General features: G+C 51.5%; 10 protein-coding genes and 1 long non-coding RNA gene across 19 annotated transcripts; 8 read left to right on the forward strand and 3 right to left on the reverse strand.

Moving 5' to 3' along the window:
• The first annotated feature begins 2,710 nt into the window (after positions 1-2,710).
• LOC102285502 (sialic acid-binding Ig-like lectin 14) lies at positions 2,711-6,248 on the forward strand. The gene is given in 7 exon segments (XM_070388117.1): positions 2,711-2,747; positions 2,811-2,977; positions 2,980-3,196; positions 3,385-3,663; positions 5,189-5,446; positions 5,812-5,947; positions 6,194-6,248. Coding segments are annotated over 7 exon segments (1,149 nt in total).
• An 11,134-nt stretch (positions 6,249-17,382) lies between these two features.
• Positions 17,383-32,493, forward strand: SIGLEC10 (sialic acid binding Ig like lectin 10). Of its 5 annotated transcripts, none has more exons than XR_011467580.1 (12): positions 17,383-18,053; positions 18,146-18,520; positions 18,685-18,969; positions 19,609-19,656; positions 19,741-20,004; positions 21,349-21,396; positions 21,528-21,785; positions 21,871-22,155; positions 22,664-22,757; positions 22,883-23,042; positions 31,677-31,786; positions 32,474-32,493. XR_011467580.1 is itself a non-coding variant. In XM_070387078.1 (12 exons), exons 2-12 carry the CDS (start codon positions 18,017-18,019, stop codon positions 24,706-24,708), a joined length of 2,115 nt encoding a protein of 704 aa, XP_070243179.1. In that variant the 5' UTR covers positions 17,728-17,810; positions 17,973-18,016; the 3' UTR covers positions 24,709-25,359. The 5 variants fall into 5 exon arrangements, 4 of the variants coding, with proteins under 4 accessions (XP_070243180.1, XP_070243178.1, XP_070243181.1 ...); XM_070387078.1 differs by lacking the exons at positions 31,677-31,786; positions 32,474-32,493 and adding an exon at positions 24,448-25,359 and having other exon boundaries at positions 17,728-17,810; positions 17,973-18,053; XM_070387077.1 differs by lacking the exons at positions 31,677-31,786; positions 32,474-32,493 and adding an exon at positions 24,448-25,359 and having other exon boundaries at positions 17,402-18,053.
• Positions 31,672-33,704, forward strand: C18H19orf84 (chromosome 18 C19orf84 homolog). Its single transcript, XM_005910682.2, has 2 exons — positions 31,672-31,786; positions 32,474-33,704. The coding sequence occupies exons 1-2, from the start codon at positions 31,752-31,754 to the stop codon at positions 33,171-33,173; spliced, it is 735 nt and encodes a 244-aa protein (XP_005910744.2). The 5' UTR covers positions 31,672-31,751; the 3' UTR covers positions 33,174-33,704.
• An 804-nt stretch (positions 33,705-34,508) lies between these two features.
• LIM2 (lens intrinsic membrane protein 2) lies at positions 34,509-40,856 on the forward strand. The gene is made up of 4 exons (XM_005910678.2): positions 34,509-34,689; positions 38,957-39,106; positions 40,429-40,563; positions 40,795-40,856. The coding sequence occupies exons 1-4, from the start codon at positions 34,515-34,517 to the stop codon at positions 40,854-40,856; spliced, it is 522 nt and encodes a 173-aa protein (XP_005910740.1). The 5' UTR covers positions 34,509-34,514.
• Positions 40,434-46,518, reverse strand: LOC138991717 (uncharacterized). Its single transcript, XR_011467581.1, has 3 exons — positions 46,243-46,518; positions 40,818-40,881; positions 40,434-40,682 (listed from the first exon to the last, which is right to left on the reverse strand). It is a non-coding gene; the product is annotated as an uncharacterized lncRNA (long non-coding RNA).
• On the forward strand, positions 45,311-48,115 carry NKG7 (natural killer cell granule protein 7). 2 transcript variants are annotated; one of them, XM_005910677.3, is made up of 5 exons: positions 45,311-45,638; positions 46,654-46,836; positions 46,914-47,060; positions 47,179-47,313; positions 47,481-48,115. In XM_005910677.3, exons 2-5 carry the CDS (start codon positions 46,680-46,682, stop codon positions 47,537-47,539), a joined length of 498 nt encoding a protein of 165 aa, XP_005910739.1. In that variant the 5' UTR covers positions 45,311-45,638; positions 46,654-46,679; the 3' UTR covers positions 47,540-48,115. The 2 variants fall into 2 exon arrangements, with proteins under 2 accessions (XP_005910739.1, XP_014338772.1); XM_014483286.2 differs by having other exon boundaries at positions 45,312-45,638; positions 46,611-46,836.
• Positions 48,116-49,226: 1,111 nt separating this feature from the next.
• CLDND2 (claudin domain containing 2) lies at positions 49,227-52,087 on the forward strand. Of its 3 annotated transcripts, XM_005910676.2 has the most exons (4): positions 49,227-50,407; positions 50,752-50,889; positions 51,102-51,221; positions 51,434-52,087. In XM_005910676.2, the coding sequence occupies exons 1-4, from the start codon at positions 50,143-50,145 to the stop codon at positions 51,505-51,507; spliced, it is 597 nt and encodes a 198-aa protein (XP_005910738.2). In that variant the 5' UTR covers positions 49,227-50,142; the 3' UTR covers positions 51,508-52,087. The 3 variants fall into 3 exon arrangements, 1 of the variants encoding a protein (XP_005910738.2); XR_011467583.1 differs by lacking the exons at positions 49,227-50,407; positions 51,102-51,221 and having other exon boundaries at positions 50,637-50,889; positions 51,434-51,545; XR_011467582.1 differs by lacking the exons at positions 49,227-50,407; positions 51,102-51,221 and having other exon boundaries at positions 50,637-50,904; positions 51,434-51,540.
• A 141-nt stretch (positions 52,088-52,228) lies between these two features.
• On the forward strand, positions 52,229-64,887 carry ETFB (electron transfer flavoprotein subunit beta). Its single transcript, XM_005910675.3, has 6 exons — positions 52,229-52,377; positions 57,958-58,116; positions 58,279-58,437; positions 59,171-59,233; positions 60,878-61,036; positions 64,674-64,887. The coding sequence occupies exons 1-6, from the start codon at positions 52,321-52,323 to the stop codon at positions 64,842-64,844; spliced, it is 768 nt and encodes a 255-aa protein (XP_005910737.1). The 5' UTR covers positions 52,229-52,320; the 3' UTR covers positions 64,845-64,887.
• Positions 64,862-81,951, forward strand: VSIG10L (V-set and immunoglobulin domain containing 10 like). Of its 2 annotated transcripts, XM_005910681.3 has the most exons (11): positions 64,862-65,000; positions 67,615-67,748; positions 67,829-68,662; positions 69,066-69,359; positions 69,508-69,792; positions 71,047-71,301; positions 71,704-71,982; positions 72,396-72,689; positions 78,782-78,895; positions 79,076-79,230; positions 79,736-81,951. In XM_005910681.3, exons 2-11 carry the CDS (start codon positions 67,709-67,711, stop codon positions 79,793-79,795), a joined length of 2,610 nt encoding a protein of 869 aa, XP_005910743.3. In that variant the 5' UTR covers positions 64,862-65,000; positions 67,615-67,708; the 3' UTR covers positions 79,796-81,951. The 2 variants fall into 2 exon arrangements, with proteins under 2 accessions (XP_005910743.3, XP_070243182.1); XM_070387081.1 differs by lacking the exon at positions 69,066-69,359.
• A 92-nt stretch (positions 81,952-82,043) lies between these two features.
• On the reverse strand, positions 82,044-97,928 carry IGLON5 (IgLON family member 5). Its single transcript, XM_070386785.1, has 8 exons — positions 97,819-97,928; positions 89,845-89,923; positions 88,760-88,992; positions 87,106-87,225; positions 85,752-85,886; positions 85,395-85,515; positions 84,679-84,833; positions 82,044-83,575 (listed from the first exon to the last, which is right to left on the reverse strand). Exons 1-8 carry the CDS (start codon positions 97,895-97,897, stop codon positions 83,487-83,489), a joined length of 1,011 nt encoding a protein of 336 aa, XP_070242886.1. The 5' UTR covers positions 97,898-97,928; the 3' UTR covers positions 82,044-83,486.
• A 28,550-nt stretch (positions 97,929-126,478) lies between these two features.
• SIGLECL1 (SIGLEC family like 1) lies at positions 126,479-136,674 on the reverse strand. Its single transcript, XM_070388129.1, has 6 exons — positions 136,485-136,674; positions 132,080-132,145; positions 129,986-130,261; positions 129,766-129,871; positions 127,655-127,808; positions 126,479-126,587 (listed from the first exon to the last, which is right to left on the reverse strand). The coding sequence occupies exons 1-6, from the start codon at positions 136,672-136,674 to the stop codon at positions 126,546-126,548; spliced, it is 834 nt and encodes a 277-aa protein (XP_070244230.1). The 3' UTR covers positions 126,479-126,545.
• Positions 136,675-137,053: the final 379 nt, after the last annotated feature.

Here is a 137,053-nt window from a genome sequence, read left to right on the forward strand (position 1 = left end):
AGGTGGAATTGTGTTATGTGGAGGGATTCAGGGGCTTCCCTGGTAGCTCAGTTGGTAAAAAAATCCACCTGCAATGCAGAAGACCCTGGCTCGATTCCTGGGTCGGGAAGATCCGCTGGAGAAGGGATAGGCTACCCATTCCAGTATTCTTGGACTTCCTTTGCGGCTCAGCTGGTAAAGAATCTGCCTGCAATGCGGGAGACCTGGGTTCGATCCCTGGGTTGGGAAGATCCCCTGGAGAAGGGGAAGGCTACCCACTCCAGTATTCTGGCCTGGAGAATTCCATGGACTGTATAAGACTTCAGAGAGTAGGGATTCGAAATGCAATGTTTTTTTTCTGAGAAGCCCCTTGATATGCACCTGTGATGCCAGGGAGTGAGCTGGACAGGAATGTCTGGAGATCAGGAGAGGGCTCCAAGACAGAGACCTTCAAATGTATAGTTAAGATAAGATGATCACAGATGAGATAAAAGGAAAAGGGGGTGTGGGTTGGTGGAATGATAAGGGAACAGTACTCCTCAAAAATTAAAAATGGAATGAACATCTGATTCATTAATTTTACTTCTGATATCCATCAAAGAGAACTGGGATCAGGGGCTCTCAGAGACATTTGCACATAGGTCTCAGAGATACTGCCATGTTCACAATAGCCAAGTGATGTAAGTGACCCAAGTGCCCATCAACAGTTGAACAGACAGACAAAATCATGGAATGTTACTCAGCCTGAAAAGCGAAGGAATTTCTGATACATGCTAGCACACGGATGAACTAAGGAAATTATGTAAGTTGGATAACCATATATGATTCCGCTTACACGAGGTACCTAATGTAGTCAAATTCCTAGAGATAGAAAATAAAACTGTGGTCGCCAGGAGATGTGAGGAAAAAGGAATCTGGATTTGGTATTTAGAGTTTCGACGTTTTCATCTTCAAAACAGTTATCTTTCTTTATCACTGGATTAAAAAATAAAACCATCAGTTCAATTCAATTGCTCAGTCATTTGAGCTCTTTGCAATCCCATGGACTGCAGCACACCAGGCTTCCCTGTCCATCATCAAGTCCCGGAGCTTGCTCAGACTCATGTCCATTGAGTCGGTGATGCCATCCAACCACCTCATCCTCTGTTGTCCCCTTCTCCTCCTGCCCTCAATTTTTCCCAGCATCAGGATCTCTTCCTGTGAGTCAGTTCTTTGCATCAGGTGGCCAAAGTATTGTAGCTTCAGCTTCAGCATCAGTCCTTCCAATGAATATTCAGGACTGATTTCCTTTACGATTGACTGGATTGATCTCTTTGAAGTACAAGGGACTCTCTACACCTCAACACGTTTTCTCTAACACCACAGTTCAAAAGCATGAATTCTTTGGTGCTCAGATTTCTTTATGGTCCAACTCTCACATCCATACATGACTACTGGAAAAACCATAGCTTTGACTAGATGGACCTTTGTCAGCAAAGTAATGTCTCTGCTATTTAATATGCTGTCTAGGTTGGCCATAGCTTTTCTTCCAAGGGTCAAGTGTCTTTTAATTTCATGGCTGCAGTCACCATCTGAATTAATTTTGGAGCCCAAGAAAACAAAGTCTCTCACTGTTCCCATTGTTTCCCCATCTATTTGCTGAGAAGTGATGGGACCAGATGCCATGATCTCAGTTTTTTGAATGTTGAGTTTTAAGTCAGCTTTTTCACTCTCCTCTTTCACTTTCATCAACAATCTCTTTAGTTCCTCTTCGATTTCTGCCATAAAGGTAGTGTCATCTGCATATTTGAGGTTATTGATATTTTTCCCAGCAATCTTGATTCCAGCTCGTGCTTCATCCAGCCTGGCATTTCGTTTGAATGATGTACTCTGCATAGAAGGTAAATAAGCAGGGTGACAATATACAGCCTTGATGTACTCCTTTCCCAATTCGGAACCAGTCCCTTTTTCCATTTCAGGTCCTAACTGTTGCTTGTTGACCTACATACAGATTTCTCAGAAGGCAGGTACTCATTAAAAAAAAAAAAACTTCCCAAAATGCTGCTGGGACACACAGCAATATCACCTGTGACACGTCTCAGAGCAGTGCTGTGTGTCGGGGGAGAAAGTGAGGGCCCCGGGTAGGGGGCATCTCTCCGGCCAGGACCAGGTGAATCGTATCCCTTCTGGTCTCCAGGTCACCACCCAGAGACGCTCACTGCTGGGGGGATGCGTGAATGGGTGGCTGGCTGCTGCCTTCACTCCACCCAGGAGCCCCTTCTTGTCTTCTGCTCCAGACACTCCCACAGACCGTAAAGAGCCCTGCATCTCACAGGAATGACCACCCAAGGGTCTCCGTGAGGCTGTGACTCTCCAGGTCAAGAGTGGAGTTGAGCAGCGCCCTGGTGTAGACAGCCGAGCTCAGATGGGAGAACCTTAGAAGGCCGCCTGAGTCCCAGCCCTCCGTGCCCTCACAGGTCTGAGCTCTGGTGCTGGAGGGACGAGCCCCAGATGGGGGTCAGGACAGGGGGCCCCTGCTTGTCTGCTCCTCTCTGGGCAGGTCTCCGGGGTCTCTGGGCCCAGGGGTGTCCTGTCTGCTGTGTGTGGAGGGGGAGGAGCTCCGGGAAGTTCCTCTTCTATGAACAGTTTCTTGCTCCTCCCCAGCTTCCCACGGGTCTCCCCGCATCCCTACCTCCCTCTCCCTTCCCTTCTCTTTTCACACAAGGACGCCCAGACACCCTCTGGCTCAGACATGCAGCCACTGCTGCTGCTGCCACCTCTGTGGGCGGGTGAGTGGACGGCGGGGCAGGGGTCGTGGGGCGGGGGCTCGGCTGATCCTCAATTCCCCGCAGGGTCCCTGGCTTATAATTCGAGATACTGGCTGGATGTGCAGCCGTCCGTGTCGGTGCAGGAGGGCTTGTGTATCCGCGTGCCCTGCTCCATCTACTATCCCAGGGAAGGCTGGAAAGACTCCGACGCAGCTCACGGCTACTGGTTCCTAGAAGGGGTGGATACCGATGGAGATCCGCGGTGGTGGCCACAAACAACCCAGCGCATGTAGTGCTCAGCGAGACCCAGGGCCGATTCCTCCTCCTTGGAGACCCCCGGACCAAAGACTGCTCCCTGGACATCAGAGAGGCCCAGAGGAGGGACACAGGAGTATACTTCTTTAGGTTGGAGAGAGGGCCTACTGTGAAATATAATTATAAATGGCATCTGCTCTCGGTCCATGTGACGGGTAAGGATGGGGCCAAGTGGAGGGCATACATACAGGGGTCCTGAGGGTCCCCAGGGCAGGGTGGGAGGGGAACCCTGTCTTCTCATCCTGGGAGGGACCCAGAGGTACAGGATGCTGGGGAACAACTGCTCTGAGGGGCACACAGGGGTCCCCCCTCCAGTCCTGGGTCTGCGTCTCCGCCTCTCCAGCTCTGACGGACACACCTGACATCCACGTCCAGGGGACCCTAGCATCCGGCCGCCCCACCAACCTCACCTGTGTGGTGCCATGGGCCTGTGAGAGGGGGACGCCCCCCACCTTCTCCTGGACCGGGGTCGCCCTCACCTCCCTGCACCCCGAGAGTCCCCACTCCTCAGTGCTCACCCTCACCCTGCAGCCCCAGGACCACGGCACCAACCTCACGTGTCTTGTGTCCTTCCCTGGAGCTGGTGTGAGCACATACGTGACCATCAGGCTCAATGTGTCCTGTGAGTGGGGAGCCAAGAGCCTGGGTCCTGGAGGATGCGGGGGAAGGAGATGAAGGGTCCTGGGTGGGATACTCAGGGACTCTTCTTGGAGACAAGCTGGGGTGAAGATGGAGACTTCTGCCTCACCCCTTACTCCTGACCCCCCATCACAATGCAGCAGGAGTTTTATTCCTTTCTCTTCCAGACGCCCTGCAGAACCTGGATATTCGGGTCTTCTGGGAAAACAGCACAGGTGTGAGATCCCTGGGCAGCATGGAGGTCAGATGGGGGGATGCTGTGAAGACTGAACAGAATCAGGCCCCTCACCACTCATCCCCTCTCGGCTCCTGCCTCTCCCCTCCCCTGTCCCCCACTCTGTCCCCTGGCAGGACTCTCTCTGGGCCACTGTGGACTCCTAGGTGACTATTTGCTGTCATTTCCCCTTGTTCCCTCTCTTCCCACCTCTCCTCACCCCTCACTTTCCCATGCCATCCTTTCCCTGATTCTCTGTCAGTTTCCTGACTGTGCCATCTCCACCTGCCAGGAGTCTGAATTCCCAAGCTGGGTACCAGGCTCCTGGTCTTCCCTCGTGGCTCAGATGGTAAAGAATCCACCTGCAATGCAGGAGACCCAGGTTCGATCCCTGGGTCAGGAAGATCCTCTGGAGAAGGGAATGGCTACCCACTCCAGTATTCTCACCTGGAGACTTCCATGGACAGAGGAGCCTGGCAGACTACCGTCCATGGAGTTTCAAAGAGTCAGACATGACTGGGTGACTAACACTAACTAACAGCAGGTTCCTGCCCATTTCTGCAGGAGGGCAAGGTCAAGTTCATTCACCCTGGAGTTTTCTAGCCTCCACACTGAAGCCCCTCACAAAGCTCTGTCCTGAGTGTCCTCCACTTCCCCTTGGTTGGGAGCCTCTGATCTGAGTAATCAGAGTCTACATCTCAGAAATTCCTTTAGACTGTGTCTCACCCAACCCTCCCCAAGACTTAGTTTGCAAGCTTGTCTTCTGAAAATGCCTCACGTCTTCCCCTTCTCCACCTCCATGACCACAGCCTCAGCTCAGGCCCGCATTCTCTCTCTCACCTGGACTTGGAGCAGCCTCCCCTCTGGCCTGTCAGCCTCTAGTCGTGCCTTGTCCAGCCTGCCATAACTGGGGCCACGAAGGGGTGTCTGCAGGCCCAGAGCTGACCCTCCTCCTTCCCTCCATCTCCCTTCTCCTTCATCACCTGTGTCAGGCCTGCATGTGGCCAGACCCACATGTGTCCATGCCCGGCACGTGGTCACACATCAGAGGCCACCTCCTTGGATATTATCTCCCAGGTTGAGATAACATCTTCTTCTAACATCCATCCCCCTGTCCTGGGTTCACTGAGTTGCCTCTCCTGCCCTTGCCCCTGACCTCCAGGGTGGGGGGGCCTTCACCCCTACTTGCCCTTGCCTGTGATGAAATCTCAGGGCCACTGTCCTATATCTGGGAGGACAGAGAGGGGAGAAGGGCCTCTCAGCCCTGCACTTCCTGCTCTCTCTGTCTTCCCAGTCCCCAAGATCCTGGGCAATGCCACCTCCCTGAGAGTCTGGGACGGCCAGTCCCTGCGCCTGGTCTGTGTCATCGACAGCAACCCCCCCGCCAATGTAAGCTGGTCCCGGGGAAGCCTGACCCTGAGCCCCTCCCAGCCTTTGGATCCTGGGGTCCTAGAGCTGCCCCGGGTGGTCTTAGGGGATGGAGGAGAGGTCACCCGCAGAGCTCAGCACCCGAGCGGCTCCAGCCTCGTGTCCTTAAACCTAGTTGTACTGGGTGAGTAGAAGCAATGATGCCCCTGTTCTCTATTTTTTGGCTGTGCTGGGTTTTCACTGCTGTGTAAGATCTTTCTCTGGTTGCTTTGCTTGGGCTTCTTATTGTGGTGGGTTCTCTAGTTGTGGAGCACAGGTTCTATGCGCGTGGGCTCAGTAGTTGTGGCACACGGGCTTAGTTGCTTTGCAGCAAGTGAGATCCTCCCGGACCAGGGATGGAATGGGTGTCCCCTGCATTGGCAGGTGGAGTCTTAACCACTGAACCACCAGGGACATCCAGATGCTTCTCTTTCAGAGCTGGGGCCGTAAGCGGGGCTAAGGTGTGAACTCACACCTCACCTCTACCTTCTTCCTCTCTTCCTCCTGTAGGTGTCTCCTCTTTCTGCCCCCAAGACTTTGGGGAGAATCAGGGCTCCTGGCCCCTGGTCCTCACCCTGCTTAGGGGCGCCCTGATGGGAGCTGGTTTCCTTCTTACCTGTGGCCTCAGCTGGATCTACTACAGCAGGTGAGAAGCACTTTCAAGGTGTCCCTGGATTTGAGGGAGGGGGAGAAGGGACACCTCCTGTGGCCTTCTGTCTTGTCCTTTCCAGAGCAAACCCTCCATGAAACTGACTCCAACACATCCGGTGAAGAAACCAACAAACCGACCTCTTATTTCTGATCTGTGTTTCGCTTACAGGTTCAGAAGGTCACGGGGGAGTAGGGTTAGGAGGTGTGAGTAAGCCTGGTCCTTCCTGGGGGTGCTCCAGAGGTCTGTGGACAAGGAGGTGCTAAAGGACCTGGCCCCAAGCCTTACCCAGGAATAACACCTCATCACATCTGGTCTCCAGGTGTCTTGCTGATAGTTCTACAGGAATGGTTGGGAGGGCAAGGAAGAAACAGATGTTCTTATTACAAAATTGGACTATGCCACACGTAATAGTTTTTCTTCTTGTGCTTACAAGAAGTGCTTACTTCCAATAGTGCTTACCTTGGAGTGGTTTGATATGCCCATAATGCGACCCGTAAAAACATGATGTGTGAAAGTGTTAGTTGCTCAGTCATGTCCAATTCTTTGCAATCGTATGGGCTGTAGCCCGCCAGGCTCCTCTGTCCATGGGATTTCCCAGGCAAGAATACTGGAGCGGGTAGCCATTCCCTCCTCCAGGGGATCTTCCCAATCCAAGGATCGAACCTGGGTCTCCTGCATTTGCAGGCGGGTTCTATACCAACTGAGCCACCAGTGAAGCCCCCTTGTTCCTGTTTTCTGATTTTTGGCCGTGAGGCAAGTGAGATCTCAGCTTACTGACCAGGGATCCAACCCACACCCTCTGCATTGGAAGGTGAACTCTTAACCACTAGCCCATGAAGGAAGTCCCAAAGGAGATTTTTTTTTAATTAGAAAATTTAACTATTATATGTTTAGGCATATATGAATAATTTCAGTTGCTCTTCATTATTTTATTGTAAAAACAACATGCCCTAAGGGGGCTTCCCAGGTGGCTCAGTGGTAAAGAATCCACCTACCAATGCAGGAGACACAAGAGGTGCAGGTTTGACCTCTGGGTTAGGCAGGTCCCCTGGAGAAGGGAATAGCAACCCACTGCAGTATTTTTGCCTGGAGAATCCAGTGGACAGAGGAGCCTGGCAGGCTACAGTCCATGGGGTCGCAAAGAGTTGGACACGATCGAGCCACTAACACTTTCACACAAGGAAAAACATAAGAGGCTTTTCCTGTGGAGAGAACATGGAAAATGGACCCACTGTGGCTAACAGGGACCCCAAATAAACTGGAGCCAGGCAGTCATGACAGACATAGGGTTCAATCACGTACACTGTGTTCTTAGAAAAACCACAAACAAAAACTGTAAGAATTTCTGATTGTGCTAAGATTTTTACTAGAAAAACCGCTCAGGACATGCTCTGATGACAGCCATCATCGGAAACTACAGGTCAGCCAGCAAGGACTTGTGGTCCGTCTGCCGGGGCCATCCGGTCTCTTTTTGCAAGTCCTATTGCTTCCATGGTTTGTGCTTTTCAGAGTCCCTCACCCCTTCACCTCCAAGGAACATACTTTTGGTAACAGCCAAAGGCTTCTTATCCCTGGTTTGCAAACCTTGTGAACAATAAAGCTGCCCTTTCGCTTTAAGGTAACCCTGCCTCACTTCTCAGATTTATTTGTAATTTAAGACAAGAGTATAGTTTCTCTGGGCTTCCCAGGTGGCTCAGTGGTAAAGAATCCTCCTGCCTGACACAGGAGATGCGGGTTTGATTCCTGGGTCAGGAAGAGGCTCTGGAGAAGGCAATGGCACCCCACTCCAGTACTGTTGCCCGGAAAATCCCATGGATGGAGGAGCCTGGTAGGCTGCAGTCCATGGGGTCGCTAAGAGTCAGACACGACTGAGCGACTTCACTTTCACTTTCCACTTTCATGCATTGGAGAAGGAAATGGCAACCCGCTCCAGTGTTCTTGCCTGGAGAATCCCATGGACGGAGAAGCCTGGTAGGCTGCAGTCCATGGGGTCGCACAGAGTTGGACACGACTGAAGCGACTTAGCAGCAGCAGCAGCAGCCTCGTTTCTCAGATTTATTTGTAATTTAAGACAAGAGTATAGTTTCTCTGGGCTTCCCAGGTGGTTCAGTGATAAAGAGTCCTCCTGCCCGACACAGGAGATGTGGGTTTGATTCCTGGGTCAGGAAGAGGCTCTGGAGAAGGAAATGGCAACCCACTCCAGTATTCTTGCCTGAAGAATCCCCATGGACAGAGGAGCCTGACGGGCTACAGTTCATGGGGTCACAAAAGAGTCAAACACGACTTAGCAACTAAACAAAAACCAAATATTTTCTCTATAGTATCATTTTCCTTTTACCTGAAGGTCTTTTCCTATATTTTTGTAGTGTAGGTATGTTGGTAATGAATTCTCTCAGCCATTGTTTGCCTATCAGTTTTTGCCTAAGACACTTTTATTGGATTAGGAATTCTAGGTTAAATTTTCCTCCTTTCTGTTGTTCAAATTATTTTGGCTTGCTTAGTTTCTTATGAGAATTCTGCTGTTACTTTCATCTTTCTTTGTAGTTTATATCTTTCTCTGGCTGGTTTTAACATTTTCTCTTTTTCATTGGGTTTAAAAAATTTGATTAAGGGAGTTCTCTGGCCATCCAGGGGTTAGGACTCCCCACTTTCATTGCCAAGGGCATGGGTTCAATCCCTAGTTGGGGAACTAAGATCCCACAAGCCATGAGGCATGGTTTAAAAATAAATTAAATAATTTAATTAATATGTGCCTTGGTGTGTAAATGTGTATGTATCTGTGTGTGAGTGAGAGGGAGACAGACAGAGATTATCCTATTTGGAGTGTGTTAAGTATCTTGAATATGAAATTTTATACTTGTGATCAAATTTGTGAAATTGAAGTCATTGTTTATATATATTTTATTATACATATATTTCTATTATTTTATATATATATGTATATGTATGTATTTCTAGTCTTCCTGTCTCTATTCTCCTATTCTCCTCTGCATCTCCAATTTTACATATGTGGTATTGCCCAATACGATCTCATTATTGGCCCTGAGCATCTGTTCACCATTTCCAGTCTTCTTTCTCTATACTCTTCAGTTTGAATAGGATCTGTTCTATATCTTCAAGTTTACTGCTTATTCTTCCACAATGTTGAATCAGCTCTTAGTCTCATTCAGTGAAACTCTCATCTCAGATCATTTATTTTCATCTCCAGAAGTTCCTTAGTTTTTAATCTCATATTTCTTCTTTTATTGTGTTAATGTTTTCCTTTATGTCCTTGAGTATGTGGATCATATTTGTAATAAATGCTTTAATGTATCTGTCTGCTACGTCTGTTTGCTCTGTCATGTCTCACTGAGTCATTTTTCTTTCATTAAGTGTCATATGCTCCTACTTCTTTATGTCTAGTAATTTTTCACTGATTGCTGGACATTGTCAATTTTATGTGGTTGATGACGTGGTCTTGTATTTCTTTAAATAATACTAGTCTTTTTCTTGATGGCAGTTAAGTTATTTGCATGTTGGGTCAATATTTTAAGGGCTCTTTAATTTTTATTGAAATAGCATTGATGTACAATATTGTGTTAGTTTCAGGTGTACTACATAGTGATTTGACATTTGCATACATTATGAACTGATCACCATGGCGAGTCTAGTAACCACTTGTCCCAACACAAAGTTAGGACAGTATCATTGACCATATTCCTTGTGTTGTTTATTGCATCCTTATGGCTTATTGTTTTTATAAGTGGTGGTTTGCACTTAATCTCCTTTGCCTGTTTGGCCTCACCACCACCACTTCCTCCCCTCCAGCAACCACCCATTTGTTTTCTATGAGTCTGTTTTCATTTTGTTTTGTCTGTATGCTTTATTTTTTAGATTCCATGTACAGGATCATATGGTATTTGTATTTCTGTACCTGACTTATTCCACTTAGCATAATATGCCCTGCATGCATGTGTGCTAAGTCACTTCAGTCATGTCCAACTCTTTGCAGTCCTATGGATCATCACCCACCGGGCTCCTCTGTCCATGGGATTCTCCAGGCAAGAATACTGCACTGAGTTGCCATACCGTTCTCTAGGGGGTCTTCCTGATTCAGGGATCAAACCTGAGTCTCCTGCATTGAAGGCAGACTCTTTACCCTCTGAGCCACCAGAGAAGCCCCCTTAATATTCTGTAGATTCATCCAAATTGTCAAAAATGGCAAGATTTCATTTTTTATATCTGAGTATATTGTAATGTCATATGTATATTATGTACTCATTCATCTATCCATGGACCATTAGGCTGCTTTCATATCTTGACTATTGTAAATAATGCTGCAGTGAACATTGGTGTGCATGTATATTGTCAACTTATTGTTTTTGTCTTCTTTGAGTAAATACCCCAAAGTGAAATTGCTGGATCATATGGCAATTCTATTTTTAATTTTTTGAGGGACCTCTGTATTGTTCCCCACAACAGCTGCACCAATTTACAATTCCAACAACAGCGCACAAAGGTTCCCTTTTGTCCACATCTTTGTTATTTGTTGTCTTTTTTTATAACAGCTATTCTGACAGGTGTGAGGTGGTAGCTCATTCTGGTTTTGATGTGCATTCCTCAAAGATGAGTGGTACAGAGCATCTTTTCTTGTGTCTCTTGGCCATGTGTTTGTCTTCTTTGGAAAAATGTCTACTCATGTCCTCTGCCTATGTTTAGTCAGAGTGCTTTTTCTTTTCTTTTTGATGTTGAGTCGCATGAGGCTTTTGTATATTTTGAATATTAACCTCTTATCAGATATACTGTTTGCAAATATCTTCTCCCATGTAGTAGGCTGTGTTTTTGTTTTGTCCTTCACTGTGGAAAAGCTTTTTAGTTTCTTAGAGTTTCTAAGATTTAGAAACTCGTTGATTTATTCTTGCTTTTGTTTCCCTTGCCTGAGGAGACAAAGAGATGTCTTTAAGACCAATGTCAAAGAGACTACTGCCTATATTTTCTTCTAAGAGTTTCATGGTTTCAGATCTTGCTTTTGGTATGTCTAATACAGCAGCAGGAACAGACTGAAACACCACAGGAACATTTTCTTGTGTAGACATCACAGGTTTGATGTGTCTCAGTGGAAGTCATTTGAGAATGACACTGTGAAAGTGTGTGGGGGGTAGATATTGAGGTATTTTAAATTTCAGGAAGGGTAGTGGGGTGGTTGTGCTAACTAAGTGCTTGCTTTGATATGCTCCTTTCAGCAGAGACTCGGCTGTACTGAGGTACAGGGAGAGGAGCAGACTCCTTGTTCCTGGGTTCAGTGAGTTTGAATGCAGCCTTTTTGGACAAGCATCATTTGCGAATGTGTCCAGAACCTGGGAAACATTCCCGAGGGCGCTGCAGTTCTTCAGGACTCTGGACAGCACAGATCCTGGTGACTGGGGCACAGGGTTCCTCTGCGCCAGGGGAAGTGGAGCGCCCTCTGGGGACAGCATTATGAACTGCAGCACAAGCGCTATGGGTGGGAACTGAGACAGACAGGTGTATCCGAATGATACCAAGATACCAGGTAGGGGGTGTCTAGCTTCCCTGGGCTAGCTTCCCTGGTGCGGGCTTCTCTGGTGGCTCAGACGGTAAAGAATCTGCCTGCAGTGCAGGAGACCTCGGTTTGATCCCTGGGTTGGGAAGATCCCCTGAAGAAGGGCATGGCAACCCAGTCCAGTATTCTTGCCTGAAGAATCCCACATGAACACAGAAGCCTGGCAGGCTACAGTCCACAGGGTCGCAAAGAGTGGGAAACGACTGCATGACTAAGCACAACAACAGCTTCCCAGGTGGTGCAGTAGGTAAACAATCTGCCTGTTGATGCAGGAGATGCCAGAGACGCTGGTTCAATCCCTGGGTCGGGAAGATCCCCTGGAGGAGGAAATGGCAACCCGCTTCAGTATTCTTGTCTGGAAATTCCATGGGCAGAGGAGCCTGGTGGACTACAGTCCACGGAGCCGCAAAGAGTCTGACCCAACTGATCACAAAAGGGGTGCCTAAGATAGTCCCTTTCTCCCAACCAAGGCTCCTCAGCACCCCCAGGAACTCAAAATATAGCCAGACTTGGATTCTCCATTCACCCTGGAATGCTTCCCTACATCCGTTTCATTCATCCATCCTGAGTCCAGTCCTCAGACCCACACACAGCATCCTTCCTAGGACAGAATCTTGAGCTGCCTACCCACCTGCCCACACGTACACACACACCTACGGACCTCTCTTCTTCCTCCTCAACCTCCCCAACCCCATACCTACCCACCCACCCACCTCTCACTTCCCCTCAGTATCTGTCTTTGCCCTTGTGACCTCAGGGGCAGACAGCAGGTGCTCAACATCTATTGAATTTGAGAAGGAAACCAGAAGCTTGCAGAGTGTTTTTTGTTTTTTTTAAGGACTAGACTCAGAGACAATCTGAACATTCTTAGGCAGAGAAGACAGATACAAGGATGACTGAAAAAAGGTTCTTCCAGACTCGGGTAACCCTTCATCTGCTGTCTGGCCAAGGGTTGGGGAAGGGTGGCTTGGATGAGAAGGCAACTGCAAAGTAGAGAGGGGAGATGCTCTGGTCACACAGAGGAGAGGTGGAAAGCTCAGAGGAGGTCCAAGGAATCACCAGAAATATGCGGGTGGGGGAAAAAAAGCATACGGGTGGGGAAATGTTGGGGCAACTTCATTGTAAGTTCAGGAAAAACATTTCGGAAGAGATGGCCTCTGAGCTGAAAACGGTGAAAAAGGGCGCCAGCCGCAGGAAGAGCATTCCTGGAAGAGGGGACAGCTAGCATCATGTTCTTGAGGTGGAAACAAATTTGGTAAATGTGAGAAACAAAGGGGTAGGTATCATTGGAGAGAATGCGGGATGTAAAGTGAAGTGGATTCAAAACGAGTCTGTAGGGATCACTGGGGGTTACACCTGGTCAAGTTCGGTGGGTTGAGGTGATTAGATTTTTCTCCTAAATAGAATGAAATGCCATTGAAATGTTTGAGTAAGAGGGTGACATGACCTAATCTCTATTTTAACAGTAACTCTGGTTGCTGTGTTGAAACAGCATTAGGGAGGGAGTAAAAAGGGAAGCAGGGAACCATAGTCAGTATCCGGTGATAAACCATAACGGAAAATAATCTGAAAAAAGAATGCGCATATGTGTACGACAGACTCACTTTGCCACACAGCAGAAATTAACACATTATAAATCGACTATACGTCAATAATTTTTTTTAAAAGGAAGCAAGGAGAATCATTGATAGATTTTTGTCATGCAGATGAGTGGTAGTGGTGACTAGGACCTAGATAGTCATTCTCAATCAAGGGTGATTTTGTCGACAGGTGACAATGCATGGAGACGTTTTTACTGTCGAACCTGGGATGGGAAGGCGGGGAGTAAAGAGTAGTGAGTAGGGAGGCCAGGAATGCTCCTCAATACTCTATACAACGTGCAGGGCAGCTTCTACTCACCAAGGACTATCTGACTCAAAATGTCAATTGTGTTCCCCTAAGACTAGGGTAACGAATGAAAGTGGGGAGGGGGATAAGGGAGTACATTTTTTTTTTTAATATTTACAAAGTTGAGGGCTTCCCTGGTGGGGCTCAGTGGTAAAGAATTCACTTGGCAACGCAGGAGACACAGGTTCGATCCCTGGTCTGGGAAAATCCCACATGCTTTGAAGCAACTAAGACTGAGCGCCAAACTATTGAGCCTGTGCTCTAGAGCCGGGAGACGCCACTACTGAAGCCTAGGTGCCCGAGAGCCTGTGCTCTGCGTCTAGAGAAGCCGCTGCAATGAGAAGCCCGCACGCTGCAACTAGAGGGTAGGCCCCGCTCACTGCAGCTAGAGAAAAGCCCACGCAGCAATGAAGGCCCAGTGCAGCCAAAAATAAACAAAATTATTATTTTTCTTAAGTTGAACTGATAGGTCATGCAGATAGATCGTGCATGGGGCTGAGGCAAAGACATCAGGATGATGCTAGAATATGGGCAGATGTTGGTACCAGAAACCATGACCTTTGGACCCCTGAAAAGCAGAAGAGCTAAGAGAAGCAGGCTATTTCGAGATTACTGGCTTATTATAAAAGGACATGTAACTCAGAATAGTCAGATGGAAAAGGTGCACAGGGCAAAGTATGGGGAGAGGGCTCAGGGCTTCCATGCCTTCTCTTTGGGGACATGTACCACTCTCCCGGAGTCTTCACATATTCCCTGACCTGAAAGCCTTCTGAACCCCATACTTCTTTTTTTTTTTCCCCAGTGGAGGCTTTATTCCATAGGCACAGTTGATTAGATAAGTGGCCATGGGGACTGATTCAATTTCCAGCTCCTCTCCCCTCCTGCTAGGTCAGGGGTTGAACGGAAAATTCTAACCTTCTAATCACAGGGTTCATTCCCCCAACAACCAGCCCTCATCTGTTTGTGCTTTCCAAAAGTCACCCCATTAACAAAAACTCTGGTATGGTGGATAGGGGTTTGTTAAGAATAACAAGACACCCATTTCTAGCTCCAAAGTGTTTTCAGGAATTGAGGACAAGAGACCAAATTTTTTTTTTAACAAAAGATGCTCCTATTGCTCTTCTCACTCAGGAAATTCCAAGAGTTTGGGGAACTGTGGGCCAGGAACCATGAACAAAGACCAAAATATGTATTTACTGCAAGTCACAATATCACACATAGCAAAGATTTTTAAGGTCATGGAGGAAATAGGACATCTTGGGAGAGCGATCCTGATACATTCTAAGATTTAGGAGTCAGGGGAAGAGGCAGAACTATTAGAGATGAGGAAGAGTGTCTAGAAAGGTCGGAGGAAAACCTGGGAAGTATGGACCTGGGCTCGATCCCAGGGTTGGGAAGATCCCCCAGGAGAAGGAAACGGCACCCCACTCCAGTATTCTTCCCAGGAGAATTCCATGGACAGAGGGGCATACAGTCCACGGGGTCACAAAGAGTCAGACACAACTGAGCAACTAACACAACAACAACAATGGTGTCTTCTGCTTGCTACATGCAGCCCAGCTCCAGCGGGTGCCTTCAGATGACAGCTCCAGGGGACACAGAGGCCAGACTGAGCCAGTGCTTCAAGAAGCAGGCGGGCAGGGGGCCACCGAGCACATCAAATGCTGCTGGGTGGGCAGCATCCAAGTGAGATGAGAACATAATTTACCTAGGGCTTTTAAGTGTTTGAGGTCTTCGGTGATCTTGAGAGGAAGAGTTTGAGTGACGTGAGGATGGAGGCAAGATGGGACCAGGAAAAGCAGGATGGGCAGGAAAGAAAGGGCAGGGCCTGTGACGGAAATACTTTTCCTGTGATGAGAAGAGTGGACCCTCGGTGTTTCCAGGAAAGCGGAGGAGGGGAGCTGAGGTCTCAGGACCGCCTCCAGGAACCTCTTGGCAGCTGCCTGCAGAAGGGGATGGGTTAGTCCGCAAGCAGAGTCACTGAAGGGTCCCTTGGCCCCTCTCAGTTTCCACCTGCCTCTGCCCACCTGGCTACGGATGAAAAGCTGCCCAGATTACCTAGCCTGGTACAGGAGGCCTCCTCACCTCCATATCTCAGGGATCAGCGCTGAGGTTCGAAGGCATATGTAACCCCATGGATGGCCCATGTTCATTGACGGGAGAATGGGAGACCTCTGGGTTGGTTCAGAGGAACAGGGTAGCCACAGGTTGGTATCTTTTTGGCTCCAGGGTAGCAGAGGGTCCTCTCTCTCTCCCTTTTCGGGCTGACGGAGCAGCACGGAATAGTGTGGAGAAACCCACAGAAGGCCTGAGATGTTGCCACCCTCCTGGTTCCTGCTCCCATTAGCCTCAGAGAGGCATGGAGATGCTCCAAGGCGGGGGCAAGACTGGATCTAAGCTTTGAGGGTGGGGCACTTCAGTTCTCGGCTCCTTCAGGGCAAGCCCCCAGCAGGACCCAGGCTTCTTCTCTCCTTCTCACTCCTCCCTCTGGGAGGCCCTTCCCCCTCTGTCCCTGGACGCAAGGGCATCCCTAGAGAAAGCCCAGGATGGACAGTGGGGACTTGGAAGCAGATGAAGAGGAGGGTGGATGTTATGAGCTGAATTGCGCTCCCTCGGCCTCCAAGTCCATACGTTGACGCCTTCACCCCCAGTGTCTCAGAATATACAACTGGAGATAGAATCTTTAAATAACTAATTCAGTTGAAATGAAGTCACAGGGCAGAGTCCCAGTCCAATATGACTGCTGTCCTTATGAAGGACACACACAGAAGAAAGACCAGCTGAAGACTCGAAGAGAAGATGGCCGTCTCCAAGTCAAGGAAAGAGACCTTGGAAGAAATCAACCCTACTGACACCTTGGCCTTGAACTTGCAGCCTCCAGAACAGTGAGGAAATACATCTCTGTTGTTTAAGCCACTCATTCTGTGTGGTTTTATCATGGCCGATTAAGCGGATCCAAAGACAGGAATAGCTAACATGTCACTCTCTCCAGGAAGCCCCTCCTGACTCCGCCAGGAGGAAGTGAACACCCTCTCCCCAGGGCCAGGCTGGGACATCTGTCTCAGCGTGTGGGGTGGAGCCTTTATGAACACTTCAGCGCGCTTTTCCGTTTCTAAGGCTCTTCGTTTACCAAGCTGGGATCCCCTGAGGTCAGACACTATCTGATTTACCTATGTGTGTTCCCCCTCCCCCCTTCACAGCAGGGCACCTGCCACACACAAGGTCCCAGGGAGTGGAGGTCAAGAGGACAAACATGGCATCTCTATGTGACCAAAACAGAGAATCAATTTCAAGGTGAAGGGAACAACAGTCAAGATCTGGGGCAGTTACACTGACTCATTGCACAGCTCCCATGCCTCTTACACTGCCAAAGATGCCACCATTGGCATCACCGTGGCTGGGGTGGTGGTTTAGTCTCTAAGTCAAATCCAACTCTTGTAGTCCCATGGGCTATAGCCCGCCAGCCTCCTCTGTCCATGGAATTCTCCAGGCAAGAATACTGGGGTGGGTTGCCATTTCCTTTTCCAGGGGATCTTCCCAACACAGGGATTGAACCTGAGTCTTCTGCCTTGCAAGCAGATTCTTTACCACTGAGCCACCAGGGATCCTGAGTTTTTTTTCACAGCAGGTGTTACAAATGTATGTCATCCAACTGTGGGACAGAAGGGAAGATTGGGAAGCAGACAGAGATCTTAGGGGACAGGCTCCAGTGAGCCCATCAGGGAGGGTGAAGGGGTAGGGACAGAGACCAGCCTGGGATTGCCAGATATAGCCAAGAAAAATGCAAAGTGCTCAGTTAAAGGTGAATTTCAGATCTAAACAGTGAATAATTTTAGTAGAAGCGTATCTCATGCATGGGCTTCCCCGGTAGCTCAGCGGTAAAGAATCTGCCTGCAATGCAGGAGACATAAGAGACTCGGGGTTTGATCCCTGTGTTGGGAAGATCCTCTGGAGGAGGGCATGGCAACCCACTCCAGTGTTCTTGCCTGGGAAATCCCACGGACGGAGGAGCCTGGTGGGCCACAGTCCGTAGGGTCGCAAAGAGTCAGACACGACTGAAGCGACTGAGCACGCACGCATGAATATCTCATGCTTATACTTCTGAGACATACTTATACTAAAGAAAAATATTATTTATCTGAAAGCCAATTTTAACTGGGCATTCTACCTTTTATCTGGCAAGACCAGCCCTGCACCACCACCACCCTCTGCCCCAGAAATCACCACAGTCACCCTGAAAGGGCTTACTGGGGACTTTCACTTCTGCTTCCCTAACGACTCAGGGTCAAATGGGAGAGCCCCTAGCTTACACCCACCCAAAGCCAGGCCCCAAGGTTAGACACATGCTCTCCAGCCCCTCCCCCAGAGATGACTGGGAAAGGCGACCAGCTCAGGGAGCCCAGACACCAGGTGAGCTCCCCAGAGTGAGTTCAAGTGGGTGCCAGGCGGTGGTGGGGAGAGTCCAGAAAAGGAAAAAGAGTCGTGCGGGTCTGTGCACCAGAAGCGCATTTCATGCATCAGTCCCCCAGGGCTCAGCTTCCGCCTTCTGCCCTTACCCACTGCCCTACAAAGCGTCTGGGGAATGAGTGTGTCCCAGGAAGGTCCAAGTGCCTGAGATGTTCCTGCCGCTGTTCTTGGCCATGCTGTGGGGCGGTGAGTGGATGGGGGTGTCCAGGAGGAGCCCGGGGGCTAGGGTGTTGGGGTCCGGGCTGGGCTTGCAGCTTGAACCTCTGTCTCCCCCATAGGGTCGCAGGCTCTGGACTCATTCAAGCTGCAGGTGCAGGAGTTCGTGATGGTGCAAGAAGGCCTGTGCATGGTCGTGCCCTGCTCCATCTTCTACCCCTCCAGAGGATGGAGTCCCACCACCCCAGCTTACGGCTTCTGGTTCAGAGACCAGACTCCCAAGCCCAGTCTGCCAGTGGCCACCAACAAGCCAGATCAGGACGTGGACACAAGCACCCAGGGCCGATTCCAGCTCCTTGGCGATCCCAGTGAGAGCTGCTCCTTGCTCATCAGAGAGGCACACCTGGAGGACAGCGCAGTATACTTCTTCCGGTTCGAGAGAGGCGATTATGTGAAATATAATTTCATGGAATACAAGTTCTATTTGGAGGTGACAGGTATGGAACTGGCTGGAGCTGGAATGGGGCGCGGGGGTGGGGGGGACCCCCTCCCCCACCTTCTCATACTGGGGAGGGGCTGTAAAGAATGGACCATGCGTGACCCCCACTAGGGTACCCCCCAATCCGGGGCTGGCATCCCACCCTCTCTCGGTCCATCCCAGCCCTGACACAGAAGCCGGAGATCTACGTCCCCGAGATTCTGCAGCCGGGGCACCAGGTGACGCTCTTCTGTGCATTTAACTGGATCTTTGACGAATGTCCTGTCCCTACTCTCTCCTGGATCGGAAACACCGTCTCCCCCCACGAGGCCAGCTCGAGAACTTCCTACTTCTCAGAGCTCACCTTCACACCCAGACCCCAGGACCACAACACTGAGCTCACCTGCAGAGTGGACTTCTCCAGAGAGGGTGTAAGCACGGAGAACACCGTCCGGCTTAGCGTGGCGTGTGAGTCTGGGGGCGGGAAGGACTGTGGCTCCAGGCTCGAGGGATGGGGAGGTGGAGAGAGGCGGCTGGGCGATGACCGACAGCTCTTGGCGGCCCTCGGGGAGGAAGGCGAGGAGTCTCGCGATGCTGGGCTCAGCCCTGGGAGGGGAACGCGGCTGACATATGGTCCTCTATCCGCAAGCGCATCTTGGGCACTCATGCGTCGCCTGTCTTCCCGGGGGACTGTCACACTTTCTTTTCCCTGAGGAAGTGCTCTCTGGCGGTGGGGAATGTATCATTCCTCTCCAAAGCCGGGCTTCCCTGACAGCTCAGCTGGTAAAGAATCCACCTGCAATGCAGGAGACCCCGGTTGGATTCCTGGGTCCGGAGGATCCGCTGGAGAAGGGATAGATAGACTAACCACACCAATATTCTTCGGCTTCCCTTGTGGCTCAGCTGGGATAGAATCCGCCTGCGATGCGGGAGTCCTGGGTTTGATCCCTGGGTTGGGAAGATTCTCCAGAGAAGGGAAAGGCTACCCACTCCACTATTGTGGCCTGGAGAATTCCACGGACTGTATAGTCCATGGGATTGCAAAGAGTCGGACACGACTGAGCAACTTTCACTTTCCCCAAAGCCAACTCCCAATCCTGTTAACAGATGCCCCCAAAGACCTGGTTATCAGCATCTCCTACACCGATGAGCCAGGTACTTGGGGGTGTCAGGAGGGCAGGGGGAGTGGCGTTTCCCACTGCGGTCCTTCTCTTGCTGTCTCTCTTTCTCTCTCTGCAGCTCTGGAGCCCAGGGGAGACAGCCCACACCTGGAAGTCCAGAAAGGCCAGTCCCTGCGGCTGCTCTGTACCGCGGACAGTTTGCCGCTGGCCACACTGAGCTGGACCCTGCAGGACAGAGTCCTCTCTTGGTCCCACCCCTTGGGCTCCACAGCTCTGGAGCTGGCGCTGCCCAGGGTGAAGGTCGAGGATGCGGGTCGCTATACCTGCCGGGCTGAGAACAGGCTTGGCTTCTTGAGCCGCAGCCTGGACCTCTCAGTGCAGTGTGAGTGTGACTGGTAGGGGCCTGGGTTGGGGGGCTGGGGAGGAGGCAAGGGGGCTGGGGACAGAGTCCTAGAGCTCCACGGGGACCTGGAACCCCAGGCCAATGGAACCAAAGATTCTGCTTCTAGCTCTGATGGGAGGAGCGGGGTGGGGGGTGAGTGGAGGGGGCGGGATTTTCCCCACACCACCAAGCAATTCTCCCACATCAGTGGGCTGTCCTACAGCTCAACTCGGTTCTGATCCTGTCTACCTGGAGACAGCGTCTGTCAGATCCCCGAAGGTTAAGGGATGGGGCCCACCAGGCTGGCCCCACCCCCACCTCAGCTGCCAATGACAAGTCCAGGGTGTCACCTGTGCTTCCGACCCACCAGTAATACATTGCAGGGTCCCATGATCTCCTTGGGTTCCATGAATTTGCTTGAGCTGCCCAGAGAAATAGTTTGCTCACTAGATTACCGGTTTATTATAACAGACTCTAACTCACCAACAGCCAGATGAAAGCGATGCTTAGGGCAAGGTATGGGGAAGCGGCACCTACCTTCCATGCCCTCTTCCTGGGCACCATGTTCCCCAAATCTCCATCTGTTCACCTATTTGGGGAGGTGGTTATGGAGGCTTCGTTACATATGCATGTGTGTGTGCTCAGTCGCATCTGACTCTTTGCGACCCCATGGACAGTAACTGGCCAGGCTCCTCTGTCCCTGGGATTTCTCAGGCAAGAATACTAGGGTGAGTTGCCACTTTCTCCTCCAGGGGATCTTCCCGACCCAGGGATCGAACTTGGGTCTCCTGCATTAGCAGACAGATTCTTTACCACTGAGTCACCTGGGAAGCCCCTGTTACATAGTCACGTTTGATTAAATCAGCCATTCGTGATTAAACTCAATCTCCAGTCCCCTTTCTTTCCCCTCCTCAGAGGTCAGGGGGTGGGACTGGAAGTTTCAACCCTCAAATCAAGTGGTCGGTTCCCCAGGCAACAAGCCCTCAGCCTCGGGCACTTCCAAAAGTCACTTCAATAATGGTATACTCAGGGATGGTGGAAAGGGGTTTGTTATAAATAACAAGGCACCTTTATCATGCTTACCATTCAGGAAATCCAGGAGTTTTAGAAGCTCTGTGTGTGGAGTAGGGACGAAGACCAGAGACCTATTTCTGTTACGTAGCACTGTATCTTAGGGACCTGCCCTTCTTACCAGTCAGTTCCCTTGGGTTCCTCTTCGGAGAATCACTCAGAGGGTGATTCAACCCTCCTCCCGCTCCGAGCCCTTCATCCCTGGGGACGTTCACTTGGCCCAGAAGGAAACCCCTGCCTTGTTTACAGCCAAGTGCCCCGTCTCTGTTTCAGATGCCCCGGAGAACCTGAAAGTGATGGTCTCGCAAGCAAACCGCACAGGTAGGGAAGGGCATCAGAGGAGCCAGGCTTCTGGGTCCCACACTGCGGCACGGACGTCTGGCAGATCAGCAGGCAGGAGGGTTCCCGTGCCCTCCTCCTCTCTTCATCCATCCTGCCTCTTCTCCCCCTAGCCCTGGAAAACCTGGAGAGTGGCGCATCTCTTCGGGTCCTGGAGGGCCAAAGCCTGCGTCTCCTCTGTGTCGCTCACAGCAACCCCCCTGCCCAGCTGAGCTGGGCCCGACTGGGACGGACTGTGAGCCCCTCCCAGCCCTCAGATCCCGGGGTCCTGGAGCTGCCTCAGATACAAACAGAGCAGGAAGGGGAGTTCACCTGCCGGGCTCAGAACCCGCTGGGCTCCCAAAATATCTCCCTGAGCCTCTTCGTGGTCTGTGAGTGTGGGGTCTCCTGGGGACAGGAGGCCGGGGTTCCAGGGAGGGGAGAGGCGCCCCTGATCCCTCCCATCTCTCCCCACAGCGCCCCCGCAGCTGCTGGGCCCCTCCTGCTCCCAGGAGGACGAGGGTCTGCGCTGCAGCTGCTCCTCCAGAGCCCGGCCGGCCCCCTCCCTGCGCTGGCGGCTCGGGGAGAGGCTGCTGGAGGGGGAGCTCAGCAACGCCTCCTTTGAGGTCGCCTCCAGCTCCGCCGGGCCCTGGGCCAACAGTTCGCTGAGCCTCCGCGAGGGGCTCAGCTCCAGCCTCAGACTTAGCTGCGAGGCCCTGAACGGCCACGGGGCCCAGAGCGGGTCTGTCCTGCTGCTGCCAGGTCAGGGGTCAACTGGACACCCCGTGGAGGCGGGGGCTGAGAGGGACCGGGACTGGGTCTTGTGGTTGGATCAGGAGCTGGGGGAGGGCGGGGACACGCCGGCGCGTTAGCCCCTCAGTCCCGTCCAGCTCTGCAACCCCATGGAATGTATAGCCCACCAGGCTCGTCTGTCCATGGGATTCTCCAGGCACGAATACTGGAGTGGGTTGCCATTTCTCCAGGGGATCTTCCCTACCCAGAGATCGAACCCAGGTCTCCAGCATTGCAGGCGGATTCTTTACCGTCTGAGCCACCAGGGAAGCCCCTTGGGATGCAGAGGGGAAATTTAAATCGGAAAGCCTGATATCTGGGCTTGGGGTGTAGTGGAATTTCCAAGAAGTCGATGGGAAGGGTCTGCAGGGGAAAACCTCTGGCATGGGAGCCGGAAGACTGAGCGCCTAGTGGCGGGCGGACGTGAGGACCCACGTGAATGGGACGGGCTCAGAGACGGCTGACCTTTTCCGTGCAGACGAGAAGGGACTCGCCTCCGGGGCTTTCGCCAGCGGAATCTCTCTAGGGATTGGCGTCACCACCCTCCTCTTCCTCTGCTTCATCTTGATCTTGTGAGTTAGGAGCGGGGGTGTGTGGGGGTGGGGCAGCGAGGGATGGGGCGTGGAATCTGGGGGCACCCCGGGAAAGGGGGCGGGACCCGGGCGCACACCAAGGCGGCGGTGGGGTGTTTCCTCAGAGTGAGGACTCTGAGGAAGAAGTGGACCCAGGCAAAGGTCCCGGCGCCGGCCCCGGCCCCGGCCCCGGCCCCGGCCCCCGGAGAGGCTCCGCGGTCCAGGTTCTCACGCAGGAGCACGATCCTGGATTACATCAACGTGATCCCTAAGGCCGGCCCCCTGGTGAGTGCTCCCAACCCGCTGCCTCTTGGTCCCCTTCTCTGACTCCTGTATGCGCTCCTCTTCAGCCCCGTCCCCGATTTTCCTCACAGTGGAAAAGGCCCGGGTATTGGATTCAAACCCTGATTCTGACACATAGCTTCTAGGAGACCTTGACCATATCCCTCCTTCCTGCTGAGCCTCTGTTGCTTCCTCCTTGAGAGCCGGTTTGAGGATTACAGCACCTGTTATTGCTTAATAGATGGCAGCTATTTCACCATCACCGCTACCAACGACATGACTATGTATAATTAATGATGCCACAATGATTAATATCACTGAGGGTCCGTATGTCCTAGTAATGATTAAGGGCAGGGCTTTGAAGTCAGGCTGCCGGGGTTCCTTCCTGCTTTCCACGCTGTGTATTCTGGGATGAGTCACTTAACTTCTCTGTACCTCAATTTAACTGTTAAAAAGGGGATAATAGTAGTACAGACCATGTAGGCTCATTCTGGGTATTTGATAGGCTCATTTTCTACCCATAAAACATTGAGTACCAAGCACCTAATAAGTGTTGGGTTAAATGCTGGATATTTTCAGGAGTGAACATGTAGATGCTGATGACTCCAAAATTTACATTTCCCAGACTCATTCCTCAACTCTAGACTCACAGCCAACTCTCTAAGCTGCATCTCTATTAGGATGTCTAACAGTCATCTCAAACTTTGCCTGTCCAAAATCAAACTTGTGACTAAGTACCACTTAAATCCCTTCTCCACCCTCTGCATCTCAGCAAAGAGCCCACATTGGCCCAACTGCTCAAGCCTCCAGCCTTAAAGTCACTTCTTACTCTTCTCTTTTTTATCCTCCCACAATCAATCCATCAGCACATCTCTTCCCAAATCCATCCAAACCACTTCTCCCCACTTCGGTTGGATAGAGCTTAGAGACCAAGAAAAAAAAAAAAAAAAGCCAATTTCAAATGATCACCTACACGGGATCCCCTGTGTAAAACACTCTCCAATGTTACGATTGTAGAGATAGAGGAGGACAGGTTAGTAGTTGTGAGGGCTCCGGGATGGGAGGAGATGAGAAGGGAGGTTATGGATATGGGAGGGAGATGTATGTGTTGATGGAGCCCTTCTGTGTTTTGTGGTGGTCCTCACACCAATCTACCTGCATTAGTCAGTTCACTAGGGCGGCCATAGCAAAGAGCCACAGGATGGAGGCTTAAACAACAGACTTCTGTCTATAGTTTGTTCCTGTCCCGAGACAAGAGGCGAGCTCAGGGAGGGCAGAGTCTTTGTTTCACTGCCTGATGTAACTCCAGTTCCTTACTTAGTACCTGGCACTGACTGGGCAGGTGCTCAAGTATTTGTTGAATGAAGGAAGGCAGGATGGTCAGTTTCTTCCCCCCTCTTATGCTCAGAAACAGAAAGCCAAACCAAGCAGTCCTTCCCAGCCTCCTCCTGCAGATGGTCACTCCCTGGAAGCCAGAAAGAATCAGAAGGAGCTCCATCCCGTCTCCCACAACTGTCCAGGACCCAAGTCATCCCTACCAGCCTCAGAAGCAGAGAACAACCAAGAGGAGCTCCATTACGCTGTCCTCAACTTCCCAGGCCTTAGACCATGGGAGACCCAAAGACCCGAGGGCACGCACCCAGAGTACGCTGAAATCCAGTTCCACTGAGGGTCTGCTGGGCCACAGGACTCAGATGCAAGCCAGGGAGAGAGGCAGAGCAATTGGGATGAGAACAGAGTGTGGTCTGTCTCTCTCTCTTTTTAATGCTCCGAGGATGGGTCATCCCATCCCAGACCCTGGAGCAGCTTGATGAATGTCTCCAGAGTTGTTCAGTTGCTCAGTCGTGTCCGACTCTTTGCGACCCCATGAACTGTAGCCCTCCAGGCTTCCTTGTCCTTCACCATCTCCTGGAGTTTTCTCGGACTCATGTCCATTGAGTCGGTGATGCCATCCAATCATCTCATCCTCTGTTGCCCCCTTCTCCTCCTGCCCTCATTTCTCCAAATACACTCTTCTGAGCAAGGAAAAGCTTTTTCTCGGAGAACCCCAGGCCCCGGCCCAGCTGATTACTCACAGTCTCAGTTTCTCAACGGTTGGGGGAGCCTTTAGAGAGGATGAAGCATGCCTGTTTGTGAGGTCGCCCAGACAACCTCACGGGTCAAGCTGTCGGCTTTGATGGCACCTGTGAGCTGAGAGTGTTTTTTACATTTTAAATGGTTCGGGGGAAAAAAAAAATCAAAAGAAGGATGTTTTATGATGCATGGAAATGACTTGAGATTCAAATTTCAGTGTCCCTAATTAAAGCTTTATTGAAGCGCAGTCATGCCCATTTTTTTTTCTGTATTGCCTATGACTTATTTCAGGAAGAATGGAGTTGTTGCCTTGCTAAGCCTAAGAAAGCTAGCCTTCAGTTAGGAAAAGTTTGTTGTTGTTTAGTAGCTTTCCTGGTTCTTCTGCTTCTTCTTTTGGAATGGTAGGCACCTTTAAACAAAAATTTAAAAAATTACAGTATAGTTGGTTTACAATGTTGTGTTAGTTTCAGGTGTAGATCACAGTGATTCAGTCATATATATATATATATATATATATGGAAAAGAATATGAAAAGGATACATATATGTATGAGTCACTTTGTTGTACAGCAGAAATTAAACACAACATTATAAATGAACTATATTTGAATAAAATTTAAAAAAGACTTTCTAAAGACAATAAGAGGACTTGGAGTAACTAAACTTTTACATGAAATCTATAAGGTCAAGTTCATATAGACCTTCAAGTAAGCATGATTATAACCTATATAAAATAAACTCCTCCAACATAGAGTATGATTCTGGTGTTAAGTTTTTAGTGAATTTTCAATAAATAACTGATGAAAACTTTTTAAAAAAAGGTTATTATGACAAAGAGGCAGCACAAGAGAATTTGGAGGAATGATAAAAACACCCTGGATCTTGTTAGCAGTGACAGTTACACAGCTCTATACATCTGTCAAAACTCGGAACTGCACACCAAAAAGAGTGAATTTGACTGTACTTGAAAGAAGGTAAATAATACAAATGCAAAATATTTTGAGCACTTTTTAAAAGATTGTGAGAATTTAAATGATTTAATGCAAGTATCTCAGTGATCTCCCTTTCTGGGGCCCTTCACCTCCAGACTCCCACTGCCATTTTAGCGGACTTTTCTAGCAAACCCTGACTACCAAGCACTCTAAAAAGCAATCATGGAGATTTATCTGGTGGTCCAGTGGCTAAGCCTCCACCCTCCCAATGCAAGGGGCCTAGGTTCCATCCCTGGTCAGAGAACTAGAACCCATATGCTGCACCAAAGATCCCAAACACCACAACTAAGACCCAGCACAGCCAAATAATTTTTTAAAAGAACAATATTTAAAAATCTTAGGGGGCAAAAAAGCAATCATGAAAGCCACGTAAACCCAGGGGCACTCATTCCAGCACAGACTTCAGCCCACAAATCTGACCTTTTAAACTCAGTCTCCAGTAACCTCTTGCCAAAGCATCCCGACCATTTCTGAGAATAGTGGAAAACCCCAAGACCGGAAGGGCTCTTAAGTTGGAGGTGTTGAACGAGTGGGTAAGGCTCAAGGGAGAGAAGAAGGCACCCAAGGGTCTCCTGCAGGGAAGGGGACTGAAGGAATTTAAGGGAATCCTTGAGTCCTGTGGGCCAGAAGTCTCTGAAGATCGAATCTTGGGACTTTGACAGTCGGAGGCCTCTAGGGGGCAGTAGAAGGAAGAGATTCGTGCTTAGTTGCCCAGTCCTGTCCGACTCTTTGCGACCCCAAGCACTAGCCCGCCATGCTCCACTATCCAAGGGATTTTTCAGGCAAGAATACTGGAGTGGGTTGCCAGTTCCTCCTCCAGGGGATCTTCTGGAGCCAGGGATTGAATCCATGGCTCCTGTGTTGGCAAGTGTGCTAACCCACTTGAGCCATCAGGAAAGTCCAATGAGCTTCTCTAGAAGACCAAGACTCCCCTCAGCCTGAAGACCCCTCTCTCTTTCTAGCTTCGCTCAGCATCTCCTGGTCTAGGCTGCCACCGCGCCGAGAAGCAGACAAGAGACACCGCTAAAGACTAGGGCAAAACTTTCAGTTACAGCCCTGGCGCTGAAAGGAAACAGCCAGTCAGAGGGCGAGAGAGAGACTTGTGCTCAGAAACGTAGCCAATCAAAGAATGAGGGTGCTACCCTCCTGGGGTGCTAGCCTCGCACTGCTTCCGAGCCCCACCTGGATCTGACAGCTGGAGGGAGCGGGCCCGGAAGCAATGCGAGTTCACCCGCCAATCAGAGCTGAGGATGGTGCCTCGCGCTGTCCCATGCAACAAGGAGTGGACGGAGCTCAAGCTGATGACTGCCCTTTCCCCCAACAAATCGGAAACGTCCTTCCCACCCGATGCAGGAGTTGATTGGTCACTTTTCAGAACTTGCCTGTCAATTTTGGAAGCTGGGCGAAGCGCATTTCCTTAGAAACTCAAAAGCCCGCCTCCGCCCTCCTAGCTCCGGGGGAGGGCCTTAAAGGGCCAGATACTTGGTAAGATTGCCGGGAGAACTATCAATAACCTCAGATATGCAGATGACACCACCCTTATGGCAGAAACTGAAGAAGAACTAAAGAGCCTCTTGATGAAAGTGAAAGAGGAGAGTGAAAAAGTTGGCTTAAAGCTCAACATTCAGAAAACTAAGATCATGGCATCTGGTCCCATCACTTCATGGCAAATAGATCGAGAAACAGTGGAAACAGTGGTAGACTTTATTTTCTTGGGCTCCAAAATCACTGCAGATGGTGATTGCAGCCATGAAATTAGAAGACGCTTACTCCTTGGGAGAGACGTTATGACCAAACTGCTGCTGCTGCGGCTAAGTCACTTCAGTCGTGTCCGACTCTCTGCGACCCCATAGACGGCAGCCCACCAGGCTCCCCCGTCCCTGGGATTCTCCAGGCAAGAACACTGGAGTGGGTTGCCATTTCCTTCTTCAATGCATGAAAGGGAAAAGTGAAAGTGAAGTCGCTCAGTCGTGTCCAAGTCTTCTGGACCCCATGGACTGCAGCCTACCAGGCTCCTCCGTCCATGGGATTTTCCAGGCAAGAGTACAAAGCAGAGACATTACTTTGCCAACAAAGGTCCGTCTAGTCAAGGCAATGGTTTTTCCAGTAGTCATGTATGGATGTGACAGTTGGACTATAAAGAAAGCTCAGAGCCGAAGAATTGACGCTTTTGAACTATGGTGTTGGAGAACTCTTGAGAGTCCCTTGGACTGCAAGGAGATCCAACCAGTCAATCCTAAAGGAAATTAGTCCTGAATATTCATTGGAAGGATTGATATTGAAGCTGAAACTCCAATACTTTGGCCACCTGATGTGAAGAGCTGACTCATTTGAAAAGACCCTGATGCTGGAAAAGATTGAAGGCGGGAGGAGAAGTGGACGACAGAGGATGAGATGGTTGGATGGCATCACTGACTCAGTGGACATGAGTTTGAGTAAACTCCAGGAGTTGGTGGTGGACAAGGAGGCCTGGCGTGCTGTGGTTCATGGGGTCACGAAGAGTTGGAAACAACTGAGCGAATGAACTAACTTGATAAGTGACAAGGTCGGACCCTGATCGCAGAAATAGGAGGACCCATTACGGAACAAAACTAGAAGCAGTGCCGTTATGCTGGGATTGAGTTTTATGTTGCAAAAAAAACAGACTTAGCCTGTTCTAGGGCAAGAGCTAGTAAGAAGCAGAATGAGAATTCAAACCATCATTTCGGAGCCCTGTTCAACAAAAGCTTCTTCTTTGGGATAGACTGTAACCGGATTAATGAGACCTGAATGCTAATCATAGCTGCCAGAAAAGAAACCCAGGTTTCTTGATAAAATCTTTTTTATTCCAGCCACTTGGCCTTTGCTCGCACCATTTTTTCTACATCCATTCACCCCAGACCTAGCCCAAAGGCCCCTCCTGTAAAAACAAGCAAACAAAAAACCCTCCCCTACCTTCTTCTCCAGCCTCTACCGAGCGAGCAACTGTTTTCCTGGCCCCCGACTTGACCCTCCACCTCCTGGCCTCCAGGCTACATTTAACCCACTTCCGGCTCTCACTGTCCTGTCCCTGCCAGTGTCCCAGCTTCCATCACCCCAGAATGCTACCATGGATTTCATCCCCCCAAACCTTGAAAGCCCTTGAAGAGCAGCTATTGGTTCTGCATCTACTCTGAGTCCCCAGCATGGCGTAGAGTTAGCTCAAGAGAACTCGGAAAGTGAGTTACTCTCCGATTTCTCATCCTTATAGTGGGATGTTGTGAGCTTTTATAAGAAAATTCATATTGAAAGCCACTCAGGTTGAAAACTTTGCATCATCCTTGATTCCCCATTCCTCACCTCCAGCAGCCCTACAGCAAATCCTGATGGTTCTCCTTCCAAAATACATTGTAAATACACTCACATCTTCCCCTTCCCATTAACCGCACCCTCCTTGGGGTCATCACCACCCTTGCCTAGAGGATAACAGCATTCTCCCTAGGCTTCCTGCTTCCAGTCTTATGCCCCACCACAATCTACTTCCCAAATTGCAGGCACAGAGCTCTTCTTAAAACATAAATTATGTCACACCTCTGCCTGCACAAGTTCAAAGTCATCTCAATGTTCCAGAATTAAATTTTAAAAATTCCATAGTCTTCAATGCAGCCTATAAGGTATTATACAATTTAGCTTCTACTTGTGTCTCCATTAAAAGCAGACTCTGGAGGTAGGGTTCAAATCCCAGTTGTGCTATTTACCTGCTCTGTGACCTTGAGTAACTTACTTAGCCTCTCTGAGGCCCAGTTTGAACCTCTGTGAAATGAAGACTAATAAGTTGGAATTATTAATTAAAAGAGACCTGTGTTATTACTTCCCTGGTAGCAGCAGCTCGGACAGTAAAGCGTCTACCTACAATGCGGGAGACCCAGGCTCAATCCCAGGATTGGGAAGATCCTCTGGAGAAGGAAATGGCAACCTACTCCAGTACTCTCGCCTGGAAAATCCCATGGACAGAGGAGCGTGGTAGGCTACCGTCCATGGGGTCGCAGAGTTGGACATGACTGAGCGACTTCACTTTCACTTTCTGTTTTATTAAAAGGAAAAAACTGACTAGTAGTCCTCCAAGCTGTCAAAGTTGTGAAAAACAAGGAAAGACAGAAATGGCTGCACATCAGAGGCGACTGAGATGTGATGATTCAGTGAGACCCTGCACTGGATTCTGAACAGTAAAAAAAAGAGATGTTCGTGTAAAAACTGGGGAAATCCAAATCAAGTCTGGAGTTTTAGTTAAGAGTCATGTAAGGGAATTTCCCTTGTGGTCCAGTGGCTAGGACTCTGAACTCCCAATGCAGGGGACCCTGGTTCGATCCCTGGTCAGGGAACTAGATCCCTAAGACCCAGCGCAGTCAAATAAATAACTAAAATAAATACTTTTTTAAGAGCTATGCTGATTTCTTAGCTGTAACAAATGTTCCACGACCACGTAAGGAAATAACAAGAGTGGAAGCAGGGTGAGTTACAAAGTTATCTTTGTAACTTTTCTGTAAATGTGAAGGTATTCCCAAATTTTAAAAAATATTTTTTGAAAAATAGACCTGTTCATCTCCTAGCTTATTGCTTCCCAGTCCCTCAATCACTGTTTGTTTCACCCTGAAGGACCTCTGCACCTGCTGGTCTCTCTACCATCCCACAAGTAGTCTTCTCTAACCATCTTATCTAAAATAATCCCCTGTGCCTTCGTATCCCTCGTCCTGTCTTTACACTTCCAAAGCCCTCTTTCATGTACGAAATGTACCATCTGTGCCTTGTGTGTTGCTCGCCCAGCATGTAAGTTTCATAAGCGTGCATCTATTTTGTCGGGCGCCCAACCTGGCGCCTAGAGTATTGCAGGCACTGAATAATATTTCTTAGATAAAGAGATACAAGAATCCCATTGCTTCTCAATAAAATACTACCATGGTCACCAGCAATAACAATAAGAAAGGCTCATTGGTTGAGATGAATTTTAGTCCGGATCGCGTGTTGACTACTTTACACATGCGATATAGCCTTAAAACCTCACGAGATCCTAGAAGGTAGTATTAACTCCGTTTCTCAAAAAACAGCGACTAGAAGGGTTTATGATCACACAGTAAGTCACAGACAGAGCTTAGAATGAAATCCAGCCTCGAAGATTCGCAGTCCAGCTACTAACCCCTCTGCCCCTGGGAACATCCAATGTTCAGATTCCCTTAAATGCCCCTTTAGTCCTAGAGAACACCACTGGCCCCACCCCAACTCCCTCCAGGACGCGGTCCAGGAATACAGATGAAGAGGAGGCTAGAGTCTTCTAGACCTGAGGAAGGAAGGCGCTGGGGGCCTGCACTTGGGAGGTGGGAACTGAGACCTGAGAGACGTGCGGTTGGAAGCATCTAGAACCGGCAGAATCCAAACCTCGCACGCTTCCGCGCTGCTCAGCACTACCCGCGCGACCGGCCCCCGCACGCCCGCAAGTCACGCCCGCACGCCTCGCCCCCGCACGCCCCGCAAGCCGCGACCCCGCACGCCCGCACGCCTCGCCCGCACGCCCGCAAGCCACGCCCCTTCCCAACAAAGTCCCGTCCGCCTTTTCCCAGACCCTTCCCCTTTCTCTGAGCGCTGGAGAAATCGAGGTGAAGGTGCTAGAAAAGGCTTGAAACACCCTCGTAAAGATGGAACAGCGAAAGGAAGAGACTGGGCCTGAGGGGTGAGAGACACGAGACTCCCCGCGGGAAGGACAGTGACCCAGAATGAGGAGGGACAGAGAAAATCGGAGAGAGAGTTGAGCAGACCCAGAGAGGGTACCGGGAGCGGGGCGGGGGCGGGGGAAGCCTATGGTATCATCTCACACAAACAGAATCTTTGAGGATCTTAGCGACAGAGCTGAGCGAGATACTGAGAAATAGGGAGAGAGCTAGAAGCAGATATTAATGGAAGAAAGAGAAGTTTCTAGCGGGAACCAGGAGAATTGAAGATACTAATAATTGTCTGGAGAAATAATAATAATAATTGACCCCAGATATTGAACACTTCCCAGACCCAGCCCTTTCAGAGGCACCTTTGATACCACCAGAAGTTCTCTCTTGGTATGAAAACTTAAGTTTCGGAAGCGGGAAATGTTTCGCCCAGACACATGGGTGAGGAGGGCAGCCTGGAATGGGAACCATGCTCGGTGGGACGCTGAAGCTCCAGCTGAGCGATCCGCCTGTCTGTAAAGAGAGAGAGGAAGGAACAGAGAAAGAGAGAAAGTAAGGGGCCAGAAGTCAGAGGCAAACCGTCCTGAGGGTGAGAAATGAAAGCCTGGGAGAAGTCAGGAAGCAGCGAGGCTGCGGAAAGGAAAGGCATGTGTAGACCGGGGACATCCCCCGCCTGACCTGTCCTCTTGTCGTTCTAGGAACAATCTGCCATCCCCCGGGACTGGGTCGTGGCCGCCTCCATCTTTCCCAGCTCTGCCCACTTCTTTCCTGGGTACCCCAGATCCAGCCCACCTGGGGCTCCCCGAGAGCCTGGCCTCTGTGACCGTCCCCGTCCGCCTGGATGCCCTCTCCTACCTCCTGCATAGCGCCCTGATGGGGGCCTACTCGCTTCAGCAGTCCTTGCCCTCCTGCCCCTGTGTCCCCCAGGCATGCTGCACCCAGCTGGGCACTGCCAAGAGGCCACCCAAGGGACGCGGGGGCTGGGACCTCCCGCGCAGGCCAGGCCGGGGCCACCAGAGATGGGGACTTGGGAGGGCTCAACAGGCAGAGAGGAGCTGGGCCAGGGGCCGTGGGGCTGGCCCCAAGACCCCGCCGGTGACGCCACCATCACCAGCACCTCCTGCTGAGGATGGGAAGAAGGACACCCAGGGTCCGGAGCCACCCGTGGAGCCGCCACCTGCTGAGGACTGGGAGGCCGAGTACCAGGACCCTGAGGATCCCGCAATCGCAGATTCTGGAGAGAGCCTTGGAGGTCACCAGGAGAGTTTTCTTGGAGCCCGGGGTGACCCCAGCCCTGCTAGAGAATACCCAGGGAACATCGCACTCCCATCCCTCTTCCCTGAAAACCACAGCCTCAGGAGGGGCTCCTGCGAGTCAGCTGGTGACACCGGGACCTGACTTCGGATCCCAAGCCAGGGAAACAACCCTGAACCTCATGCCCAAACCCAAGCCCTTTCCCATCTCTGACAGTATCCCTAACTACAGTGCCAACCTGCGCTTCTCTCCCAACCCCCCCGGGGCTCCCCCGGACATCTCCAGCCCCCTTCCTAACCCCAGAGCCATTCTCGCCAGCCCCACCCCATGGCCCCAGCCATTCATCCCCCTTCCTGCTCCCATCTCTGCCCTGACCCACCCTCGTAGTCTCATTCCCAGCTCCCTCATCCCCTTCTTCCTAAAGGCCAGCCCGACCCCGTCATCCTTCATTTCAGTGAAGCTCCAGCCCCCAACGCAGCCGTGTCCTCAACCCCAGCCAGCGCCGCCTCATCCTCAACCCCCTTCCTGTCCCAGCCCCCCAGGTGACATGCTCTGTGACCCCACTTGCAGAAAACCCTGTTGTCCCAACATATCCAGGCACCTGCGGCTCCCACCCCATTTTCTGCCCTTGGGAGAGGGGGACTGGCTTGCACAATAAATGGCTGAGTGTCCCTATGTCTTGTGTCTGTGTGTGCTTACGCAGCTCGGGCTAACCCAGTGGGTGCTGGGAGCCAGGCCTGTGAAAGGCTGCCAGGGTGGCTGGGAGGGTCACGGAGAGAGGCCAGTGGGGCCAGGGGCTGCGGAGAGGCAGGGCCTGGATTCCTGCCTCAGCGAATTCCATCTGGGGGCCTCTGCCTGCTGGAAGCTGCTGGGCTGCGGGGCCATTGTGTGGGGAGGCTTAAGGGATTTGGGGGGACCCGGGGAGCCGAGAGGCTAGCGACCTGGCCAGGCTCAGTCTGCTCAGAGGGGCTGAGGCAGACGGAGGGCTCGGCAGAATCTGCTACTCAGGTAAGGACTAGGCGTGGCCCCCTCCTCCCCCCAAACATAGGTGGCTGGGACTCCTTTCTTTCTCTGGGACTTGGTGGGTCCTAGCCTAGCCCCCTTCTACCTCGAATCTGGGAGTTCAGGCCCCAGCCCTCTCCTTCCCCCCAGAGACTTGGTGCCCCAAGGGGCAGGGAGTGTCTAGCCCCTTCCCAGTTTAGGACTGGGATGTCTAGGCCCCCAGCCTTGGTCTCCCCTAGGACACATAGGTCTAAGTCCTCAAGCTCTCCTCCCCCAGAGCCAGGGGTCCAGGTGCCCAGTTCTTTGCTCCCACTGGGACCTGATGTCCCAGCCCCCACCCCCTCTCCCCACCCTAGGATTTGGAAGTCTAGGTCCCCAGGTCCTCCTCCTTCAAACCAGGACTCAGATCCCCCAGCCCTCACCTCCCCCAGGACCCGGGAGTCCAGCTCGTGACCCTATTTCTCCACTCACCCACAGGTCACCATGTACAGCTTCATGGGAGGCGGCCTCTTCTGTGCCTGGGTGGGGACCATCCTCCTGGTGGTGGCCACGGCGACAGACCACTGGATGCAGTACCGGCTGTCAGGGGCCTTTGCCCACCAGGGCCTGTGGCGATACTGCCTGGGTACCAAGTGCTATCTGCAAACGGAGAGCATTGGTGAGGCTCCGGGATGGGGTCTGGGCTCTGCCTGGGACCAGAGTCTCCCTCAGGGCAGAACCTTATAGCAGAAGGGCCCCCCGTTTTGCAGATGGAGAACCTTGTGGTTCAGAGAGGGAAAGGGTCCAGCCCAAGGGTCACACAGCAGGGAAGGGACAGAGTTGGGATTCCAGTATTTTTTTTCTGGTACAATTACAGGATGTACTGATTTAGAAGTTAAGGAGAAAGGTGACATTTTCTGGCATGAAATAGAGGTCAGGTAACAGCAGTTGGGGCTGGGGCTGACAAAAGAGCATTTTCTAAATATTATGTGTCAAGAACTCTGTTCAGTACTAGGAGGATGCAGAAGCAATAGAGACCCTAAATTTGCTATGCTAGATGAGGTATTTTTTAATATTTGTTATGAGCCAAGCCATGTAATACATATGTGTATATGTATACGTGTGTGTGTATATATGTGTATATAGATATATAGTGTATATGTTGCTGCTAAGTCACTTCAGTCATGTCTGACTCTTTGTGACCCTATGGTCTGTAGCCCACCAGGCTCCTCGTCCATGGGATTTCCCAGGCAAGAATACTGGCGTGGGTTGCCATGCCCTTCTCCAGGGAATCTTCCCAACCCAGAGACAGAACCTGCATTTCTTATGTCTCCTGCATTGGCAGCAGGTTCTTTACCACTAGTGGCACCTGGGAAGCCCATATAGTGTATGTATTACACTATATATTGCAAAAATGGGATAAAAATAGTTCTTACAGTAGATGGACTAATGTGCATGCGTGCTCAGTTGTTCAGTTGGGTCCAACTCTTTGCTACCCCATGGACCATAGCCCAACAGGCTCCTCTGTCCGTGAGATTTCCCAGGCAAGAATACTGGGGTGGGTAGCCATTCCTTTCTCCAGGGGATCTTCCTGGCTCACGGACTGAACCCAGTCTCAAGCACTGCTGCTGCTGCTACTGCTAAGTCACTTCACTTGTGTCCGACTCTGTGCAGCCCCATAGACAGCAGCCCACCAGGCTCCCCCGTCCCTGGGATTCCCCAGGCAAGAACACTGGAGTAGGTTGCCATTTCCTTCTCCAATGCATGAAAGTGAAAAGTGAAAGTGAAGTTGCTCAGTCATGTCCGACTCTTCGAGACCCCATGGACTGCAGCCTACCAGGCTCCTCCATCCATGGGATTTTCCAGGCAAGAGTACTGGAGTGGGGTGCCATTGCCTTCTCTGATAAATTATTATAATGTACTATGTATCTCTGTGTACCTCTTTCCCTATCTGTATATATTTGTATGTATGTACAGTCATCCCTCAGTCCCTCAGCATACTCAGAGAATTGGTTCCAGGACCCGTAGTAGATACCCAAACCCCTGGATACTCAAGTCACATAGTCAGCTCTCTGTATCTGCTGTTCCCCAGCCATGAGTCCATAGCCACAATTCTGCATCTGCGGATTCAACCCCAGATCGTGTAGTACTGTATGTATTTATTGGAAAAAAATCTGTGTTTAAGTGGACCTGCACAGTTCAAACCTGTGCTGTTCAAGGGTCAAGTGTATATATACACATATATATGGAAGTTGTGAGTGCTCAGTCATGTTCAACTCTTTAGGACCCCGTGGACTGCAGCCCACCAGGCTCCTCTGTCCCAGGGATTCTCCAGGCAAGAATACTGCAGTGGGTTGCCATTGCCTTCTCCAGGGGATCTTCCCAACCCAGGGATTGAACCGGAATCTCTTGCATCGCCTGCATTGGCAGGCTGGCTCTCTACCACTGTGCCACCTGGGAATCTCATACCTGGAGAGAGAGATACATAGAGATATATACTATATTACCTCACATATATAATATGTGTTATGTAATATATTAATGATATACAGTGTATCAAATGTTCTATATTATATGTATCCAGTGATGGCAGTACTGGATAATAACTGGCACATATTGTTACTGTGCCTTACATGCTATACTAAGTACTTTGCCTGGATTAACTCCCTTAGTTGTCCCAACAACACTAAGAAGGCAGTTCCTTTGTGTCTATGAATAAGACGGAATACATGACCTTGAAAAACCAATTCTTCTGCAAGGGGAGGGGGTTGGGAGGAGGAGCCCACCTTCCCTGAGCCCTGTGATGTGACAGGCTTGTGGCAGGAGATTTCATCTACCCCATCTCACCAAACCTGCCCATTCACTAGAGCGGCAAACTGAGGCGGGAGGAGTGGAAAAACTTGCCCTGGGCTACTGGTTTCAGAGCCCCATCTGCCAATCATGTGTCTTTTTAGGATCCCATGTATCTCATGGGAGATGGCTCATGGGACATGTATCTCATGGGAAAAAGGCTCATGTATCTTTTTCATTTCTGGCTGCATCCATTGTCACACTTCTACAATTCCTCCTGATTCAGACTGGGAACCACCCCACCCCACCCCCCGCCCTGGGATGCTCTGAGTTTCTTCTCTGTCTTATCTTTGCCGGGGAAGGGAGAGAGGGAGGCTGGATGGAGGTCTTCGGTTTATTTGACACCTTCATGACCCTGAGACTGAGGGGCTCAGGGACAACCTCACCCCAATAGATTTTTGAGTATTTGTCCAAACAACTGGTTTAACTTGTTCGTTCATTGTATGACTGATGTACTCCAATCACCAAAATTAGAGCAGGAGTTCTGAGCGTGCTTCCCCAGGGCCAAACCCAACCTTAGACGTGTGTTCATAACATTTTAAAGTTTCCAAAGTCGTCGTCATTGTTCAGTCGCTAAGTCGTGTCTGACTCTTTGTGACCCCGTGGACTGCAGCACACCAGGCTTCCTTGTCCTTCACTATCTCCTGGAGTTTGCTCAGATTCATGTCCACTGAGTCAGTGCAGTGACGCTATATAACCATCTCATCCTCTGCCACCCCCTTCTTTTGCCTTCAGTCTTTCCCAGACTCAGGGTCTTTTCCAGTGAGTTGGCTTTTTGCATCAGGTGGCCGAAGTATTGGAGCTTCAGCTTTGGCATCAGTCCTTCCAGTGAATATTCAGGGTTGATTTCCTTCAGGACTGACTTTTTTTAATCTCCTTTAATCTCCTTGCAGTCCAAGGGACTCTCAAGAGTCTTCTCCAACACCACAATTCAAAGGCATCAATTCTTCAGCGCTCAACCTTCTTTATGGTCCAGTTCTCACATCCACATACAACTACTGGAAAAACCATAGCTTTGACTATATAGACCTTTGTCGGCAAAGAGATGTCTTTGTTTTATAATACGCCAGTGTTAAAAAATCTGGAGATTTTACATTAAAATCTGGACCTCCAGCTCTTGTTGAAAATTCCGGTTTTCAAGCCTTCTCTGGATTCATGGTCAGCTGGGTATGACCAGCAGGTGGCCCCAAGTAGTTAAGACTGAGAGTTTTGAGCTTGACTTTCAACTCTAGTCTCTCTGCTAATGGTGGGACCTTGGGCAAAACACTGAGCCTCTCTGAGCCTCTATTCCTTCCTTCACTTGAAAAAAATGGGCAGGAAAACACAGCATAGGACTCTTGAAAGGAATAAATAGGGTCATTCAGGAAAAGAGAGCCTGGTCCATACTTGATAGTTGCCAAGTGGAAGTTGAGATCATGAAGACTGTTCTCAGGGATCTCCATTCATTCAACATGTTTACTGAACACCTACTACATGCCAGGCACTAGATGCTGGGGATACAGCAGTGAATGAGAAAGCCAGACCCTTGTCCCTACAGAGTCGAAAACTCAGTGCAGAGAGTTAGACATCATAAACAAGTTAGAAATAAACAAGTGGGACATTTTTAGATATGGGCAAGTGGTATGAGGGAAGGGAAAGGGAACATGAGAGAGAGGGTAGACAGTGAGTAGCAGGGGGATATGGGAAATTGGTATTCATTCATTAACTCATTCATTCATCCAACAAACATTTCTCCAGACTCCTGTTCAGACAAGCCTCTGCTGGGCATGTTTGTGATGTAGAATCAACCAGGTACTTGTCTTCAGGGAGCAATCAGGCTGGAGAGGGAGATAGACAAAGAGAGTCTCAAACCAGAGGAGGGAGTGTTGATGGTGCCTGAGGGGTGAGGGAGTGCTTCCTAGAGGAGGGGATCTGGGAGGTGGGCTTTGGAGGATGAATAGGAGTTTGCCAGGTGAAGAGGGGGCCATTTGAAGAGCAGTGAAGGAAGAGTTGGGTCAGGGATATGGAGAGGGGGAAGGCATTCCTGCCCTCAGAGGTAGCAGCCTTCCCTCTGAGGGCAGGGGCAGCACAGCAGTGACCGTGGGGTGCTCTTACAGCATACTGGAATGCCACCCGGGCCTTCATGATCCTGTCCTCCCTCTGTGCCACCTCTGGCATCATCATGGGCATCGTGGCCTTCGCTCAGCAGCCCACCTTCACCCGCCTCTCCCGGCCCTTCTCTGCAGGCATCATGTTTTTCGCCTCCAGTGAGTGAACCGCACCCTACACCTACCCCTCTCCCTGACTCCCTGCCCAGCTCCAACCCCCACCCATGCCCACCCCAACACTGCTTCCATTCCCCACTGCTCCTCACTCTCAACTCCACCTGCACCGGAATCCCACCTCCACTCCGAACAACAACTTCATGACTATTTCTAACGCTCGTTGATTCCTATACCACCTAAGTGTACTGCCATTCCATTCTGGCACTCGTCGCCTGGAGCTGGCATCAGACCCCACAGGCTTAAAGGCACAGTTCCCAACAAGACTGCCCCTACTTCAGCTGCAAGTGGGGTTCCCAGCCCACTTGCACTTTTGATCTTCAGCTACAGATTCAGGGGTTCCCAGGATCCACTCAGGTTCAAAAATTTGCTGGAACAACTCACAGAACCCAGGAAAGCATAATACTTAAACATTTCAGTTTTATTACCAAGAATACAGCTCAAGACCAGCCAACTAAAGAAATGCATAGGGTGAAGCTGGAGAGAGTCCTGAAGACACAGTTCCCATGCCCTCTCCCTACAGAGTTGGGGCTCATCACCCTACCCTCCAACCCCAGCACATCCATATGTTCACCAACCAGGAAGCCCCAGTGAGCAGCAGTGGCCTACATTTCTTTTGGTTTCATTGCATCATGGGCCACCTGATTGAGCTCAGTCTCCAGCTCCTTTCTCCTCCCCAGAGGTTGGAGTGATCCCAGGTGGCTCCAAGTCCCAACCCTCCACCCTACGGTTGGTTTTTCTGGTGACCAGCTCTCACCCTGAGTCATCTCTGCTCGTCAATATAAACTCAGGTGTGATTCGAGAGGCTCAAGAGAAACAAAGACACTCCTATTACTCAGAAAGTTCCAAGGATTTAGAGTTTCCCTCCCAGAAACCAGAGACGAAGACCAGTCAGACTCTTTATGACGCAACATGACCCCACCCCATGCCTGCCCTTAACCCTACTCCCCATTCATTTTTACTCCTACTTTCAACTCAGCCCCCATCCTCATCCTTATCCCTCTCTGCATCCATACCCCCTTCTCAATCTCATTCCAACTCTCATCTCTAAAAGCAAAAAGTTATGTCCGACTCTTTGTGACTCCATGGAACTGTAGCCCGCCAGGCTCATCTGTCCATGGGATTCTCCTGGCAAGAATACTGGAGTGGGTAGCCATTCCCTCCTCTGGGGGATCTTCCTGACCCAGGAATCGAACCTGGGTCTCCTGCATGGCAGGCAGATTCTTTATCTTCTGAGTCACCAGGGAAGCCCCATCTCTAAACTCAACCCCATTCCCACACACACCCCCATCTCCCGCCCTCTCCAGCCTTTTTCGTCCTGCTGGCCTTGGCCATTTACACTGGAGTCACCGTCAGCTTTCTGGGTCGCCGCTTCGGGGACTGGCGCTTTTCCTGGTCCTACATCCTGGGCTGGGTAGCCCTGCTCATGACCTTCTTTGCAGGTACCAGGTTTGGGGGTGGGTCAGTGTCTGTGTCCCAGCCAGCAGCACCCAGGAGGGCAAAATGATGGGGAGTCCCAGACAGGGCGCCCAGCATTGAGCCAGAAAGCAGACTCCAAGCCCTGCAGACAATCAGGGAGAAAGGGAATACTGTGTTGGGATCTTGGGCTGGCTGAGGGGATGGAGGGCTGGGAAGGCTTAGGGCGGGGTCCACTGGGGTCTCTTCTCATGCAGGAATTTTCTACATGTGTGCCTACCGGATGCATGAATGTCGGCGCCTGTCCACTCCTCGCTGAGCCCAAATGTGTGCCCCGACTGCACCTGGAAGTAGAAGTCTGGTCACTGAAGAGGAGGGGAAGGGCCTAGAGGCCTGAAATCCTGGTTCCTAGGGGGCGTGAGGGGGCTTGGTCCCGGACGCTGGGTGGGGACCCCTGACTCCTGTGTCCCAAGGGGAAGGGAGCAAGACTGGGGCCTGGGGGAGGCAGTTGAGAAGACCTACAACTCCACCCGCCAGGGGGTTGTTAGAGAAATGGGATATCCATTAGAGCGGCTTTTTGGAGTCTAATAAAACTGGTTGAAACTACTGAAATGTGGTCCCTGAGGGCTTGGGGTAGAGAGAAAGAGGGGTGATTGTGGTGAATGGGGCAGGAGTGGTTGCATTATAGTAGCCCAAGCTGTTCGATTCCTGTAGGGGTGGGCACCAGAATAAACCACACAGGCCCCTGCTACTAGGTTCCACTTCTTCTTTATTTTTTTTTTTTTGGCCACATCATGCAGCTTGTAGTAGCTTCCCAGGTGGCATTAGTGGGAAAGAATCCACCTGCCAATGCAGGAGACCTAGGAGATGCAGGTTTGATCCCTGGGTTGGGAAGATCCCCTGGAGGAGGGCATGGCAACCCATGCCAGTATTCTTGTCTGGAAAATCCCACAGACAGAGGAGTCTGGTGGGCTACAGTCCATAGGGTCGAAAAGAGTAGGACACGACTGAAATGACTTAGCACATAGGCACGAGTGCAGCTTGTGGGTCTTAGTTCCCCAACCAGGCATGGAACCCAGGCCCCCTGCAGTGGAAGCATAGAGTTCTAACCACAGGGTGACTGCCAGGGAATTTCCTAGGCTCACTCATAACTGCTAGGAAGCTGATGTATGTAAGTCCAATTCTTTTTTTTTTTTGGCTGCACCAGGTCTTAGTTGCGGCAGCATGCTGGGTCTAGTTCCCTCCCCAGGGATGGAACCTGGGCTCCCTGCATTGGGAGCATGGAGTCTTCGCCACTGGACCACTAGAGAGGTCCCCGTATGTTCTGTGTGTGTGTGTTTTCCCCACATCACCAAGCAATTAACTCAATTCAGATACAATCTACCTGAAGAAACTTACAGATCACACAGGTTAAAGACAGCCCTGTAAGACCACCCCCCACTACAGACACCTGTCACACATCCAGGTTGCCACCTGTGCTTCTGAAGGGCTAGCAAGAGATGAGAGATCCCCACGACCCCCTGAGGGGGTTCGATTCATTTGCAGCTCACAGAACTCAGAGAAACGTTGTACTTACTAGGTCACCAGTGTGTCATAAAAGAATCTAACTCAGAACATCCAGATGGAAGGGATGCCCAGGGTAAGGTAAGCGGGAAGGGGCCTGCAACTTCCATGCTCTCTCCAAGTAGGCCACTCTTCCCACCAAAAGCACAAGTTCACCAACCTCAGAAGCTCTCTGAACCCTCTCCTTTTGGGCTGTTATGGAGGCTGCATTACTCAATTATGATTGAGAACATCATTGGTCATTGGTGACTAAGTTCAATTTCCAACTTCTCTTTCCTCCCAGGAGGTCAGGTGTTGGGACTGCAAGTTCTGACCCTCTAATGGAGTGCTTGGTCCCCCTGGCAACCAGCCCCCTCCCTTTGGTTAAGGAGGGGTGGTCCCAGTCAGCACACTAATATAACACGAGACACCTTGATTGCCCTCACAATTTAGGAAATTTTAGGCTTTAAGGATCTGAATGCCAGAAAGTTGAAAGTGAAAATGTTAGTCACTCAGTGGTGTTCGACTCTTTGTGATCCCATGGACTGTAGCTAGCCAGACTCCTCTATCCATGGGATTTCCCAGGCAAGAATACAGGAATGGGTAGCCATTTGCTTCTCCAGGGAATCTTCCCAACCCAGAGGTTGAACCCAGGTCTCCCGCCTTGCAGGCAGATTCTTTACCATCTGAGCCACCAGAACTTACTTCTTTTTTCTAGATGCCGGAAGTGGGGACAAAGACCAAAATATACTTATTATACATCACAATATCACAAGAGGATAATAGGATAGATGACAACATCTGTGGGACTTTCCTGGTGGTCCAATGGTTAAGACTCTGAGCTTCCAATGCAGGGGGCCTGAGTTCAATCCCTGGTGGGGGAATTAAGATCCCACGTGCTGCATAGCATAGCCGGAAAAAAAAAAAAAATCTGTGAAAAAAACAATTTCCTTGCCTACTCATGCCATCTCCAGTTGGTTCTCCCAACTTCCTGTCCCTCCATGGATGAGCCCCTCCAAGAATAAACACTAGAAGTCTGACCTGCACCTCCTCCTGCAGCTGCCTCTTCATCCATCATTCATGACCTTGACCTTCTCTTCATTCACTCATTTGTTAGTTCATTCAACAAACTCATGCCTACTGCCATGAGATTTACTAATGCTTATCATAAAACAATAAGACTGTTTAGAAAGCTAGTTCCAATAATAAGAATATTTATTGCAGCCTATGTTAGGAACTGTTATATTAATAGAGGCTTACTCTCTAGACATATTTATTAGGCCCTCCTCAAATAACAATAATACTGTATTTATAGAGGCTTCCTCTAGTAATTATAGCAATTGAAGTCTTCCTCTTTTCCTCTTTAGAATATATGCTGCCAAAGCAAGCACAAAGTCTTCTTTAATTATAATTTATTGAAGCCTATTTAAGTAGAAATATTTACTGAGACTTACTCCAGGAATTTATAGGGGCTGAAAGCTATGGTTTTTCCAATAGTTGTGTACGGATGTGAGAGCTGGACCAGAAAGAAGAATAAGCGCCAAAGAATTGATGCTTTCCCACTGTGGAGCTGGAAAAGGCTCTTGAGAGTCCCTTGGACTGCAAGATCAAATCAGTCCATCCTAAAGGAAATCAACCCTGAATATTCATTCAAAGGACTGATGATGAAGCTGAAGCTCCAATACTCTGGCCACCTAATTCGAAGAGCTGACTTATTGGAAAAGATCCTGATGCTGGGAAAGATTGAGGGCAAAAGGAGAAGGGGGGAAACAGTGGATGAGATGGTTAGATGGCATCACTGACTCAATGGACATGAGTTTGAGTAAACTCCGGGAGTTGGCGATGGACAGGGAAGCCTGGTGTGCAGCAGTTCATGGGGTCACAAAGAGCTGGACATGAGTTAGCAACTGAACAACAATGACTCTAGTAATAACAATAATGTTATAATTTCAGACTTACAGCTTCAACTACTAGTTGCTCAACATTCCCACTCGAAGAAGCATCTCAATTTTCACATGTCAGTCTAAAGCTGAGCTCCTGATCTCTCTCACACCCCACATCTGCTCCTACCAACATCTTCCTAAATGAGTGCAGGCTCAGTACACATGGACTTAGTTGGTCCGTGGCATGTGGGATCTTCCCAGACCAGGGATGGAACTCACATCCCCCACCACCCACCAGTGGCAGGTGGATTCCCATTCACTGTGCCACCAGGGAAGTCCTATTTTTAGTCTTTTGAGGAACCTCCATTGTTCTCCATAGTGGGTGTACCAATTTACATTCCCACCAACAGTGTAAGAGGGTTCCTTTTTCTCTGCACCTTCTGCAGCTTTGTTTTTAGACTTTTAAAAGAATTTTTATTAAAACATGATTCATATCTTGTCCCCCTTCTGCTCTAAGTCCTCCAGTGGCTTGGACCTGGAGGTAGGATGAAGGTAAAAATGGAGGGGTGTGTGGACTGAGGTAGGAATTACTGGGGTGGGGAGAGGCATGAAGAAGGAAGTAGGGGTAGAACTGGTGTAGGTATAGAAATGAGAAGAGGGTTAAATGTGAGGATGGATTTGGGTTTGGGGATGGGGTTTAGATTGGGGTTGGGTTGGGATTAAGAAAGCAGTTAGGTGGGAGGAGAGGGTTGGGGTTAAACTCAGGAGTTTAATATGGGTTGTGTTTGGGCATCAGGCTGAGTATAGAGTTGGGTTTGGGAATGAGAATGGGGTTATGTTTGGGGTTTGAGATGGGGTTGAGTTTGGGGTTGGAGTGGAAGTTTGGGATTGAAACTGGGGTTAAGGATGGGATTGAGAGAATTTCCTGGTGGTCCAGTGGTTAGGATTTGGGGACCTGGGTTCAGTCCCTGGTGAGGGAACTAAGATCCTGCAAACCTCAGGGTGCAGCCAAAAAGAAAAGATGGGATTGAGTTTGGGGTTGGGTTTGGGAATGAGAATGGGGTTGGAGGATAGGAATGGCGCTCAAAATGGGATTGGAGCTGGGGTTAGGATGAGGTTGGGCTTGGAATGGGGTCAAGATCACAGAGGAGGACATTTCCCTGGTGGTCCAGTGGTTAGGACTCTGCTCTCGCTGCCAGGAGCCCGGGTTCAGTCCCTGATTGGGAAACTAAGATCCCACAAACCACTGAGTAAGGCCAAAAGAGAAAATGGGAGAGATGTGGTGGGGAGAAAAAGAGGAAAAACAGAAGATCACAGATGGGTTCTGAGCATGTGATCATCACATGCCCTCAGGCCAGACTTCCTGAAGCCTGTCCAGCTGCTCCTCACAGAAGCCGGGTCCATCACCGCTTTCGAGATGGTGCCCCAGCTGCCCATGACCAGGATCTCCTTCCAGGAGCCTCCGGAGTGTGCTCTCAGGAGTGACCAGTTGCCCAGGTGGTGAGGATCTAGATGGGGGCCAAACTCTGCAAACTGGACCCTCCAGCTAAGGAAGAGGACCGGCCTCCTGCAGTCACTCTCATTCTCCCCTTCGATAGCTGTCCTGGGACTGTCGGCTCAGTTCCTCTTCAGGACAGCAGTCCTGTTCCAGGTCACTCCTGCTTCACAGAGATAAGGTTAGGGTCTGTGCCTCCCCACCCCCCGGGGCCATGACACCTTCCCCTTATGCCTGAGGTGGGGCCCAGGGCCTGACGCTGGTTGAGGCAGGGAGGGCCGGAAAGTCTTGCCCTGACATCCTTTACCCATCCCCCCTCCTCCCCCGGACCACAGAAACCCCGATCCCGGTGACGAAGCCCACCAGGCTGAACGCCTTACTCTTGGCCGAGCTGTTTGTGAACTCATTTGTATCAGGATGTGGGCATGTCTTCCCCTCTGCGAACTTTCAGACTGTGGTCACTGTCTATCTTCCCCCACAGCACAAGCTCCAAGCAAGAAGCCGGGAGTCTGAGTTCAGCACCTAGAGTCTAGGCTTCTAGCACCTTCCTCCTACAGCTCCCAGCATCCTTGCCAACTGCCCCCTCTCTTTTTGCAGAGACCCTAGAATTGGGGGCCCCCACCTCCCAGAACGGAAAATTGCAGAATCACAGGAAAGCATGATGCATTCCCCCAACTGTCTCCCTCTAGTCACACCTCCCCTCCCATCTAACTCACACCCCAGCCTCACTCACCGCATGCCCCCTCTGCTCACCCCTCTACCCACCCCCCATCTCTCTCTCTCACCTTTTCCAGGAAGCCCCTCTGGTGCGGAGGCCCCCAAGGGCAGCAGGTAGAGAGGCTTCTGTGGAGACAGACAAGTTCCAAACCAGTGACAATGCGACATCTTCAAGGCCAACCCCTGCCACCACCGTCCAGGGCAAGGGAAACCTCAGAGAGGGGCGGGGTTGGGGGGACGGGTGTCGATGCAAGCCAGGAAGGCAGGGTGTGTCACACAGAGCAGCTGCCTGGGACAGGCTGAGACCGAACGGGCCTGACGTTGAGGAGCAAAGACCACCCCCCAGCCACCCCTAGCGCTTGCTGGTTTCTCTTTCTTGAGACCAGAGGACCCAGGAGTCTGGGGCAGAGGGGGAACAGACTTCCTCCTCTCTCAGAGACCCAGGAGGCTAGATCACCAGCTTCGTCGTTGTCACCCAGGACCCAGGAACCCAGACTTCACCCCCATGGAGCCCTGCCGGTCCTTGGCCCTCCTCACCAGCTCCCTGGGCCTGGTGTCCCTCTTAGTGGCCGTGAGCACGAATTTCTGGTTTGCGGCCTGGGGGCCCGGGTTTTCATCTCACTCGGGCCTCTGGCCCAGCAAGGATCAAGTCTCAGTAGCAGGTAAGGGCTGGCGGGGTGGTCTTGGTGCAGGGAAAGGCCTGCGGGGACGGGCAGTCAGGGGTGCCATCTCCGAACAGGCTACATCCACGTGACGCAGAGCTTCTGCATCCTGGCCGTCCTGTGGGGCCTGATCTCCACGGCCTTTCTGGTCATGTCTTGCATCCCTTCACTGTCTGCCCCCGGACGCGGCCCCATTGTCTCCACCTTCATGGGCTTTGCTGGAGGTGAGGACTCAGTGCTGGGCTTGGGGGACGGGGAGGTAGGGGTGCTGAGGAGGGGGGGTGCTGAGGAGGGGGATCTGCTGCAGGGGGGCTGAGCCGACCTTCATGTCTCCATCCCCAGCCCTGTCCTTGATAGTGGCCATGACGGTCTACACCATTGAGCGGTGGAACCAGCCTGCAAACCCCCAGGTCCAGAGCTTCTTCTCATGGTCCTTCTACCTGGGCTGGGTTTCAACTCTCCTCTTTCTCTGTACAGGTGATTGTGATTGCTGCCTGGGGAGTTCTGGGGCTGGCTTGAGGGGCTGGCTGGGGTGGAGTGGGGGCTGGCTGGGGGGTGGGGAGGGCGGGCTGGGGATGGGGCTGGCTGGGGGCTCTGAGGGAGCAGGCGAGGAGCAAGTATCTAACTTTTCTCTGCTACCCCAGGTGGCCTGAGTCTGGGCGCTCACTGCACGACCCACCGGCCCGACTACGAGGCCGTGTGAACCGAAGGATGGCCTTAGAGCTCTGTTAAGCAACAGCTGGCTCTCCTTCCAGCCAGCCTGCCCTGACTCCCAGCCTGCACAGGCTTCTTCCTTTGTGGCTTCATTCATTCAACAAAAATTTGCCGGGATCTGGTTATTCAAAGGGTCATGCAGCTGCGACATAAACCGATGACATGCCAGCTCCATGGTGGGTGACGCCGGGCACCCAGAGGGGAGTCAGTCCTGCCACCTGCCCTGCCCTCCAGGAGCTCCTACCCAGTGTGGGGACCAGTCTAGGCTCGGGCATGGCCCCAGGGCCCTTGCTGTCTCTCTTCTTTGTCCTTCCATCTCTTTTCTTCCCTGTGTCTTTTTTTTTTCTTTTTGGCTGCATGGCATGCAAACTTCCTGGACCAGGGATTGAACCTGCTCCCCCTGGAGTGGAAGCACAGAGTCTTAACCCCTGGGCCAACAGGGAAGTCTTTCCTGTATCTTCCTCTTTTTAGTTCTTTTCTTTCGGCTCCCTCTCTGATTTAGTCACCCTGCCGTTCATCCTTAGTCCTTGTTCATTTCATTAATAAATTCACTCCTTCAGCTGGCTTTTCCTGAGCGCATCCTTCCTGCTGCGCCTTCCACCGTGGATGCCGAGGTGACTCAGACTGGGCCCTGCCTGCCAGGGGCTCCAAGTCCCACGGGGGCAGGCAGAGCCCAGGGCCGGTATGGCAGGAGGACTGGCTGTGTTTAGGGGAGAGGTGGGGTGTGGGGGTGAGCTTTCTGGGGAGACTGTGTTTAGGAACTTCTCCAGGGCCGAGGGAAGGTAATGCAGGCAGAGGGACCCCAAAGTGGAGGCATGGAAAGGCTGGGAGTTTTCAGAAGATGGGCAACAGCACTTTGTGGTCCACTGTCGAATGTGAGGGGGTGACAGGAAATGAGGATGGGTGAGAAGTAGCACCTTTAACCCCACAGTTGACTCTCTTGAGGGTGATGGGGAGCTAAGGGTGGAGCAGGGGAGGGACAGCATCTGGTCTGGGTGCCAGAAAGCCCCCTACTCTGCACCCTTCCCCCCAAATCTGGAGGCCAGAAGGGGAGAGAAAAAAGACTGGCAATCCAACAGGAGGGACATGAGACAGGACAAGGTTGCACTGGGGCCAGGGCACAAGAAGGAAAGGAGGAGCCAGAAAGATTCGGGGCAGGGGGAGGGACTTCCCTGGTGGAGAAGTGGACAGGAACCCGCCTGCCAATACAGGGGACACAGGTTCGATCCCTGGTCCAGGAAGATTCTACGTGCTTTGGAGCAACTGGGCCCACGAGCCACAACTACTGAGCCTACACTCTGTAACTACTGAAGCCGTGTGCTTAGAATCTGTGCTCTGCTACAAGAGAAATCACCGCAATGAGAAGCCAGGACACTGCATCAAAGAGTAGCCCCTGCTTGCGGCAACTAGAGAAAGCCTAAGCACAGCAACAAAGACCCAGTGCAACAGAGAAGTAAATAAATAAATAAAATTATTTAAAAAAAAGATTCGGAGGGGGGGCAGGAGGAACTGGACTCAGGGACCCAAGGACTTTGTAGGGCAAGGAGCAGGAAGGGGACAAGGAGAGTGCCCAAGGGTGTGGTCCAACTAACTGGGTGGGATCCCAGGGGCCTCCCTGGTTTGGTGGAAGATGCTGAGCTCAATGGGGCTTCCCAGGTTGCTCAGTGGTAAAAAAAAAATAACATAAAATAAAATAAAATCTGCCTGCCAGTGCAGGACATGCAGGACACTCTGGTTCTATCCCTGGGTGGGGAAGATCCCCTGGAGGAGGAAATGGCAACCCACTCCAGTATTCTTGCCTGGAAAGTCCCACGGACAGAGGAGCCTGATGGGCTAGAGTCCACACAGTCACAGAGAGTCAGATAGGACTGAGCCACAGCATGGTCACACGCCAAGCTCAGTGGGGATGTGGTTGAGGGTCAGGGTCTGAGAGATGGTTGGAAGCAGATGAGGACCTAGACTGGAGATAGGGTTTGGGATGCTCTCAAAGCATCAGACGTCCCTGGAGCTCACCTGGTAAGAAGATGCAGAATGGAGTTCTCCAGGAGAAGCAGAGGGAGGAGGAGGGGCAGGAGGCTGCCTGGGGGCTTGGGAGGGCACAAAGAGCTGGGGACCAGGAGAGCTTATGGGGGTCAAGGGAAGGGAAGTTTCTAGAAGGACACAGGCTACTGTGTCAAGGCCCTCAGACTCCCCCGGACTTGCCACCTAACACTGACTCTGTCACTTTGCCAGAAGAGCTGCCCCTGTGTGTGTGTGTATATCTGGGTGAGTGGTTATCTCTTTAAATGGCTGCTAGGAGAGGGGGGGTTCTGGAATTCTGCCTCATAGAGACATAGTCTCCCTTCTCTCACACCTCTGGGCCCTGTCCAAGAACCCTGGGGAACTGGGGGTGAGTCATATAGGTGAGTGTGCACAGAGGTGGGGTGTTAGGAAGGCACACCCACTAGGGGACACAGGTCTCTGGACAGAAGGAAGGTTCCTAAGCTGTGGTGCCTGAGGGGAAGGTGGTCAGTCTTAGGTCTGGGTGGGGCCTGAGAGGGGTCCCCAGAAGTAGAAGCCCCAGGCAGGGGTGAAGGAGTAGTCATCTGGGATATGGAGGGGCATGCAGGAGGGGGTCCCAGGGACCTGGGGTTGAGCAGGGCATGGGTCAGTCTTGCAGGCGTGATCCTTGGCAGCAGTCCCCCTGGCATGGGGGTGAAGCGGAGCCTTCAGAGCGGGGGCACCATGCTGGGCTTCTTGGCCAACTCCTTCATCGTTCTGTCCACTGCCTCCAACTACTGGATCCGCTACTCCGGGGGCCACAGTGGCCTTTGGCAGGAGTGTAACGAGGGCATCTGCTCCAACATCCCCTGCGATAGTGAGGCCCTGCGGCCCAGCTTTCAGATCCCCGCCCCCCGTCCCCCCACCTCCCCGTGAACAGACAGCCCCCAGCACTGACCACAGCTGCCCCCTCACCTGACACCACATCCTGCAGCGCCCCCACCCCCCTGCTCTTTCCACTTCGGCCCCTCCGTGACCGAGGCCACCACGAACCCCACTCTGGGACCTGCTTCCCAGTTGCAACATTAACCTCCCCTCATGATGTAACTTCCGAGTCCCCATCCAAACCCCTGACTCTGCTCCCAGCCCGGAACCGACGGGTTGGGGTGATGGGCAGGAGCGGCGCCAGCAGAGGTTGTTGACGCGGTCCGCTTTCCCCAGGCACGCTGGCGGTGACCGGGGCGTGCATGGTGCTGGCGGCGGGTTGCGGCATCATGGGCTTGGTGATGGGGCTGCGGCTTCTGTGCAGCGAGGGCTACTCGCGGGGTCAGACCACGTGTGCCGTATTCTTTATCTCGGGTGAGATGGCATAAGGTGGGCCTGGAAGAGAAAGCCCAGGAGCGGGGCGGGGCTCCGGAGGACAGGCTTCGAGGGGGAGGGGTCAGGGGCGGGGGCGGGAAGAAGGGGGCCTGAAGGTGGGCGAGAAGGGCGTGGCCAGGGCGGTGGGCGCGGTCAGGGTGGGGCCTGGGTGCCCCCCGGCCACGCTCACCTAGCGGCCGGGTGGGGCCCAGGCCTGCTTCTGCTGATCGCCCTGACAGTCTACACAGTGAAGAATGCATGGAAAGACGATGTCTTCTATTCCTGGTCCTATTTTTGGGGGTGGCTGGCTTTACCCTTCTCTATTCTCGCGGGTAACCTGGACAGCGGAAGAGGGTGGAGAGGAGACTTCCCCGAGGGCCCCACCCCGCTCCTTGCAGAGACTTCCCAGCTGCCCTCCCAGGGATTTCCTAACACCCTCCACTCTGGGCCCTTGGAACCCCAAACCCCAGTCCCCGGGGCCCTCCTTGTCATCTGCGCCAGGACCCACCCTGCTCCACCCGCCTTCCGTTCCCCTTCCCACCAGGCTTCTGCTTTCTGCTGGCGGACATGATCATGCAGAGCACGGATGCCATCAGTGGATTCCCCGTGTGCTTATGACCGCAGCTGCCTGGGGGCAGAATAAAGGACTGGCTCCCACTGCCAGCCGGCCTCACATGACTTTCTGGGGGACCCGAGGATGCGCACACGGGGGTACTTGGAAGCTCAGGGAGGAACTAAGGACGCGAAACTACAGGGGAAGTGGAGACATGGGGGACGCAGAGAGATTCCGATGTGGGTTGGACCAAGGACATGGGTTTTGATGAGAACAGGGACACGGAGCTTGTGGAATCAGAAGGGGACAAGGGGGCGCGTGGAGAGGAGGTAGGGACGCAGACTTGCGGGGAAAGTGGAGGCGGAGGAGGGGGAGGACGGACCGGAGGGTACGCAGAGGTGCGATCGTGCAGGGGATGAGGAATACGAGCGTGGAGAGAACGGAGGGGCCTGCGGACTCAGAGCTCGGAGACACAAGCACTTCCGCTCTCACCACTCTCGAGAGGGAGAGTAAGAGGTGGGGATCTCGGGGAGGGGACCGACCCCCGAAGGCTTCGGGGAAAAAAAGTTTGGGATGCGTCCCGCCCCTGCAAGACCTTTCCCCCAGTTCCCGGCCACGCCCCCTTCCCAAAGCTCCTGTCCCTTCTTCTCCGGGTTCCGCCTCCCTCCTCAGGGGCCGCTTCCCACTGGCCCGCGTCTGCTGGTGACTCTGCCTCCCGGCCTCCCGATTGGTCCTCTGTCGGGGCGGGGAGGCGGGCGCCGCAGCGGTTGGCTGACTGGCGGCGCGGGGCGCAGGCGCAGAGGAGGGCAGGGGGGCGGGGCGAGCGGTCAGGGAAGCAGAAGGTGAGTTCGGACCCGGCGGGTCGCCGCGGCAGGAAGATGGCGGAGCTGCGCGCGCTCGTGGCTGTCAAGAGGGTCATCGACTTCGCAGTGAAGGTGACCGGCTCCCCTCTCCTCTCCCTCCTCCCTGAACCCTGCGGTCGTGTACTTCCGGGGTCACGAGCGCCCACCGTATAAGGGTCTTCTGGTACCTCTCGTGTCTGCCGCTCTCCCAAACGTCCGAGTCACATCTGAGGGCGGAGATCACCGAACGGAGAGGTTCTGAGGTTCCCGTCCTGGTTCATTTAAAGCCAGCCTTTCTGGGGTCATGACTCCGTCCCCCTTCCGCCAGTTCTATACTCAGTGTCTTGAGAACTGCGTGTGGGCCGAGTTAACGTCTCTGTTTCTTACCTGCTGGAAGAGCCGTGGCCTCTAACGCACGAAGAAACCGAGTCACAGAGAGGCCACTCGGCTGAGAAGGGGCTGAGCCGGGATTCCTAGCCAGGTCCCGCTGACTCCTCACCCCAATTAGTGCCTTTGAACACGAACCAGGATTTCACTCACTCGGCTGCGTTGCACACTCAAAGGACTGTTGGGCACAGGCAATGTGCTATAATGGAAGTCCTCTGGGAACCCAGAAGCTATCCAGCCCCAGGGCGAGCGAGGAGGCTCTAGCTCGGAAGGAGAAAGGTTTGCTAAAGATGAAAGCCAATCTGACAAGCTGATGGAAATAGCTTACAGCCTCCACGAGATGGGGTGGAGGGCAGGGTCCCTGAGGACCGGGCTTGTCCGCAGGGAAGCTGGTCTGGACAGAGGTAAATCAGACAGACTCCCTCAGACAAAAGCCACTTTGTCTCAATAGTTGGCTTGAACCAGACTGAAGGCAGTGACTGTCCGTCCATGTCTGTCCCCACCTCCCCACCCCTGTCAGTACACCTGAGTACACCTCTGTGTCCCCAGCATTGCCCAACACAGGGCCTGGAAGCCTGTCCGCACATGAAAACCTCATTGATTGTTGACAGCTCATGTTAAGTGGGTCCTTGCTATGCACTAGACAGGGTTCTTAGTTCTTGACAGAGATGAATTGATTCAGTCCTTTCAATACCATCTAGATATGAATCCCATTGGACAGGTAAGGACACTGAGGCCCTTGGAGGTTCTGTTGGTTGTCGGATCACCCGTCAGGGCAGCAGCAGTCAGGATCAAAAGGTAGCCAGGGCCTCCTCTCATTTCTACCTGACAGCCATTTGGCCTAATAACAGCTCTGGCACCATGTGACAGGGGAGTTGCCTCCAACATTTGGGGGGCAAGCTTGTTTTGGGGTCCTACAACCCAATTCTCCTGGTGTCCTCTCCCCTCTGACTGTCCCTTTGGGCTCCCATAGCCTTCCTCAGTGCTAGTCCTAGACCCTGGCCTGAGATGCCTGTCTCACCAATCAGACAGGCTCACATTTGACTCAGCTCTAGGTTTCAGCTTGGGCTTCCCTGGTGGCTCAGGTGGTGAAGAATCTGTCTGCAGTGCTAGAGACCCGTTTTCGATCCCTGAGTTGGGAAGATCCCCTGGAGAAGGGAATGGCTACCTCTCCAGTATTCTTGCCTGGAGAATTCCATGGACAGAGGAGCCTGGCAGGCTACAGTCCATGCGGTTGCAAAGAGTCGGACACGACTGAGTGACTAATGTTTTCTTAGGTCCCAGCATTGCCCAGCACAGGACCTGACACATGGGGGCCTCTGGTGTTTGTGCCGAATGCGGAAGTGTGAATTCCTCCTTATATGAATTCCTGTCCTTTTCCGGAAGTGTTGGTGCTGCTTGCCCCTCCCACAGTGCCCCAGGGTGTCTCCCTGGATGTGTTTGTTACTATTACTAGTTCAGAAAAAAAGTGATTCAAACAGTGCCAGCTCTCTAAGCACCGGGCCAAACCTGGAGCACCACCCCAGCTTCCTTCCTTCACCTCCGCAGCCTGTCATTTCTCAGCCCAGTGCCTTCTGCCCTCTCCATCTCTCTGCCCTGCTCCCTCTTCTCCAGCGGTTCAGGCCTCCTCTTCTACCTGAACCCTCAGTGTCGTCTCCTCCCCAGTTCCCCAGTCTCTCCCTTCCAGTTCATCCCTTCCCAGCCTTGGAGTTGGAGGGGGCTTCCTACACCCAGGGCTGACCCTGTGCCCCCACCATCATCCTGTTTTTCCCCAGCTCCCGCAGGACAAAGTCCCAGTCCCTCAGCCTGGTGCTCAGGCCTCTCTGTGGTCCAGCCCTGGCTCCCTGGCCTTCCATCACCCCTCCTCGGTGCCTCTGCAGCTCCAAGCTGCTCAGACTTTCCCAACAGACCAGACTGCTGCTTGCCTTGTGCCTTTTCCCCCGCTGTGCCTTCTGCTTGGGTGCCTTTCCAGCTCCACCCTCCCACCTCTGCTTCTTATCCCTCCCTTGTCCTGCCTGATTCCCATCTCATGGATTGCAATAGGGCTAAGGGATTCTATGACGTCACCACCTCCCGGAAATCCCCCTCCCCCACCGCCTCATCCCTTTAGGCTACTCTGATGTGTCCTTGGGCCCTCCCGCAGCCCCTTGGGCTTGGTCTCAGCCCTTCCCACACTGGATTAATTAAGATCCTCTGTTTGCCCAGATGTCCACCCCCTGCCCCCAGATTGGCAGCTTTTGCGGGGGGAGGGGGGTGGCGGGGCGTGTGCAAGGCCTGACCCAACTCTGTGTTTCCAGCATCGCTTCCTCACTTCTGTCCAGACTCAACTCAGCGTCACCTAGCCTCTGAGGCCTTCCGTGGTCACCTGCTCCGCCTCTCTGTGCTTTGGTTGCCCCATCTAGCAAGTGGGGATGGCAGTGGCAGTAACCAGCCTCCTGCGTTCTTTGGATAGTTAAACGAGTTAAGGCTTATAAAGCCCTTGGAGGCTTTCCCTGCCTGTTTCTGTTGAGGGTTAATTTGTTGCACCTTAAAAAGAAAGCCTGGAAGCTTCATTGAATCATCTCCCTCAATTTATAAAAACATCTTTATTCAAAAAAAGACCATACTGAGTTTGCAGGCCAACCATTGTTTCCTGACTTAAGTAATTTAAGTAAGCTGTGTTTCTGAAGCCTGGAAACAACTCAAGCTTCAAAGGTCTTCCCTGGAGATGAGCTGGCACGGGTCCTCGCTACCAGAGAACTCATCTCTTTCTCCCTGGGAGTCAGGAGTCCGTGGCTGGGCGTCCTGCCAGGGCTGGAACAGGCTGGGACGCTCCCTTGGCCTCCGCTGACTGCCCCCAGTGAGGCCTTGTACTGATTAGGGGGGCCACTTTCCTGTTTATAAAGGGGAGGCTCCTATGTTGAATTTTGTTTGTTTTTTTTTAATGAAAGAAAGGGCTTTGGTGTTTTAGTTTCCATGCTGTTTAGTAAGTGACTGATCAGCGGACAGGTGCCCTTGTGAGCAGGCTGTCATTTAGTCATCCGACAAATACTTACAATGCACCCACCACGTGCCAGGCACTGTGCTAGGCCCAGGGGATATGGTCATGACCAAAACGCACATAAATTCCTGTCTTCGTGGAGTTCCCACATTTTGCTGGGGAGAAGACAGTTCTGACATATGTCATGTGGCAGATGGTTGGGCATTGTGATGGAAAGAGACAGAGAAAGATGAGACAGAGTTGAGAGGATTGCAGTTTGAGGAAGAGGCCAGGGAAGGCAGAAGGAGGTGAGGGATGGAGCCAAGGGTATGTCTGGGGAAATCCTGTGTGATCCACCCTGTAGAGGTTCTAGTAGGAAAAGAAAAGCAAAACATGGACTCGTGTTTGCTCCATGGCTTTTTCTGTAAAGTTAATTGAGTAAGTTCTAGAGTCTGTGCCCTATTGTTGGTGCCAAGATGACTTTTCCAGAACTGGGATAGGGTTGTTCTTTTTCTCTTTCTCCCCCTCCTCCTTTTAATGTTACCAGTCCCTGAGGCACAGGCAGACTGGGAGACCCCTCCCCAAATCCCACACTCCCATCTCAGTTCTGTCCTGTGGATGGGAGGAACAGCCACATCTCCCCCACCCCCCAGGCCCAGAGAAACCGGTGCAGGGAAATAGTAAGAGAGAGAATCCCAGTGTCCCCCGCTGGGCCATGCTGTCACCCTGGATCTGCTCTGTTCAAGGAAAAGAGAGGGAGGTCCTGAGCCAGGTTATGTCGGCTCCCAAGCCAAGCTCCTCTGGGCATCTCTCTCTCAGGCTGGAGCCCAATTCAGCGTCCCCCTCTCTGTGCTAATGTACCCACTGGAAACCCAAGAGTCCACTCGACTCTTCCCTCTAACCGCTCCCCCTCCCCAACCCCAGCACCCCGTCAGTTTCACCTCCAAAGACCTCCAGTCCATCCAGTTCCCCATCACCACTGTCACGGCTGTCCAAAGCAGTCATTTCAGATTTCAGTGACCGACAGCCACGCAGTCCCCACTTCTGCTCTTGCCATTTTTCCAGTTTTCTCCACCAAGGATCCAGAATGACCTTGTGCAAACTCAAGTTGGATGCACTCACCTCTTTATGCTGTTCTTTGGATCAAGGCCCTTCTACCTGCTGGGCCCTGGACAGTCGTATTACTTTCCTGTTGCTTCTGAAACTAGTTACCATAAACTTGTGTGACTCCCAACAACCCAGATTCCTTCTCTTCCAGTTCTGGAGGTCAGATGTCTGCAGTGAGTCTACTGGATTAATTTCAAGGTGTCAGCAGGGCTGTGTGTCTTCCAGAGGCTCCAGGAGAGAATCTGTCTCTTGGCTTTGCCAGCTCCTGGAGGCCCCCTGCATCCCTTGGCTTGTGGCCCCTTCCTCTGTCTTCAGTCAGCAGTGTAGCATTTTCAGTCTCTCTCTTGGACCCTGACACTCTCTTCCCTCCCTCTTTCACTTATAAGGAACGTTGTGACTCGTTTGGGCCCACCTGGTTCATCCCAGGTAACCTCTCTCAGAATCCTGAATGTAAGCACTTTTGCATAAGTCCCTTTTACTACGTAGGCTACAGTCACCATGCAGGCGACAGTCACAGTTTCCAAGGGTTAGGATGTGGGCATCTTGAGGATCACACCAGTCCAGCCCTTGCCAGCCTCTGCAACAGCACACTGCGTTCCCCTGGCCGAACCAGCCCCCTGGGACTCCTCAAACCCCAGGGCCTTTGCACTTGCTCCCCCCACCCCTGACACTTTCCCACACACTTTACCTCCTCAATGCCAGTTCCCTTTCAGGTTCAGCTTAACTGCCACTGCCTCAGGGAATCCTCCTCTGATAGCCTCCAACATCAGACTGGGCGGGGGCCCCCCTCATCCTGTCTTATAGCTCCCTGACTCCTCCTCTAGGATTGTCAGGTGGTACCGAAGGAGACTAGAGTGCTTGGGGCCCAGAGCACTGCCGACTGACCATGTGACTGTGGGACAGTTACTTCCATTCGGGGCCTTCGCTGGTGGCTCAGGGTAAAGAATCCGCCTGCCAAGCAGGAGACACAGGTTCAATCCCTGGATTGGGAAGATCCCCTGGAGAAGGAAACGGCAGCCCCCTCCAGTATTCTTGCCTGGAGAATCCCACGGACAAAGGAGCCTGGCGGGCTACAGGCCATAGGGTCGAAAAGAGTTGGACAAGACCGAAGCGACTTAGCACACACACACGAGGTCCCCATCCAGCCTGGGTAGAGCTTGGTGTCTCAGCCCCTGCCTCCTTACCTGCTGACTTTGCCCCTTCTCCTCCTGGCTGAGCAGATCCGGGTGAAGCCCGACAAGACGGGTGTGGTCACGGATGGCGTGAAGCATTCCATGAACCCCTTCTGTGAGATCGCGGTGGAGGAGGCCGTGCGACTCAAGGAGAAGAAGTTGGTGAAGGAAATCATTGCCGTCAGCTGTGGGCCTGCCCAGTGCCAGGTGCTCTGGGCCTGCGGAGGGGCTGGGGCCCCACATCCTGCGTCAGAGGGAGGAGGGGCCGGGGGCTGGACCCCTGGGTCTGAGGGAGGAGGGGCTGGGGGCCTGTGCTCCTGGGTCCCCCTCAGGCTAGAAGCCAAGTCAAGCCCCTTCTTTGCCCGGCAGGAGACAATCCGCACCGCTCTGGCCATGGGTGCAGACCGGGGCATCCACGTGGAGGTGCCTGCTGCAGAAGCGAATCACCTGGGTCCCCTGCAGGTGGCTCGGGTCCTGGCCAAGCTGGCAGAGAAGGAGAAGGTGGACCTGGTGCTGCTGGGAAAGCAGGTAGGTGGCAGAATCATGATTCAAACTGGCTGAAGCCAAAAAGCAAATTTATTAGTTCATGTAAGGAAGCTTCAGGCACAGCTTGACCCACATGCTATACCGTCGGTAACTCTGTGTTGGCTTTACTCTCTGTAGCTCCAGGCTCACATCCCAGCAGCCTGAGAGCCCCAGCAGAAAGACAGGAACCTCTATCACAAGGACTCCAGCAAAACTTTCAGAGCTGACTCTTCATTGGTCCAGCTGGAGTCACGTGCCCATCCTTGAATTAATCACTGGGGTCAGAGATAAAGCGTTCCCACTGGCCCAGATGCCATCCATGTGGTTGCTCTGTGTGACCAGAACGGGTATGCCTAGAGTGACATCGCTGGAATATTAGAGAAGGGGCAAAGACATACCAGGGCCCCTCATGTGCTCCTCAAAAAGTGACTGCCTCTCTCGGGGCCTAAGTGAGGGGACGGGAGCATTGTGGACCAGGAGTCAGCAAATTGGTCCATGGCCACCACTGATTTTATAAATAAAGTTTTACTGAAATGCTACCACATTTGTTTATGTAGACACCTATTGTCTATGCCTGCTTGTCCTCTATAGGAGCAAAGCTGAGTGATCGTAAGAGTGTTTTTATTTTTTACCTGGCCTGTTATAGAAACATCTGCCAGCCTCCTTTCTAGAACAAAAGCCCAAATGGTACCTGAGAAACCCCATCATTGTACAATCTTCTCTCTTCTCCACTCAGGCCATCGATGATGATTGTAACCAAACAGGGCAGATGACAGCTGGATTTCTGGACTGGCCACAGGTGAGGCCAGAGTGGGGACCATCTGCTGAAGGCCAGGCCTGGGTGCTCAGAACACAGCCACCCAATCTCTGCCCTTCTGGAGGGAGGCACGTGTGAAGCTGGACGCCTGCTCCAGTGGGCAGAAGTGGGGTCGCATATGCAAGACTCCAGGCCTCCTCTGGGCCTTCACGTGCCCCTTCCCCATCCTGCTGCCCCTCAGCCACACCCAGCTCAGCCCTGCCCCAGGGCCTTTGCACCTGCTATTCCCTCAGCCTGGAACAGGGTTCTCTCAGATCACCTCAAGGCTTTTCACTTACCTCCAGGTTTCTCCTCAGGTTTCACCTCTTCAGAGAGGCCTACCTTGCCCACAGTCTATGAAATACGTCCCCTCTCCAACCCCATGAGCCCCATTCCTGCCTAACTGAAATGCAAATGACAGGAGTCATTTAAAATTTTTCACAGCCACTTTCAAAAAGTAAAAAAGGCCAAATTTATTTCAATCTTATTTTAGTTCACATAATATATCAAAAATATTATTTTAACATGTCACAGAGAAAAAATATTGGGCTATTTTACATTCTTTTGGTTTTTGGTATGAGGTTTTTGAAATCCAATGTGTATTTTATTTTTACAGAGTATTTCAATTCAGATGCTCAGTTTCTATCAGAAATATTTAGATTCCTAAAACTCATTGTTGAAAAAGTAGATTCATATGCCCAAGTTGTTCCAAACAGGCTTAAATAACCATCAAATATCCTGCACATACATAAAGTGTATAGTTAAGTGCACTTTGATACGTGTTACAAATATATTACACACCCGTGAAACCATCCCCACAGTTATGATAATGGATCTTGCTTATTGGTTTTAAAATCTAAATTAACGAAATAAAATGAAAAATTCCATCCACACCTCAGTGGAACTAACCACATTTCACGGGCTCGGAAGCCACCTGTGGCCAGTGGCCACTGTGCATTTACTTGCTTATTGGCGGTCTTCACTGTGGGATAAATGCCCCAAAGCTGGAACCTTATCAGTTGTGTTCACAGTGTATATCCAAGAGCAGGCTTATGGGGCATTCCGGGTGAGACCTGAAAGATGTGTCCAGTGAATAAGTGACACAATAGAGAGAACAGATTGCTTAGACAGAGGGTGTAGGTCACATCTGGAAATGCTGATTCAGGACTGAAGGACCCAAGAGCCTTGGGCCAGAGGGTGGGCACTATATGAAGAAGGTGGGGCCCCAGACGATGTTTTGAGGATCCAGGTACACTTGAGGTTCTGTTGTCAAGAGGCCTCAAAGGAGCTCTTGGGGACAGAAAGTTGGGTAAATGAACCATGACACGAGCCTTGAACCAGCCTGGACATCTTTTTGAGCCTCTCTCTGCCTCAGTTTTCCTCATCTGTAAAGTGGGATAATAGCACTTCCCTCATAGAGTTCCTAGGAGGATATGGTGACTTGGTACATTTCAATCACTTGGAACAGTGTCCCATACTCAACACGTGTTCATTATCATTAAGAAAGGGAGATCCAGTGGGTAGGTTTAGGATATTAGGAACTATATATCCTGAGTCCCAAGAAAGACACCCTCCCCTGGATTTTTGAGATCCCTCTGGGACTTCCTTAGTTAATCTCCCATGTCCCCCCATGCTGTCCCTCCCCAGGGCACATTCGCCTCCCAGGTGACACTGGAAGGGGACAAGATCAAAGTGGAACGGGAGATTGATGGGGGCCTGGAGACTCTGCGCCTGAAGCTGCCTGCTGTGGTGACCGCTGACCTGCGGCTCAATGAGCCCCGCTATGCAACGTTGCCCAACATCATGGTGAGTACTTGGCAGAGGGGCCACTGAGGGGCTGGGAAGGGGCGGGTGCTGCAGGCCCCAATGCCTTACTGGTGGTCAGGTGGGAGGAGAGCAGACCCAAGGGATGTCTCCAAAGGAAGGGGCCACCTGGTGAGTCTGGCTGACAGAGGGTTCAGTTCAGTGCAGTTCAGTTGCTGAGGTGTCCGACTCTTTGCGACCCCATGAATTGCAGCACGCCAGGCCTCCCTCTCCATCACCAACTCCCAGAGTTCACTCAAACTCATGTCCATCGAGTCGGTGATGCCATCCAGCCATCTCATCCTCTGTTGTCCCCTCTTCCTCCTGCCCCCAATCCCTCCCAGCATCAGAGTCTTTTCCAGTGAGTCAACTCTTCACATGAGGTGGCCAAAGTACTGGAGTTTCAGCTTTAGCATCATTCCTTCCAAAGAACACCGAGGACTGATCTCCTTTAGAATGGACTGGTTGGATCTCCTTGCAGTCCAAGGGACTCTCAAGAGTCTTCTCCAACACCACAGTTCAAAAGCATCAATTCTTCGGCTCTCAGCTTTCTTCACAGTCCAACTCTCACATCCATACATGACCACTGAAAAAACCATAGCCTTGAGTAGACGGACCTTTGTTGGCAAAGTAATGTCTCTGCAATCTTGATTCCAGCTTGTGCTTCTTCCAGCCCAGCGTTTCTCATGATGTACTCTGCATAGAAGTTAAATAAGCAGGGTGACAATATACAGCCTTGAGACACTCCTTTCCTGATTTGGAACCAATCTGTTGTTCCATGTCCAGTTCTAACTGTTGCTTCCTGACCTGTATACAGGTTTCTCAAGAGGCAGGTCAGGTGGTCTGGTATTCCCATCTCTTTCAGAATTTTCCACAGTTTATTGTGATCCACACAGTCAAAGGCTTTGGTCTAGTCAATAAAGCAAAAGTAGATGTTTTTCTGGAACTCTCTTGCTTTTTCCATGATCCAGTGGATGTTGGCAATTTGATCTCTGGTTCCTCTGCCTTTTCTAAAACCAGCTTGAACATCTGGAAGTTCACGGTTCACGTATTGCTGGAGCCTGGCTTGGAGAATTTTGAGCATTACTTTACTAGCGTGTGAGATGAGTGCAACTGTGCGGTAGCTTGAGCATTCTTTGGCATTGCCTTTCTTTGGGATTGGAATGAAAACTGACCTTTTCCAGTCCTGTGGCCACTGCTGAGTTTTCCAAATTTGCTGGCATATTGAGTGCAGCCCTTTCACAGCATCATCTTCCAGGATTTGAAATAGCTCAACTGGAATTCCATCACCTCCACTAGCTTTGTTCGTAGTGATGCTTTCTAAGGCCCACTTGACTTCACATTCCAGGATGTCTGGCTCTAGGTAAGTGATCACACCATCGTGATTATCTGGGTTGTGAAGATCTTTTTTGTATAGTTCTGTGTATTCTTGCCACCTCTTCTTAATATCTTCTGCTTCTGTTAGGTTCATACCATTTCTGTCCTTTATCGAGCCCATCTTTCCATGAAATGTTCCCTTGGTATCTCTAATTTTCTTGAAGAGATCTCTAGTCTTTCCCATTCTGTTGTTTTCCCCTATTTCTTTGCATTGATCCCTGAGGAAGGCTTTCTTATCTCTTCTTGCTATTCTTTGGAACTCTGCATTCAGATGCTTATATCTTTACTTTGCTCCTTTGCTTTTCGCTTCTCTTCTTTTCACAGCCATTTGCAAGGCATCCCCAGATAGCCATTTTGCTTTTTTGCATTTCTTTTCCACGGGAATGGTCTTGATCCCTGTGTCCTGTACAATGTCACAAACCTCATTCCATAGTTCATCAGGCACTCTATCTATCAGATCTAGGCCCTTAAATCTATTTCTCACTTCCACTGTATAATCATAAGGGATTTGATTTAGGTCATACCTGAATGGTCTAGTGGTTTTCCCTACTTTCTTCAATTTAAGTCTGAATTTGGCAATAAGGAGTTCATGATCTGAGCCACAGTCAGCTCCCAGTCTTGTTTTTGCTGACTGTATAGAGCTTCTCCATCTTTGGCTGCAAAGAATAGAATCAATCTGATTTCGGTATTGACCATCTGGTGATGTCCATGTGTAGAGTCTTCTCTTGTGTTGTTGGAAGAGGGTGTTTGCTGTGACCAGTGTGTTCTCTTGGCAAAACTCTATTAGCCTTTGCCCTGCTTCATTCCGTATTCCAAGGCCAAATTTGCCTGTTTGAAGTTTGGAGTTTGAAACTCCAGGTGTTTCTTGACTTCCTACTTTTGCATTCCAGTCCCCTGTAATGAAAAGGACATATTTTTTGGGTGTTAGTTCTAAAAGGTCTTGTAGGTCTTCATAGAACCATTCAACTTCAGCTTCTTCAGCATTACTGGTTGGGGCATAGACTTAGATTACTGTGATATTGAATGGTTTGCCTTGGAAACGAACAGAGATCATTCTGTCATTTTTGAGATTGCATCCAAGTACTGCATTTCTTTGTTGACCATGATGGCTACTCCATTTCTTCTAAGGGATTCCTGCCCTTAGACAGAGGGTTCACTGAATCATTTCTGCCAATAGTGAGAGTTCCGGGAGAGGGTACTGTTTTGGTGAATGGGGCAGGTTTTCTGGTCACCTCAGCCAACAGAAAGGCTTCACTGGCCAATAGGAAGGGTTACCCGTCATTCCAACATATGGGAAAAGTTGATTGTGTAATCTTAGCCAATTAGATCATCTTGGTTCATCAGGGAGGGCTCCGCTGGTAATCATTACCAACAGGAAAGAATCATTTAGGCCATCTAGGCCTAACTAGGAAGAGTTCATGGGGTCTCTTGGCAAACATGGTGAAATCACTGTTCATCTAGATTCTAGCATGGGTTCATTCTGTCATCTCAGCCAATAGGAAGAGTTCAGTGTATCATCTCAGCCAATAGGGAGGGTTTAGTGTGTTGTCTCAGACAATATGGAGAACATCATGGGCCATCTCAGCCAATAGGGTACGTTCAGTGAACCATCTCAGCCAATAGGGAGAGTTCATTGTGTTTTCTCAGCCAAACAGGAGAATTTAGCATGTCATTTCAAGTCATAAGGAGCATTCAGTTTGTCATTTATCCAACAAGGAAAGTTCATTGAGTCATCATAGCCAATGGGTGAGTTCAGTGAGTTATCTCAGCCAATAGGAAGGTATCAATGTGTCATCCCAGCCACTAGGGAAGGTTCAGTGAGTCATCTCAGCCAATAGAATTTTAATGTGTCATCCCAGCCAATAGGGAGTGTTTAGTAGGTCATTTCATGTAACAGGGAGGGTTCACTGAGTCATCCCAACAAGGAGAGTACAATTGGTCATCTTGGCCAAAGGTCAATTGAGTTATTATTGCCAAAGGATGACTTTTCCAGCCCTTTCCAGCCAGTGAAGGACTTCCCACGGTGGTTAACTAAAGGGGGGCTTCCACAATAGGAGGGCTCCCCAGGGCACCCCAGCCAGCAGGAATTGTCCACACCAAGTGTGGCCCTGTAAGAGGTCACATGTACCCTGGCCAGTGGGCAGATCCAAAAGGGTTCAGCCAATGGGAGTGGTTCTGCAGGTGTGGCTCGCATGGAAAGGGGCTGCAAGAGGGTGGGCAGGGGCTGGGGCAGCCCTGTGAAATTGTGGCCTCCCGAGCGCAGAAAGCCAAGAAGAAGAAGATCGAGGTGATTAAGGCAGGGGACCTGGGCGTGGACCTGACCTCCAAGCTCTCCGTGATTAGCGTGGAAGACCCGCCCCAGCGCACAGCCGGTGTCAAGGTGGAGACCACAGAGGACCTGGTGGCCAAACTGAAGGAGATTGGGCGCATCTGAGCCCCTTCCCTGAAACCCAGCAATAAAGCCATGACTCTTCCGACGTCTGTCTCCATTAACTCATTCCCCGGGAATCCATTCTTTGATTCATTCAACGAACATTTACTCAAGTCTCCCATGTACCAGGTCCTGTGCTGGGCGACACTGGGGACCCAAGTGAGTCATGTCAGGTCCCTGCCTATGAGGACCTTCGGTGTTGAAGGAGGGACAGACATGGGTGCCCGGCCTTTGCTGAGACTTGGGACACAAGAGGGAATGATGCCGGAAGCTCTGGTCCTGGTTGGGCAGACAGACAAGCAACAGACAATCCAAACCTAGGGTGGGTATGAAGAGCTGGGCCCTGGAGTCAGAGACAGTGATTTTAGAGCCTCACTCTCATACTTACCAGTTGTGAGATCTTGAGTGAGTTACTTCCTGTCTCTGATGTTCAGTTTCTTCATGTGGAGGATCGAAACAGGAAGAGCTTGGTACAGTGGTTAAGGGCCTGGTTAACCCAGGTTCAGCTCCCAGCCTGGCCAGTCCCTGGCTCTGGGAGGACCTTTGGCAGACTCCTATTCTCTGAGCCTGGGCTTCTTCCTCCATCAAGTGGAGTCAGTAATGATACCTGTTTTCTGCTTGTTTGTTATGGTATAAGGTGCGTGCTAAGTCGCTTCAGTATTGTCTGACTCTTTGCAACCCCATGGACTGTAGCCCGCCAGGCTCCTCTGTCCATGGGATTTCCCAGGCAAGAATACTAGCGTGGGTTGCCATGCCCTCCTCCAGGGGATCTCGACCCAGGGATTGAACCCAAGTTTCCTGCATTGCAGGCGGATTCTTTGCCACTGAGACACCAGGGAAACCCATCACAGCATAGCAAACCTCTCTAAAACTTGGTGGTGTAAACCTACAATTACTTTGCTCATAAATCTGAAGTTTGGGCAGGGTTTAGCAGGGACAGCTTGCCTCTTCACGCAGCATTTGTTTGGGTGGCTCTAATGGGAACTCCTAGATGCCCCAGTCACATGCCTGGCAAGCTGGCTGGGGCTGTTGACTTGAGCTGGCTGTTGGCCAGGGGCCACCATACCTCTCTATGGGGGTGATTGAGCTTCCTCTCAGCACGGCAGCTGGCTCCCAAGAGGGAGTGCCCCACAGTACAGAGAGTGGACAGTGCCAGTCTCTCAAGGCCTAGATACAGAAACGCACAGGGCCACTTGTGCTGCACCCCTTCTTGGTCCAACAGTCCCAGAGCCCACCCAGATCCAAGGAAACGGGGCATAGACCCTATTTCTTAATAGAAGAAGTGTGGCATTTGTTGCCATTTTAAAGCTACAAAACCTACCCCATGGGATTTTGAAGGGTTAATTACAATAGCACCTTCAGAACCATACCTGATGTGCAGAAAATGCTCACTCTGTATTATGACCATTATTATCATCAGCATGGGGTTGGGGGGAAGCTCTCAGGAGGAGTGAGCAGCCTGACTGTCACAGACTAAGCTCTTCCCTCTGCCTGGGCAATCTCCAGCAGGTCCCTTGACATCTCTGAGCCACAGTATCCTGGTTCGTAAACACTCAGCTCATAGAGCGTTTAGAAGGGGCTCTGGCCGGTAATGCCAGAGAAGCATTTTGCACAGTTCCTGGTCCATGATAAGTGGGTAATTATTATTTTGGTTCCTAATAAGGTGAGACTTGAAGGACAAGTTGTGGTTTAGCTAGGTGGGAGCGGGTAGGGGAGTGAGCCAGAACATTCCAGGCAGAGGAAACTGTCCCGGCCAAGGCTGGGAGGGGAGAGATGGGCTGAAGAATGGTGGGGTGTTCAAAGAGTAAGTGCTGGAGGGGAAAAGGAGTGGCTCTACCTGATGCAGGACCTGGATGTTCGGATGAGGAACTTGGTTGTCTTCCCAGGGCAGGTGCTGGGGAGCCATAGAGGGCTGTGAGGGTTGGCCGGGTGGGGGAGCAGCTCTGGGGTTAGAAAGACTCTTGGACCATCTGGGGATCCATGGCCTGGAGGGAGGAGGCTAGGCAAGGGGATAGAGAGAGGAGTCAGGGCCTGTGCTGGGGTCATACCAGTAGAAAGAGAGGAAGAGATGGAGCAGAGAGATTCAGGGGGCCAAGGAGGTGGTATGGGATCTGGAGATTGACAGCAGTGAGGGGAAGAGAGGCAGGAGAAAGGCTTCCAGCATCCCTCTAGAAGGTGGAGCTGATTGGAGATGGAGAATGCCTGAGGGTGGGGTTAGAGGAAAGATCCTAAGTTTAGTGGGACAGAGGGTGTATGCCGTTCTAGGGGTCAAGGAGACACAGCTCTGGGTCTCAGGAGATTTGATTGGGTGGAAGACAGCCACTCAAAACAGCCCTGAGGGCAAAAAGGGACCATAGAGAGCAGAGGAGGAGCAGGATCAGACAGGAGTATTTGAGGCCTGGCAGGACGGAGTGGACCGGAGGCCAGGAGGCTGCAGAGGAACGAGACCACAGCCATTAAGAGGCGGGGCTTTCTGAAAGCACGCCTCACCCTCCTCCAGGCAGTCTTCCTGGCTTCACCTCCACTGCTCCTCTCCACAAGCTTGCTACTAAGTTTCCAGCTGGGACTCCACTCTCACCATCTCCCCTCCACCCCCCCCCCACCCCGCTCCCAACGCTGGGCAAGTGGGGAGTGCAGGGGTCAGGTTAGGCACCCCACCCCAAGCTGGGACCAGCTGATGAGGACAAATTGGGTGGGGTCGGTGGCTCAGCCACCAGATCCGGGTGGGGGATCCTGGCACCTCCCACTACATCTGTCTTTCTTCCCCGCCCAGGAAGCTACCAGTCCTGTCAGACTTGTCCAACCCCAGAGGGATCAGTGCAGGCCCTGGGTCTTGCTCCAGTATCCTCGCGGGTGCGGCCAGCACCATGGACACCTCACAGGCTCTGCGGCTCCTCCTGCTCCTGGGTAAGCCCCCGGCTCAGCTGGTTCCCCACCAGCCCCCTTTTCTGCAGCCCAGCACCACCCTCCCCTTCTCTCCTCTGCAGCCTCTGGAGTAGAGGTCCTCGCCTTCCAAGCCTCTTCTGAAATTCAGAGAACCAGTCTCTCCTCGGACCTAGAAAGCTCTTCCCAGGGCCCGGGTGCGAAAATTCCCTCCAACAATCTCCCCAGCTGGAAATTCCCAGATCAGACGGCAGGCTCAAAAGTCTCCACGGATACCCCACTTTCCGAATGGTCTCCCAAGGGGCTGAATTTGAACGATTCCTTTGGGTCCAATATTTCTGCTCAGAGTGAAAATCTGAATCTGGAACCCTTCTCTGGAATCCCCAGTTCCGATGTATCTCCTGACACCTTGGGTTCGCAAGTTGCTGCCCCAAGCCGGGAACTTTCCTTGTCTCTTAGGACCCCAGCTTCCAGCATTTCTGCTCACTTCCCTGATACTAAAGTCTCTGTGGAGGCCCCAGCTTCAAAATACTCCCCTGAGGACAGGGATCTTGAGTTCTCTGCACAGAGCCTGGGTTCTAAAGTGTCCTCAGAGACTCATGCAGGGACAAGCTTCCCCCTGCAGGCGGGGGAGCCTCTTGCAGTCCTGGTGGGGACCACCATCCAGCTCCGGCTGGTTCCAGTCCCCAGCCCTGGCTCCCCACCCCCTCTGGTGGTTTGGCGCCGAGGTTCCAAGGTATTAGCAGCGGGGGGCCTAGGGCCAGGGGCCCCTCTGACTAGCCTGGACCCCACCTATCGAGACCGCCTACGATTTGACCAGGCCCGAGGGGGCCTGGAGCTCACCTCTGCTCAGCTGAAGGATGCTGGGGTCTACACAGTGGAGGTCATCCAGGCTGGGGTCTCGCGGCAGATCCAGGAGTTCACGGTGGGTGTGTATGGTAAGTGGGCTCCAAGCTCCAGATTGCTGACTGCAGGGGCCTGCTGGTGGGCAGGTTACCGCTGTTCTGCGGCTGTGTCCTCCCCAGAGCAAGGGGTTCCTAGACAAGGGAGAGGACTCCTGGGTTGGGAAGAGGCAGAAGAGGAGCTGGGGGTCAAGGCCGATGCTTGAGGGAAGTTGGACCTGGGGACCAAAACTCCTGGGGGCACTGACTCCTGAGTCCCAGAGAGGAGAGAGTTGGGGACTCAGTCTGTGAGAAGAGGATTCCTGGGGCTAAGAGGAGGGCTAAGACGGGGACTCAGCTGGGCCAGGTCCTGGGTGTAAGAGGTGGCAGGGACTGGGTCTCAGACCTAAGGGCAGCAGGGCCTGAGAGCCTAGTCCTGAGCCCATGCCCCCTCCCCCAGAGCCCCTGCCCGAGCTGTCCATGCAGCCCAAGGCTCCGGAGACCCAGGAAGGAGCAGCAGAGCTCCGGCTGCGCTGCATGGGGTGGGGGCCGGGTCGCGGGGAGCTAAGCTGGACGCGGGACGGACGCGCCCTGGATACAGTGGGGTCTGCGGAAGCGGAGCCACCGCGGATCCGCGCAGAGGGCGACCAGCTTCTCATCGCGCGTCCGGTGCGCAGCGACCACGCCCGGTACACCTGCCGCGTCCACAGCCCCTTCGGCCACACAGAGGCCGCGGCCGACGTCAGCGTTTTTTGTGAGTGGGGGGAAGCCTCCGGTCGGGGACACAGATCTGAGGGCTCAGGCTCCTGGAGTCCCTAGGGAGGATGTCTAGTCTTCGTAAATCCTGGGGCGGCCCCAGATGACCCTGACCTTCGCGGTTTCAACCCCCTTCCTCTGCCTAGATGGCCCGGATCTGCCGGTCATCACTGTCTCCTCGAACCGCGATGCCAACCCCGCCCTGTATGTCACCGCGGGCAGCAACGTGACCCTGAGCTGCACCGCCGCCTCTCGGCCACTGGCCGACATCACCTGGAGTCTGGCCGACCCCGCCGAGGCCGCCGTGCCCACCGGCCCACGCCTCCTGCTGCCCGCGGTCCGGCCCGGCCACACCGGAGCCTACGCCTGTATCGCCAGGAACCCGCGAACCGGCAGCCGACGCCGCTCGCTGCTCAACCTCACAGTGGCTGGTGAGTGTGGCTGGGCAGGATGCAGGGGCGGGGTCACCAAGGAGGGGCGGGGATGCCCGAGAGAAGGGGCGGTACCAGCGAGCGGCTGGGACTCCTGGAGGGGACGGGGCCAGCATGGAGGGGCGGGGCCGACAGGGAGGGGCGGAGATCTCTGTAGAGGAACAGGGATGCCCAGGAGAAGGCGAGGAGCAAGGATGGCCAGAAGGGCCTGGGTCAGCACCGGGAGGGCGGGGACTCCTGGGCAAGGGACGGTCTCAACAAATTAAGCAGCGGACGTAAATCGCAAAAGACCCTGATGCTGGGAAAGGTTGAAGGTAGGAGGAGAAGGGAGCAACAGAGGATGAGATGGTTGGATGGCATCACTGACTCAATGGACAGGAGTTTGAACAAACTCCGGGAGATAGTGAAGGACAGGAAAGCCTGGTGAGCCGCGGTCCATGTGCCCGCAAAGAGTCGGACATGACTGAACGGCTGAACAACAAAGTAAATGACAAAAAGTAGTACTCTTGCCTGGAAAATCCCATGGACAGAGGAGCCTGGTAGGCTGCAGTCCATGGGGTCGCTAAGAGTCAGACACGACTGAGCGACTTCACTTTAACTTTTCACTTTCATGCATTGGAGAAGGAAATGGCAACCCACTCCAGTGTTCTTGCTTGGAGAATCCCAGGGACAGGGGAGCCTGGTGGGCTGCCATCTATGGGGTCGCACAGAGTCGGACACGACTGAAGCGACTTAGCAGCAGCAGCAGCAGCAGGAGATAGGAAAGGGCCTAAGTTGCTTGGGCCAGTAACTGGGATCAGGAAAAGAAGTTACCTGGGAAAGGGGACGGAGTCACAGAGGAAGGGGCGGATTCATTCTAGAAAGGGACAGGGTCATCTTAGAAAGGGGGCAGGCCCAGTAGGAAGGGCAGGGGTGTCAACAAAAGGGAAGGGGTCAATAAGAAGAGGCTACTCAGAGTAATCAAAGAGGGGGCCGAGACCCTGGTGGAAGGGGTGGAGCTAGAAAAGGGGGCGGGGCTACGAGCGGAAGGAAAAGAATCAGAGTGGCAAGATGAAGCTTCCTTAGGAAATCGGCGACAGGCAGTGGGGCTGTCCACTTAGCCCTGGGGTTGCCGGAAAGCGAGAGGGGTTTACACGAGAATGGGCGGGGTCAGTGCCTACGGGGCGGGGTCAGGTGAAGAAGAAGAGTAAAGGGGCTGGGGGGGGAACGGACACAGAGCCGACTGACCCCTTGATCTCTCCCTTTCCTCTACAGATTTGCCCCCCGGGTCCCCTCAGTGCTCAGTCGAAGGGGGTCCTGGGGATCGCAGCCTCCGCTTCCGCTGCTCGTGGCCCGGCGGGGCCCCTGCCGCCTCCCTGAAGTTCCAGGGTCTCCCCGAAGGCGTCCAGGAGGGACTGGCGTCCCCTGTGCTCCAGGCAGTGGTCCCCGCCCACCCCCGGCTCAGCGGCGTCCCCGTCACCTGCCTTGCTCGCCACCTGGTGACCACGCGCACGTGCACTGTCATCCCGGGTGAGAGCCTGTGGGATTTCCTTACTGTTTCCCTCGAGGAGGAGCTGGTACTGCTTTGCTCCTTCAGGACTCGAGGGAGGAGGATTTCCTCTGTTTTCAACCCTACAGATGTTCGGAGGTTTTCTCTATACCTCAAGCAGAGGCCGGTCCAAAATTTCTTTCCTGGACCCACCAAGAGAACTGACACTTTCCCAAGTGTTCAGAGCAACAAATGGTTGAGAATAATATGACCTGCTCTACTGCATGTATTTCATAAGTCCTCGTTAAGGAAATCAGACGAATGAATGAGGGAGAGAGTGAAAGGGCAGATCTTCCTCTTGTGGCTAAGGTGCCCTATTAGATTCACCAAAGGGCACAGGACTCCTTCTTTGACTTTCTTGCTCGGGTTTCTTCCGGCTACAGAGGCCCCCCGAGAGGTCCTGCTTCACCCAATCGTAGAGGAGACACGGTCTGGAGAGGCAGAGGTAGCGCTGCAGACGTCTGGCTGTCCCCCACCTTCCAGAGCATCCTGGGCCAGGGAAGGGCGGCCCGTAGCCCCAGGAGGTGGGGGACGCCTGCAGCTCACTGAGGATGGGCGGAGACTTCTCATTGGCAACTTCAGCCTGGACTGGGACCTGGGAAATTACTCCGTGTTGTGCAGTGGGGCGCTGGGTGCTGGGGTCGACAAGATCACCCTCATTGGTGAGTCCCACCTTTTCCCAGAATCTCTCTTCTCCGAAACCCAGGAGACTGGGATTCCAGCCAGTTCCTCCCTCAGACCTAGGGCTCCAGACCCCCAGCCCCTCATCCCTCAGACACAGAAATCTTTGTCCTGGGCCTCCTCCAACCCCAGACCCTAGGACTCCCACCCCCAGATCCCTGATCCCTCAGGGAATCCTGGACCTCAGTCACTTTTTCCAGGGAACCCTCAGACCCTTGCTCCCTCAGACCCAAGAGTCCAGGCCCCCATTCTCTTCCTGTCTTAGATCCAGGAGTTGGGGTCTCCAGACCCTCTGCTCCTAGGACTTAGAAGTCTAGGTCTGTGACCCCTGTTCCTCTCCCTCTTGGACCAGTGAATCCAGCTTCCACCTTGACCTCCCGCCTCACCCCTCCAGGACCATCCATCTCCTCGTGGAGGCTGCAGAGAACCCGGGATGCAGCAGTGCTGACTTGGGATGTGGAGCGCGGAGCCCTGGTCAGCCGTTTCCAGATCCAGGCACGGGTGGAGGCCCCTGACCCGGGCAGAGCCATCGCCTCGGACTGGGTCTCCCTGCTCATCCTGGGGCCTCGGGAGCGTTCAGCTGTGGTGCCCCTCCCTCTTCAGAATCCCAGGACCTGGGTCTTTCGTATCCTGCCCACCCTGGGGGACCAGCCAGGGACGCCCTCCCAAAGCCAGATCTACCGGGTCGGTGAGTTGGAGCCTTTCTCCTGGACTTCCCCCTCTCAAGACTCTTTAGTTGGATCTTCCTTCTTTCTCTGCATTAGTTTCCTGGGGTTGCCGTAATTAGATACCTTGAACTGTGTGGCTAGAAACAACAGAAATGTATTCTCTGCCAACTCTGGAAGCCAGGAGTCTGTGCAGGGTCACGCTGCCTCTGAGACTGTTGAGTTGTTTTTTGTTTCTGTTTTCCGTGTACTGTGTGTTCCTTGTGGTGCACGGGCTTCTCTTGTGGAACCTGGGCTCCAGAGCATGTGCGCTTTTCTTTAGTTGTGACCCACGGAGCTTAGCTGCCTGTGGCCTGTAGGATCTTAGCTCCCCTGACCAGGGATCGAACTGCACATCCCATCTGAATAAGGCAGATTCTTTTTTTTAATTAATTTAAAAATTTTGACTGCACTGGGGCTTCATTGCAGCCCACAGGCTTAGTTGCCCCAAAGCACATTGTCTTAGTTCCCCTGATCTCATCCCATGCATTGTAGGCAAATTCTTAACCGCAGGACCCCAGGGAAGTCCCTGCCTCTGAGATTCTGCGAAGAATCCTCACTTGCCTCCTTCTAGCTTCTGATAAAGCGAAAGTGAAAGTCACTCAGTTGTGTCCGACTCTTTGCAACCCCATGGACTATATACTCCATGGAATTCTCCAGGCCAGAATACTGGAGTGGGTAGCTGTTCCCTTCTCCAGGGGATCTTCCCAATCCAGGGATCAAACCCAGGTCTCCCGTATTGCAGGCAGATTCTTTACCAGCTGAACCACCAGGGAAGCTCTCTATCATCTGATAGTGACTGTCAATCCTTGGCATTACTCCAGCCTCTGCCTTCAGCCTCTCACAGTCTCCTCCTCCTCCCTGTATGTGTCTCTGTCTTCCTATAAGGACACAAGTCATATCCGATGAGGAACCACCCTAATGATCTTATCTTGACTTGATTGGTTGAATTGTGCTCCCCCCCTGCAAAAGATACAGTAGCCCCTTTATCCTCGGTTTTGATTTCCGAGGTTTCAGTTACGAGGGGTCAGCCGCAGTCTGAAAATATTAAATGGAAAATCTCAGATATAAACGATTTATAATAGGTTTCTCAAGAGGCAGTTCAGGTGGTCTGGTATTCCCATCTCTTTCAGAATTTTCCACAGTTTATTGTGATCCACACAGTCAAAGGCTTTGGCCTTGTCAATAAAGCAAAAGTAGATGTTTTTCTGGAACTCTCTTGCTTTTTCCATGATCCAGCGGATGTTGGCAATTTGATCTCTGGTTCCTCTACCTTTTCTAAAACCAGCTTGAACATCTGGAAGTTCACGGTTCACATATTGCTGGAGCCTGGCTTGGAAAATATTGAGCATTACTTTTACTAGCGTGTGAGATGAGTGCAATTGTGCGGTAGCTTGAGCATTCTTTGGCATTGCCTTTCTTTGGGATTGGAATGAAAACTGACCTTTTCCAGTCCTGTGGCCACTGCTGAGTTTTCCAAATTTGCTGGCATATTGAGTGCAGCCCTTTCACAGCATCATCTTCCAGGATTTGAAATAGTTCAACTGGAATTCCATCACCTCCACTAGCTTTGTTCGTAGTGATGCTTTCTAAGGCCCACTTGACTTCACATTCCAGGATATCTGACTCTAGGTGAGTGATCACACCATCATGATTATCTGGGTCGTGAAGATCTTTTTGTACAGTTCTCCTGTGTATTCTTGCCACCTCTTCTTAATATCTTCTGCTTCTGTTAGGTCCATACCATTTCTGTCCTTTATCGAGCCCATCTTTCCATGAAATGTTCCCTTGGTATCTCTAATTTTCTTGAAGAGATCTCTAGTCTTTCCCATTCTGTTGTTTTCCTCTATTTCTTTGCATTGATCCCTGAGGAAGGCTTTCTTATCTCTTCTTGCTATTCTTTGGAACTTTGAATTCAGATGCTTATATCTTTCCTTTTCTCCTTTGCTTTTCGCTTCTCTCCTTTTCACAGCTATTTGTAAGGCCTCCTCAGACAGCCATTTTGCTTTTTTGCATTTCTTTCCACGGGGATGGTCTTGATCCCTGTCTCTTGTACAGTATCACAAACCTCATTCCATAGTTCATCAGGCACTCTATCTATCAGATCTAGGCCCTTAAATCTATTTCTCGCTTCCACTGTATAATCATAAGGGATTTGATTTAGGTCATACCTGAATGGTCTAGTGGTTTTCCCTACTTTCTTCAATTTAAGTCTGAATTTGGCAATAAGGAGTTCATGATCTGAGCCACAGTCAGCTCCCAGTCTTATTTTTACTGACTGTATAGAGCTTCTCCATCTTTGGCTGCAACGAATAGAATCAATCTGATTTCGGTATTGACCATCTGGTGATGTCCATGTGTAGAGTCTTCTCTTGTGTTGTTGGAAGAGGGTGTTTGCTGTGACCAGTGTGTTCTCTTGGCAAAACTCTATTAGCCTTTGCCCTGCTTCATTCCGTAACAGGCCAAATTTGCCTGTTACCCTAGGTGTGTCTTGGATTCTGAAAGAGATGGGAATACCAGACCACCTGACCTGCCTCTTGAGAAACCTATATGCAGGTCAGGAAGCAACAGTTAGAACTGGACATGGAACAACAGACTGGTTCCAAATAGAAAAAGGAGTCAAGGCTGTATATTGTCACCCTGCTTATTTAACTTCTATGCAGAGTACATCATGAGAAACGCTGGGCTGGAAGAAGCACAAGCTGGAATCAAGATTGTTGGGAGAAATATTCAATAACCTCAGATATGCAGATGACACCACCCTTATGGCAGAAAGTGAAGAGGAACTAAAAAGCCTCTTGATGAAAGTGAAAATGTAGAGTGAAAAATTTGGCTTAAAGCTCAACATTCAGAAAACAAAGATCATGGCATTTGGTCCCATCACTTCACGGGAAATAGATGGGGAAACGGTGGAAACAGTATCAGACTTTATCTTTTGGGGCTCCAGAATCACTGCAGATGGTGACTGCAGCCATGAAATTAAAAGATACTTACTCTTGGAAGGAAAGTTATGACCAACCTAGATAGCATATTCAAAAGCAGAAACATTACTTCGCCAACAAAGGTCTGTCTAGTCAAGGCTATGGTTTTTCCAGTGGTCATGTATGGATGTGAGAGTTGGACCGTGAAGAAGGCTGAGTGCCGAAGAATTGATGCTTTTGAACTGTGGTGTTGGAGAAGACTCTTGAGAGTCCCTTGGACTGCAAGGAGATCCAACCAGTCCATTCTAAAGGAGATCAGCCCTGGGATTTCTTTGGAAGAACTGATGCTAAAGCTGAAACTCCAGTACATTGGCCACCTCATGGGAAGAGTTGACTCACTGGAAAAGACTCTGATGCTGGGAGGGATTGGGGGCAGGAGGAGAAGGGGACAACAGAGGTTGAGATAGCTGGATGGCATCACCGACTGGATGGACATGAGTTTGAGTGAACTCTGGGAGTTGGTGATGGACAGGGAGGCCTGGCGTGCTGCGATTCATGGGGTCTCAAAGAGTTGGACATGACTGAAGGACTGAACTGAGCTGAAGTTTTAAATTGCATGCCTGAGTAGCGTGATGAGATCTCACGTCGTCCACTCCATCTCACCTGGGAAGTGAGTCATCCCTTTGTCCAGCATATCTTGCCTGTTAGTTACTTTGAAACTGTTCCAGTTGTCAGATCAACTGTCATGGTATGTCAGGGCTTATGTTCAAGAAACCCTTATTTCACTTATTAATGACCCCAAAGGGCCCGAGTAGTGATGCTAGGGGAAGTGTAGATACATAGGTCCCTGTGTGACCTTATTTGGAAATGAAGTCTTTGCATATCATCTTGACTTGATTACATCTGCAAAGACTGTATTTCCAAGTAAAGTCACCTTCACTGGTACTGTATCTTTTGGGGGAGGAGACAATTAGTAACACTCTCCAACTTCCTTTTCAAAATTTTTATTGATTTAGTTAGCTGCATTGGTCTTAGTTGCAACACATGGGACCTTCATTGCATTGCGCAGGATCTTTCGTGGCAGCGCACACTCTCTAGTTGTGAAGCGCGGGGGTTTCAGTAGTTTCGAATATTCCCACTTCTAAGTACTGGATGCGTCCTTCCTTAGCTCTCTTCTCCACCTATATTTCTCCCCAGTGTGGCCTTTCCACTCTCACTGCCTTAAATATCATCAATACTCAGATGATGCTCAAATGTCTGATCTCCAGCCCAGACCTCTGAACTCCAGACTTGAAAAGCCACTTCCCTACTTGACATCTTCACTTTTAATGTCCAACTGACATTTCAGACTTTACATGTCCAAAATAAACCTCTTGATATTTCTCCAAACTCTACCCTGCCCACCCCTCTCCTGTCAACTCCCCAGTCTTTCTATCCTGGAAAATGGTACCACCCACATGCTGACATCACCTGTAACATCCCAAATATCTCCAGAGTCCCATCACTTCCTTCCAAAATGCTTTTTTTTTTTTGAGTTTTAAATTTTTTATTTTTTAAACTATGAAAGTATGATAATACATTTACAGGAGACTTGGAAAATACAGAAGAAAGTTACACGTAGTTCAACTATATATTGTAATTATTTTTTAAGTAGATAAATTAAGATATTTAGCTGTACTTTCAATATCACACTCAAAAATTAATAGAATGTATAGACAGAAAAGTAGAAGGATATAGTAGATCTGAAAAGCACTATGAGCCAATCCAACATAATTAAAATTTATACAATTTTCACACAAGAGCAGGGTACAAATTCCATTCCAAGATGCTTTCTTAATCATCTGCTTCTTTCCATCTTCACTTCTACACTCTGGTCAGACACCACAGTCCTCTCTTGCCTGGACTGCAGTAGCCATTTTCCTGGTGTCTTTATGACCCCTCTTGCCAGCTTACAATCCATCCTCCAAGTAGACGCCAAAGTTATGCAAATCAGACCATGTTGCTGCTACCTTGCTTAAAAAGCCTTTCATGCCCAGGCTCTGGCCCCTCTTAATCCCTCTAACCTCAACCCTTACCTCTTCCACCTTCATTCCATATCCTCCACCCACACTGGCCTTCATTGAACACAGATAACTCTTTCCTGCCTCTGAGTCTTTGCATATTCTGTTCCCTCTGCTTGGAACACCCTTGTCTCCCTGTTTAGCATGCCTGGCTCCCTATTCCCCAGGTCTCTGCTCAAATGTTACTTCCTTGAGGACTTCCCTCACCAACTTTTCTAAATGTCACCTCCTCTTCCATTATTTCTGTCATTTGTTGTTGTTCAGTGGCTAAGTCGTGTCTAAGGCAACAGCATGGACTCCCATCCATGCTGCCAGCATGCCAGACTCCCGTTCTTCACTATCCCCAGGAGTTTGCTCAAGTTCATGTCCATTGCACTGGTTGATGCCATCCATCCATCTCATCCTCTGCCACCCCCTTCTCCTTTTGCCTTCAGTCTTTCCCAGCATCAGGGTCTTTCCCGAAGAGTAGGTTCTTCACAGCAGGTGGCCAAAGTATTAGCACTTCAGCTTCAGCAGCAGTCCTTCCAATGCATATTCAGTGTTGATTTCCTTTAGGATTGACTGGTTTGATCTCCTTGAAGTGCAAGGGACCCTCAAGAATCTTCTCTAGCACAATTTAGAAGCATCAATCCTTTGGCACTCAGCCTTCTTTCTGGTCCAATTCTCACATCTGTACATGACAACTAGAAAAACCAGAACTTTGACTGTAGGGACCTTTGCCAGCAAAGTGATGTGTCTGATTTTGCTCCTGAAAGCAGAGACATCAAAAGCAAATTTCTCTCATAGCTCATTTATTTTTTCTTCTGAACACAATCTGTTATTATGTTATATATTTCCCCATTCGTTTCTGATTTCCCTCCTAATATTAATATCAACCCACAGGATAATGGGTATCTTGGTTTGCTCACCAATGGATCTTCACCGCCTGACAATGCCAGACACACCACAGTCATTCAGGAAACATTTAATGAACTGAGGTGTAAGGGGTCTCAGATTCCTGGGTTCTGACGAATGGAGGGTTGAGGCAGAAGGCTCAGGAAACAGGTCCGGCTTTGGTTCCGTTCCCCTTATTCCCTTTCTCTTGGTTTCTTCCAGGTCCCACCCTGGGCCCCGGGGCCATCGCTGGCATCGTTCTGGGGTCCCTACTAGGCCTGGCACTCCTGGCAGCTCTTCTCCTCCTGTGCATCTGCTGTCTGTGCCGCTCTCGAAGTAAGTGGGGAACCCACTCCTGGAAAGAGTCCCACTGGTTCAGCCTCTGAACCAATCAGCAGCAGTTACCTCCAGTCCATCTAATCCACCTTCAGCCCAGCTTCCTTTGCCATTGACTGAATGGGCATGTGAGTACAGCCAATCAAGCATTCCTATTTCTCTTCTTCTTCCCTTTCCCAGGAGAGGCGCATAAGAAAAAGAAGCAACCCGGCACGTGGACCCCTGTAGTCCCCCAACCGGAAAAGAAGGTGCAGAGCTTGACCCCAGTGCACACCCCACAGCCTCTGCCCCTCAAAGTACCGCTGGAGAACCCTAGCCCAATCAGGGCCCACCCAGTGAGTATGGGTGCCCCAGGGTCCTGGAATGGGGGTGGACATTTTTGTGTTTTAGTCAGGCAGAGGAGATGGTCAGAGTTCTCTTCCTCCAGCTTTTTTTGTTGGTTCAGAAAGTTGATAGATTTCCCCCCCTTTTTTTTTTTTTGATACACAGAAGTTGGACAGGACTTTCCATCGTGTGTGTATATATATATATATATATATATATATATATATATATGCATGAAATTCAATTTCCCCAAAATGCCTTCATTCATTTCCATAAAAATTGGGAAAGCTTTCATTTTCTCTCTGAAGTAGGACAGAACATCTCTTCCCCATAAAATTTGAGTTGTTGCATGCCTTGTTTCTCCCAAGGGTGACTAGACCTTTTTTCCCCTTTGTAAATGGGGAAATTCCCCTCAGCTAATTTTGGAATGGTGCGAGCTAGCACTGGGAAAGGGTGAGTTATGTCACATCCAGGGTAACTCTTGTGGTTGTTCCCTGTCCCTCTTCTCTCTTCTAGGCCACTGGCATGCCTCCAGGTGGGGGCCCCAAAACCGTTCGGGCAGCTACACAGGTGTGAGCCAGGCGAGTGGCTCGCTCTGTGCAGGACTTTGGGGGCGGGACTTCCTGTTTCGCCTTCGTAGCAGTCAGGACTTCCTGTCCCACTGTGATTGATGGTTCGACCTGGAAAGTGGGACTTCCCGTCTCCCTCTCTCAGCGCCCAGGAAGATTCTCCCTGTATTCATGCAACTAAGGAGATAGGGCTCCACGGCTGGGAGAGACTCCTGCTAACCGAACAGTGTGGTTTGTACAGCCTTCAAGCGGGCAAGGGTCTGTGCGGCCGGGAGCTGGAGAGGGTGCCCTGCCTCATTCTCTGAAAAGGTCTTCCTATATCCATGTTTGCCTCTTCCAGGCTACGCCCCATCCAGCTCCCAGAATCTTCATCTTAAATCAGATCACATACCTCTTCTCTTTAAGCCCTTCTAGGGTTGCCCATTGCCCTTCAGATATTATCCAAGCTCCTCATTGAGACCTTTGTTGAAGCTTTGTGGTTTGGCCTCTGTTGGCCTCTCTAACCTCTCCTTCCAGAAATTTCACCCCTGCTTCTCTTCTCCATACTTTAGTTTGCCTCCAGGCCTTTGCTTCTAGAGTTTACTGCACCTGGAGCAGGATTCTTTGCTCTACATCGTTAATATTTCAAGTACAAAGGGAACTGTTACCATCTTAAAGGACCCTTCTCTAACCCATGACCCAAACCTGCCTTGGCTATGAATTGAGTCCTAGAGGCTCTGGACTTCCTGCTTCTTGTATGTAAATATGTAATTACTTGTTTAACCTCTGACTTCCTCTCTAAACTGAGAGTTGTACGAAGGTAGAGACCTTGTCATTATCACCAGCATTTAACACAGAGTTTGGCATAAAAACATCCTTAAGTATTTGTCATCTGATCAAATGTCTGGGGCCAGTGAAATTCAGGACTTGCTACTGCTCTCCCGAGCAGGATGACTTCCTTTTCCAATTGAGTTTCTCACTGGAAATCTAAGGAGTGCATTAATGAAGGTTAGTTTGGCTATAAGTAATAAAGTAAATGATGGAAAGAAAAATGGAGGTAGGCAGTTTCAGTGTGGCTCAACAACTTAGTGACACCATCAAGTATTTGGGTTCTTTGTGTCCTGCTTTGCCACCCTATGTGTTGGCATATTGTCTCAAGTAACAAGATGGCTGCTGCAGCTCCAGGCATCACATCTTCACACAATTATATCTAATGACAAAAGGAAGGGAGCAGGGTTCCTTTCCTCACATGAATGAGGGGAAATTTTCCTGGAAGCCTGATAGCAAACTTCTCTTAAGTCTCACTGACCAAAAGCTGGCCATATCACTGTGAGGGAGGCTGGGAAACCAAATATCTCAGTCTGTGTCATGGAAGGTGGGCAAAGATGAAAGTGTAAACAAATAACTAAAGCATAGGCAACAATATCTGTCTCGGAGAGGCAAGGATGTGAGCCATTCTGGCTAAAGTTTGGTGTGAAAGAGGCCTTTGGAAAATAGAGACCTTGGATCTTTTTAGAAAGGTGATGGCTGGAGTCCTGGAACCTCTACATCTCTTCTATGTCAGTGAGAATTTTCATTTCTTTTGTAATCACTAGAAATTGAAAACCTAACATGAGTTGGTTTAAACATACATGGGACTTTATTGCTTATGTAAATGAAGGTAGGCATCAGGTAAGTTTTGATCCAGTTGCTCAAATGATGTCATCATGGACTCAGTTTCTCTAGACTTTTCACTCTGCATCCCATGGTGTTTCTATCACTCGCAGGCTCTATGTATTGTCCTCCCCACCAGTGCTATCCCCATAGACCCAAGATCTCTCCATGCGATGGAGAATAGACATCCTGCAGATCTTGACTTCATATTACTGAGCCACATTATCCCAACAGAAGAGCAGCTCTTCCCGGGAAATCCACACTGCTCTGGTGTTCGTTCTCTCATTAGTCTGGCTGAGCCATGTGCCCACCTCTGAACCAGTCACAGTGGGAAACGGGCTATGCCGAGTAGCTTCAGCCAATCAGGGGCCACCTCTGTAAATAGGTCAATTCCAAATCTACCAAAGAGAAAGGGGAGGGCAGAAGTGAAGCTGGGGAGGCACCACCAATGACCAGGAGTCTGCGCTCCACTCACCCATATGCTTACTGACGTTGACACTGGCAGGCGGAGACTTTGGAAAAAGGCGTTTATTGGTGTGGCGGTCTCAACACTCCCCATGAATCGGAACACACGGCCCCCAGGGCCCCCCCCCCGCCCCCCTCCCTGGCACCCCTCCCCCTCCCCTCCCTGTCCCCTGGACCCTGGGAATGGAAGACAATGTGGGATGGGGCCCCCATCTGAGGTACAGTCACTGCCCCTTGCCCCCCTGCCCCTGCTCTGCCCTCTCTCGCCCTCCCAAGCTCTGGGTGGTATAGTTTGGGGTGGGTGCTTATAAGAGGGTCTCCCGGGAGCTGGAGTTGGTAACATCTTGGTCTGGACTGGGAACGTCTGTGTGATGCCCCTCTCTTCCCCCATTTTGTGGGATGTGGTGTGCCAGCGTGGGGTATACCTACAATCCGAGCTGAAGTTACAGCCTCGGAGCGCCTTTCTGACATAGTTGCTCATCCTCGGGGGAACCACAGCTGGTCACCGGCTACAGGACAGCTGGAGCCAGGGGGCTATTGCTGGTCACAGTCGCTGGTGTGTGTGTGTGTGTGTGTGTGTGTGTCTAAGTGTGTGTGTGGGTGGTCAGGTCAGCCTTTGGGAGGGTCAGTTGGTGGAGAGGCCAGGCAGTGGTGGACCAGCAAGCTCACACTTGTGGGCCGGCCGTAGGGGCGCTGAGGGCAGCTGGCGGGCGCTGCAGGCGGCCGAAGGGAGTGGGGGCGGGCTAGGGCAAAGCACTGAGACAGGTGACAGCAGGCACCGGCCTGACAATTGGACGGAAGCACCGATCGGCCCGGGAGAGGGCCAGAAAGTCCAGGGCTGGGAGGGACAGGGAAAGCGGGAAGGTCTCAGGCCGCTGAGCCGGTGATGGGGCCTCTGGCTCCAGGCAGGTGGTTGGTTGACAGCAGGGAGGCCCAGAGCCAAGGTGGAGATCCCGCACCTGCTCGCAGAGGTTGAGTGACAGCTTGCCAGGCAAGTCTGATGCCCCTCCCACTTCCAACCTGCCCGGGAGACAGCCTTTCAGCAGGGAGGGGAGGGGGCGGGGTGCGTGCATATACTGGGAAAGCGGGAACCTGGAAAACCTCCCCTCACAGCTTCCAGCACGAAGACCCCATACCTACCTCCAGCCAGAGGTGAGAGACAGCGGGGATGGGGGCAGTGGATGTGGGGGGTGTCCAGGAGGGAAGAGTGCTGAGCCCCCTTCCCCACCCTCCCACCCCCCCATCCATACACACACACACACACACACACATGCACACACGCTTATGCTCACACCCACCACACACGCACGATCCAGTTGACAGCCTGAGCTAAGAGAGGGGTGTGGGGGTGGCCAGGGGTGGGTCACAATCAGAAAGGTGAACGGTGGCGAGAATGGCTGTAGAAAGATGCATAATTTTGCGTTATCCCTCACAGTGATGGGTTCTCTATAGATCTTCCCTCCTCCTCTTCCTTTTCCTCTTCTTCCTCAGCGGCCGAGAGCTCCTCCGCCCCTCGAGACCCACGGCGCTTGCTCCCCCTGCTCCTCTCGCTCTCGGCCTCAGCCCCCTCGCAGGGGGACACCAGCAGCACTGGGTTCTTCCTACATCCTCCACCACAGCCAGCCCAGGGCGGAGAGGAGGGTCAGGGGCCCTGGGGGCCTTGGGGCCGAGTTTTCCAGGGATCCTGGGCCTGGGGAAAGAGAGAAGGTCAAGGGAGGAGGCCCAGAGTGGAGAGAACCCATGCGTGTGTCTCCGCGTGTCTTGTTTCTGGGGTCTTGTCTGAGGCCTCCTCCTAAGGGCCTTTCCGGGTTTTCACTCAGGGACCCTGACCCCTCCCCACACTCTGTTTTAATCTAATCTGGCTCATCTCTGTCCCTCCAACCCCTCCCGGCCCCCCGCCCCCCCACCACCCCACCCCACCCCACCCCGCCCCCGCCCCAGCCCACCGCGCTGCAAAGCTCTTTGGTAGATCTTGGCAGGGCTGGATTCTTTTGACCATTCAGGTCTCATTTCAAACGTTGCTTCCTTCAGGAAGCCTTCTCTGATGCGTTTGTCTACTGCTACTGCTAAGTCACTTCAGTCGTGTCCGACTCTGTGCGACCCCATAGACAGCAGCCCACCAGGCTCCCCCGTCCCTGGGATTCTCCAGGCAAGAACACTGGAATGAGTTGCCATTTCCTTCTCCAATGCATGAAAGTGAAAAGTGAAAGTGAAGTCGCTCAGTCGTGTCTACTGCTACCATCCCCAATTCTATTATTTTCTTGATAGTCCTTATCGATATGCAAAATTGTTTTTTGCTTATGTATTTGTTGACTTTTCATTTTATTTGTCTACTCTATTGCTTTTCTACTACTGCTACTAGCTGTATGAGTCCCTAGACAAAAGTGAAAGTGTTAGTAGCTCAGTTGTGTCCGACTCTTTGCGACCCATGGACTGCAGCCCGCCAGGCTCCTCTGTACATGGGATTTCCTAGCCAAGAACACTGGAGTGGGTAACCATTCCCTTCTCCAGGGGAATCTTCCCAACCCAGGAATTGAACCCAGGTCTCCTGCATTGCAGGCATATTCTTTATCGTCTGAGCCACCAGACCTTGCCTCTTTTGTGCCTTGCTGTGTCCCCAGCATCCAATTCCCTCCCTTAGTAGGCGCTCAATGAACACGGGTCTTGGGCTCTCTCCTAAGCTCGGGGGTCAGTCGAGGGGCAGTTCTGCAGCTCCACCTCCCTGGCCATGCCCATTCAAGTCGGCCCCGCCCAAGCCCCGGCCCCGCCCTTTCCGCTCCTCGGGGGACGCACGCAGGAGCCGCATGGAGGCGCTGGATGTTCCCAGCCGGTTGGCTGCGCGGCACGTGTAGTTGCCGTAATGCCGGGCGCTCACGTTGGCGAAGAGAAGCATCGAGCGGGTGCGCTCCGTCTGCACCTTCAGGCCCTCGGCCGTGCCACTGCTCAGCCTGCCGGGGATCCGGGTCAGGGACCAGACCGCAGGACCCTGGCCCGGGACCCGCTCCGGACAAAAAGCCCAGCCCCCTGACTCCCAGATTCCCTGGAGACCCTACATTCTGTTCCCCCATCCCAGCGACCCCTAGCCTCTGGTTCTAACTCTCCATGGAACTCGGGCCACTCCCACCGATGCCCCTCTCCAGGCACCCAGACCCTCAACTCCGACCTTTAGGGATTCCCCAAATCCCAGGTTTAGGATTCTGCTAAACCTCAGATCCAGTGGTCCCCTAAAGCTAAAGCTTCTCCGACAAGTCTCAGCATCACCCCCACCCCAGACCTTCTTCCTGAATAGTCAGAGGAGGCCAGCCTCCAGCATTCATTATCCCAGGACCCAAATTTCCAGTAAGCCACCGCAGTTGCCCTGGGGCCCAGTGGACCCCAACACCTAGAACCCGGACACCGCCCCCACGCCCTAGTTCCCAGGACTCAGAACTCTGCTCCCTCTGCCCCCTCCCCGAGTCCCGAAGGACCGAGGACCCCACCACCACGGCCCGCCCCAGTGCCATCCTCACAGTCTGTCATCCTTGTACCACTGGAAATCCGCAGGGGGCACCGCCATGGCTTCGCAGCGCAGGAGGGCGGCCCGGCCCACGGCCGTGCGGGCGCTGGTCACGTCGGTGATGGTTGGAGGATCTGGTGAAGGACAGGGTCAGCGAATTTTCCTTGCCCAGTGCGGACGAAAGGGTCTCACCCCCAGCCCCTCCTTCCTCCTTCCTGGGAGTCCTCGAGCCCCCTCCTCTTAGACCCCCTTCCTCCCGCAGACCCACCCCCTTCCTCCTCTCACACACTCTTCATCCCTAGGGACCCAGGGCCCGCCCCGCTTTCGTGCCCCGTGCGGGGGCGGGGTGGGGAGAGGGGGGTCGGCTCACAGTTGACTGTGACCAACACGCGGCGGCTGTCCGGTGCAGAGTTAACCCCGTTGTGAGTCACGCACTCGTATTCCCCAGCCTGGCCCCGCTGGATGTCGGAAATCTCCAGAATCTCGCCTTCTGAGGTGAAGCCGTCTGTGGGGGGAGGGGAGGGGAGGGGGCGGGGCCGGACACAAACACTTAACACGGGACAACACGGGCACAACACGGACAAACATCAGCGGGGCGGACAGGCGCAGGGCCTGGAGTGCCGGGGTCGGTGGGGGTTGGGGGTTGCTGGGGTGGGACAGGGAATGAGGAGCTGGGACTTGGTAACTAGAACCCAGTGGAGAGGGTGCCAGAAGCTCCTGGGGCTCAGAAAGATCCAGAAAGCATAGACCCGGCGAGGGAGGATCCAGGATTCTGGGATCTAGCCCTTGGGGCCCAGGGAATCAGGAGCAGGTGACTGGAATCAGCAATACAGGTATCGGGGGTCTTAGAACAGTGTGCCCGCTCAGAAGACCCTTTGGGACTCACAGCATTGGGGGATCCAGGAACTGAAGACGAGGACTGTGGGGCTCAGATGAAGTGGTAGGGGAGGATCCAGGGATCCGAGACCTAGTTATTGCGTTCTGGGGTCCCAAGAGATCTAGGGGCTGGCACATTTGGTCTCCCAAGACCCAGTGAGTGAGGATCCAGGGGTCTGGGAAATGGTGGTGGAGATCCAGGTAAAGGGGACAGTGCGGAATGTTTAGGATCTGGAATTTCCCATTCAGGTCCCTCTGTTTGGGGGCCGCCGTGCTTCTCAGCTCTACCTTGGGATCACTTGAAGGGCTTGTTAGGACAGACTGTGGTGGTGATGGGAGGAGGGTGGTTCTGACTCATGCCTTTCTGGCAAGTCTCCAGGTGATGCTCCTTCTGTGAGTCTGGGGACCATACTAAGAGAACCCCTGGCCTGAGGGATCTGCCAGAGATGCAGTAACAGGAGATGGGAACATGGGCAGGGGCCGTGGCGCTAACCTGGCTCCGGCCATCTAGTGGGTGGGTGTCTGAGTCCAGGAGAATCCTGTGAGCTGGTGGGGAAGAGACTGGGGCTGCTAGAGTTAGGGATGGGGAGCAAGCTGGGATCTAGCAGGTGGGTGGAGGAAACAGCCCCAGCCTGGGAGGGCGCATGGGTAGGCTCTAAGGCTCTGGGGTCTGTTAGTAAAATAACAGGACCAGGTAGGAGGGGGAAATCCGGTCATGACAAGGCTTCTAGGGGGATCAAAGGAGGCAGGAGTGGGAGGTTCTGGGTATCTAGCTAGGAACATGGGGAGCTTTGGGCCCAGCCTGTGGAGTGGGGGAAGGGACTTTCAGCCAGGGGTGGGGTCCTCACCTCGGAGCTGCCTCCAGGTGACCGTGGGCTCCGGCCGCCCTACAGCCAGGCAAAGCAGGTTCACGTTGCTCCCCTCATTCACTGTCACAGGCGAAGAGATATTCACGATGCGGGCAGGGACTGCAGGCCGGAGGGAAGGTCAGTGAGAGGTGCTGTGGGTTCCCAGGACCCAGGATCTAGGCCTGGTCCCTCCTCCCTCAGACCAGGAGTCCAGACCCCCAGCTCCTCCTCCCTCAGACCCAGGGGTTCAGCTGACATTCCTGTCTCTCTGTAAGAATTCCTCTGTGTTTCCCCTTCCCTCTGGATCTGGCTCCTTCTCCAGTTGCTGGTCTTGTGTCTTCCTCACTCTTTCTCAGTCTCTCTCCACCTTCCTTCTCACGCGGTTTCTATTTTCTATCTTTGGGTCTGAATTCCTCCCTTCCCATCTCTATTTGTATTGATTAATATTATTATTTTCAGTTAATTTGTTTAGCTAATGCTTGTATGGTACTTACTGAGTGTAAGCTTACCCTGTTTTAAGTATTTCACAAAAATGAACCCATGAAACCCTCACTACTTCCCTCTGGGGTGCATGCATGCTTGCTCAGTCGCTTCAGTCCTGTCTGACTCTTTGTGACCCCGTGGACTGTAGCCCGCCAGGCTCCTCTGCCCATGGGATTGTCCACGCAAGAATGCTGGAGTAGGTTGCCATGCCCTCCTCCAGAGTATCTTTCTGACCCAGGGATGGAACTCTTGGCTCCCTCATCGCAGTCGGATTCTTTACCAACTGAGCCACCGGGGAAGCGAGATGTTGCTCTTTTCATCAATTCTAACACTTGGGGGTGTTCCCCGCCTCGACCCCGCCCCCTCTGAACAGTTCTCCAATCAGGGTGGCCTTATGAGGACGCCAGTGTTTAACTGGCAGGTTACACTCCCACCCCGTTTCTAGCAAGCAGAATAAAGTAAAGGTGTCCCTTCCAACGGATGACGTCTTGAATTTGATATATGACAGCGTCATCTCCATTTTGCAGATGAGGAGTCTGATCGTCCGGCTCGCTTTGGGTGCCTCAGCCCCTGGGTGGCAGCGGCAAGGTTGGAACCGGAGGATTTGGCTCGCAGGTCGGGGCTTGTCTAGAGCAGGGCTGAGCCGTCCCTGGCTTCCTGTCTCTCCACGTGCTCGCTGCCCTCCAAACTACCTCTGATGCCAGCCTCCCGCCCCCCCGCCATGGGTCTCTCCAGCCCCACCTCTCCCGCTCTGAGCATCCAGCCTCCGCACGTGCTGTTCTTTTTCCTGAAGGTCTCAGCTCAGACGTGATGTCTGGGAAACTGCCTCTCCTCGGAAAGACACCTCCAGAAAGGCAGGGCCAGCCTGCCTGGCTCATCTCTGTCCCTGGCCTGTGGAGCAGTGCCTGCACGCAGCAGGCACTCAAGAAACAGGGCTGAGCCAATGAACTCGGGGTCTTCCTCCAAGTGCCCCCCGGCCTGCGTATCTCTCCTGCCCTGGACGTTGTCTCTGACTTTCTCTCCCTCTGCCTGGCTGGAATCTGTGAGGGCAGGGAGTGTGTCTGTCTTCTCACGGGTGTCCCTGGGATTGACGAGGACACGAGTGTCCCCTCTCCCCAGCGCCCATCCCTGGCTCCCCCCTTCCCCACCAGGGCCCCAGCAGAGGGCTCACCATGGACGATGAGGTAGACCTGAGTGGTGTACGGCTGGTGGCGGGTCTGGAAGGAGCAGGTGTAGAGGCCCTCGTCGCCCAGCCCCACCTGGGTGATGAGGATGGAGAACTCCTCGGGAGTGTTGGTGAGCAGCCGCACCCTCGGGTCGCTGGTCCAGCGGTCGTTGCCCGCGTACAGGATGTTGGAGCGGTTCAGCCAGGCTACTCGGGTCACATGCTCATCAATGAAGCAGCTGGAGGGGAGGATGAGGGGAGGGCAGTTCTTCTCTCCCCTACCCCCGCCTGGCCCTCCAGGGTGACCCCTGTCAAGGGGGCTTGGAGGTGGAAAGAGGAAGGCTCGCTGCATCTCCAGTTCCCACGGCAGTCCTGGGAGGCAGCTGTGACTGTGCCCACTTTACAGGTGGGCAAACTGAGCTTCAGAGAGGGATAGTTGTAAGCCCAAGTGTACAATGGGATGACAGCTGATGGTTACTGAGTGACTGCTGTGTGTCAGAGAACCAAAAAGAGGGGGACAGACACCCCGGGGGAGAGGGACAGAGATACAGAATGACAAGCGACCCAGGAGAGCAGAGAGCTGGGGGAAGGTAACACCGGTTCTCATTAAACAGTCAGTGTGCTAAGCTCTCTAAGGTCAGCGTGTGTTGTTGTCGTTTAGTTCCTAAGTGGTGTCTGACTTTTTCGTTACCTCATGGACTGCAGCCTGCCAAGGCTCTTCCATCCATGGAATTTCCCAGGCAAGAATACTAGAGCAGGTTGCCATTCCCTTCTCCAGGGGATCTTCCAGACCCAGGCATTGAACCCAGGTCTCCTGCGTTGGCAGGTGGGTTCTTTACCACTGGGCCACCAGGGAAGCCCCCGGGGTATATGTACAGACTCTTGCATCCTCCTAACAACCTAGATGGTGGTCGTCGTTCCTCCACCCATTTGACAGATGGGCACACCGAGGCCCAGGGTGGGGCCGGGCCCAGAGTCCGGGCCCTGATGGCCTCTGTCCCGATGATGGGGGAGGTATGGGTGGGGCCTGCGGGTCAGGACAGTTCCCCACTTAAGGAGGACGAAGGGTCAGCACTTCTGCGTCCCCCTACCTGAGTGTGGCATTGTCGCCTTCACACACCGTGTAGTTGTCGGCAGGGGAGCTGAACTCCAGGCTCTGAGACAGCAGTCCTGTGGAAGGGAGGGTAGCTCAGCTGGGCAGGACCATGCTCATGGGTACACACACACACACACACACACCCTGGCAGACACACACTTCCCACACCCACTGGCACACACATTCACTGATGTTTCCAAAGACACTCACCGCAGACACACGCAACGTATCTTCCCACAAGCCCATGCTGACCCAGACAGGCTGGGACACACAAACCAAACACCTCCCGAGACACTGAGACAACACAGTCACAGCACATAAACACGTGTATATGCACACAGACACACATACATCAAAGCTCAAGCATACACTCACAGATGCTGTGTACAGATGTGTGCACACGCACACTCATAAACACAGAAATGCACAAGTGCAGATACAGACACACAAAGCTGTGCACACACATACACACACAGACATGTGTAAACATGGCACACACATACATGTTCACAGTGAACACACACGGATTCAAGAGTACACACACACACATATCCACATACACGGGGGCACATACACATATTCACAGACCCACAAGTACACTCATATACACAGATGTATGTACAGATGTAACAGACAGGTACACACATGTACACACATTAATTCAGAAATACATGGAAAGACAGGCTGCAGGCAGATACTCAACACTCACATGTGTGCACACAGACACCCAGACACGCAAACACCAGCACATACACAAACACAGATGTGTGCGAATATCCACGGACACACATGTATCACAGACGCCCAGGACGCCCTCTGGCGTGGTGTAGAGACCCCTGTGCCCGAGCCCATGCTCTGGCAGGCGCATGCCCACTCCTGCCTGACCACTCCAGTGCCCCGGCGCCTGGCAGAACCCCCGCCCCCACCCATTCATCTCTCCGTGGACCGTGGCCAGAGGCTGGACAGGGGCCAGGGAGCGGGGGCTGGGCCCGCGGAGGCGGCGGATGGAGACAGCACCGGGCAGGGGAGAGGAAGAGGCCGGGTGACCTTGGACGCCTGCAGAGGCTTGGTCCCGCTCAGGGCTGCCCCGGCCCCCCACCCTGGAATGAGGAACTGATTAATCTGATGAATTAATTGCCCGCGCCGCCCCAATGACTCCCGGAGGCCCTCTCCATCAGCAGCCCCTCTGGACGCGGCTGGGGCAGAGCCAGGGTGGTGGGCTCGCCAGGCCCCGGGATTTGGGGCCCGGGGCCTGCAGCCCTCACCCCCGGTTCACCCGCGCCGGAGTTGCTCTGGTCATTTGGTGAGCCCTGGAGAGAGGGAAGGGACTCGCCAGCCCTGAGCCTGGCAGAGAGGATGTGCCAGCACAGCCCTAGGAAGAGGAGGGGGCAGCCAGGGGACAGACAGACACACACACACAGTCACCAGGGCCCGGGAAAGAGTCAGCCCTGGGGACAGGAAACAGTCCCATCCACAACAAGCGGGTCCCACTGAGGGACAGAGGCGTACACACTTAGGCTGAGGCACACAGCCTGGGACACACCCCCGGGAGAAGGTCAGTTAGAAGAGACAGCTCTTTCCCAGAAGCACACGGGTCGGCCACCAGCCACGACACCCTGACCAGCCCCCCGACATAACCAGATGCACACGGTTACACACATGCAGCCCCACACACGCAGGTGCAAAGTCTACACGCAGTTACAGCCCTGCCCAAAGACTCTCTCTCTCACACACACACACACACACACAGGCTTCATCGGTCACAGTGACCTCCCAGCCTGAGGGCTATGCTCATCCCCACCGCAGACAGTCGTGCATGAAGCTACAGCCTGACACATGGACGGAGGCTCTCAAATACAAAGCGACTGCCCTGGGCCAAGAGTCGGGCACATGCAGCCATGCTGTCACCTACAATCAGATCACACACAGCCATGCACACACACACACACGCACACCCCACAGATCTGTCATACTGGTCACACACATCCCAGACCAAGCTTGCGCCATCTCAGCACCGTTGACATCGGGAGCTGGATGATTCTTCATGGTGGGGCCACCCTGTGCAGTGTAGAATGTTTGAGAGCACCCCGGATTTGACTCCCCAGATGCCAGGAGCTCCCCCACCCCAACCAAAAATGCCGGCATCACCAGATGCCTTCTGGGAGCCAAAATCACCCTGCCCTCCCCGCAACCCCCAACTTCCCCAGCCCTCTGACAGCAACTGTCCCAGGTTCAAGGAGGCCCACCCCACGGCGGGGGTTGAAGAAGGAGCTGTCCAAGGTGCCCCCAAAGCCTCAGGGTAGAACCAAGGGCTCCTGAGCTCAGCCTCGGGCCCTGGGGTAGGGTGCAGACCTCAAAGAAGAGGGCAGGATCTTAATCACATGTCCCAGGAGACAGAGAAACAGACAGAGAGACAGACAGACACACACACACTGTTTGCCAGAGGGATCTTTCCAACACTCAGAGCGGCCTCCAGGACAAAGTTCCCGCCCCTCAGCCTGGCATCTAGGGCCCTGACATCTGTCTCCTGCCTCCTCTCCCCTAGTGCGACCCAACCCCACATTCCTCATTTTTCTTCCCCCTCTCTCCCTCCCACTATTCCCCATCAAAACGCTTCTCCTTCTCCAGGCACCTGGTATATGGGGCCTCTCGGAGGAGAGATGGCCCATCCGAGCCCACACAGCCTCTCGCTCTTTTCCCAGGGCTCCGTGGATCAGAAGCGTCTGCCTCCCCCACCTGCTCCTCCAGGGCAGGGCCCGGCTCAGACCATCTGCGTCCCCAGCACGCCCAGCTGGGCCCTGGCTGAGGGCAGTCTCGGGAGATGAGTGATGAAGTTATCTCAAGTGGGTCTTGGATCCCTGGTCTGTGTGTCTATAAATTCGGATGTCTGCCTGTCGGTCTCTTCCAGTTCCCAGACTCCAGGCTCAGGAGGACCCTGTGTGCTGTGTGACCTTGGGTAAGTCCCTTCCCCTCTCTGGGTGTCAGTAAATGGAGGAGAGGGTCAGGTTAGCCATCCCACCACCCTGTCTGTCGCTGGGCCGGGCCCCACCATCTGTCTGAGTCACAGTCGCCGTCCCTCCCTCTTAGTCTCAATCACCTGGACTGTCTAGGTCTGCTTTCCTCACCAGATGGGAGCCTCTCAGGGTGGGGCCTGGGTCTCCTCATCTGCAGCATCACCCTACCCACAGTCTATCCCATAGGCGGCCTCAGACATGTTTAATAGCTAAATAAACAAGCTAATGCACATGAGGTCCCCTCTGTAGGAATTCTGCTTGGAAAACGCTGAATCCTTACTCTTTCTCGTCCTCTTTTGTTTTCCCGCAATGCCTGCAGTACCTCCCTTAGAGCTCAGATCACACTGTGGTGACTGTCTGTGTCTCTCTCCCCTATCAGATTATAAGTTTCTTGAGGGCAGAGCCTGAGTCTGACTCAGGTTTGTGTCCCCAGGATCTCCCAGCACCAGGCCTGGTCTGGAAGGCCTTGGGAAAAATTTGCTGAATGAGTAAATGTAAATGGATGCCTGCAACATGCTGTGCCAACTTTTGAACTCCTATGCATTCTTCAAAACCCCAGCTCAAATGCCCCCTCCTCCAGAAGTACTTCCCTGACTGTACAAGGTGGACAGTTCCCACTGTCTCTACTGAGTACCCTCTGATTCAGCTGTGACAGCATCCAGGTGTGTTTTCCCTTCCTGACCAGGAGTTCTCTGAAGGCCTGAAACTTGGTTGTGTCCCCCAAGTTGGACTTAGAGAACTGTTGGTAGGGGGGCTGGATATCTCTAGAGATTGGATAAGAAAGCCCTGAGGAGCCTGGGCTGATAGATCAAATGTCTGTCCCATCATTTCCTGACTGGGTGACCCCTGGCCAGTCTGAGCCTCAGTTTCCTCAACTGTAGAAAGGATAAAAATGGTATTTCTTCCCTCAGCAGGCTTTTTGTCAGGGATTCCATGAGAACATGCAAGCATAATGCTTAACTCAGTGCTTAGCAGGCAGAAATGCTTGCTGCTCTTAACAGCACCTTCTTTTTAAAGAAACATCTATTGTTATTGCAGGTTCGGCGTCGGTCCCCTGGGGGTGGGAGAAGGGCAGGGCGGGTCTGGGTTGTAGGTTGCTCTATGCCCAGCACCCACCCCTGAGTCCAGGACTCAGCATCTGTTCTGCTACTACTAAGCAAGCATAACCAGCCTGCTAAATGAATGGACTGGGGAGCCTGGCTGCCTAGGTTCAAATCCCAGCTGCACCACCGAGCTGCACAAGTTACTTTCTACAACAGAGACTCAGTTTTCCCACCTCTAAATGGGGCCCATCAGGGCCCATCATGCCTCAGTCACTGGCTTGAGGGGGAGAGGATGAAAGAAGGTCACCCAAGCAGGCTCCTGCTAGTTAAGTGCCTGCAAACAGCTCTACTTGTGTTGGCTGGTGGGATGGTTATGGGGCAGGGAGCAGCCTGGTGGTGGATCCAATTGTGATGGGAGGGACCATGTTGGTCTCTGCCATTCCAGACGAGTGACTCTCATATGCTGTGCTGTGCTGTGCTGTGCTAGGTTGCTTCAGTCATGTCCAACTCTTTGCAACCCTAGGGACTGTAGCCCGCCAGGCTTCTCTGTCCATGGGATTCTCCAGGCAAGAATAATGGAATGGATAGCCATGCCTTCCTCCAGGGAATCTTCCCGAACCAGGGATTGAACCAGTGTCTCTTAAGTCTCCCGCATTGCCAGGTGGGTTCTTTACCCACTGAGCCACCTGGGAAGCCAAGAAAAGGCTAGTCTAACTGCCACTGCAGAGCCCCCAGACCCCTCTCCCTCTTGGCTGACCTCCCATATACTCCTTATCACTGATGTCCAGTGTCTGTATGCTGAGCCTAGAGCCCTGGAACTCTCCACGTGCTGGCCGTTCCTTTCCACTGGTCCCTTGTGGCTCAGCTGGTAAAGAATCCGCCTGCGATGCAGGAGACCTGGGTTCGAACCCTGGGTTGGGAAGACTCCCTGGAGAAGGGAAAGGCTATCCACTCCAGTATTCTGGCCTGGAGACACGACTGAGCGACTTTCACTTCCCCTTTCCCACTGCAGGGCCTTTGCTTCTGCTGTCCCCAGGGGATCTTTCCAAGGCTGACTCCTCCCCTCCTTTCAGTCTGAACTCCACTCAGCGGCTCAGATGTTACCTGAGCTCCCAAGGCCAACTCGCCTGCCTGCCGAGTCATTCTCATTTCCTCTGTGCTCATCACTCTCTAATATCACCTGTTTACTTTCTAGGTTTGGTTTTAGTTGGTGGATCTCTCTCCATCTCACTAGGATGTAAGCTCCAGGAGGTCAGGGACTCCACTGCTGTGTTTATAGATCCCCAGTGTTTAGAACAGCGACTGTGTACCTAGTAAATATGTGTTAAATGAGCTAACAAGGCAGCGCCCACAGTCTAGACAAGCTAGGTGCTTGGGGGACCCCCTAGAGAAGGGTCCCTATGCCTGAATTCACCCTTCCCCTGCTTCATGTAATATGGCAAAGGAACCACCCCCAAATCACCAGCTGCAGCTACTTTTCTAAGTGGATGTGTGGATGTGTGTTGGCATAAAGAATTTAGAGGGGAAAAAAGTAAAGACAGAGCAATATCTACAGATGCCAGGGAGGTAGAGTTGAGTGGAAAAAAGCCAGTTGCAGAGAAATGGCTTTACTTTGTTTCTATCTTGGGAGAAACATCAACAAACTAACCAATCCTTTACAGAGGCTGAACTCTGCCTGTCTGACTGTGCAAGTGAGAGGCTCCTGGGGAGGCTGAGGACCCTGGCTGTCTCTTGAGACTGGAACGTGGGGGCGGGACGTGGTGGGGTTTGCTTTTATGCATTCTTGTAGTGGATGGTTCATTCGTATGCTCTCCTCCCGTAATCTGGAAACCATCAAATGAATAAAAGAGAGGAGGAAATGCAATCTGGTATGACTTCCACCGGCTTTTTCTCAGCCTCAGCCGTCAAGCGGTGGTGGGTAGGTGGGGCTGTCTTTCCAACCCTCTAATCCTGTCTCAGCTCACCCGCCAGCCACTCTGCCCTCTGTCCCTCTGGTCGCAGTCCTCTAGTAGGGGACAAACGGCCCAGAGGTGGGAATGCACTTGACCCAGGTCACAGACCGTCTCCTGGTTCCACCAAGCTCCCAGCCCTGCATGTGTGAACAACAGTGATTTCTAGGGTTCTGAAGAGTCAAAGTAGAAGGCAAGTGGGAAGTGATCTTGAGAGTAAAGGAAGAGAGAGAAGAAAATGGAGAGGTGAAGGGAGAAGGCCAGAGACATTTCAAAGGACAAGGAGGAGAATGAGTGACCCGGGGTGGGACATGAGTTCCCAGAAGTGGATGAGGATCAAGGCACCGTGTGAGGGGCTGGAAAGAGACAGACACACACACACGGGGTGTGACGGGGACAAGCAGTTCCAGAGGCTGAACGGGCCAGGTATGGAATTGTGCTGAACCCAGCAGCGATGGAGAGCCAGCGACCCAGCCACGGAGACCAACGGGATGTTACCCCGAGACAGGGAGCCTCCGGAAATGGCCGAGACGTGAGAGAGATCAAGAGAGACAAGCGATGGAGACAGAGACACAGACAGGCAGGCAGAAAGTCAGACAGGGATTCAGACGGGCCAGGTGGGAGGGGCACCCAGACGCTTTGCACCAGGGAGGGGGTGATCACCCCCGCCCCCGGCGCCGCCCGCCAGCATCCCTTGTGATTCTGGCTGTCTGCAGGTGCGGCTCTGGGTCGGACCGGGCGACGGTGTTTATGTGGCTGTGCCTGACCGGCGTTGTGTGGGTGGGAGGCTGAGAGCCGCTGTCTCGCGGTTGTCTCGCGGAGACTGTCGGGGGTTCTAGGATGTTCCCGACTGTGTGTCCCTGCCTCTGTGATTCTGGGTCAGGGCAGGGCCTGGGGGTGATTCTTCAGAAGCACTAAATGAACCCCGGCCCCTGCCTCCAGCCTCCTAGCTCTCCCCTCCCCTCCTTAGGGGGTCATCTCTTGGACCACCCCCAGGTCGCCTGCCTGCTGGGAGATACAAGGTCCAGCCATACATCTTCACTGCCAAGTTCACCAACCCCCAGCCTCTCCCCTACCATTCTTCCCTTCCAGCTCTACAAAAGACCAGCCCCCAGCTCCCCCCTCAACTAGGAAGACTGATATTAACCCTTTGACCCCGGGTTAACCCTTCCCTTCCCACGGTCCTCAGTCACCCTCTGTCCTGCCCAGAACCCAAATATTCAGCCAGGGCTTTCCACATCTGGAGTCCCCAGCCCAGCACCCCAACTTCTTGGATCTTCAGCCCCATCTCCCCTTACACATAAATGCAATCCTCCACATACTAACACTTTCTCCCAACCTAGACGACCCAGCTGGGGAATTTCAGTCCCTTCCCAGCTGAGAGCCCAGCCCCACCCCTTCTTTTGCCGCCCCGGGACGGAGGTCTCTGGACACCCCTGCCCCCATCTCTTACTGACCCTGGGAACCTGGGAAGACCCCCAACCTTCCCCCAGAAACGCCGACCCCAGCCCGCAGGCCGGGACCCTCTGGGGACCCTCCCAGGCAGAGATGAAGACCCCCGACGGGGCATCCCTCTGCCTAACCCTCACCAACTCAGTTCAGAGATCCTGCCCGGGGACCCTTACTTAGCGTCAGATCTCCCCCCCACGATCCCGAGCCGCAGACTCCCGCCCCCAGGCCGGGACCAGGTGTCCGCGACCCTCTCACCGACCCGGAGAAGCAGACCTCCGCCCCCAGGCCCAGGCTCGGGCCCCAGGACGCGGACCCCTGCCCCCGGGCATGGAGCCAGACGTCCGAGGACCCCTCTCCCAACCAGAGGATGCTGCCCCCGCCCCCCCAGGCCCAGACCTCGGCGTCCGGGGGCCTCCTCCTCCCCGCCCGGAGATGCTCTGTCCCCCGCCCCCAATCCCCGCTCGGGACCCTGGAGTCCCGGCCAAGCCCCCCGCCCCCGGCGCTGCGGTACCTCGGCTGATGACGGCCAGGCCGGCCAGGGCGGCGGCGGCGAGAAGCCGGAGCCGGGCCCCGGGCGCAGGGGGGGGCATCGCGGCAGCGGCGGCGCGAAGGGGGAGGGGAAAGGGGGGGCCGGTCCGGGGCGCGCGAGGCCTGGGGGGAGAGGGGGAAGGGGGAGGGGGACCCCGCCTGCGGCTGCACCGGCCCGGGGGGCGGCGGGGGCGGGGGGAGGGGGCTGGGGGGGCGCGACGAGGCGGCCGGAGCTGCTGCAGACCCGGGGAGGGGGCGGCGCTGACGGGCAGGAAGGCCGACCAATCAGGGCAGGCAGGGGGCCGGGGAGGCGGGGCCGAGGGGGGGCGCTTGTTGGAGGGAGAGGCCTTTGTTACTGCGGCCCGGCCCCTACCCCCTCCCGCCACGGCCGTCCCCGCGGCTTCCCCGCCTCGGATCCCTAGGACCCCGGGCCGGGACACTGTCCCTGGAAGCTACCTTCCTCCTGCTTCAGGCCCCAGCCTCCTCCTCCCGCAGACCCAGAAATCCCGGCTCCCCAGACCCTGGAGATTGGTCCCCGGGTCCTCGCTGCCCCCAAACCCAGGAACCAGAGTCCCCAGTGCCCTCCCGCACCCAGACCCAGGAATCCTGGTCCCCAGCCTCCTTCTCCCCTAGCCCCAGGAGTCCGGGCTCCCAGCACCCCCAGACCCTGGAGTCTGGTTCCCCAGTCTTCACTGCCCCCCAGAGCCAGGAACCAGAGCCCCCCCCCCTCCCCAACCCAGACCCAGAAATCCTGGCCCCAGCCCCAGGAGTGCCAGCACCCAACCCCTCCAGACCCAGGAGTCTACTCCCCCAGTCTCCCCTCCCCTAGACCCAGGAACCAGAGCTCCCAGTGCCCTCCCCCACCTAGACCCAGGAATCCTGGTCCCCAGCCCCCTTCTCTCCTAGCCCCTCAGCAGTCTGGGATCCCAGGCCCCTCAGACCCTGGAATCTGGTCCCCTAGTCCTCAGGGCCCCCAGACCCAGGAATTGGACCCCCTGTCCCCATCTTCTTGTGGGACAGAGTTCTGCTTCTCTGTCTACTTTCATGAATAACAGTGACTCTGGGGTGAAATTTCCTTTGGTTCCCTGCCCTTCTCCCCATCCCTCATATCCAGGATAACAAGGAAATGGGGAGAGACTGGGGGACCTGATCTTCAGAGGTGGTGATTCAGGGTTTAGGGATGAAAAAGCCCCACTGCTCATTTTTTCACTTCCTTGGCTGTATGACCTTGGACCAGTCCCTTCTCTTCCCAGAATCTCGGTGTCTTCCCTGTGAGATGGAATCATCTCTATATCTCAAGGTTACTGAGAAGAACAATAGCAACCCTGGGAGGGTGCCAGCTCTCCCTGGCACCCCAACAGCCTGTAGTTGGTGCTTTCCTCCTGGTTCCACTATGCGTCCATTTACTAGGTACAGTCCTCTGGATGAGGACTGCCAGATGAGGTGTCCCGATCCCTGTCCTCCTGGTCCCTGACCTCCCTACAGGCTCTGAGGCAAGAGAACTACCCCTGAGCCTACTGCCTGTCCAGGGCACTTAGAGGCAGGAGTTACTGAAGTCGCTCTCTAGAGGCTGTTTTACCGCAAAAGCAGGAAAAGTGAAAGTGTAAGTCGCTCAGTCGTGTCCATTCCCTTGCGATCCCATGGATTGTAGCCCACCAGGCTCCTCTGCCTATGAAGTTCTCAAGGGAAGAATACTGGAGTGGGTTGCCATTCTCTTCTCTGGGGAACCTTCCAATCCTCTATTCCTCCTTCCTCCCTGATCCCTCCACATCCAATCTGTTTGCAGGAGCAGTTGGCTCAGCCTCCAAAATGGATCTCTGCTGTGTCCTCTTCTCCCCACTCTGCCCTGCTCTGAGCTGTCACCTCTCCCCTGGATGGCTGCTCTGACGGCAGCAGCCAATGCCCCGGTCTCCTGGCCTCCACTTCTGTCTCCACCAGAACACGCACACCGCCTGATGCTACCACCCTGCCTCACTCGCTCACTCAGCTCCAGCTGCTCTGCCATTCATTCTGCTGCTTGAACAAGTCCAACCATCTCCTACCAACCCCAGGGCCTTTGCACTTGCTGCTTCCTCTGCTGAAAGGCTCTTCTCATCAAATTGGCACAAGACTCTTTCTTATCGTTCAGGTCTCACCCTTAAGAAGCCTTGGTTGATCCTGCTATCCAAAGTAACCCCTGCTCCCAATGCAACCACTCTCTGCCACACTGGTTTTGTTTTTCTCCCTGGCCTTTGCCATTCCTTTATGTCGTGTGTTCACTTGTTTATTTCCAGTCACTTCCCTTCCCCACTCCCGTCTCCCAGTTCCAGAATGTAAGCTTTGCTAAGGCAGGGTTGTGTGGTTTTGTTTCATTGAGGTATAGTTGATTTACAATATTATGTTAGTTTCAAGTGTACAACATAGTGATTCAAAGTTTTTATAGATTATACTCCATTTAAAGTTATAAAATATTGGTTATATTCCCTGTGCTGAACAATATAATCTTGCGGCTTATTTCTTTTATATACAGTAGTTTATATCTCTTAATCCTCCACCCCTATCCTCCACCTCCCCTCTTCCCTCCCCTACTTCCCACAAGAAACCACTAGAGAACCACTTGTTCTCTATATCTGTGAGTCTGTTTCTGTTTTGTTATATTCATCTGTTTGTTTTATTTTTTAGGCTTCACATATAAGTGATAACATAAAGTATTTGTCTTTCTCTGTCTGACTTATTTTGCTAAGTGCAATACCCTCCAGGTCCATCCATGTTGTTGCAATAGGCAAAATTTCATTCTTTCTTTATGGCTGAGTAGTATTCATATATATATATATATATAGTTGTTCTATCTTTACTTTTTTGAGGCACCTCCAGACTGTTTTCCATGGTGGCTGCCCCAGTTTACATTCCCCCCCAATACTGTGAAAGGGTTCTCTTTTCTCCACACCCTCTTCAGCATTTATTATTTGTAGATTTTTTTTTAATGATGGTCATTCTGACTACTGACTTTTATTATTATTCATGGAGTGTCACTCTTGTGCTAGGGGTTTCACAGTTAAGATGTGAAGCTCCTGAAGATGATGCTTAGAAGGCCCAGGGATATGGAAGATGCTCCATTTCAGCCCTAACAAGCAAAATAAAAATGATGATGGCCTCAGGTATCACCTTTTCATCCATCAAATGGGCAAAGTTCAAAGGACCCAGGAACGCACCAGGTTGGCGATGACAGTTGTTGACAAGAGTGAAATCAGTCCCCTTTCTATGGAGGGCAAGTTGGCATTACCCTTGAAAACTACGTCCATGACCTTTGACCTTGAAAGTCCACATCCAGAATTTTCTCCTGCAAAAGTACTCTTGTAAACGCCCCACAGCTAAGGGACTGGATCATCAATGTAGTGTTGTCTGCAGTGCTCAGAGGACAAACTAAATCCTCCATGAGAGACTGGTTTGATGCATTGCTGCATTGATGGGCAGCTGTTAAAAGACTGAGGCTGATGACACAGAAGGTGGAATTCTGTAAGGGAAGGGAAACAAAGTACATGATGCAAAAATGTAACACACACAAGTTTGTATGTCCATCCTATTCCTCTAGAATAGGCTTTTTTTTTTTTTTAATGTGGATCATTTTTAAAAAGTCTTTATTGAATTTGTTACAATATTACTTCTGTTGGTTTTTATGTTTTGTTTTTTTGGGCCATGAAGCATGTAGGATTTTAGCTCCCTGACCAGGGATCAAACCTGAGTCCCCTGCATGGGAAGGAAAAGTCTTAACCACTGGTCTACCAGGGAGGAAGTCCCTAGAATACAGGCTCTCTTAATCTTGGTATCACTGATATTTGGGGGCTGGGTGAGTCTTCATGGTGGGGGCCTCCCTGTGTGTTTCAGGGTGGTGAGGAGCATGTAGGGACTCCACCCTCTAGATGTGGGTAACACGCCTTCTGCCGAAGTCATGACAACCCAGAGAAGGGTAACCTGGCTCCCAGTTGAGATCCATCCCTCTGGGAGGAAACACCAGGCACCAGAACAGCGTTTGTCTATGGCGGGGGTAGGGGTGGAGAGGGTTGGGGGCGGGGCTGCACTCCAGATGAAGAGAAGGGACCCTGATGGGGTCTGCTCCCAGGGCAGCCAGGAGAAGGCAGATGTCCCTCGGGCTGTGAGCCCCTGGGAAGGACCTTCCCCTTTTCTGAACCTGAGCATCCTCATCTCAAGGGTAAGGGTGGGGGACCAGCTCCCATCTCACAAGACTGCTGTGTGATGGCAGGGAGGCTTCTGAACCTCTCTGGTCCGCAGTTCACTCCTCTGGGAAAGGGGCACAATGACTGGGGCACAGGGCTGCTGGGTTGAATGAATGACGGCTGAGGGCGTGGAAGGCACTCCGCCCTGGCTGGTGTCATTGTCACAGTTGCTGCCATCACCTCCTGAAGGGACAGAGGAGGTTCATGCAAACCTGCCTCCCCGTGTTCTCCTCTTTCTCTCCCTCTGGGCATCTCCCCTTCACCCTTCTGTCTCTGGTTCATGTCCCTGTCTCCGCCTCCTTGTCCTCCTCCACCACGGTCACCATCGGCTCTCTCTCTCCTTCTCCCCTTCTGTCTCTCCCTCACTGTTTCTCAGTCCTTCCTTCTGCCACTCATCTAGCAAATGTTTTCCCAAGCCCCCTGGGTGCTACACTCCATGCTGAGCACTGCAGGGATCTGGAGATGAGACAGGCCTCTCCCAGTCCAGACGGGGACCCAAATCAACCCGGGGCATGGGGTGGGGGCAGGGCAGGGCATGGCTGGGGCTCAGAGGTGGGCACTGAACAGCCTGCACCACCAAGACCCATTATCCCTCAGAGGAAGATGCTCTAGTCCCCGTCTGGGCTGACTCACCTGCAACTCCTGCACTCGCAGCTGGCCTCAGGACAGGTGTGCAGTGAAGGGTTAACTCAGCAGGTCTGAGTTGTCCAAACCCTGCCCACCCCGAACAGAGGACTGGCTCTTTATTGGCTCCTGGGAGGGAACCTCTAAGCCCTTGGAATGTCTGGATAGGAGTGTCTTTGTTTATCTGGGGGCCTCGGGTCACACCAGATAGTCTGTGTTAACAGTGTGATTTATGGAGGACACCTTGGGTCATGTGCTATCAGCTTGACCTCCTGGGAAGGGTGGTGATGCTGGAAACTAAGGGCTACATAACCAACCTCCAATAAAACCCTGGACATCAAGGCTCAGGTGAGCCCCTGGTTGATGACACTCTGTGCGTGTTATTACATATTGCTGCTGGGAGATCATGCAGACTCCCAACTCTGCTGGGACAGGACCACTGGGGGCTCCTGCCTCTTTGGGACTCTGCCTTGTGTGCTTTTTTTCCCGTGGTTAGTTTTAATCTCTATCTTTTGGCTGCAATAAACCATAACTATGAGTAAAACAGCCTTGCCAAATCCTTTCAGTGAATCTTGAAACCCAGTGAACATCCACAAATGTCTGCTCAGAAGGTGGTGAGCGGTAGGCTCCCGGGGGCCCTCTTCGTGGCCCCCAACCCCATGAACTTCATGACTACACTTCAAGCTTCTAATTTTTTTTTAAACATTTATTTGGCTGCTCAGGGTCTTAGTTGCACCATGTGGGATCTAGTTTCCTGACCGGGGACTGAACCTGGTCCCCCTGCATTGGGAGCGTGGAGTCCTAGCCAGTGGACCACCAGAGCAGTCCAAGCACTTGATTCTCATCCTGGTTCAGAGAGGCTGTGCCTGGCCCCATGGCACGCAGCATGGGATTGGAGCCCTATCTGTCTGACCCCTTAGCATCCTCTCGTGTCTCTCCCTTGACTCTGGAGGAAGAGGTCCACCTTGTAACCTCTTCTTGGAAGATGATCCACTTTCTAACCTTGTCTTGATTCATGGAACTGCTACGGCCCTCTTCACCATGCCACCCACCCATGGGAACATCCCACTTTTCCTGAACTTATCTCCATGTCTCCACAATGCCCTACTGGTGGGGTATGGGGTCTGTGAAGTCCAACTCAAGGGTGTTGCCACGTGTGTTCTTACGATGAGAAAAACAACTTTTGAGGAAAACAATTTTATTTTCCCCAGCTGCCGCTTGGCCATTTTACAGTATGATAACCCTGCTCACATCCGGAGTCTGAACATTAGATAAGGACTTGAGTGTAGGCTGCTCGCTGTAAGTTCACGCTTTGTTTTTCCCTGGACACCTTTTAAAATAACCACATAGAGTCGGGCCAGAACCAGTTAGTGACCTAGTGACCTGGCCCCAATCGCCTTGGGAGTAATAGGTGCTCCTACCTTGCCATCTGGGGCTTGCAGGTGCCCTGGGACAGGGACTGCCCCTCCCGGCTCAACCGCGCCGCCTCAAGTTTTGGATCTGTAAGTTACCATAAATCCCGAGTCGCTACTCACTGTGTGCCGGTGATACTGAAACCGCCCCTTCCCCAAAGTGGGAGCTGGATGCTGAGCGAGCCACCTGCCAGCCCCGCGCGCTTCTGTGGCTCCTGCCTCCTCATTCAGCAGGTCAGAAGCTGTATATGCTCAGCGCAATACCCCAGCTCTGGCTTCTGCACCCTGTTGTTCCTGGAGGGTGGGCGGAGTCAGCCAGGCCTCAGCCCCTCTTGATTCTCCCAAGAGTGGGTTGGGGGAAGGTGGAGGTCTGTGTGCAGGGAGCCTCACCCAGGCCCAGGCGGTGGCACTTTGCCTGGCTCATTTCTCCCTGTCAACTGCCCCCTGCCAAGACACATTGCTTGCCTTGCCCTGGCTGGAGCGCACCAGCCCCCAGTGCCTCCCATTTACGATGATCCTATGGCTTCCCATGCCTGGAGAGCCATCACCTCTTTCAGGTCCAGTGGCAGGACCTGGATCTGACCCATCTCTGTGTCCCCACTCCAGGGCCTGGCACATGGGAGGCCTCCGGGGACGTTTGCGGAAGAACGAGTGAATGACCTCCTGGATCTCCACTGGAAGCCCGTCCTCATCCCGCCAGCCCCGAGCTTCTTCCTGGCGCTTGGGGCTTCTGTTTGCGCTTGGCAGGCATTGGCATTCTGGGGGCAGGCGGTGGGTTTAGAGAAAGGAGTCCCACCCCTCCACGTCTGTGCTTCTGATCAAATTGACAAATGAGAGTCCCACGTATGGCTTCTCTTGGGCCTGCATTGTTTGTTTGTTTTTTAATCTATTTATTTATATTTAATTTTATTAATGATTATTATTTGGTCGAGTAGCATGTGAGATCTTAGTTCCCTGAGGAGGGATCAAACCAGTGCCTCTGGCAGTGGAAGCCCAGAATCTTAACCATTGAACAGCCAGGGAAGTCCCCACGCTGGTTTTTTGACTACTAACATGTTTGAATCCAGAATCCAGAAATGTCTCTCTGAAACCTGGATCTCTGGATTCCTCTGGGGGGAAAAAATCAGGAGATCTGGCGATAGAGATGTCATTCCTGCTCTGTGTGGGAGGATGGGGGGAGGCATGGGGGAGAGACGTCTGCTGCAAGGCGCCCCTTTTGGCGGAGGGCACTGGCTTGCCTGCCTGCCGCGTGCCCCCTCCTCCCCGCCCCCCTGCAGGGCCCCAGGCACTGGTTTTGTTGGTTTTGTTACCTGTCTGGTTCTTGCAGCCTTGAGTTTGCCACCTCTGCACTGGAGCCTCGTTAGCTCAGGAGAAAGTGACCAGGGGCTTGGACAGCTGCTCCGGAGCCCCAGGGCCCTGGGACCCAGGCGTCCTGATCAGGGCACGGTCTTGCTGTGTGGCCTGGGGAGCTGTGAGTCTCAGTTTCCTCGTTTGCCATGTAGGGGGTGGGGAGGATCCCCAGTGTCCCTGCAGACAGAGACCTTTAGGGTCTCACTTCTGCGGGTCTGTGTCTCTGCAGAATGCTGGGGCTGGACTTGGTTGCAGTGGTCACTGTCAGTCCGGTTCACGGGGCGGCATGTGGTCACTGCCACAGTAACGGTGCAGGGCTCCAGTGTTTCACCTGTGCTCCTGGGTGCCCCCTGGGTGACAGAGGCTGGCCCAGACCTCGCTCCTCCAGGGCAGGGAGAAGGCTTGTCCCCAGGGCCTGACAGGAGGCCTTGGGTATGTCTGTCCAGTGAACGCGAATACGGAGCGTGACCTCTGCTCACAGGACCTGAGATGCAGCCGCTGTTCCTGCCCTGTGGCTGCTGGGTCTTGGCAGCAGTGAGCCATGGTCTTCATCTGCCCTGGAGTTTGTGTATCCTCGGTCTTCTTCTTTCTCTCTCACGAGCCCTAGACTGTGTGAGACCCAGATCCTGGGGTCCTTCTGCTGTGGGCAAGCCCCTTTCCCTCTCAAGGTCTCCCACAAACAGAGGGACCCAACTGGCTCCTTGAAGCCTCCTTCACTGGCTGAACTGTGTCCCTTCTCCCCACCCCGATCGGTATGTTGAAGCACTAACCCTCAGCGCCTCAGAGTTGCTTTTGGAGACAGGGCCTTTAAAGAGATAATTAAGGTAAAATGAGGCCACATGGGTGGGCCCTCGTCCAGTAGGACTGGTGTCCTCATTAAGAGGAGATTAGGACACAGACATACACAGAGAGATGGCCACGTGAGGACGCAGCGGGGAGGATGGCTGTCTGCAAGCCAGAAGAGAGACCTCAGGAGGACTCAGCTCTGCCCACGCCTTGATCTTGGACTCGTAGTTTCCCGGATGGTGTAAAAAAAATTTCTATTGTTTAAGCTCACCAGGCTGTGGTGCTTTGTTCTGGCCGTGCAAGCAGGCTCACACCCCCCTTCTAGATTTTACTGTCCTTTCCTGGCAGGGCGGTGGCTGCTAGTGGGTGAGCCTGCTTCCTCCACGGGTCTGGGGCTGGGCTGGCACCCTCCAGGGTCATCACCATCTGTGGCACAGGGGGCTCAGCTGCTGGAAGGGGACCTCGGCTTGAAGAAGCAGACAGATGCTCAGACAAGGCTGAGCCCTGGTTCTCCCTGCTGGTGCCCACACGTCAAAATGAGCTGGCCTGTTCTTCCTGAGTGTAGACCCTCTGGGCTCCAGTGCTAGCGATGTGGTTTCCAACTCCAGGGGTCCTGGAAGTCCTCCTTTCTAACCATCGCCCTCCGGGGGCCTCCGAGTGCAGCGGCCCAGCCCAGGGACTTACCTGCTACAGAAGCAGGTGAGGGCTCAGCTGCAGACTCCTGGGGTGTTTTTGGCTCCTCCAGCAGCTCTGGTTTCTTGGGGATCAGGGCCTCGCTGGCCTTAGGAATGTGACTCTCCTCCCACCACTTAAGCATCTTCATTCTAAGGCAGTGAGCCCCACGGTTAATGCTGTGCTGAGTACCCACTGGTTCCCAGAAGGAGGCCTGGGCTGGGGTTAGAGGACCATGTTTCCCTCTGTTTGCTGGTTCTGTGACCGGCACTCTCCTCCCCTCGTCAAATGGGGATACAAGTTCCTATTCGCTTAGCCTGGACCCTCTTACCAGCCTTCTTGATGGGCTCTTTCCCTCCAGCCCCCTTGCCTCCCCTGCCTCTCTCCTCCATCACCCTTCCACAGCACCCTGCCTGCAAAGACCAAAACCTAGATCAATGCCACCATCTACTTTTTCTTTCCTATGACCACTACTGGGAGGAAATATCACAGGGCAATGGCACCTGGTGCCAATAACAATGAATAGTCTCCAGTCATCGCTGGGCCTTTGCAGCTGCTTACCAAGTGTTTTCCTTGTCCTTGTACAGACCCCAAGTATTCTTCTCAACGGCTGTTCTAACCACACCTAACACCATCACTCCTCTCAATTCTCTACCCCGCCTCCCGTTCCTGCTTCCACCCACATCATTTCCAGCAGATGGCTTTGCGGTATTCCTTCTCTCTAACAAGGAGCCATTGGGTAGAAGGCAATCACAAATGGCTACCCAATCAAAATGTCACCTCAAGATGAACAAGAAAAAGAAGGGCTGCTCTTGGGTCTCAAGAGTAAGGATAACTGGTTGGCTTAGACAGTGTCATTTCAGTGGCGTGGCGCTGGAGAGCAGATTGAAGTGGACTGAAGAATGTAGGAGTGATGTGAATCAGGAAGTGGGCGTAAGCTAGTCTCTCTCTCTCAAAAAAAGAAAAACACTGGATGGTCCATAGAAGGAGTTTGTGGGGCTGAGGTGGGAGGGATTTGGACATGCTTATATAATTCAGAGAAAGAGCCAACGAAGGAAGAGTGATTGAGCGTTTGAGAGACAGAAGGCATGATCAATGGAGTGTGCAGGAGATGGATTCCCAAGGCGGAGGAGGCAGGGCTAACCCTGGACAAGAAGAGAGATGCCTTTCTCTGAAAAAGGCGAGGAGTAAATCATCGGTGCCGATGGTAATAACGCCGCAGGTTTGGGGAGTTGCTTTTTTCCTCTGAAGTTAGGGAAAGCCTTATTGCTAAGAGTGAGAAGGGAGGAGATAGGAAACTTAGGAGGGGGAAGGAAATCCTTTGTAGTACTGACAAAGAAAGGGCTGACTCAGGTAGGCTGAGGGATTTCTGGGCCGTACTGATGCTGCCTCCCGAGGGATAAGGAGATACTGAAGGGGCAGGGTTCCCTTAGTATCTTACTTGTGCATATTGCTCTAACCTAGCACGTGTTTACTTTACTTACACAATACAGGAGACAGGGTAAGAGGGGGAAAAAAGAGAGAGAGAAAGAGGTTTAACACATATTAAATGAGAACACTGGGACTGCCCTGGTGGTCCAGTGGTTAAGAATCTGCTCTGCAGTGCAGGGGATGCAGATTCAATCCCTGACGCGGGAACATAAGATCCTACATGCTGCAGAGAAATTTAGCCCATATCCTGTAACTGCTGAGCCCGAGCCAGTAGCTTCTACGGAGAGTTTGTACGCCTCAATAAAAGACCCTGCATGCTGCAACGAAGACCCGACACCGCCAGATAAATAAATAAATATGTATATATTTTAAACCCCCCAAACAAAATGAGAACCCCAATCTGAAAGGAAATGGCAGAAGCAATCTGTGAAAGAGGTTTGAGAATTTTCCAGAATTGATAAAAGACACCAAAGCAAACTCGTACTGCAAGGAGATCGAACCAGTCAATCCTAAGGGTAATCAAGCCTGACTATTCCTTGGAAGGACTGAAATGCTGAAGCTGAGGCTTCAATAGTTAGGCCACCTGACCCGAAGAGCCAACTCACTGGAAAAGACCCTGGTGCTGGGAAAAATTGAAAGCAAAAGGAGAAAGGGGCAGCAGAGGATGAGATGGTTAGATAGCATCAAAAAGAGCTGGACATGATTTAGCCACTGAACAACAACATGAAAACCCCAGAGTTCCCAAAAATTAACTTTTATATTCAGCATCAGCATTTTATATTTAACATGTTTGGTTGCCTTATGACCATCAGAATTTTTTTATGCCCACCTGTCTTTAGTTTGCTTTCTGATATTTGTGGCTTGCCTCAGCACACACACACACACACACACACACATATAAATATAATTATCATTTAGTCGCTCAGTCGTGTCTGACTCTTTTGTGACCCCATGGACTGTAGCCCACCAGGCTCCTCTGTCCATGGGATTTCCCAGGCAAGAATATTGGAGTGGTTGCCATTTCCTTCTCCAGGGGATCTTCCCGACCCAGGGATCAAACCCACGTCTCCTGCATTGCAGGCAGATTCTTTACCACTGAGCCACCTGGGAAGCCCATACGGATATATACCTGTACAATATATTGTATTTATATAAATGCTGCATTCAACAAGTGTAGAATGCATATTCTATTCAAGTCCACATGGAATATTTATTTATAAACACTAAGCAAAAATTCTGCCACAAAGCAATAAAGAACTAAAATCATGCATAGCATATTCTTTGAACTTACTGGATTTCAATAGAACTAAAGAAAAGAGGATTTAGAAAATATTGGTGTGTCTTTAAAAAAAAAACCTCATGGGTGAAAAAAAATCTTAACAGATATTAGAGGTATTTAACTAAATTACAATAAAAGACTTTATATTAAAATTTGTGAGATGCAACTAAAGTCATGCATAGAGGGAAATTTATAGCCTTTAAATGGAAAACAGGAAAAGAAGATGGCTGATGTAAGAGTCTGTATCAAGAGGGAAGATGAAGCTGAAAGAATCATAAGGAAGGAAATAAATGTAGTGCTTTACATGTAGTAAAGTGGTACTACAGGTACTACAAATGTGCTTTACTGTAAAGCACACTTACATAAGTAAACGTAGCAGACTTTGGGGAGAGCTTGCTGGTGGGTTTTAATTTGATACTCACACAAGGAGGACAAGGAAGAAGAGGAAGAGTACTGTCGCAATGGATCCATACACAACGCCCTGGATCAGCCCTTTCAGCAGCGCATTAGAAACTGAATTCTTATCTGGAATCAAAGAGAAGTGAGAGTAATTTTTCTCCTACCGCTAAAAGGTCTGAGCCTTACTCTTTCCGCTGGCTCTGTGAAAAAAGTTCAGTTGTGTCTGACTCTTTGCGACCCCATGGACTGTAGCCCGCCAGGCTCCTCTGTCCATGGGATTCTCCAGGCAAGAATACTGGAGTGGGTTGCCATTTCCTTCTCCAGGGGACCTTCCCGACCCGGGAATCGAACCTGGGCAGATTCTTTACCATCTGAGCCACCAGAGAAGTCCCGTACCCGACCTTGTTCTGGTCCACGTGTTGTCGTTCTAGCCCAGTCACCAGACTGCTGCACACTTACCAGGCGGTATCAGGAAGATGCTTGAGGTATGGATTCCGTGTTGGTTCCGCCCCTCACAGTGGAGGCCCCTGACTATTTCTGGCTCCCCGAGGAGGCTGATGGTGCTGTTGGCCCAAGGGGCAGCTATGTTGGATGTCACCTGGAAGTTCTTATTCATGCTGTTCAGATCCACAGGATCACCTCCCATCAACCACCGCACGGAGGGCATGGGGCTCCCACGGAAGGAACAGCTGCACTGCAGAGTCTTCTCCAAGGAACAAGAAAAGTAGAGCAGCCTGGCCGGTGCTGCGGGGAAGGAGGGCAGGGAGTCGGCACGCATCGTGACTCCGTCTCCGCCTCCTCCAAGACTCAGCCCTCTCCTTGTCTGTGACTCCCATGGGGCTCCAGAAAGGCTTCCTGGAAGCCCAGGAAGCCCCGAGGGGCTGCGACTCAGAATAGTTCCCCTTTGATCCTCTTTCCTCATCCGCTTCACACCCGAGCTCAGCGCTTACTCTGGCCTTACAGCCCCAGAAGCTAGGAGGAGGTGTGAGTGCTCCCCACACTGCTCCTGTCCCCCAGCCCAGGACTCGCGTCTTTCTCTTGGGTCCGCGTCCCTCCCAGACTCTGAATCGTCCCTCGCCCACCAGCACTCACAGGCCACCTGGAGCCTGACCATGCTACTTCCGGGCAGGTGAGCCGGGGAGAAGTTCAGATGGCGTCTGAGGGTGGTTGGCGGTCCTCAGGTTTCAGGGTGAAGCGCAGCACAAGGGAGGAGGAGGGCGGGGAGGAGGAGTTGCTGGAGCTGTCTGTGGTCTGTGCCGGCGGACACGTTAGGCCCTTTCCAGGAGACAAGACGGCTTTGGTTTCTTTGCAGGTGCCTTTGAAGCTACAGACCAAGGTCGCAGATCCCCCAGCTGCCGGAGTCCCTGGGATGTGGAGCTCTGGTTTCTGGGTCAGATCTGGAGGAGAGAGAGACAGGTTGGACCCCAAACTTGGAGACAAGGGACCCTCGTGGACACCTCAGTGATGTGCAGTGTTCCAGGTGGCCAAGCGCTTTCCTACCCATTAGCCGATGTGGTGAAAAGTGAAAGTTGCTCAGTCGTGTCTGACTCCTTGCCACCTCCATGGACCGTAGCCTGCCAGGCTCCTCTGGGATTTCCCAGGCAAGAATACTGGAGTGGATAGCCATTCCCTTCTCCTGGGGATCTTCCCGAACTAAGGGTCGAACCCAGGTCTCCTGCACTGCGGGCAGATTCTTTACTATCTGGGCCACCAGGGAAGCTGATTTGGTTCTGTTCCCCTAATCTGACAACCCCCTAGAAGCTGGGGTTGTGATTACTGGGTGGCTTTTCGTAAGTTTATTTCCCTTCTCTACACGGAAGGGGCACACCTCAGTGTCTAGGTGAGCAAACTGAAGAGAGTTGCTTCAGGTGGCAGAGTTTGAACCAGAACCCTGACTTTTCAAGACTAAGGATGAGCGAATTTTCTGAGAATCTACATTGTCTCTGAGAAGAGCCCGGCGTGCTGTAGTCTATGGGGTTGCAAAGACTCGGACACAACTTAGCAACTGAGCAACAACAACATGATTCTCTACCTGTCTCCCAGCCTAGATTTTTTCGGGTCAGCTCCTACTCTGTCTCCTCCTGGCCAATCCATCTCTCCCCTTAGGCTCTGCACCTTCCATGATGATCTATGATAATTTATGCCTCCAACTCTTACTGGCTAGATGCTATGGGCAAGTCACTAACCCCCGTTTTGCCATTCCTATTTGGGGAGCAGAAGGTCTTATCAGTTGTGTCTGTCACGTTGTATTATGGTTGTAAGAATGAAATACCCACGGTTTTGTAAAGCCCGGCACCAGGTGAAACAAAACCACACACTAACCAGAGCGCAGTCTGGAGTTCCTTCTTTCTAAGCCATCCACTGCATGAGACTGAATTTCACCTGAGACCAAGAGTTCGATACTGTCCCTCAGGAAAGCACTCCTGCGTCCTCCTAGATTGGCACAGAGTGAATATGTCCTATTATCTCTTTTGAGTATGCTGTGGATCAGGTGGGTACATTCTGGCTCTTCAAGATTCCAAACAGTGTGAGGTGTGTCCTGGGTGTTATTATCGAGGGCAGCACTGCGTTGATTTGTAGCTACAGAGGAGCTGATACTTTTACTGAGCGGGGCGCCCAGGGTCGTGGAGCTGCTTGGGGATTCTTCAGGAAATTCAAATACGCAAGAGACGGCAGAGCACCAGCTCTCTTCCACCGATATCTTCTCGACTTCCAACGACATGTGAGAAATTAACCCTGTGTGGAGAGATTCAAGTTGAAAAATAGACTCATCTCATTCACTAGTTCTGGGGAAGGAAACGGCAACCCACTCCAGTATTCTTGCCTGGAGAATCCCATGGACATGGGATCGCAAAGAGTTGGACACAGCTGAGCAACTTCACCATCCACTGGTATCCTGTGCGTGCTAAGTTGCTTTAGTCGTGTCCAGCTCTTTGCGACCCCATGGACTGTAGCCCACCAGTCTCCTCTGTTCATGGGATTTCCCAGGCAAGGATACTGGAGTGGGTTGCCATGCCCTTCTCCAGGGGATCTCCTCCATCCAGGGATCAAACCCATGTCTCCTGCATTGGCAGGCAGATTTTTTACCACTAGCGCCACCTGGGAAACCCTTCTAGTATCCTACCTGTGCATTAAAGGATCAATCTTATCCTAGGAAGGCTTGGCTCTTGCCCAGCTTCTGCGAGGAAAGCGCTGAGCTCTGGTAATGTTCTGTCTGGTGATGACCAGTGTCTTGGTTTACTTGGGGCCTGGGGCCACACCAGACAGTTATGCTAACAGAGTGATTTACAAGGGAGCCTTGGGCTATGCAGAATCAATTTGACCTCTGACGGGGCTGGAGATGAAGGTCAGCCAAGGGGATGGTCAGCCATGCTTACATGCTGAGTCCCAGTAAAACCCCTGGACACCAAGTCTCAGTGTTTCCCTGCTTGGAAAGAGCCTGCTTGTTGCCACACTTGGAACAACAAGGAGAAGACAACTGGAAGCTGGCTCCTGGTCCGTCCTACATCCTGCCCTCTGCCGATTTTTACATTTTTTTAATTAGGTTTTTTTTTTTTTTTGGCTGCTTGGCATGTGGGATCCTAGTTCCCTGACCAGGGATCAAACTCTCGCTCCCTGAAAAGGAAGCTCAGACTCTCAGCCACTCTTAGCCAGGGAAGTCCCCACCTCTGATTTTAATCTCTGTCCTTTTGATATAATAAGCTGTAACCATGAATATAACAGTTATGCTGAATTCTGCAAGACCTTGTGAGTTATTGAGCCTGAGGGTGGTCTTGGGGATCTTGTACCATCCCAATCTAGTCTGCTGTGTTTAAAATTTCTCTTCTTTTTGGTAGCAACTGTATCTCGTATCCTTGGTCACATCGCATCATTTCAATATCTTGGTTTCTTGATTAGAAAAGAGGGTAAAATAATACCAAATGCTGCAACATTGTGAGAATTAAAGACATTAGCTACAGAGGCACGTGGCACTCCTCTGTAGTCATAATTGCAGGCTATAATGTAGCCATTGACTCTCTGAACAATTACTTCTTCTCCTTTCTTCTCTGTTTCCTAGGTGACTGCTCTGTCATGTACAAAATGGATGGACTGGTAAACATCACGGTTCTTGAGACCACTTCTAGTAATGACATCTAAAATGATGGTAGTAATGCCAACCTGTGTAAGTTTCTCTGTTTTTTTTTTTTTTTTTTTGGCTGCTGTTTTTTGTGTGTGTGTGGCTTGTGGGATCTTAGTTCCTGGACCAGGGACGGAACCCATGACCCCTGCAGTGGGAGCCTAAAGTCCTAACCACTGGACCGCCAGGCAAGTCCCTCTGTGTAAGTTTTTATAGATTTCAAAATACCTTCACAGGAATCAGTTTAAGCCATTCTAGACTTCCCTGGTGGCTCAGATGGTAAAGCATCTGCCTACAATGCAGGAGACCTGGGTTCAGTTCCTGGGCCTGGAAGATCTCCTGGAGAAGGAAATGGCACCCCACTCCAGTATTCTTTCCTGGAAAAACCCATGGATGAAGGAGTCTGGTAGGCTACAGTCCATGGGGTCGCAGAGTCGGACGCGACTGAACAACTTCACTTATATTAGTTTTACTACTCCCCTAGACATATGAGGAAACTGAGGCTCCAGAGAGAGTAAGGGCCCTGCCTGAGGTTATAGAATAGAAGCCTCAGGCCTGGACCCAGGCTTTCTACTTGCAAAGTCCAGTCTCCAGGTCAGGGGATCTTGACCCACTGGGCCGCCATGCTTTCCTCTCCTCTAAGATTAGACTTAATGACACCCACCAAACAGCTGATGATGTTGACAGAACAGATGTGGATACATTTCTCATTTGGGTTCTAGAGTTACTGGGGCACACCATTAAAATGAAAGTAGGCAGGACTTCCGTGGTGGTCCAGTGGTTAAGAGTCTGTGCAGGGGGTGCTGGTTCAATCCCTGGTCAGGGAAATAAGATTCCACATGCTGCCTGGCAAAAAAAAAAAGGAACTAGGAGTCAGCAAATGTGGACGCTCCATTAGTTAAATTTCTAGTGACTTGGGGCCAGTTGCTTAGTCTCTCAAAGCCTGTTTCCTCACCTGTGAATTGGGGATTATAATTCGTCAGGGTAGAGAAAATGGAACGTGGTGAGTCACAGTGGCAACCCCAGCATATGCACATGGAAGATGTCTGTTATGTATGATTTATTATGCAGTTAATTATTTAGGTCCTCACCTCTTCACCTTACCCCAGTCCAGCCCAGCTTCCACCACCCCCTGCCCACACCCACCCCAGCCCTTCCTGGGCTTTCTCAAACACCCCCACCCTGCCTCTCATTCCACTTACCCAGCCATAACAGTGGTGGTACCATCAACACCAACAGGATGGCATGGACAGGAGAGGTTCAGGACCTAACATGCTGCCAAATTTTGGCCTCAGGCCCACACCTCCCGGAGGGCAGGATCTGGAATGAATGAGGAGAGGGGCAGCAGTATAAATGCACTGTTTACTAGGGTCTCGCAAATCTGCAATCATCCTTGAGGTTTGTCCATTGTGTTAGGGGCCTCAGGGGACCAGAGGCTGGGCAGCTTCAAGGACAGGGACAGGGAAGGGCCCCCGTGACTCTCTGTGGAGTCCCAAGACCACGTCCGCTTTCTTTTCTTTCCTCTGGTCTTCACTCCCTGTCCCTTAGCCCTTTAAAGGGTCTCACAGCCCAGGCTGAAGAGCTTGGGCTTTTTCCCAAGTCTATGGGGAAGTCATGGAAATCACGGAAAAGTTTTGAACCTTGGAGTAGGGGGCAGGTAAGGGAGTTATTACTATAAAGGTCTCTCTGGGGACTTCCCTGGTAGGGAATTCGCCTGCCAGTGCAGGGGACATGGGTTCGATTCCTGGTCTGGGAAGATTTCACATGCCTTGGAGCAAGTAAGCCTGTATTCCCCAACTACTGAGCCTGCATTCTAGGGCCCGTGTTCCCAACGCCTGTACTCCATAACAAGAGAAGTCACTACAGTGAGAAGCCTTCGCACCACAACGAAGAGTAGCCCCCGCTCGCTGCAACTAGAGAAAGTTTGCTCACAGCAGCAAAGACTCAGGGCAGCCAAAAATAAACAAGTAAATAAGGAACTCCTGGGAGCAGGCAAAAAAAAAAAGGTCTCTCTGGTCTTCACTGAGGACAAAGTAATAGCTCAAGAGAATGATAATGTGAGCTAAGCTGGCCCTGTGCCTACAGGGGATGGAGAGGATGGGGTGTATTTAAGAGATATTTCAGCCATAAAAGACATTCCTATGACTGGCAAGATAAATTCCAAACTCCCTTGCCTTGCATTCAGGCTGTCCGTGACTTGAGCTTGCACTTGCCCTTTCTCTGCTGCCCACCTTCCCGTCACACTTTGCCAGCCCAAGAGCTATGTCTATATATACAGCACACCTAGTCCATACAGCCCCACCTCTGGGTGTTTCCTTGGGCCGCTTCCCTTCTCATGGCATCCTCCTGCAACTCTCCTCTCTGCCCATGTAACTTCCTCCTGGGAGCCTTCTTGGATCCCCACAAGCACAAAAAAGTCTCCATTTTCAGACTTCAGCACCTGCATATATTCACCTCTTTTAGGGGAATGTCTCAGGCAGAACCCCACAGTTGCCTGCTCTCTACCCTCCTGGAAAGGCTAGAGATCTCTTCAACAAAATCAGAGATACCAAGGGAACTTTCCATGCAAAGATGAGCACAATAAAGGACAGAAATTACATAGACCTAACAGAAGCAGATGATATTAAGAAGAGGTGGCAAGAATACATAGAAGAAGAACCATACAAAAAAAGATCTTCATGACCCAGATAACCACGATGGTGTGATCACTCACCTAGAGCCAGACATCCTGGACTGTGAAGTCAAGTGGACCTTAGGACGCATCACTAGGAACAAAGCTAGTGGAGGTGATGGAATTCCAGCTGCACTATTTCAAATCCTAAAAGATGATGCTATAAAAGTGCTGCACTCAATATGCCAGCAAATTTGGAAAGGTCAGCAGTGGCCACAGGACTGGAAAAGGTCAGTTTTTATTCCAATCACAAAGGTAATGCCAAAGAATGTTCAAACTACTGCACAATTGCACTCATCTCACACGCTAGCAAAGTAATGCACAAAATTCTCCAAGCCAGGCTTCAACAGCATGTGAACCGAGAACCTCCAGATATTCAAGCTGGATTTAGAGAAGGCAGAAGAACCAGAGATCAAATTGCCAACATCTGCTTGATCATAGAAAAAGCAAGAGAGTTCCAGAAAAATATCTACTTTTGCTTTATTGACTATGCCAAAGCCTTTGACTGTGTGGATCACAACAAACTGTGGAAAATTCTGAAAGAGATGGAAATACCAGACCGTCTGACCTGCCTCCTGAGAAATCTGTATGTAGGTCAAGAAGCAACAGTTAGAACTGGACATGGACCAACAGACTGGTTCCAAATAGGGAAAGGAGTATGTCAAGGCTGTGTAATGTCACCCTGCTTATTTAACTTATATGCAGAGTACATCAAGCAAAATGCTGGGCTGGATGAAGCACAAGCTGGAATCAAGATGGCTGGGAGAAATATTAACAACCTCAGATATGCAGATGACACCACCCTTCTGGCAGAAAATGAAGAGGAACTAAAGAGCCTCTTGATGAAAGTGAAAGAGGAGAGTGAAAAAGTTGGCTTAAAACTCAACATTAAGAAAACTAAGATCATAGCATCCAGTCCCATCACTTCATGGCAAATAGATGGGGAAACAGTGGAAACAGTGGCTGACTTTATTTTTTTGGGCGCCAGAATCACTGCAGATGGTGACGGCAGCCATGAAATTAAAAGATGTTTGCTCTGTGGCAGAAAAACTATGACCAACCTAGACAGCATATTAACAAGCAGAGACATTACTTTACCAACAAATGTCCATCTAGTCAAAGCTATGATTTTTCCAGTAGTCACGTATGGATGTGAGAGTTGCACTACAAAGAAAGCTGAGTACTGAAGAATTGATGCTTTTGAACTGTGGTGATGGAGAAGACTCTTGAGAGTCCCTTGGACTGCAAGAAGATCCAACCAGTTCGTTCTAAAGAAAATCACTCCTGTATATTCATTGGAAGGACTGATGTTGAAGCTGAAACTACAATACTTTGGCCACCTGATGTGAAGAACTGACTCATTGGAAAAGCCCCTGATGCTGGGAAAGATTGAAGGTGGGAGGAGTAGGGGACAACAGAGGATGAGATGGTTGGATGGCATCACCAACTCAATGGACATGTGTTTGAGTAAACTCTGGGAGTTGGCGATGGACAGGGAGGTCTGGCGTGCTGCAGTCCATGGGGTCACAAAGAGTCGGACATGACTGAGTGAACTAAACTGAACTGACTGACCCTCCTGTATGTTTTTGTTTTATTTTTAATTTTTATTTATTTTTGGCTGTGTTGGATTTTCACTGCTGAGCGTGGGCTTTCTCTAGTTACGGTGTGCAGGCTTCTCATTGCAGAGGCTCTTCTTGTTGCAAAGCACAGGCTCTAGAGTACAGGGGCTCAGGAGTTGCGATGTACAGGCTTAGTTGCCCCGTGGCATGTGGGATCTTCCTGGACCAGGGATCGAATCTGCGTCCCCTACCTTGGCGGGGGGATTCTTAACCAGTGGGTTACTAGGGAAGTCCTATATGTTCTTACTCTTTCAGATTTGTTATGGTGGTGAAGTTAACAGTTCAAAAATAAAAACACTTATTTCCCTTCCTCCTTCTAGGGCTGGTCATGTGATATAGTTCTGGCCAATGAACCAAGTACAAGAAAAATGCTATTGAGTTATTATCACCAAATAGAAGCCTATTCAGCATTTACCCCATTTTTTTTTTTTTGCCATCACAGTTGAACTCTGAAGTTCTGCTTTTTGCATATAATATTAACTAATGAAATTTGAGAGCCTGGTTTTAAAAAAACACAAGTATTCATGATAAGGGAAACATAGGATAGAATTTAAGATGTCCTAGTCCCCTGCAGCTATAAATCAAAAGATATTGTGTTATAAGAGGGTTCAAGGAGTCTGATTTGATATTGTGCAAAACTGAGGATGTTTATAAGAACATAATTTTTCTCCTCCACAATATACAGTTTCATATGAATATTCATGACTGTTACTGACTTGTTCTAGGCTGTTACAAATCCGCCCTTGGAAGAAATTTAATATTTCTTTTAATTTAAATAAATTTAATATAAATTTAAATAAAGTGGTCTTATGAGACTCCAAAGACATTAGAAATTATTACATGACTTCTGAAAATGATATCCAAATAAAATGGAATTTGGGCCAGTTGTCTTACTTGATAATTTCTTGCTCTGGTAACAGTAGGTTGTAATTGACAACTCTGTTTTTTTAGATTGTGTACCTATCTGTAGGTACCTATCTGTACCTATCTGTACTCTCTTCTTCTCCCAAGTGGACAATGCAAAATAAAAACCATGGACTCTGTTGTTATATTTATTGTTAAGCAAAATTGTGAGAGAGTTGCCTGCTTGAAATACCAAACATCTGAGGCTATCTGCTGGAGACTTTTGGGAAGTTCTGGGTTTTTTATATTAGCGCCACTACTTTCTTCTCATTGCTTTTCTTCTTCTTTTCCCTTGGAATATAGATGAGATGCTGGAGGTGGAGCAGCCCCCTGGTAACCATGAGGAACCGTTATAGGTCAAAACCACAGACTGAGGATATTCTTGATGATAGCATAGGGATCCTGGTTCTCTGACAGCCTTGTGGCGCCACTACACCACCCTGCATAATTTACTACATGTTCTTCATTTGGTTACTGCTCTCAGTGGCAAACTGATGAAACACCCTACCAGGAAATCTATCCAAGAATGAGCTCCTTGAGGTAAGGCCCAACATCAGATACATCTTTGTGTCCTTCCCAGTGCTTAGAAAGGTTCCCTTCTGAAAAATATATTCCTTATTAGCCTTGAAATGTCTTTAGGATCTGTGCTTATAGCCACTCTTTCATTTCTGGTATTTATAATTTGTGTCTTCTCTCGTTTTCTCAATTAGCTTATGTAAGCTCTATCAAGTTTACTGAGTTTTTGTTTTTTTAAAGACCAAGATTTTGGTTTTAACTGATTTTTCTGTATTGCTTCTCTCTTTTTAATTTAATTGATTTCTGCTTTCTCTTATTTCCTTCCTTCTGCTTGTTTCAGGTTTAATTTGCCCTCTTTCTCCTCTCCCTCCCCACCTTCCTCCTTCTTCTTTTCTTGGTAAGGTAAGGACTGTCCATGGATTTGAGGAGTTTTTCTCTAGTCTAAGCACAGCTTTAGTGGCATCTTACAGCTTTTAATATGTTTTAAAAATACATTCAATTCTAAATATTTTCTAATTTCTTTTGTGCCATGGATTGAATTGTGTTCCCAAGAAGATATGCTAAAGACTTATCCCTACATATCTGTGAATGTGACCTAATTTGAAATAAGGTCTTTGCAGGTTACCTGTGTAATCAGGTTAAGGGTGATTACACAACTACTGTCCAACACAACTAGTGTCCCTATAAGAAGAGGGAAATTTCAATGCAGCACACTCACCCAGGACACATGGATAAGGCCATGTGAAGATGAGGGCCAAGGAACTAGAAGGAACTCCAAGGATTGCCAGTCGTCACCATAAACTAAAAGAGAAGCAGGGAACAGATCCTCCCTCAGAAGGAAGCAACCCTGCCAGTACCCTGATCTTGGACGTCTAGCCTCTAGAACTGTGTGAACGTGGGTTTTATTGACCAGCACATAATGATCCTTCAGGCTTGAAATTTCTGATCTTGTCCAAGTCTCATTCCCTTCCTTGGACTTTAGCGCCTCCATGGGTTGTCTCCATGGGCAACCTTTCTCCTCCCTCTAGACAATCATTTCCTTTTCCAAATTTACTTCCTTGTCAGGGGTGGGGAGAGTTCCAGCCTGGAGCTTCTTCAGCACAACACCATCTGGCTATTTCCTTGAAAACTGAGTATCCTCCTTGACCTTTGCTGAGTACATCAAGTGAAGGACTGACTTACAGAAACGCTGACTGGAGGACCTACTTTCCAGAGGGACGACTTGTTGATTTAACAGCCCACAAGGAGCCAGATGAACTGACAAATGGGATAACCTTGTACACAAAGACTGACTCTCGGGAAAACGACTAAGGTAGAGGAAGTCTTAGCTGTTCTATAACCAGTTCATCAGGCGGCCTGAAAGTTCCCAAGCCTCACCAACGCCCCATCACTGTCGAGGTCCCCCAGGGATTCCCACCCCACCTCCTCGTCCTCACCAAGCTCTGCTCGGCAGGAGTGCCAGGGAGCATGCAAGAGTCCATCCCGAGCCAGTGGGGCCTGATGATGCTTGTGAGAGAGGCTGGGACCCTGAGGAGCCGCGAAGGGGAACCGGGCGAGTCTCCACTGTCTGAGCCAGCCCCAAACAATTGAACAATCGTCCCCACTGGGCCCCTTGGGCTCCAGCGGCCCTTAGGAGAATCCTCTTTCTCAAGCAGGGGTTCTAGACCCCTGCTAGACCTTGAGACTCCAGGTCTAATCAGCTTTAAGGACACTCCTCCTTCAAGCCGGTACATGTGGACAAGGAGGTGATGGGCAGATTGGAACCCACTGATCAAGGATCAAAATGCCTAGTGTGCTTCCCTTAGGGTCAATCAGAAGTCACCTTGGTACCCTCTTGTTTCCTGTCCTGTAATCAAGGCCTCTATCGTGACAAAGCAAGACCCAGATTTCCAGTTTCAGGCCCAAACTCGTCACTGACCTATTCCTGTAATAGGGGCACATCTGGTATGCCAGCCGTTAAATACGACCGTAGCGGTCCTGCTCAGCCATTGGTCCTCATTGCAACAAGCCACGCCCCCAAGTGAGCAACCCGCAACCCGCCTAGCCATTGGTTGGAGCTGCAGTGGGCCCCTCCCCCAAGCCAGCAACTGTTAGCAACCGTTAGTGAGCCACCAGTTAGGGGTCCCTGTCAGTTTTGGTTGGAATTGGAGTGGCACCCTCCCCTTTCCCTGTACAGAAGGAACCTGGAATTCAGACTGATGGAAGATGTTTTTATCTGCCACACTATCTGCCATCTTCTTGGTCTGATATCTCCCTGATTAAAGTCCTTAGTCCTTGCCCCAACAACTCCAGACTTGTTGGCCTGCTGTGTGGTGAGCAAAACAAGTTTGGGCTTGGTAATAATTCTGACCAAGCCACCCAAGAGTCTTGCTGCTGTGACCAGCGGCCCTGGTTGGGGAATTTTCAGGTAAGGTAAGGCCCTAGCAGCTGCCAGGAACACTTGCCCTGAGAATTTTCCTTTCAAAATTCCCTGAAGCAGCACCAGCTTGGCGGTTGAAGCAAGGAGTGGACATGTGGGAGTCGTCGGGCTCCATACAGTAGGGTAAGGGGCTTCGGTGTGTACAGCCGGGGATATTCTCCCTTCTCAATCCTGACTTTTCCTTAAGGGAAAAGCCAACTGGTTTTGCATTTGATTGGGGTGCTTTGCTGGAGATGGGAATTGTTGACCTCTCCTTGACTGGTAAACCGGTTGGTTTGCTTTTGTTTGCATTCATTCATGATGGAATCTGCTTGCCCTTTTGGTATTGGAGCATTTGCTGTGCTTTTTGTGTTCTGTTGTTTTCTTAACTTATAAATGTGGGGAAAATATCATCTGTCCCTAAAGAAAGCCCTTTGGGGGCATATATTTTTTTAAAAAATGGGCAAAATATAGCTGTGAGTCTGTGACTAAGAAGGACATGACATTCTATTGTAATAGTGTGTGGCCCCAGTATACACTAGGATCAAGAGAGTGATGACTCTTGAATGGCTCACTTCATTATTATACGATATTGCATTTAGAATTGTTTTGTGAAAGAACAAGTGAAAATGATGAGATTCCATATGCAGAAGCACTTACACTATTGTATCAGAAGGAAAAGAAGTCAGACAGCTGCTGCTTTATGATACAGAGGTTTGAAAGGAAAACCAGGGGAAAATCTGTTTTACAAGAGAAAGAGGAAGAAAGTGAGACTGAGGACACATTATTTCAAAACTTAAACTCCCCTCTGGCCAACTTGGCTCCTCCACTGCCTGAATAGACTGCACTGACAGTTGTTCCAACCACCCCCATGTTGCCAACATATTCATTCCTGTCAATACTTTCTGTTTCTCCTACTTATAGGGATCAGATAGAAGTTTCTATGTTAACCCTTGGGGCACAGGGGCCTGGTACTGTGTCATCATCTAAGACAGGACAGTGTACCCCACTTGGATAGGGAGCCACTTTCGTGTGTGCATGCTAATTCATTCAGTCATGTCTGATTCTTTGTGGCCCGAGGGACTGCTAGCCTACCAGACTCCTCTGTCCATGGGATTTCCTAGGCAAGAATACTGGAGTGGGTAGTCATTCCCTTCTCCAGGGGATCTTCCTGACCCAGGGATCAAACCCATATCTCCTGCATTGCAGGCCGATTCTTTACCTGCTGAGCCATTGAGGAAGCCCATTTGGACCTGGAGCCACTTCTAGAGCAGGGCAATTTCTCTTGCTGTGATATCCTGTAGGAGGTCTCAGTGCAAATGGTCAACCAGCTGAGTTTCTGTTCTCAACTTCAGATTTGTTTAATTGGGAAAACCATAACCCTGCTTATCGAGAGGACCCCCTCTGCATGACTGAACTTTTCACTTCTGTCTTTGCCACTCACCATCCCTCTTGGGCAGAATACGATACTTTTGGGGGAATGAAAGGAGGGTAGTCATTGACAGGGCTAGAGAGGAAGTGCACCAGCTCCATCTGGTGGATCCAGATGGAACTCCAGGAGCAAATCTGGTGGAAGTTCCCACTGCTGAGCCTGACTGGGATCCTAATAATGGAGAAAGGACGCACCTAGAGAAGGCAATGGCACCCGACTCCAGTACTCTTGCCTGGAAAATCCCATGGACTGTATCTTAGCAGGTCTTTGAAAAGGAGTACCCAGGCAAAAGAGCTTAGATAAATTCAAGAGATACACCAAAACCCAATGAGGATCCATCAGAGTTTCTAGAAAGAGTTTATCATACTTATAGGCACTACTCTGATGCAAACCTGAGGCCTCTGAAAATAATGAGAATGGTAAACATAACCTTTATTGGACAAAGCTCCCCAGACATCAGAAACTCACAAAAGTCAGATGGTCCATTTGGAATGACCCCTTCTCAACTGGCAGATGTTGCTTTAAAAGTGTTCAACAACAGGGAACAGCAAACGAAGCAAGAAGATGCAGGACTGAAAGCCACATTACCTGGTGGCAGCAGTGGACTCCCAGGGCACGAGTAACCTGAGGAGAGGTGAGCCACCTCGGGGGAGGGAACAACACGCTTAGTGTAAGGAGGGCACTGGAAAACAGACTGTCCTTGGCTAAGGAGTGAGAAGGAAAACAGTAACAGACAGGAGCCTGTCATTGCAGTAGAAAGAGATGAACACTCTGATGATGCCCCAGGAGCCCCAGGTACCTGTGACAGTGGGGACAAGCTGACTGACCTTCTGATAGCTACAGTGCAGCATACTTGGTAGATACCAAGATGGCCCAGAGAACAACTCAGTCCATCCGGTCACAGGAGTTTCTGGAGAAGTGCAAAGCTGTTCTTTCTTACAACCTCTGCAATGCCAATTAGGGGACCTCAACCTGAAACACAGTTTCTTATATATGCCATTTTGAGCTAGAATTTTGTGCAGACCGTGAGGTCCAGTGTCTGGCTTCTTTGCCTCATTGTATGGTGCGTGGTAGGTGCCTGTATTTCTGTGGGATGTGTGAACTGCATGCATACACGGGTGGCTTATGTCAAATCTGCCTTGAGCACAAGATGACCATCTCACTGGTGATGACAGATGGGAGAACCCTCAGACTTACAAACAATGCCCCAGCAGAGAGATGAAACTTTTCTTCAGTTCAGTTCAGTCTCTCAGTCGTGTCCAACTCTTTGCAACCCCATGAATCACAGCACGCCAGGCCTCCATGTCCATCACCAACTCCCGGAGTTCACTCAAACTCACATCCATCGAGTCGGTGATGCCATCCAGCCATCTCATCCTCTGTCGTCCCCTTTTCCTCCTGCCCCCAATCCCTCCTAGCATCAGAGTCTTTTCCAATGAGTCAGCTCTTCTCATGAGGTAGCCAAAGTACTGGAGCTTCAGCTTTAGCATCATTCCCTCCAAAGAACACCCAGGGCTGAGCTCCTTTAGAATGGACTAGTTAGATCTCCTTGCAGTCCAAGGGACTCTCAGGAGTCTTCTCCAACACCACAGTTCAAAAGCATCAATTCTTCGTTGCCCTCTGAAAAATTACCAGCATCTGGCTCCAAAAAAGGAAGTTGTCGTTCATTCTGAAGGAAACACACAGCTGGGGTCCCCTCTCATGCCAGAATCCAGTTCTCATTCCTTGTATTCCTTTGTGCTCAAGAAATATTGCAGTAACCTCCATTTAACTGGGCTCTTTGCCTCCAGTCTTACCTCTTCTAAATACACCTCAGGGCTTCGCTGGTGGTCTGGTGGTTAAGACTCTGTCAGTGCAGGGGACACAGGTTCAAGCCCTGGTCTGGGAAGATTGTGTTCCACATGCCTCGGGGCAACCAAGCCCACACACCACAAATACTGAACTGTGCTCTAGAGCCTGTACTCCGCAACAAGAGAAGCCCCACTCACTGCAACTAGAACAAGCCTTCAAGCAGCAATGAAGACCCAGTGCAGCCAAAAATGAATTAATTAAGCTTAAAAAAGTACACCTCAATAACCACTCCTGGGATCGTCTCTAACTGTATATCTAGTCACTCTATTTCTTTGTTTCAAAACTTCTAACAGTTTATTCATTCACTCAGTTATTCAACAAACATGTTTTAAAGCCTATTTCAGGAACCATTCTGGTGCCGGTGATACAAGTAGAAAGCAAGACAGACAAGACCCCTGTTTTCATGGAACTTCCATTTAAGGGAGTCGGGACAAGGTCCCAATGTCTTGTGATGGCATTCAGGGCTTTTATGTCGTTTCTCCTCCTACATCTCTCAATACCACTTTTGACTCACTTTCTACCCAGGTACACCTCAAGTAAGGAGACTCAAGTGCAAAGAGAAGGGGTGGGTTTGGCAAAAGATCGTATCCAAAGACATGACCACTAAGCATTCAAGCAAGGATCCAATCCGTGTGTGTGATGGCTCTTGTGTATGTATTTCAGGTACTAGGTGCATAATAGGGGCTCAAAAACTATTTCTTGGTGGACATATTTCACAGTCTCACGTTTATTTCTCCTTCTTTTGAAGGAGCTCCCAGGATGGAGCACCTGTCTTCTGGCTAATCCAAACAACATATCATATAGTTTGCTTTCAGGGGTTCAAAGACCAGGTCCAAGGTAACCCTATTCAATGGATAACCAGTGAGGGGGCAGGTGGGACTGGAGAGGGCTTCATGGGCTGAGGATACTCGGGGGGGTCCGAGTTTGTTGTAGACTCCAGGGTTCCTGGGGTCTCTAAGGATTCTATGGGCTTTGGTGACTCCAAGGGTGATGGGGACTTCAGGTATGAATGTTGTTTTCACAGGCTTTGTCAGCTTCAGTTTATCCTGCTCTTCTTGGAAGTTTGGGGTGATGGGTCCTGCAGGGCAGAGCAAAGAAAGAAGGATGTTGGAACAGGTCTAGACGTGAGGTACCCAAATCTGAAAAGGACAGAATTCTGTCCCTTTCTTTGAGCACTGAATTAAAGGCAGTGTGGAGCAAGGGCTTGGCTTCACCTTTCATCAAAATCCCCATAGTTGGAGCCTGCCACCCTGTCTTCTCCTACTGATCCTTCCTCCCTGTGCATTCTCAGCACCACAAGCCACCCAGCTGTTCCCAGACTCCCCTGGGAAATTTTGTCTGATTTCTCCAGGGAGGTTCAGTCTCTCACCCCTCTGGGCGACCATCACCCCCAGCCCAGCCCTGCTAGTGTGATGCTGCCTTCCCCACCAGCCTGGCTGCTCTGAGGGCGGGGCCTGGGCCCGGTCCACTTCTGAGACCTCAGCATGGAGAACAGGAGATACTGCAGGAAATACTGGTGGAATTTAACAGATGTCTGGTTGACTCACAGAGGGACACCAGCTCCCAGTGCAGGGTGAAAGGAGAGCAGCAGGGTGCTTCTGGCCCTAGAGAATCATAATGACTTAAGAACAGTGAGACCCGGCTACTCGGTGCTGACCCTTCTAAGCCCTGCTGAGGATAGGGGGTGCAGGACAAATAAAGGCGTAACCTGGGCATGGCCTGGTCTTCAAGTCTTTCAGGCTGACCTGGGCCTGTGGCACCTACAGGCTGTGCTGACTACAGCCTGCCAAGCGCTCAGAGACCAAACCCTTTGATTTCCCTTCCAATGCTACAACTGCTGTATTGGGTTCTCCTAATCCTCTTCTCAATGGGGACTCTGTGTGTGTGTGTGTGTGTGTAGGGGGAATGAGTTGCTGATTCTAATAACCCTTCAAGTTACTCCTCTTAATTTTCATCTGTCTTCCCCTCCCTGGGTCTTAGCGTCACCATCTATAAGATGATGTGTAAGCATGCTCTGGCATTCTAGAAGTCCTGTAAGACCGAGGATGGTATTAATGCTGCCTTTACACACTGTATGTGCCTCTCCTCATGGGTCTTGTGATCATTATTCTGATAGGCTAGATTCCAGACACATGGGGTACCTACCAATATCTGCTGCTCAGGAGACGGGGTGACTCTGGATTTTCCTGGTTCCTTGAGCCTTAGAGACGTCTCGAGTCCTTGGCGGGCTCTTTTAGGGCTCTTTTCTGCCTTCATTGCTGCAATTTTCTTTGCCTGCTTCATTCTGATATGTTTCGCTCTAAGGAAAAGACGCTCTTGATCAGTTCTGGCTCTCCACCCACAATACGGGCTCTGATCTCGCTGGGAAATGCTGGTTTAGAGCCTGGGTTGTCTGGAGTGAGCCATGCAGCCTCTCTGGGGATTGCTTTCCTATCGTGGACAACGGAGACGCATGCTTGTCAGGCTGTAGGGCTCAGGTGAGGTCAGCTATGAAAGGGCTTTGCAAACTCCGATTCTTGTTGGTCTTCAAGTCCAGCTGGCTATACTTAAAACATAGCTCCCCAGGGATTTCCCTGGTGGTCAAGTGGTTAGCATTCAGCGCTCCAACTGCAGGGGTCACCAGTTCAATCCCTGGTCGGGGAACTAGATTCTACATGCCATGTAGCATAGACAGTGAAGTCGCTCAGTCGTGTCCGACTCTTTGTGACCATGGACACCAGGCTCCTCTGCCCATGGGATTTTCTAGGCAAGAGTACTGGAGTGGGTTGCCATTTCCTTCTCCCGGGAATCTTCCTGACCCAGGGATTGAACCCAGGTCTCCCACATTGTAGACAGACGCTTTACCGTCTGAGCCACCAGGGAAGTCTGCCATGTAGCAGGCCCACCCCCCCCCCAAAAAAAAGGTGCATTTAGAGTGCACCTAAGTAACAGCTAAAAATGAAGTTGATAAAGGTTCTTGGGGTTGGTTCATAAAGACTCCTAAGACTTGGCTAAACGTGCTGGCTAGAAGCCTGGAGTGAGAAGGGCAGAGATGCCAGAGGCAGGGCAGAGAGCTGGGCAGGGGAGCCTCTGGCCAGTCCAGACGTCTTGGAGTTAATCCTTAGTTGAGGACCATGGAGGAGTCAGCTGGGAGGGGAGGTGTGAACTTGGGGTGGGCACAGTCTGGAGAGGGAGAGGCAAGAGGCTGGTGTCATGATCTAAGCCAGGCCTGAGCTGGGTAAGTGATGAGGGGCAGAGAGAGTTGGGAGTAACTGTCCATCAGGGTCCATCAGGATGAAGAAGAGGAGTGGGGTGGCAGGGCAAACTGGGTTGTTTTTTTTTGCGGGGGGGCATGTAACGACAACCCAGTGAATCCTCTTCTAAGGATTAATTCCAAGATGTCTGGACTGGCCAGAGGCTCCCCTGCCCAGCTCTCTGCCCTGCCCTGGCATCTCTGCCCTTCTCACTCCAGGCTTCCAGCCAGCACATTTAGCCAAGTCTCAGGAGTCTTTATGAACCAACCCCAAGAACCTTTATCAACTTTGTTTTTAGCTGTTACTTAGGTGCACTCTCAATGCACCTGATGTTGCACAGAGACACCGGAAGTTCCTCAGATGTGTTCCCGGGGTCTCTGTACACGACTTTCCACCACATGAGCAACGCTCAGCCCTGCTGCCACTTGAGACAGCTCCCTGGGGACTCCGCTGGTTTCACTTCCTCCTCCGCTTTCTATTTTATGAAGTTCTTTGAAAGCCTCGGTCCCTTGGGCCTGTTTTGTGGCCTGTATAGTCCTGATGGCCCTGGCTTGTGGGGACCCTGTTTGCTGCCAGACCCTGAGTTCCTCAAGGGTGGGGGGGTCCATCCAGCACCACAGGCCTGGGGGTAGCAGGCTCTGGGAGAGGCTGAATGGTGAATGTTTTTAATTGGAGGACTATTGCTTTACGATGTTGTGATAGTTTCTGCTGTACAACAAAGTGAATCAGCTGCATGTATGCCTATATCCCCTCCCTCTTGAGCCCCCCTCCCTCCCGCCCCCATCCCACCCTTCCAGGTCATCACAGAGCATGGAGCTGAGCTCCCCGTGCTATCCAGCAGCTTCCCATTAGCTAAATATTTTACACACGGTAGGGTACGTATGTCAGCGCTACTCTCCCAACTCACCCCACCCTGACCTCATGCCAAACAACAAGGAAGACAGGAACACAAACCCACCCATCAACAGACAGGCTACCTAAAGCTGTACTAAGCTTACGGTGAATCTTAACCTCAGTACTCACATGAGTGGGACAAGGCAGAGGAAGAGCAGTGTGACTCCGATGGCTCCGTAGAACACGCCCCGAATCAGCCCTTTCATGAAAGTCTGGGCAACCAAAGGACTCCTTCCTGGAGGTAGAGAGCTCATGAGAAGGGGTTCTCCCCGGGGACCTCCCAGCTGCCTCCCCAGACCCCAGGGCCCACCCCCTCTTCCCCACCCACATGGGGCCCCTCCACCATCACCTGACTTCAGCAGGATGGTCAGAGCGTGGGTTCCCTCTGGGTTCCTGCCCTCACAGAGAAGGCTCGTGCCCGTTTCAGGCAGCTTGGTCAGATGGATGGTGCTGTTGGCCCAGGGGCCAAGCGTGGTAGAAGTCACCCGAAAGCCTGTGTGGTTCATGGCCACGGGAGTGCCCCCAACCCACCACTGCACGGAGGGCATGGGGGTCCCACGGAAGGAACAGCTGCACTGCAGAGTCTTCTTCAAGGAGCAAGAGGAATTGAGCAGCCTGGTGGGGGCTGTGAGGGAGGGAGGATCAGGAGTCAGCAAGCATACTGATTCCCTGTCTGCCTCCTCCAGGACCCAGCCTTTTCTTTATTTGTGATAAACCAGGAACTTCAGAGAGACTTTCTGGGTCTTCCCCAGTGGCTCAGTGGTAAAGAATCTGCCTGCCAGTGCAGGAGACACGGGTTCAATTGCTGGTCCTGGAAGATCCCACATGCCATGGAAGAACTAAGCCACAACTTCTGGGCCTGTGCTCTAGAGCCCGGGAACCACAACAACTGAGCCCATAAGCCAGAACTACTGAAGGCCAGGCACCCTAGGTGCTGTGCTCTGCAGCAAGAGGAGCCACCGCAGTGAGAAGCCCACTCACTGCAACTAGAGAAAAGCCCACAGAGTAATGAAGACCCAGGAAAGTCAAAGATAAATAAGTGAACAAAATTATATATTAAAATATATACATATTTTTTGGAAGTCCAGAGGAGTCAGGCCTCACAGACCAGTTGCCCTTCACCCTTTCTCCTCGTCTGGCCTGAACCGAACACTCTCCAGACCGATGGCAGAGGAGTCTCCTGAGGATCTGCATTGCCTGTGATCCCATCTATCCACCGCCACCAGGCTAAACTGCCCAACCTCAGTAACTCTCTTCCTTGGGTCCCCAACTCTGGCCCTTCCAGCTCCACCTGTGGTCAGATTTTTCCCTCCATCACTGTCTGGATGCTCCTGGCAAGTCATTTCCCCTTCTACTCTTCCCTAGTCTGGAAAACAGAGAAACTTCCTGAGCCCATCTCACACAATCATTGCTTGGAAAAGGCATACAATGAATGCCTGAGGTTTACTGTGTTCCTGCCTCAATTCAGGACCACTTACCACCCATTCAATGAACATTTTTAGATTTTCCTCTTCCCCATCCCGATGGACATGGACTGAGCATTCATCTTAAGCAAAGACTGCTATGCATATCTCTGAGTAAGAACACCATGAAACCACCTCACTCTCCGTAGAACAGGTCGGACATGTGGTCCATCCAGTGAGATTGTGGGTTAATAAGGGATAGTCACGCTCTTCAAGGTCTCCAATAATGAGGAATTGGTCCTTAGCATTTCCATGTACTTAGTCATTGGAGTTGTTTGGGGTTACTGGAGGAAAGGGGTCATTTCCCCCTGAACAGTTGCCCTTGATCTTGGGCTTTCCATTTGGGTCACTTGAAGCCATGAGGAATTTGCAGGCCTCTCCTCCACTTCCCTTGCTGACCTCCACATTATTTTCACCATCTGGGGAAGCAGGCCATGGAGAGCGATCAAAAGAGGCTGAAAAAAACTTACTAACTTTGGAACTTGGAGCATGCTAGCAATATTCAGACAGCTCCTGTGCTCAAATATCTTCAGACCCCACCCTCGCCCTCAACTCTACTGCCTGGCCCAGGCCACCCACCCCCACCTCCACCTCCCCAATCCCCCCCAACTCCTGCCAGAATCTGGCCCACAGATGCTTAACCCACATTGGTTCCTTGGTGCCCTACACCCTCGCGTGCCTGCTTGGTCGTGTCCGACTTTTTGCGACCCTACGGACTGTAGCCCACCAGCCTCCTCTGTCCATGGGATTCCCCAGGCAAGAATACTGGAGTGGGTTGCCGTTTCCTCCTCCAGGGCGTCTTCCTGACCCAGGGAACAACCCTGCTGTCTCCTGCATTCCAGGAAGATTCTTTGCCGCTGAGCCATCAGGGAGGCCCATCCTAAACCCTTAAGCCCTCTTGTTTCACGTCACCACCCAGCCCTGGCTCTGGAGGCTCGGCTTCCTCAGACCCCTCCAGCACTGCGTCTGTTCCCACTCACCCAGCCGGAGCCCTGGCGGCGCCATGAGCAGCAGCAGTTGTTCTCGGCACAGGAGAGGCCCGGGGCCTAGACCACAGCAGGCCCGGAAACCGGAGCTGTCTGGTTCAGAAGGGGTGATGTGATGAATACCTGGAAGAGGCTGCGGGGGTGGGGAGAGCAGAAAGAACTCTTAGCCAGCGGGGGCTTCGGCCTCTTCGGTCATCCTGAAGGCGCGTCCCCTCTGAGAAGCAGGAATTCTGTGGGATGTGATGCCTGAGGGCCTGCAGACAGGACGGCACCACCGTGATGCTCTGTGATGCCCCGAAGGCACGTCTCCCTCCGCACCGCCCCCCCCCGCCCTCTAGTCTTTCACTCCCCTCCCCAGCCCCCTTAGGAGGGTCTTTAGTCCCAGGTCTGCAGGCTTTCTCTAAAGTTTACCAGTACCTCATAAACTGTGTGCAACAGGGAGACAGGGTCAGGTCTGGGGGTTTGGAATGTCCCCCTGGGGCCCTGGTGAAAAATAGCCTGGAGGGGGAGTGACCGCAGGCCAGGTGGTCAGGGGAGAGAGGTGGTGACTGGGGAAGAATGGCAGGCTGGAGCTGGTGCACAGGCTGTGAGAGGTGGAGAGGATGGGACCGATTTAACATATGGGGGGAATAAAAACGGATGGGGGTTCCTACTGCTGATGGGAAAAGTTCCAAACCTTCTTGCGTTGTAAATGAGGGTCCCCACAAGTTTGCTTCACCCTTGTCTTATGTCCCTGTGTCTTTCTCAACCTTTTCCCAATGCTCCCCTTTCCAAATTTCACCCTAAACATAGCTCTCCCGTCATCAGGGACTCGTGTTTTCCAGCTTTTCCTTCTGTAGCTCTCCTCTGTCCACATTCAAATCCTTCTTCAATTTCATAACTGAGTTCAATGCTGCTTCCTTGATGCAGCCTTTCCTGATTGCCCCACCCAGTCAGAAGTAGGTAATCTCTCCCCTCCCAGAATTACCAAGTGATTTAAAAAAAAAAAAAAAAAAAAGGCTGCATTGTGTCTTAGTTGCAGCACGCTGGCTACAGGGCATGGAGTTGCTCCGCAGCAGGTGGGATCTTAGTTCCCTGACAAGGGATGGAACCTGTGTTGCCTACACTGGGAGGCGGAGTCTTAACCACTGGACCACCAGGGAAGCCCCTATCAAGTGATGTTATTTGTTCTTTTCTGGAGAAGTGACTTTTTCTTCATGGCAGAGTGATTTGTTTTTGTCTAGATGCCAGAGAGTAACTTACCCTTCTTTTCATTACTCACAAATTCAACCTGTTTAGGGATGCAATATTGCCCGCTAAAGCAATACTTTGGCCTCCTTTGCCATTAAGAGGGGACCATGTGACATTGTTTTAGTGGAAATAAGCTGGGGATTCTTGGGAAAGTTTTTGCTTTCTTGATACTGTCCTTTCCTCTTTCCTGTCACTTCCTTCTTCTTCCTCCTCGAATATGGATGTGATACTGGAGGTGGAGCAGCAATTTGGCAACCATGAGGTAACCATGAGGAAGAAAGCCACTTATGGTTGATGTTCACTTAAGGATGCTTTAACAGAGCAATTCAAGAAGCCTAGTTCCCTGACGGCCTTGGAGAGCTGCTATGCCAACCCTGCGCAGCCTAGCTCTGCACATCTTTTTTTAATTGATGTATAGCTGATTTAATGTTCATTTCTGCAGTACAGCAAAGAGATTCAGTTTTATATCTGGAGAAGGAAATGGCAACCCACTCCAGTATTCTTGCCTGGAGAATCCCCTGGTGGGCTGCAGTCCATGGGGTCGCAAGAGTCGGACACTACTTAGCGATGGACACTATATATATATATATATATATGGTGGTGGTTTAGTTGCTAAGTTGTGTCCGACTCTTATGACAGGCAAGAATACCGGAGTGGGTTGCCATTTCCTTCTCAGGGATCACCCTGGCCCAGGAATTGAACCCAGATTTCTTTACCATCTGAGCTATGAGAGAATCCTTATATATATATATATATATATATATATATATATTCTTTTCCATTATGGTTTATCACAAGATATTGAATATAGGACCTTGTTGTTTATCCATTCTGTACTCCAAATCCATCCCTCCCCCACCCAGCTCCCTCTCGACAACCTATATCAACCTTGACAATCCTGTATCAAATAGACCCCTGTGCCCTGTGCAGAGCTTAGAAATGAACTTGTTTGATAGTCACTGATACAATGTTCACATCAATCTCACCTTCCTTGAAACTATTGCTCCCACACACACTTGTTTTTTTGAAAAGCACCGACTTCAGAGCAGGAGCCCAGGATTTGAGTGCCAATTATGTCAGCTATGACACTGATTCATTGGGAAACCACAGACAACTGCTTTTCCTCTCTGGGCCATTTCTGCAATAATTCTGCAATAATTCCTGGGAAAGAGGCAGAATGAAGAAATACGTCTGGGCATGACCTTCCTTATTAGCATTTTAATCAAGCATTACCAAAGACATGAGTATTTCAGGTTCCAGGGTTATTTTATGTCCTCAGACATTGGGTTGGTCTCAATTGATTTCTGGTAAAATATTCCAGCAGCCGCCACTGTGGAGCTCGTTGGCTTTTGCCATAAACTCTGGTCTGCATAAGGATTCCGAGACTTCTTTCCAGTAATTTTATAGACAGGGGCTAGCAACAATCCCTGATGCAGAATATGTGTGTGTCCCCCAAAATCCAAATAGGCCAATCAGACACTGGGCTTCTAACTTCTTTTTTCCGTCAGACATCCTGTACTTTTCAAATTAACAACCTGTGTGGGTTTGGGCAGTTTTATTGGTTCCCATTTATTATATCCAATCAATTTTGGTTGAAGGGAGGATTTATATGTCTCCTGTTTAATAATACTAGAAAGGGGAAATGTTCCCCAGTCATACAAGGTATCTATTTATTAATACATTGAGGTAAAGGAGGAGATCCAATGACTTTCCATGAAATCTATTTAAACATTCCAATCTTCCTCTAAACTCTCACAGTAATCCCATCAATTCTTGAATTTCCATAGCTTCCCCATTCAACTGTAACTCCTATTAGGACTGACTAGCGTCCGTTCCCATCACTTCATGGCAAATAGGAGGAGAAAAAGTGGAAGCAGTGACAGATTTTATTTTCTTGGGCTCCAAAATCTTTGCAGATGGTGACTGCAGTCATGAAATTAAAAGATGCTTGCCTTTTGGAAGGAAAGTTATGACAAACCTAGACAGCGTATCAAAAAGGCAGAGACATCACTTTGCTGACAAAAGTCTGTATAGTCAAAGCTATGGTTTTTCCAGTAGTCATGTACAGATGGGAGAGTTGGACCATAAAGAAGGCAGAGCACCAAAGAATTGATGCTTTCAAATTGTGGTGCTGGAGAGGACTCTTGAGAGTCCCGTGGACAGCAAAGAGTTCAAACTAGTCAAGGCTAAAGGAAATCAACCCTGAATATTCATTGGAAGGACTGATACTGAAGCTGAAGCTCCAATGCTTTGGCCACGTGATGCAAAGAGCTGACTTACTGGAAAAGACCCTGATCCTGGGAAAGACTGAGGCAAAAGGAGAAAGGGGACGACAGAGCATGAGATGGTTAGATAGAATCATTGACTCAGTGGTCATGAATTTGACCAAACTCTGAGAGATAGTGAAAGACAGGGGAGCCTGGCATGCTGCAGTTCATGGGGTTCACAAAGAGTCAGACATGACTGAGTGACTGAACAACAAGTTTTAGAGTCACAGAGCGTGAGGCTCCCATGTTAAGGAGTCTCAGAAACATGTCTCTGTTTTATTGCTAATGTGCATATGGCTTTGAGTGCCCTGCTGGAAGTCGGGCCAAGGAACCCAGGCCCTTCAATGAATCTTTATCTTGATTAGGTTATGGGACCATCACCTCAGGTGATTTGCAGGCAGATTTCTCATTGTCCTATCTGTCTTGTGGCTTTTTAAATTCCCCCAAGCTAAGGTAGATAGAGCAGACTTGATTGAGGTCCTTCAATGCTGGGGGACAATCCAGGGTTCCCACGGGTCCACCCAGTCTCCCAGAGTGCTGCACTGAGACCTTTGTTTTGACCCCATCAATGTCCCCTTTATCCCAGTTCTTTTTAAGATTAATGTATTAATTTTTGACTGGGCTGGGTCTTCTTGCTGCACGTGGGCTTGCTCTATTTGCAGCATGTGGGTTTCTCATTGCAGTGGCTTCTCGGTTGTGGAACACAGGCTCTAGGTGCACGAGCTTCAGTAGTTACAGCGCACAGGCTGAGTTGCCCCTCTGACATGTGGAATCTTCTTGGACCAGGGATGGAACCCGTGTCCTCTGAACTGTCAGGAGGATTCTTAACCATTGGACCACCAGGGAAGTTCCTATTTATCCCATTTCTCAAGGACTGTTTAAAGATTTCCACCCTGTCAGACTTTGACTCTCCCCTTCGTCTTTCTTCATTCTCTGGTAAATCGCTTTAATGTTTTGTGCTCCCTGTGGTTTCACCAGAACGCTTCCCTTTAGTAGCAGCAGCCCCGAGGCTAACAGCTTTATCTTGGGCTGGACAGAACCCAAAGTGGGCTCTGTGTCAGGATCCAGCCCGGCCTTTTCCTCTTCTTTCATGTTAGCTATTACAGATAAAAATAACCCAGGATCATGCATTTAGCTTGTTCTTGTTATGTTGCATTTTCTTATGCATCCAGTGAGTCAACTTCTTGGATGTTGTATCCATCATTAAAAAAAGGTAACCCTTAACCTCCTGTAACTAATTACAGAACAGTTGTATTTCAGCAACCCTTGAGTAACCCTGGGGCCACCCAGGAATCAGAGTCATCACCTCGTGTTCTCATCCTTCCTTTTCCCAAATGATGTGCTTCAGTGGGTCCTGTTTGCTCTAGTGGATTTCATTTCTATGCCAGCAGCAAAGCTAGGGAACGGTCTGCAAGATGCCTCATTCCTGACAGTGACTGCAGATTGCAGGGGTCCCTAAAAGCCCCTCGTT

Source organism: Bos mutus, chromosome 18 (genome assembly GCF_027580195.1).
Source record: "Bos mutus isolate GX-2022 chromosome 18, NWIPB_WYAK_1.1, whole genome shotgun sequence".
NCBI classification, from domain to species: domain Eukaryota; kingdom Metazoa; phylum Chordata; class Mammalia; order Artiodactyla; family Bovidae; genus Bos; species Bos mutus.

Bases quoted from the DNA above. Each gene is read 5' to 3' on its own strand.
- SIGLEC10 (XM_070387077.1), top strand. From the start codon at position 18,017: ATGTTCCTGCCGCTGTTCTTGGCCATGCTGTGGGGCG. The intron at 20,005-21,348 runs GTGAGTGTGACT...TCTCTGTTTCAG, and splicing joins CCTGGACCTCTCAGTGCAGT to ATGCCCCGGAGAACCTGAAA. The intron at 21,397-21,527 runs GTAGGGAAGGGC...TTCTCCCCCTAG, and splicing joins CTCGCAAGCAAACCGCACAG to CCCTGGAAAACCTGGAGAGT.
- C18H19orf84 (XM_005910682.2), top strand. From the start codon at position 31,752: ATGGAACAGCGAAAGGAAGAGACTGGGCCTGAGGG. The intron at 31,787-32,473 runs GTGAGAGACACG...TTGTCGTTCTAG, and splicing joins GAAGAGACTGGGCCTGAGGG to GAACAATCTGCCATCCCCCG.
- LIM2 (XM_005910678.2), top strand. From the start codon at position 34,515: ATGTACAGCTTCATGGGAGGCGGCCTCTTCTGTGCCTGGGTGGGGACC. The intron at 39,107-40,428 runs GTGAGTGAACCG...CGCCCTCTCCAG, and splicing joins CATCATGTTTTTCGCCTCCA to CCTTTTTCGTCCTGCTGGCC. The intron at 40,564-40,794 runs GTACCAGGTTTG...CTTCTCATGCAG, and splicing joins GCTCATGACCTTCTTTGCAG to GAATTTTCTACATGTGTGCC.
- NKG7 (XM_005910677.3), top strand. From the start codon at position 46,680: ATGGAGCCCTGCCGGTCCTTGGCCCTCCTCACCAGCTCCCTGGGCCTG. The intron at 47,061-47,178 runs GTGAGGACTCAG...CTCCATCCCCAG, and splicing joins CTTCATGGGCTTTGCTGGAG to CCCTGTCCTTGATAGTGGCC. The intron at 47,314-47,480 runs GTGATTGTGATT...CTGCTACCCCAG, and splicing joins TCTCCTCTTTCTCTGTACAG to GTGGCCTGAGTCTGGGCGCT.
- CLDND2 (XM_005910676.2), top strand. From the start codon at position 50,143: ATGGAGGGGCATGCAGGAGGGGGTCCCAGGGACCTGGGGTTGAGCAGG. The intron at 50,408-50,751 runs GTGAGGCCCTGC...CGCTTTCCCCAG, and splicing joins CTCCAACATCCCCTGCGATA to GCACGCTGGCGGTGACCGGG. The intron at 51,222-51,433 runs GTAACCTGGACA...CCTTCCCACCAG, and splicing joins ACCCTTCTCTATTCTCGCGG to GCTTCTGCTTTCTGCTGGCG.
- ETFB (XM_005910675.3), top strand. From the start codon at position 52,321: ATGGCGGAGCTGCGCGCGCTCGTGGCTGTCAAGAGGGTCATCGACTTC. The intron at 59,234-60,877 runs GTGAGGCCAGAG...GTCCCTCCCCAG, and splicing joins GATTTCTGGACTGGCCACAG to GGCACATTCGCCTCCCAGGT. The intron at 61,037-64,673 runs GTGAGTACTTGG...TCCCGAGCGCAG, and splicing joins CAACGTTGCCCAACATCATG to AAAGCCAAGAAGAAGAAGAT.
- VSIG10L (XM_005910681.3), top strand. From the start codon at position 67,709: ATGGACACCTCACAGGCTCTGCGGCTCCTCCTGCTCCTGG. The intron at 71,983-72,395 runs GTGAGTCCCACC...TCACCCCTCCAG, and splicing joins CGACAAGATCACCCTCATTG to GACCATCCATCTCCTCGTGG. The intron at 72,690-78,781 runs GTGAGTTGGAGC...GGTTTCTTCCAG, and splicing joins AAGCCAGATCTACCGGGTCG to GTCCCACCCTGGGCCCCGGG.
- IGLON5 (XM_070386785.1), bottom strand. From the start codon at position 97,897: ATGCCCCCCCCTGCGCCCGGGGCCCGGCTCCGGCTTCTCGCCGCCGCC. The intron at 85,887-87,105 runs GTGAGGACCCCA...CTCCCCCCACAG, and splicing joins CACCTGGAGGCAGCTCCGAG to ACGGCTTCACCTCAGAAGGC. The intron at 85,516-85,751 runs GTGAGCCGACCC...GTCCTTCACCAG, and splicing joins CGTGTTGGTCACAGTCAACT to ATCCTCCAACCATCACCGAC.
- SIGLECL1 (XM_070388129.1), bottom strand. From the start codon at position 136,674: ATGAAAGAAGAGGAAAAGGCCGGGCTGGATCCTGACACAGAGCCCACT. The intron at 132,146-136,484 runs GTCTGACAGGGT...GCTGTGGTCTAG, and splicing joins AGACGAAGGGGAGAGTCAAA to GCCCCGGGCCTCTCCTGTGC. The intron at 129,872-129,985 runs GTGATGGTGGAG...CTCTACCTCCAG, and splicing joins GACCATCCTGCTGAAGTCAG to GAAGGAGTCCTTTGGTTGCC.